This window comes from Eleutherodactylus coqui, unplaced genomic scaffold, assembly GCF_035609145.1.
Source record: "Eleutherodactylus coqui strain aEleCoq1 unplaced genomic scaffold, aEleCoq1.hap1 HAP1_SCAFFOLD_214, whole genome shotgun sequence".
Lineage (NCBI taxonomy): Eukaryota > Metazoa > Chordata > Amphibia > Anura > Eleutherodactylidae > Eleutherodactylus > Eleutherodactylus coqui.
Genome location: NW_027102057.1, coordinates 64,694 through 208,872, shown reverse-complemented (window position 1 = coordinate 208,872; position 144,179 = coordinate 64,694). Strand labels below are relative to the sequence as shown.

The window sequence follows — 144,179 nt, the reverse complement described above, 5'->3', positions numbered from 1 at the left end:
CACTTACTACTGGGGCCACTGTGGGGAACACTTACTACTGGGGCCACTGTGGGGAACACTTACTACTGGGGCCACTGTGGGGAACACTTACTACTGGGGCCACTGTGGGGAACACTTACTACTGGGGCCACTGTGGGGAACACTTACTACTGGGGCCACTGTGGGGAACACTTACTACTGGGGCCACTGTGGGGAACACTTACTACTGGGGCCACTGTGGGGAACACTTACTACTGGGGCCACTGTGGGGAACACGTACTACTGGGGCCACTGTGGGGAACACGTACTACTGGGGCCACTGTGGGGAACACGTACTACTGGGGCTGACGCCAGGAGCAGCGGCACGAGACGAAGGTACGAGCGGGGGGCTGAAGGGGACAGCGGAGCAGCTCAGCAGCCGATACCAGCGCCGAAGCAGGTGCGGGGGCAGCAAGGAGAAGACCGGAGCGCAGTAGCCGGCGCCAAGAGGCCACCAGGAGTCCAGCGCCAGCAGCAGCGGAGGGGACCAGAACGGAGCAGCTGAGACAGGAGGGCAGAGTGAGCGGCCGCCGGGACAGCGGGTGACGTCACCAGGTGGAGTGGAGGAGCTGATAAGTATCTTCTGTGTGTGTTTGTGAGCTAAGTGTGTGTCTTCTGTGTATCTGGTTATTTGTGTCTTCTGTGTGTGTGTGTGTCTGGGGGTCTAAGTGTTTGTGAGGGGGGTAAAAAAAAAAAAAATTTTGTGACCGGTTGTGCATAAGTCTCAGCGGGTAAGAGGTTGCGTGAGAGCGGCAGCGTGAGTAGTTGCACAGAGGCAGCAGCGTGTGAGCGGTTGCAGCAGCGGGTGAGCGGTTGCAGCAGCGGGTGAGGGGTTGCAGCAGCGGGTGAGGGGTTGCAGCAGCGGGTGAGGGGTTGCAGCAGCGGGTGAGGGGTTGCAGCAGCGGGTGAGGGGTTGCAGCAGCGGGTCAGCGGTTGCAGCAGCGGGTCAGCGGTTGCAGCAGCGGGTCAGCGGTTGAGCGGTTGCAGCAGCGTGTGAGCGGTTGTAGCAGCGTGTGAGCGGAGTGTGATCAAGTCTATCTTCACTACTTCCACAAGTAAATTGTAGATCCCCATTAGGATGAGCTCCATGTCTGGCAATGTCATCCAGTGTGCTACTTGTGCAATGTATGCGGTCCTTGATCAGCCGATCGAGGGGGGCATACTGTTGCGCAAGATGCGTGCACGTCGCACATTTAGAAGCCCAAATTCTGGATCTAAACGGGCAACTGGCAACACTGAGAGCCATTGACATCATGGAAAGGAGTTTGGTGCTCACTGAGCAGACACTCGCTGGGGTAGAGGCGGGGGCGGATGGTAGTACGGAAGTGCAGGGGGAGCAGGCAGTCAGCTGGGTGTCAGATAGAAGGAGGCGTAGAGGGAATAGATCCAGGGAGGCTGGTCCTGAACTGGCACAACCCAACATGTCTGCAACGTTGGCAGATGAGGGCGATGCCATTACAGAGCCAGCACCGCTGCAGCACGACATGCCCTCTGAACGCCAGGGGGATGACTGCTCCAGTGAGACGGGGATGGGGAGCGCAGGGCAGGCTAGACAGGTTCTAGTGGTGGGGGACTCAATTAGGGGGACAGAGAGGGCAATCTGCCATAAAGACCGGGATCGTCGAACGGTGTGTTGTCTTCCTTGCGCTCGAGTTCGACACATCGCGGATCGGATTGACAGATTACTGGGAGGGGCTGGTGAGGATCCAGCGGTCATGGTGCACGTTGGCACCAATGAACAAGTTAGAGGTCAATGGAGGGCCCTCAAAAATGATTTCAGGGACTTCGGGTCCAAGCTTAGGGCGAGGACCTCCAGGGTACTTTTCTCGGAAATACTACCTGTACCTAAAGCCACACTAGAAAGGCAGCAGGATCTTAGGGAGGTAAACAAGTGGCTCCGGAGTTGGTGTAAGAAGGAGGGATTTGTGTTCCTGGAGAACTGGGCTGACTTTGCTGTCGGCTACAGGCTCTACCGTAGGGACGGGCTGCATCTTAATGGGGAGGGTGCAGCTGTGCTGGGGGATAAGATGGCTAGAAGGCTGGAGGAGTGTTTAAACTAGGGACTGGGGGGGGGGGGGGTAAAATGAGAAATAGTGGGGTAGCCAGTGTAACTAGCGATCCGGGTCCAAGCAAAGGGAATGGGGGGGGTCGAGCAGGGGGTGGGGTTAGTACAGATAGAATTGATAGATCAGCCATAAGTACGAATAGCAACAAAACAAATTTAAAAAACAAAAAAAATTATATAAATTGTATGACCACGAATGCAAGAAGTCTGATTGGTAAAGTGGGTGAGCTTGAAGCGAGAATGACTGATGAAAACTATGATATAGTCGGAATTACGGAAACATGGCTTGATGATAAGTGCGATTGGGCGGTGAATTTGCAGGGGTACAATCTCTTCAGAAGAGACTGAAGGAACCAGAAAGGGGGAGGGGTATGTCTGTACGTCAAATCGAACTTGAAGCCGAGGCTACGGGAGGATATAGGGGTAGGAGACGAACAGGTGGAATCTCTGTGGGTAGAAATACAGGGAGGAAAAAATAACAAAATCCTGATAGGGGTCTTCTATAGAGCACCAAAAGCAACAGAAGAAACTGAAAACTTACTACTAAGGCAGATAGAAGAGGTGTCAAAGCGAAACAAAGTAATTATCATGGGGGACTTTAATTATCCAGATATAACATGGGAGAACGAAACCTGCAAATCTCACAGGGGTGATAAATTCTTGAGAGTAATTAAAGACAATTACCTGAACCAACTTGTGCAGGAACCAACAAGAAGGAGGGCCATTCTGGACCTAGTACTAACCAACAAACCGGACCGTATAAAGGGGGTGCAGGTTGAGGGGCACTTGGGGAACAGTGACCACAATATAATCAACTTCCAGCTGTCAATCAATAGGAAGCCTTATCAGGGAGTGACAAAGAAACTAAACTTTAGTAAAGCAAAATTTGATGAGCTTAGAACTATCGGTAACATTAATTGGGACAACATCCTCAAAAATATCAGTACGAGGACAAATGGGAAAAGTTCAAAAGAATCCTAATCGCCTCATGTGAACAGTTCATTCCCTTTAAAAATAAAAGAAACTCAACTAAAAGGAAACCAATGTGGCTCGACAAGACGGTAAGCGGGGCAATAAACGAAAAAAAGAAAGCGTTCAAACTACTAAAGCAACAAGGCAGCGAAGAAGCGCTAAAAACATACAGGGAAAAAAACAAAATATGCAAAGATACGATCAAAACTGCCAAGGAGGAAGCAGAAAGACGGATCGCCAAAGAGAGCAAAAACAACCCGAAGCTATTTTTCAACTACATTAACAGCAAAAGGATTTGCAGGGAGAGCGCTGGCCCTTTAAAAAACAATGCAGGAGAAATCATTGATGATGACGAAGGGAAAGCAAATCTACTAAACAGTTTCTTCTCAAGTGTATTCACAAAAGAAAAGGAAATGCCACACGAGATGCAGGGGAATAAAATGAACCCCTCACAAAAGATCTCATACCTAACGCAGGAGGAGGTGCGGAAGCGGCTAAAGAAAACTAAAATTGATAAATCGCCGGGCCCAGATGGATTACACCCAAGGATACTAAGGGAACTAAGTGACGAGATAGCTAGGCCACTATACCTAATATTTCTAGACACTATCAAGACCGGTGTAGTACCATTGGATTGGCGCATTGCCAACGTGGTTCCAATTTACAAAAAAGGGAGCAAAAGTGAGCCTGGTAACTACAGGCCAGTAAGTCTCACTTCAGTAATGGGAAAAATTTTCTAGGGGATTCTGAGAGACGCCATCGATGAGTACCTCAAGGAGAATAAGGGAATAACTCCTCACCAGCATGGATTCATGAAGGGTCGCTCATGTCAGACAAATCTGATCAGTTTCTATGATGAAGTAAGCTCTTAGCTGTACCAGGGAGAATCTATTGATCTTGTATATCTGGACTTCTCTAAAGCCTTTGACACCGTGCCACATAATAGGCTAATATACAAAATGAGGCAGCTCGGACTAGGCGAAAACGTGTGTAAGTGGGTAAAAAATTGGCTCAATGATAGAAAGCAGAGGGTGTAATAAATGGTGCGTACTTTGATTGGACCACAGTCGCTAGCGGGGTGCCACAGGGTTCAGTATTAGTCCCCACTCTGTTCAACATATTTATCAATGACCTGATAGAGGGGCTGCACAGCAAAATATCAATATTTGCAGATGACACAAAATTATACAACATAATTAATGCAACGGAGGACAATGTGCGGCTACAAATGGACCTGGATAAGCTAGGGGCTTGGGCAGAAAAATGGCAAATGAAGTTCAATGTTGAAAAATGTAAGACTATGCACATGGGCAGGAGAAACGGATGTCACAAATATTCACTTAATGGGGTACCACTAGGGAAAAGTGATATGGAAAAGGATCTGGGGGTATTAGTGGATAATAAACTAAACTGGAGTAACCAATGCCAGTCAGCTGCTGCAAAGGCAAATAAAGTCTTGGGGTGCATTAAAAGAGGTATAGGGGCGAAGGACGAGAACATTATCCTTCCATTATATAAGGCACTTGTCAGGCCTCACATGGAATACTGCGTACAGGAAAGATGTCACAGTGCTTGAGGGGGTTCAAAGAAGGGCAACTAAACTAATACATGGAATGACGGGACTGGAATACCCAGAGAGGCTATCCAAATTGGGACTATTTACTCTAGAAAAAAGAAGGTTAAGAGGCGACCAAATAACCATGTATAAGTACATGAGGGGACAACACATGGATCTCTCCCGCAATCTGTTTACACCCAGGACCACGACAGTAACAAGAGGACATCCGCTACGATTAGAGGAAAGTAGGTTTCATCACCAACATAGAAGGGGATTCTTTACTGTAAGAGCAGTTAGACTGTGGAACTCTCTACCGGAGGAAGTGGTGATGGCAAAATCCATAGAGGAGTTTAAAAGGGGACTTGATGTCTTTCTGGAGAAGAAGGATATTACAGGATATAAATATTAGGTTAAGTGTCAATCCGGGTATACAGGCAGGTAGGAACTATTAGGCCTCATGTCCACGGGGAAAATAAGAAGTAAAATCCGCAGCGGATTTTAACTCTTCTCCCGCGCGCGGATCCGCATCCCATAGGGATTCATTGACCACCCGCGGGTAGATAAATACCCGCGGATCGTCAATAAAAGTGATTTTTAAAAAAATGGAGCATGAAAAAATCTGGACCATGCTCCATTTTCATGCGGGTCTCCCGCGGGGACGGCTCCCGCGGGCTTCTATTGAAGCCTATGGAAGCCGTCCGGATCCGCGGGAGACAAAATTCGGAATTTACTCACACGCTCCGTTTCTTCTCTTCGCGGCGGCGCCATCTTCTCTCCGTCGCGGCCGGATCTTTTTTCTTCGGGACGGCGCATGCGCGGGGCACGTCACCGACGTTATCATGCACATCCGCCGAGCCGAAGAAAGAAGATCCGGCCGCGACGAGAGAAGATGACGCCGCAGCGAAGAGAAGAAACGGAGCGGATGGGAGGTGAGTTTATTCTGATTTATTATTTTCAGCCCTCATGTCCGCGGGGCAGGAGGGACCCGCTACGGATTCTACATGGAGAATCCGTAGCGGGCCTGATTTTCCCCGTGGACATGAGGCTTAGGGGTTGATCCAGGGAACAGTCTGATTGCCATTAGGGAGTCGGGAAGGAATTTTTTCCCCAAAAGGGCTAATTGGCTTCTGGCCTTGGGGGTTTTTGCCTTCCTCTGGATCAACACAGTAGGATAGACAGGCTGGACTAGATGGACATTGTCTTCACTCAGCCTTACATACTATGTTACTATGTTACTGTGGAGAACACGGACTACTGGGGCCACTGTGGAGAACACGGACTACTGGGGCCACTGTGGGGAACACTTACTACTGGGGCCACTGTGGGGAACACTTACTACTGGGGCCACTGTGGGGAACACTTACTACTGGGGCCACTGTGGGGAACACTTACTACTGGGGCCACTGTGGGGAACACTTACTACTGGGGCCACTGTGGGGAACACTTACTACTTAGGGCCACTGTGGGGAACACTTACTACTGGGGCCACTGTGGGGAAGGGTCACTATTACTGCAGAAGCCACTATGGGGGGTCACTATTACTGCAGAAGCCACTGTGGGGGGGGGGCACTATTACTGCAGAGGCCACTGTGGGGGGACACTATTACTGCAGAGGCCACTGTGGGGGGGGGTCACTATTACTGCAGAGGCCACTGTGGGGGGGAGGGGGGGGTCACTATTACTGCAGAGGCCACTGTGGGGGGGGGGAAGGGGTCACCATTACTGCAGAGGCCACTGTGGGGGGTCACTATTACTGCAGAGGCCACTGTGGGGGGTCACTATTACTGCAGAGGCCACTGTGGGGGTCCCTTTGGGGGAATACTACTACTGCAGAGGCCACTGTGGGGGTCCTTTTGGGGGAACACTTACTACTGGGGCCACTGTGGGGAACACTTACTACTGGGGCCACTGTGGGGAACACTTACTACTGGGGCCACTGTGGGGAACACTTACTACTTGGGGCCACTGTGGGGAACACTTACTACTTGGGGCCACTGTGGGGAACACTTACTACTGGGGCCACTGTGGGGAACACTTACTACTGGGGCCACTGTGGGGGGGGGGGTGTCACTATTACTGCAGAAGCCACTATGGGGGGTCACTATTACTGCAGAAGCCACTGTGGGGGGTCACTATTACTGCAGAGGCAACAGTGGGGGGACACTATTACTGCAGAGGCCACCTCTTTAAGACTCATCACATCCCCCATGTACTGTCTGCTGCTACTCATCACATCCCCCATATAATGTCCTCTCACCTTATCCCATCCCCAATATACTGTCCTCTTCCTTCATCACATCCCCCATATACTGTCCTCTCCCCTCATCACAGCCCACATATACTGTCCTCTCCCCCTCATCACATCCCCCAAATACTGTCCTCTCCCCCTCATCACATCCCTCATATACTGTCCTCTCCCCTCATCACATCCCCCATATACTGTCCTCTCCCCTCATCACATCCCCCATATACTGTCCTCTCCCCTCATCACATCCCCCATAACCTGTCCTCTCCCCTCATCACATACCCGATATACTGTCCTCTCTCTCATCACATCCCCATATATTGCCCTCTCCCTCATCCCATCCCCCCATATACTGTCCCATTCCCCCCATCACATCCCCCCATATACTGTTCTCTTCCCCTCATCACATCCCGCATATGCTGCCCTCTCCTCATCACATCCCCCATATAGTGTCCTCTCCCTCATCACATCCCCCATATACTGTCCTCTCCTCCTCAACACATCCGCCATATACTGTCCTCTCTCATCACATCCCCCATATACAGCCCTCTCCTCCATCACAGCCCCCATATACTGTCCTGTCCCCCACATCACATCCCCCATATACTGTCCTCTTCCCCATCACGGCCCTGTGTACTTCCTCCTCCCGCGCTCCACCGCCCTGCGCTCTTGTTCTCTGCGGGCCTGATATGTAACTCCCATCACACCGCGGTCACAGTACAGCTGGAGAGCCGTCGGCTGCAAATCACTGATCCACCATGTTATTGGTGACTGCGAGTGACATTATATTTCTTGCCCACCTCTGATCTCATATTAGCCATGGATGATTGAATGTTCAGGGGTTCCTGCTGATGCAAAGTATAGCAACCGCACTGTTAGCTCTGTTATAGGACAGGATCGTACCTGGGCCGTGTCCTCCGTTGGGGAAGAAAAAGCTGAAATTTACAAGTATTCAGGATTAATTAAGGAAAGGAAGTAAACGAAAGGGGGAAAAAGAACCCATCATCTGACAGTACGTCTCCTTGATCACACATATATATAGTCACATGTATGATATACAATATATACGATTCAACAACCTATCTACTATATACTCTCCTTAAGAAGAGCCTCATGTTAGTCAGGCAGTGAATGAGAAGACATTCCTTACTTCAGGTGCTGCAGATCCTCTTTAAGACTCATCACATCCCCCATGTACTGTCTGCTGCTCCTCATCACATCCCCCATATAATGTCCTCTCACCTTATCCCATCCCCAATATACTGTCCTCTTCCTTCATCACATCCCCCATATACTGTCCTCTCCCCTCATCACAGCCCGCATATACTGTCCTCTCCCCCTCATCACATCCCCCAAATACTGTCCTCTCCCCCTCATCACATCCCTCATATACTGTCCTCTCCCCTCATCACATCCCCCATATACTGTCCTCTCCCCTCATCACATCCCCCATATACTGTCCTCTCCCCTCATTACAGCCCCCCATATACTGTCCTCTCCTTCATCACATCCCCCATATACTGTCCTCTCTCTCATCACATCCCCATATATTGCCCTCTCTCTCATCACATCCCCCCATATACTGTCCTCTTCCCCTCATCACATCCCGCATATGCTGCCCTTTCCTCATCACATCCCCCATATACTGTGCTCTCCCTGATCACATCCCCCATATACTGTCCTCTCCTCCTCAACACATCCGCCATATACTGTCCCATTCCCCCCATCACATCCCCCCATATACTGTCCTCTTCCCCTCATCACATCCCGCATATGCTGCCCTCTCCTCATCACATCCCCCATATAGTGTCCTCTCCCTCATCACATCCCCCATATACTGTCCTCTCCTCCTCAACACATCCAACACATCCGCCATATACTGTCCTCTCTCATCACATCCCCCATATACAGCCCTCTCCTCCATCACAACCCCCATATACTGTCCTGTCCCCCACATCACATCCCCCATATACTGTCCTCTTCCCCATCACAGCCCTGTGTACTTCCTCCTCCCGCGCTCCACCGCCCTGCGCTCTTGTTCTCCGCGGGCCTGATAAAGAGGGTAAACACCACAAGAACAAGCAATGCACCAATTACAGAGCCTCCAGTCAGCGCTCCCCATGTACTGAAGGAGCTAAGCAGTGATTGGCTAGCCTCCTGTCAGCTCTCCCCCATGTACTGTACGAGCTGTTCAGTGATTGGCCAGCCTCCAGTCAGCGCTCCCCTTGTACTGCAGGAGTTGAGCAGTGATTGGCTACGGCTCGGCCTGTCAGCGCACGGCTTATTTCCCGCTCCTCAGCGGCCAGTGCTCTCCGGGCCTCAGCAGAAGAGAGCCTGCGGAGGAGATAGTTGGCTGCTGTAGGCGGAGCCTCGGGGCTGGACGCCCTGGTGCTTAGTCCCCCTTCTCTGTCCCTGCTGCGTGCTGTGCAGTTACTGAGTGCCCTCTATTCACTGATATACTCATGCTGGGCAGTAATCACACAGGGCAAACAGATCCAGGACCGCCTAAAATGCACCAGATGTCTCCCAGTGAGGGCGGTGTCACATCTGAGCTAAGGGCAGTGGCGTAGCAAGCTGGGTGCAGGATGCCCCTGGTGCTATCAGTGAGGGGGTGACAGCTCAGCCATTTGGCGGGTGAAGGAGCTACTATTGGAGCTGCTGCAGGAGAACCAGCGCCTACTGGCCGTCCTGTCCTCCCTCTGCCCGATGCGACGTGTGACTGACTGGCTACAGATTAGCTTCCCGCACAGCCCAGTCTGCCATAAGCCTCTCACAGAGCCCACACTGCCCCCTAGCGCCGACTAATCTTTTCTATTCAGTCCTGACATGAGGGAAGGGGGGGGGGGCAGAATCATGTGATACCCTGTGTGGGAGGAGTGAGGGATCACATGACCATGGAGATCAGTGGATTCAGGACTATGGTGTGTGTGTTGGAGCTGTGGAGGTCGGGATGGATGGAGTGGGTGGAGCTGTGTGTGTGATGTCTGGGGATCAGGATGGATGTAAGCTGTGTGTGTAATGTCTGGGGATCAGTATGGATGTAGCTGAGCTGTATGTGTGTGATGTCTGGGTATCAGGATGGATGTAGCGGAGCTGTGTGTGTGATGTCTGGGGATCAGTATGGATGTAGCTGAGCTGTATGTGTGTGATGTCTGGGTATCAGGATGGATGTAGCGGAGCTGTGTGTGTGATGTCTGGGGATCAGGATGGATGCAGCGGAGCTGTGTGTGTGATGTCATTGGACATCACACACACAGCTCTTTCCCCCATGTCACACAGTATGCCCCTAATAGTTCTTCCCCTCTTATCATACAGTGTTCCCTTGACACTCCCCCTTCCTTATCCTACAGTATGCCCCTAATATTGAAAAAGGGCCAATGCTGTCCCTATCTTCAAAAGGGGAAGAAGGTAGATCCAGGAAACTACAGGCTTGTGAGCCTAACATTTATAATTATTACACAGCATGTATGCAAGTACTTGGATAAAAATAGAGTAATTAACCAGAGCCAGCATGGATTTGTAACAAACAAGTCATGCCAGAAAAATCTAATTTCCTTCTATGACAGAATAACCAAGTGGGTTGATCAGGGAAATGCGCTGGATATAGTATATCTTGACTTTAGTAAAGCATTTCTCATACCATACTTATTGAAAAAATGACCAAGTATGGGATTGATAAGGCAACTGGTAGGTGGATTCACAACTGGCTGAGTGATCGTACTCAAAGAGTGGTCATAAATGGCTGCACATCCAAGTGGAAGAATGTATCAAGTGGGGTACCACAAGGCTCTGTCCTAGGCCTAGTGTTGTTCAACATTTTTATAAATGATCTGGAGAAGGGAAATAATGGTAAACTGATCAAATTTGTTGACGACACAAAGCTAGGAGGGATAGCTAACATTGGGGAAGAGAGAGAGAGTATTCAAAAAGATCTAGAATAGCTTGAACAGTGGGTGGCGACTAACACAATGATATTTAACGAGGAGAAATGCAAAGTCCTGCATCTGGGCAAGAAAAATAAAAATAGCACATAAAGAATGGGAGGAATTGGGCTAAGCAGCAGCACATGCCGATATTCACTCAGCTGCGGTGCTAATCCCGGCGCACACTGTGACGTTAATGTGCAGCCGGGATCCTCCTCTCACCTCCCCTGACGTTTCCTCTTAGGTTCCGCGAGAGCAGGGAAAGGAGGCTTCCGGCAGCGTACACTGAGGTCAGACTGTGCACCTGGGATCAGCGCCGCTAGCATTGCCAAGCAGAGGAGCAGCAGCGCTTCATGAGGAGGAAGGGGTAAGTATATGGGTCTCAGGAGGGTGCTATAACTACTGGGGTCGCTGTGGGATGTCACTATTACTTCTTGGGGCGCTGTGGGATGCCACTATTACTACTGTGGGCCGCTGTGGGATGTCACTATTACTACTGAGGACTGCTGTGGAATGTCACTATTACTCTTGGGGCCACTGTGGGGTGTCACTATTACTACTGGGGCCGCTGTGGGGTGTCAATATTACTACTGGGGCTGCTGTGGGGTGTCACTATTACTGCTTGGGGCCGCTGTGCGATGTCACTATTACTACTGGGGCCGCTGTGGGGTGTCAATATTACTACTGGGGCTGCTGTGGGATGTCACTATTACTACTGAGGCCACTGTGGCATATCACTATTACTACTGGGGGCCGCTGTGGGATGTCACTATTACTGCTAGTGGCTGCAGTGGCATGTCACTATTACTACTGGGGGCCACTGTGGGATATCACTACTACTGCTGGGGACTGCTGTGGGATGCCACTATTCCCAATGCCGGACTATCACAAGTCTTTGTGATTGAGCGAGCCCACCGGGTGCCCATGAAGCCGCCCATACCAGGCGCACCACCTAGACCCTTGCTGGTTAAACTACTCAACTCTCGTGATAGAGATATAATTTTACAAGCTGCTAGAAAAAGAGGACCTCTGCGATATGACAACGCCACAGTTTCCATATTCCCAGATTTCTCAGCGGACCTCCAAAAACAGCGAGCATCGTTCTTGGGAATCAAAAGGCAACTTCGAGACCTGCAGCTCCCGTACTCCATGATGTACCCGGCACAACTATGAGTGACAAACGGAGACCGTGCCCGCTTCTTCTCTACCCCATCCGAAGCAGAAGAGTGGCTGGCTACCAGACGTCGTCCAGAAGAGCCGTAATGTATACATAACCCCACTCCTTTCTTCCTCCAGGTGCCAGGACTCCCGTGTAAACACACGAACATACCTTTAAAAGCCACATGACTGCGCATCAGAAACTGCGCCCCAGACATACCGAGACCATATCTGAGACTGAGACACAGGACTGAGACTCCTGCAAACTATTGTGGCTGCTCGACTTGCTCCCCCCCGAAGATGGCGGTGAGCCGTCCTCCCCCTTGGTACCATTAATCCCCCCCCCCTTCCTTCTGACCTATCATATACCTCCTCCCCCCCCCCCCCCCCTTCACCCCCTCCTGTCTTCTGCTCCGGGCATAGCGAAATTTATCATTTATATAGAGAAAGGTAACGTGGAAGTGCCCGAAGAGGAGAGATCCCCTCCCCCCCCCGCAAGGGGGCCCACCTAGATGATGCCCACCAGGCTAAAGTCGGCCTCTATTATTGATCTATATAACAGTATCTCAAGTATAGCCCATATTAAAGCTATGCTAAGTAGGTTCCCCCTAATACCAGTTCGCCACGCATACTATCTCAACAGAAAAAGCATTTAAAGTTTGTTCCAAAATAAGCTGTTTAAGTGTTAAGTTGGTAGTATACTACCGTAATGTTAACAAATTGTACGCATCAAGAGCTCCATGATGATCTTAAAAATGCACTGAAATACTGTTGCATGATGTATAATAAGAATGTAACCGAGTGTCGGGGTGGGACTCCTGACGGTCGGAACAATATAAAGAAATTCATCCGGACCCGATCGACTCTCCCCAGACTATGGCGGGGATAGTTTTTGTGTCCTGGAATGTCAGGGGCATGGGATCAGCCAGAAAGCGATCAGCAATAAATTCTTTAGTACGCTCCTGGCAACCACATGTGCTGTGCCTGCAGGAGACCCACCTGACACCTGAAACTACAAAAGTCCTGTCGAAACCGTGGATACAGTGGTCTGCCCATTCATGCCACACATCCTACTCCAGAGGGGTGTCTCTATTAATAGGAAGGTCGCTCAGATGGGAGATGGAACAACTTAGGAGAGACCCGGAGGGTAGATACGTCTTTGTGAGAGCCAGAATCAATAACGACCCATACGTCCTTTTGTGCTGCTATAACCCACCTCCGGCGACAACAGCCATCTTAGCAGACGGCATCCAATGCGCATCATTCTCGCCAGACGCAACGATCGTCTGTATGGGAGATATGAACATGGTAATGAATCCCACTATTGATAGATTCGAAAGTGGTGCTCGGAGGGAGGGAGACACAATATGACCCGCGTAGCCTCTATTATATCAGTGACGGGCTGGCTAGATCTATGGCGCATATTCCACCCACAACAAAAAGAGTTTACTTGCCATGCAGCCCACAACCATGCGCTTAGTCGAATAGACTATATATTTGGGTCCCCCTCACTATTTCCCAAAATTGAATCCATAGAGTTCCTCCCTCGAGGGATCTCAGACCCCTCACCAATCCGCATGGCTCTTAAAAACCCAGGCCCGGCCACAATTAAGAGACTAAAGGTGCATCCATTCTGGCTCTCGCTATTTGGCCCCAATGACTGCATACCGGACCAGATCCAGATATACTACGAAGCGCACTAGGCACACACGGATATAATGCTAGTGTGGGAGGCATTCAAACCGTACCTTAGAGGTTGCTTTAGATCCTCAATCTCCTTTATTAAAAAAGCCACCGCAAGGAAAGGAGAACTCCTAGCAGAGCAATGTCAACAACTAGAAAAGGAATTTGTCGCCGACCCTACAGATACCAAAAGAGGTAGATGGCTACAGACAGGTAGAGATTACTTAATATATCTTAAAGAAAAAGCCCAGAGAAACCTCTTCTTTACTCGACAATCCCTTTTTGAATTAGGAAACCAGTCCAGCAAATTACTAGCCTACATGGCAAGACAGGAGACCGCCCCACCGTCTGTTCTAAGAATTAAATCAGCTGAAGGAATAACGCTCACAGACCCAAAAGACATCCTAGACAGGTTTCAGCAATTCTATGATGACCTCTACCAATCGCGAACAGACTACTCACCTGCAGAACTAGAGTCTTACCTAGCCGACATAACATTCCCAGTATTGCAAGATACCTCTAAGACCCTATTAGACTCCCCCATTACAGAGGAAGAGATAGAGGAGGCAATAAATGATATGGCAAAAAATAAGACACCGGGTCCAGATGGACTCCCAGTGGAGGTCTACCTACACTACAAAAAGGAAATAATGCCGCACCTGCTCTCCCTATACACATATATATTCGACAAAAACCAACTCCCAGAATCAATGTTAGAAGCCAATATAGTCCTTATTTTAAAACCAGATAAAAACCCAGAAGATTGTGGTTCATATAGACCAATTTCCTTATTAAATACAGACTACAAAATCCTCACTAAAATATTGGCCTCTCATTTAAACCAAGCCATTAAGGAAATTATACACCCTGATCAATCTGGCTTTATCCCAGGAATGTCTACATCAGACAACATCAGAAGGACGCAGGTGATTACACAGGTGGGATGGAGGTGGAGGTCAGATTGGGCCTTGGCCTCACTAGATGCGGCTAAGGCATTCGATTAAGTTGAATGGCCATATTTGATGGAGGTCTTACGGAGGTTTGGATTCGGAGACTCATTCATCAAGTGGATCTCTATTCTATATAAATCTCCGACAGCCAGAGTAGTAGTAAACGGCCTGACCTCCACCTGCTTCTCACTCCACAGAGAAACCCGACAGGGCTGCCCACTTTCCCCCCTCCTGTTTGCAATTGCAATAGAACCGCTGGCTCTGAGAATCCGACAACACACGTCATATAGGGGTATCCAGATAGGACCCAGAGAAGATAGAATAGGATTATATGCAGACGATCTAATACTATACATGTCAGACCCCAAGAATGCCCTGCCGCTGGCTATCTCACTAATAGTTGAATTCGGGAACTTTTCAGGCCTGTGTATCAAATGGCAAAAATCCGCTTTTATGCCCCTAAGACCAGAGGGATGGCAAATGGGAGACGTATTTTGTAAACTACAAGTCACTCCTAAATTCAAATACCTAGGGATACACATCACCAGAGATCACACTCAGAGCCTTGATTTAAACATCACCCCCTTATTGGCAACCCTACAACTAAAATTAAAAAACTAGAGCTCCTTACCACTATCTGTAGCGGGCAGAATGAACCTTATAAAAATGATAATACTCCCCAAGTACCTATACTGCCTAGAGCACGCAGAAACAGCCATACCACAAAAGTTCTTCAAAAAAACTAACTCCCTAATAACATCATTCATTTGGGGGAACTCCAGAGCGAAACTCCGCATGGACACCCTACAGCGACCCAAGGAGATGGCAGGAATGGCGCTACCAGACCTCAAACTTTACTACTTAGCGGGACAGGTGAGATATATCCGTCACTGGTTATCGGGCTCTCTTCTCCCAAACTCCGAGCACCACTTGATGTTCTTTCTCTCGGAGGCATCACTCTGGGTCCTCCTGGAAAAACCAGGACTATTGACTAAGCAGATGCTACCAATCCATAGACTTGCAGTCAACGTATGGCAGACATGCAAAGCACTGACTAAGTAAGACGACACCCCTCTGGAGACCCCCTTATGGGACAATAGAGCATTGCCGCACCTGATGAATCTACCGGATAAACAGTTCTGGATAAATCTAGGAATTACCACACTGGAACATCTATATATCGACCAAGTATTGGCCTCCTTCGAACAACTACAACAATTATATCAAATCCCAAGAGAGGGCTTCTTTAGATACCTGCAACTCAGGCACGCTCTGACAACACAATTCCCAGAGCCCAGACAATCCTTCTCACAATATCCATTAATAGGCATACTTCGCACCCAAGGGCCCAAAGGCCTGATATCGGTGTTGTACACTCACTTACTACAATCCAAGATCCCTGACACGCCGATGGCGGTGGTAGAGAGCTGGAGAGAGCTCATTCCCACTCTCACTAACGAGGACTGGGAGTCTGCAATGTCCGCATACACCACGGTATCACCAGCTGCAAATAATAAACTAACACAATTATACATACTACACCAATGCTATCTAACACCGACCAGACTATATAAAATGAATAGGACACCCACAAACCAGTGCCATCGGTGCAGAGCACCTAACGCAAATTTTAACCACCTAATATGGAGCTGCCCAGATATCTATACGTACTGGGGAGTGATCACAGAATTTCTAACCCAATTGATGGGTATACCAGTACCACACAATCCAGCAGTGTGCCTATTAGGCTTTCTAGATGAAGAACAATGGCAATACCATGACAGGATATTCCTTACCAAAGTATTATTCTTTGCCCGCAAAGCAATAGCCCTACGTTGGATGGACAGACGTCCTCCGACACTCTCGAAATGGCAGAATATTATTAACACCATTTTGCCATACGAAAAATAGTATATAAAAATAGAAAATGCCCTGAAAAATTCAATAAGGTTTGGGAAAGATGGTGCGGATCAACGTACACAGTATTCACGCAAGATCGATTACAGGACCTGCTGAGGGCAACGATACCTAGGAATGCTCGGTAAAACGAACGAATGTTACCGCCTTCCACTGATACCATGAGAAAATGTACTGACGCACTGTATTCAACTACTGCATATATCAATGTAACGTACTCAAGTTTTGATTACATGAGCACAAGGAGCCTATGATGTATTCAAAGTTATTTATTCATGTATTGTACAAAATACATACTGTTCAATAAAACGAGTTTAAAAAAAATATATATATCACAATGCCGCTTATATTTAGATATGAATTGCCTGCAGTAGTGCTGCAGCCGCTTGTATCGTCGCAGCCATGGCATAATAATATATTGATTGCCTGCAGTAGTGCTGCAGCTGCTTTTATTTGCTTAATAATATATGTAATTAGTTGTGTAGTTTTCATATTCAAAAATACTATATGTTACAACTATTTATATTTAATGTTTCCCAAATCCGCAACATTTTAACAACCTTATACATTAGACCAGGGATGGACCATATTAAACACACTGCTTTAATCATTAATGCTGTACAAACAACAACACTACATTTTTTCACTCTCAGGATGGCTACCTAGCTAAGAGATATACACACCCCGCTGGAACGCAGCCTTTGGAGCACATGACACTCCAGGGAGGCCATCCAATGTCCAGTGGAACGGGCGCTGGAACGCAGCGCCCGTTCGGGATAACGTTTCACATAGCTAATATCACTAGTTACATCACAACTACGTGCCGTGACAGCACCCGGGCGAGCGAGCTCAGGGAGACACCACGTTACTATAAAGCTGGCAGTGACGGACGCCAGCGTTATGACGTGTGATGTCATCGATGTGGGCCTTACTGTGAGAACAGCGCCAGTACACTGCTCCTCTATGAAGGGAATACCACCTAGTATAAAAGGAACTCCTGATACCCTGTTTACTATGCTTTATAAAAGGCCACATACCGTCCTGAAACACGTTGCACCATCTGTTTTATTACCTGTGCCCAGTGATTTGTCTACCTACCTGTATTTATTGCTATTTGGTCAATTAAAATCCCCCCTTTTTGGACGACAACTGTTTTGGATAAACTTACCCAGCCTGGAATCCATTTGGGGAGGTCTCAAGGACATGAGAGCTCCCATCTAAGTAAGTTTTCCATTTATCAGATTGTTTTTATGTAATCCTTATGAGCGCAGGACAAAAACCTATTCTTGAATCTGTATAAACTAAATTATAGTGCTCACAGGGCAGGTTCCAAGGAGTCCGGGGATGTAGTTTTTAAGCTCACCCGGCTCATTCCCACGCCATCACATGTGAAAGGATGCGCAAGTGGACTCACGTCTGCAGGCTGTGCAGGAAAATACATATTGCGCTCTATGGAAGCGGACACACAGCTGTAGAGATGAGTCCTCTGCTGCCGACCTCCGTGGGTGACCGCGCGGGAATAGAGAGACAGGTAATCATAATAACATTCCTGAACCCCTCAGAACCTGCCCTATGAGCAGTAGAGCTTAGTTTATGGTGCTCTCAGGTGGTGACAGGTTCCCTTTAAAATGCGCCCATACACATTAGATCAACAGCAGCTGAACACACTGATTTTGGTAGGACCAGATTACCATTTCATGTGTACAGGGATGTTCCAACTGTGTCAAAAGGAATAGCTGTCACCCAAATAACTATTTGGCCGACTGCTATCTAATGTGTGAGACCAGCAATAGACTTTGTTATAAAGACATGCAATGCACATAATTGATTTGCAGACATAAAGAATATGCAAACTTTCCACAAGAAATTAAAGAACTCACCAGCCACCGAAATCCGGGGATCCAGATAGTTCAGCTTGAAGGAACTCAAGGCCATCTGTTTCTTGTCTTCTCAGTCAGTCTCCTGCACCTCCAAGTTCAGTTGCCGTTCTTCTGTTCTTATGACAGCTTTCTTCTTGTCTTCCTTTTGTCTTAGACTTGTGGAAAGCATCATATACCACATCCAAAGAAAGAGTTCCCCAAGTGACTGTTACGGTAAAGCCGTACGTTGTTACAGATCTGACACTAATTTTTTGCAGTGGCAAAATCTGCCCCAAGTGGTGCGAAGGTTACGTGAAGTCGCATCTGCATTGCTTGTACTGTGACACATCGCAGATTTACCGCACACAATTCTGCGGCGGTAGATGCGTATTCTACGTCTGGCCTTACGCTAAAGGTGGTTTCCCACACAGCGCTTTTTGGAATAACTCCACTGCAGTTCTTTGAGCCAAACCCAGGAGTTGATTCCAGCAGAAACGAGGAGTTTAAAACCTTTGTTTAAAGGAATTGTACCAAGAACTAAAATTATCCCGTATCCACCAGATAGGGAATAACCTTATGATCAGTGGTGATCCAAACGCTGGGACTCCCACCAATCCTGAGAAAAGAGTTCCTGAAAGTGCCTAGATAAATGGAGAGGAGAATGCGCATGTGACAGTCGCTCTATTCATTCAATCACAATGCTGAAATTGTACAAACTCCCAGCAATCTCCAGTGCTGTCATTTAATTGATTTGAGTGGCAGTAGGCATGCGTTATCTCTGCTCCATTCATGTGGGAAGACCATCAGGACCCCCGTTCTTGTGATCAGTGGGGGATAGGGGATAACGTTATATCTTGGTACAATCCCTTTAAGTCTTCAGCAGCGATATGCAGCGAATAGGCTGTCTAAGTAAATAACATCCTATACAGCTGCTCATTCAGTAGACCCTCCTGTTATATTATTAGGTGCTGTCAGAAGTTATGGGGAACATCTCAGAATATCACTTCACCTACAGTAGTCTACTCGCAAAGGGAGAATTTCAATGAACTTTGTGCAAGGAAAACTGGCGCAGTTACCCAAAGCAAATAGATTTCCACTGACCATTTTTCACCTGCACCAGTTTTGATGAATTTTCCTGCCAGCATCACATCGTCATTACACCTCATATGAACTGACCATAGTGGTAGCTGATATATGGAATCCGAAGGATTAATACACAGGGGGATCTGGAAGGAAAAAGTCCCCCAGAAATAGCTGCACGCTCATTTACATGGTGCACACCACAATGCTAGTCCTATTAAGATGACATTTAGGGCATCCTACATACTACACCAGCTTCTCCGGGTTGTTTTCTTTAGCTTCTTTCTTCTCTTCATTCAGCTTCTTCTTTATGAAATCTGCTCTTTATTGGCCTCAATCTGGAGAGAAATAAGAGAAGACAAAGGGGTTGTCCAGTTATAAACCATTGATGACCTGTCCTTAGAATAGATGATCAATAGGAGATCAGTGGGGTCTGCTTTCCAGGACCCCCAACACTCTGCTGTTCGCTGGGCCGCTGCACTTGCACACTAGCTAATCTCTACAAGAAGCAGACAGCTCTGTTCCCACAGCAGTGGTCCGGTCTCATATTGCAGGGTAACTTCCCATTGAAGTGAATGGCCTGTAATACCAAGCCTCACCAGTGCGGGAACAGAGCTGCGTGCTTCCTGCAGAAGTTATATAAGTGCAGGTGTGCACCGACCGCTGAACAGCTGATCGGTTGTAGTAGTGCAAGTATATTGTTAGGGTTTTATATAAATTAAGCTTCAATTATATAAAACACTAACAAAATACTTGTACTACTACATAAAGTGGTCTGTGATATGTAACAGAACAGAACAGCTGGAGCTTATTGGTGACTGCGAGTGACATTATATTTCTTGCCCACCTCTGATCTCAGATTAGCCATGGATGATTGAATGTTTAGGGGTTCCTGCTGATGCAAAGTATAGCAACCGCACTGTTAGCTCTGTTATAGGACAGGATCGTACCTGGGCCGTGTCCTCCGTTGGGAAAGAAAAAGCTGAAATTTACAAGTATTCAGAATTAATTAAGGAAAGGAAGTAAACGAAAGGGGGAAGAAGAACCCATCATCTGACAGTACGTCTCCTTGATCACACATATATATATAGTCACATGTATGATATACAATATATAAGATTCAACAACCTATCTACTATATACTCTCCTTAAGAAGAGCCTCATGTCAGTCAGGCAGTGAATGAGAAGACATTCCTTACTTCAGGTGCTGCAGATCCTCTTTAAGACTCATCACATCCCCCATGTACTGTCTGCTGCTCCTCATCACATCCCCCATATAATGTCCTCTCACCTCATCCCATCCCCATACGCGTCTGGTCCAGAGATGTGTATACCTGGCAAATTTAAAATATGTCTAAATAAAGGAAGATTATACATTTTATTCTGCAAGCAAGCGTGGATGACACTTTTTCCTGCATGGAATTTTCTGCTGTTTAAGCCCAGGACCGGGGGCAGGTGAAACCGCTTGAGCAAGCAGTGGATCGTGAGACATATGAAGTGAGCAAGCTGACAGCACAGCACACTATTTTCAAGTGTCTTTTTCTTTGGAATTACCCGGCCGCTGTTGCTATGAATAACTTGTTCTGAGGAGACTATGCACAGCACCAAATGCAAGTATACAAGGATTGAGGTAAATTCTACCCATATTTATAAGTGCAGTATCTCCATTATTTTTGGACATTTGCTCACGATCCTCACACTATTTGTAAATGAAAATTTAGCCACTAAGGTATACCATCTATTATTAGTACGTTTTATGGGACTCTAATGTACCTATGTTAATTTTTATTGGTGTTTTCAACAAAGTATGATGGCTGAACAAGAAACAGTTGTCCGGGCCAGGATGCAAAAATTATCCAGTCTGTTTCAGGACAATATACAAAGTATGCATCCTGACACAAAGGGGTTAATCCAATCATTAACCAAATATAAGAAATCAGAATTACAGACTTGGTGGGACCAACACTCCCTGAATAAATATTTGGATCTTACAATGATCCCAAGAGGATTGCGTTTGAAAAAATACCAACAACAATTTATGATGATGATTTTCTGTCCAGTTGGAATGATATCTTCTCCGATTGCTCTGATGAGATTGATAGTTGATAATGAGCAATTAAAATTAAATAAATTGCAGAAAGACATACAAGACATTGAACATAAATTGAGAGCAACTTAGAATTCCACAGAATGGGATAATCTAATACAAAAAGAGGATATGGAACTACATAAAATGGAAGAAAAGATAATTCACATAAAAAAAAACAAACTGGAAAGAGACAGACGCGATTCCCAAGATGACAAAGTTTACAACTGGAGTTCCAAAAGGATTCAAAAACCCAAATCAATTCTCAAGAAACAATCAATGAGAAGTCATACAGGCAATTTGAATAGTGTCACATTCTCCTCCTCAGAGTGGGAAGGGGACACATCCCATGTATCATCAGATGTCTCCAGTGGTGACCCTCAGGTATTTGAAGAACCAACACAAAGAATGCAGACTATGGGGAGACTGTCAAAAAACAAGGCACCGAGAGGGGGCCATATGCCAAGAAGGAGATACCCCAGCCGCAGACCAACCATTCGGAATTAGCGGACAATATAATTTTTTTCACACCCCGTATTCTCTCTAACCAGCAATTGGAAATTATCAATAAGGGTAGGAATTTTGTACCTGACTGCACGTTTGACCCTTTCAATACTATGCTGGACCTAAACAAATTTGTTCGGGACCTCATTGTAAAGAAGTATTTCTGCGAACAAACCAGAATCAATGGGGCAAACAGAACAGCTTCTTAGGAGTCTGCAAAACAAGACGACAAACATGGAGACCTAACAACAAGGGACACTGCCTTTCTCTGGGATTTAGAACAACTAGAAAAAGAACAGATGGACACTGATATGGCACCAGATTCAATTCCAATGCCATCAGATATGAGGATTCCCAATCCCTCTTTTTACCCCAAACATCTCAGAACTAGATGGCTGGATGATTTTCAAAACAGTATGGAAAGAGATCTTAATGACCTATATAGATCCAGTCAGAAGAAAGATGCATCCAAATATTAAAATGTTAACATCTCAGTGTCCCAGAGACGTGACTTACAGAATCTCATTAACGATACTGATTTAATAATTCAGCAATCGGACAAAGGGGGCACCATTGCCATAATGGATAATGCATTATACAGTTTATGTGTTGAAAAAATACTCAATGATGATAAAACTTATAGAAAATTAGAGATTGATCCCACCGTAACATTCACCCATTCATTGTCTGATTTGATTACCAGAGGGGGCTCAATGGGGGTATTAAGTGACAAAGAAATGGCTTATCTAGTTCCCAAAAATCCTATTCTTGCAAATTTTTATGGGATTCCCAAGTCTCACAAAAATGTATTTCCACCTCCCATGCGCCCAATAGTTTCGGGACGAGGATCCCTATGTGAGAGACTCAGGCTGTAATTTTCTATGTACCCAATTGCTGTGGTAGTTCAAATCCCCGGATATATTCCTAATAGCAATAGTGTCATTCAAATATTAGCAGGACACAAATGGGGGGCAGATAAAACCTGGGTAACTTGCGATGTCAAAGCATTGTATTCCTCTATCCCTCACCATTTGGCGCTACAGGCACTTGCATTTCACCTTAGGTCTCATGCACAATATAATGATTCTCTAAGAGCCTTTTTGATGGAAGCAACATTATAATGAATGCAAACTTGGGACAACCCCTTTTAAGATCAGGCTTCATAGGCAATCTGCAATGGAAGCCCTGGGAGTGTGCAGAAGGCCCCCAGCTGCCATTGTAACCGTTAGGGACCTCCAAACTTCGATCGGAGCATTTAAAGGGTTAATATGTTGCAGGCGGGTGTCAGCTATACCAGACAGCATTGTATAGAGTAGGATCGGCCCAGAACCCATTCCATACAAAGCCCAAACCTCCATGACTTAACAGTACATCATGGAGCATTAAGGGGTTAATGTTGTGCATAATTTATATGCGACCTTTATGGTCCCATCCACTTTGCATGTAGTGATGCGACCGCTTTCATCATCATTTGCGATATAACAAGATGGCGGCCTGTGGAGCACTTATTGTGACATCATAGGATGAGAGAATTCTAAACATTGTGACATCACCGCATTCCAAGCTAACCCTGCAGCGTGGAAAGCCTGGAGCTCTGATCACGAGGCGAGGACGAAGAGAGAGGATCCAGCGCAGGTAACACCATCACTTTCCGGAAGTCGCAGAGCTGCTGGCTACCAGGCAATGTGCGTGAGGAACGGGCCAACCTAGACGGACGGGAAGCAAGACCCGAGTTCATGGCATCCAGTGAAAGATTAAGGAAGATACTGAAGAACTACCCAACACCACACGCTACCAACCCGCCAAGCATGGACGATCTGTGAGTAGCCCAGCCCATGCCCAGCCTGCGCGCCACCACACAGCGCCCTCACCCTGCAGGCAGCCTCACAGCGCCCTCACCCTGCAGGCAGCCTCACAGCGCCCTCACCCTGCAGGCAGCCTCACAGCGCCCTCACCCTGCAGGCAGCCTCACAGCGCCCTCACCCCGCAGGCAGCCGCACAGCGCCCTCACCCCGCAGGCAGCCGCACAGCGCCCTCACCCCGCAGGGATCCGCACAGCTCCCTCACCCCGCAGGCAGCCGCACAGCGCCCTCACCCTGCAGGCAGCCGCACAGCGCCCTCACCCCGCACGCAGCCTCACAGCGCCCTCACCCCGCAGGCAGCCGCACAGCGCCCTCACCCCGCAGGGAGCCGCACAGCGCCCTCACCCCGCAGGGAGCCGCACAGCGCCCTCACCCCGCACGCAGCCTCACAGCGCCCTCACCCCGCACGCAGCCGCACAGCGCCCTCACCCCGCACGCAGCCGCACAGCGCCCTCACCCCGCACATCGCCCTCACCCCGCACGCAGCCGCACAGCGCACTCACCCCGTATGCGGCCACGCAGCGCCCCCCCAGCTCTACAGAGAGATGCTGCAATAAAGCAAGCATTATCCTCCATTTGCTGTGACTACAATTCTGAATGAATGAAGGCTGTAATTCTGGAAGTACTGATCATGTGACCATGACCTGACAACCAGGATTGCTCATTCATCCACTGGAACAGCAAATGATTCTTCCCTTGGACGGGTGCAGTCACACAGCGTCCCACCCTGCGCCCCGTCACACAGCGCCCTCACCCAACAGGCAGTCGCACAGCGCATTCACCCTGCACGCAGCCACACAGCGCCCCCCAGCTCTACAGAGAGATGCTGCAATGAAGCAAGCATTATCCTCCATTTGCTGTGACAACAATTCTGAATGAATGAAGGCTGTAATTCTGGAAGTACTGATCATGTGACCATGACCTGACAACCAGGATCGCTCATTCATCCACTGGAACAGCAAATGATTCTTCCCTTGGACGGGTGCAGTCACACAGCGTCCCACCCTGCGCCTCGCCACACAGCGCATTCACCCTGCATACAGCCACACAGCGCCCCCCAGCTCTACAGAGAGATGCTGCAATGAAGCAAGCATTATCCTCCATTTGCTGTGACAACAATTCTGAATGAATGAAGGCTGTAATTCTGGAAGTACTGATCATGTGACCATGACCAGACAACCAGGATCGCTCATTCATCCACTGGAACAGCAAATGATTCTTCCCTTGGACGGGTGCAGTCACACAGCATCCCACCCTGCGCCCCGCCACACAGCGCCCTCACCCAACAGGCAGTCGCACATCGCATTTACCCTGCACGCAGCCACATAGCGCCCCCCAGCTCTACAGAGAGATGCTGCAATAAAGCAAGCATTATCCTCCATTTGCTGTGACAACAATTCTGAATGAATGAAGGCTGTAATTCTGGAAGTACTGATCATGTGACCATGACCTGACAACCAGGATCGCTCATTCATCCACTGGAACAGCAAATGATTCTTCCCTTGGACGGGTGCAGTCACACAGCGTCCCACACAGCGTCCCACCCTGCGCCCCGCCACACAGCGCCCTCACCCAACAGGCAGCCGCACAGCGCATTCACCCTGCACGCAGCCACACAGCGCCCCCCAGCTCTACAGAGAGATGCTGCAATGAAGCAAGCATTATCCTCCATTTGCTGTGACAACAATTCTGAATGAATAAAGGCTGTAATTCTGGAAGTACTGATCATGTGACCATGACCAGACAACCAGGATCGCTCATTCATCCACTGGAACAGCAAATGATTCTTCCCTTGGATGGGTGCAGTCACACAGCGTCCCACCCTGCGCCCTGCCACACAGCGCCCTCACCCAACAGGCAGTCGCACAGCGCATTCACCCTGCACGCAGCCACACAGCGCCCCCCAGCTCTACAGAGAGATGCTGCAATGAAGCAAGCATTATCCTCCATTTGCTGTGACAACAATTCTGAATGAATGAAGGCTGTAATTCTGGAAGTACTGATCATGTGACCATGACCTGACAACCAGGATCGCTCATTCATCCACTGGAACAGCAAATGATTCTTCCCTTGGACGGGTGCAGTCACACAGCGTCCCACCCTGCGCCCCGCCACACAGCGCCCTCACCCTGCAGGCAGCCGCACAGTGCATTCACCCTGCACGCAGCCACACAGCGCCCCCCAGCTCTACAGAGAGATGCTGCAATAAAGCAAGCATTATCCTCCATTTGCTGTGACAACAATTCTGAATGAATGAAGGCTGTAATTCTGGAAGTACTGATCATGTGACCATGACCTGACAACCAGGATCGCTCATTCATCCACTGGAACAGCAAATGATTCTTCCCTTGGACGGGTGCAGTCACACAGCGTCCCACCCTGCGCCCCGCCACACAGCGCATTCACCCTGCACGCAGCCACACAGCGCCCCCCAGCTCTACAGAGAGATGCTGCAATGAAGCAAGCATTATCCTCCATTTGCTGTGACAACAATTCTGAATGAATGAAGGCTGTAATTCTGGAAGTACTGATCATGTGACCATGACCTGACAACCAGGATCGCTCATTCATCCACTGGAACAGCAAATGATTCTTCTCTTGGACGAGTGCAGTCACACAGCGTCCCACCCTGCGCCCCGCCACACAGCGCCCTCACCCAACAGGCAGCCGCACAGCGCATTCACCCTGCACGCAGCCACACAGCGCCCCCCAGCTCTACAGAGAGATGCTGCAATGAAGCAAGCATTATCCTCCATTTGCTGTGACAACAATTCTGAATGAATGAAGGCTGTAATTCTGGAAGTACTGATCATGTGACCATGACCTGACAACCAGGATCGCTCATTCATCCACTGGAACAGCAAATGATTCTTCCCTTGGATGGGTGCAGTCACACAGCGTCCCACCCTGCGCCCCGCCACACAGCGCACTCACCCAACAGGCAGTCGCACAGCGCATTCACCCTGCACGCAGCCACACAGCGCCCCCTAGCTCTACAGAGAGATGCTGCAATGAAGCAAGCATTATCCTCCATTTGCTGTGACAACAATTCTGAATGAATGAAGGCTGTAATTCTGGAAGTACTGACCATGTGACCATGACCTGACAACCAGGATCGCTCATTCATCCACTGGAACAGCAAATGATTCTTCCCTTAGACGGGTGCAGTCACACAGCGTCCCACCCTGCGCCCCGCCACACAGCGCATTCACCCTGCACGCAGCCACACAGCGTCCCCCAGCTCTACAGAGAGATGCTGCAATGAAGCAAGCATTATCCTCCATTTGCTGTGACAACAATTCTGAATGAATGAAGGCTGTAATTCTGGAAGTACTAATCATGTGACCATGACCTGACAACCAGGATCGCTCATTCATCCACTGGAACAGCAAATGATTCTTCCCTTGGATGGGTGCAGTCACACAGCGTCCCACCCTGCGCCCTGCCACACAGCGCCCTCACCCAACAGGCAGTCGCACAGCGCATTCACCCTGCACGCAGCCACACAGCGCCCCCCAGCTCTACAGAGAGATGCTGCAATGAAGCAAGCATTATCCTCCATTTGCTGTGACAACAATTCTGAATGAATGAAGGCTGTAATTCTGGAAGTACTGATCATGTGACCATGACCTGACAACCAGGATCGCTCATTCATCCACTGGAACAGCAAATGATTCTTCCCTTGGACGGGTGCAGTCACACAGCGTCCCACCCTGCGCCCCGCCACACAGCGCCCTCACCCAACAGGCAGTCGCACAGCGCATTCACCCTGCACGCAGCCACACAGCGCCCCCCAGCTCTACAGAGAGATGCTGCAATGAAGCAAGCATTATCCTCCATTTGCTGTGACAACAATTCTGAATGAATGAAGGCTGTAATTCTGGAAGTACTGATCATGTGACCATGACCTGACAACCAGGATCGCTCATTCATCCACTGGAACAGCAAATGATTCTTCTCTTGGACGAGTGCAGTCACACAGCGTCCCACCCTGCGCCCCGCCACACAGCGCCCTCACCCAACAGGCAGCCGCACAGCGCATTCACCCTGCACGCAGCCACACAGCGCCCCCCAGCTCTACAGAGAGATGCTGCAATGAAGCAAGCATTATCCTCCATTTGCTGTGACAACAATTCTGAATGAATGAAGGCTGTAATTCTGGAAGTACTGATCATGTGACCATGACCTGACAACCAGGATCGCTCATTCATCCACTGGAACAGCAAATGATTCTTCCCTTGGACGGGTGCAGTCACACAGCGTCCCACCCTGCGCCCCGCCACACAGCGCCCTCACCCAACAGGCAGTCGCACAGCGCATTCACCCTGCACGCAGCCACACAGCGCCCCCCAGCTCTACAGAGAGATGCTGCAATGAAGCAAGCATTATCCTCCATTTGCTGTGACAACAATTCTGAATGAATGAAGGCTATAATTCTGGAAGTACTGATCATGTGACCATGACCTGACAACCAGGATCGCTCATTCATCCACTGGAACAGCAAATGATTCTTCCCTTGGACGGGTGCAGTCACACAGCGTCCCACCCTGCGCCCCGCCACACAGCGCCCTCACCCTGCAGGCAGCCGCACAGTGCATTCACCCTGCACGCAGCCACACAGCGCCCCCCAGCTCTACAGAGAGATGCTGCAATAAAGCAAGCATTATCCTCCATTTGCTGTGACAACAATTCTGAATGAATGAAGGCTGTAATTCTGGAAGTACTGATCATGTGACCATGACCTGACAACCAGGATCGCTCATTCATCCACTGGAACAGCAAATGATTCTTCCCTTGGACGGGTGCAGTCACACAGCGTCCCACCCTGCGCCCCGCCACACAGCGCATTCACCCTGCACGCAGCCACACAGCGCCCCCCAGCTCTACAGAGAGATGCTGCAATGAAGCAAGCATTATCCTCCATTTGCTGTGACAACAATTCTGAATGAATGAAGGCTGTAATTCTGGAAGTACTGATCATGTGACCATGACCTGACAACCAGGATCGCTCATTCATCCACTGGAACAGCAAATGATTCTTCCCTTGGATGGGTGCAGTCACACAGCGTCCCACCCTGCGCCCCGCCACACAGCGCACTCACCCAACAGGCAGTCGCACAGCGCATTCACCCAACAGGCAGCCACACAGCGCCCCCTAGCTCTACAGAGAGATGCTGCAATGAAGCAAGCATTATCCTCCATTTGCTGTGACAACAATTCTGAATGAATGAAGGCTGTAATTCTGGAAGTACTGATCATGTGACCATGACCTGACAACCAGGATCGCTCATTCATCCACTGGAACAGCAAATGATTCTTCCCTTAGACGGGTGCAGTCACACAGCGTCCCACCCTGCGCCCCGCCACACAGCGCATTCACCCTGCACGCAGCCACACAGCGTCCCCCAGCTCTACAGAGAGATGCTGCAATGAAGCAAGCATTATCCTCCATTTGCTGTGACAACAATTCTGAATGAATGAAGGCTGTAATTCTGGAAGTACTGATCATGTGACCATGACCTGACAACCAGGATCGCTCATTCATCCACTGGAACAGCAAATGATTCTTCCCTTGGACGGGTGCAGTCACACAGCGTCCCACCCTGCGCCCCGCCACACAGCGCCCTCACCCAACAGGCAGCCGCACAGCGCATTCACCCTGCACGCAGCCACACAGCGCCCCCTAGCTCTACAGAGAGATGCTGCAATGAAGCAAGCATTATCCTCCATTTGCTGTGACAACAATTCTGAATGAATGAAGGCTGTAATTCTGGAAGTACTGATCATGTGACCATGACCTGACAACCAGGATCGCTCATTCATCCACTGGAACAGCAAATGATTCTTCCCTTGGACGGGTGCAGTCACACAGCGTCCCACACTGCGCCCCCCCACACAGCGCCCTCACCCAACAGGCAGCCGCACAGCGCATTCACCCTGCACGCAGCCACAGAGCGCCCCCCAGCTCTACAGAGAGATGCTGCAATGAAGCAAGCATTATCCTCCATTTGCTGTGACAACAATTCTGAATGAATGAAGGCTGTAATTCTGGAAGTACTGATCATGTGACCATGACCTGACAACCAGGATCGCTCATTTATCCACTGGAACAGCAAATGATTCTTCCCTTGCACGGTGCAGTCACACAGCGTCCCACCCTGCGCCCCGCCACACAGCGCCCTCATCCAACAGGCAGTCGCACAGCGCATTCACCCTGCACGCAGCCACACAGCGCCCCCCAGCTCTACAGAGAGATGCTGCAATGAAGCAAGCATTATCCTCCATTTGCTGTGACAACAATTCTGAATGAATGAAGGCTGTAATTCTGGAAGTACTGATCATGTGACCATGACCTGACAACCAGGATCGCTCATTCATCCACTGGAACAGCAAATGATTCTTCCCTTGGATGGGTGCAGTCACACAGCGTCCCACCCTGCGCCCCGCCACACAGCGCCCTCACCCAACAGGCAGTCGCACAGCGCATTCACCCTGCACGCAGCCACACAGCGCCCCCCAGCTCTACAGAGAGATGCTGCAATGAAGCAAGCATTATCCTCCATTTGCTGTGACAACAATTCTGAATGAATGAAGGCTGTAATTCTGGAAGTACTGATCATGTGACCATGACCTGACAACCAGGATCGCTCATTCATCCACTGGAACAGCAAATGATTCTTCCCTTGAACGGGTGCAGTCACACAGCGTCCCACCCTGCGCCCCGCCACACAGCGCCCTCACCCAACAGGCAGCCGCACAGCGCATTTACCCTGCACGCAGCCACACAGCGCCCCCCAGCTCTACAGAGAGATGCTGCAATGAAGCAAGCATTATCCTCCATTTGCTGTGACAACAATTCTGAATGAATGAAGGCTGTAATTCTGGAAGTACTGATCATGTGACCATGACCTGACAACCAGGATCGCTCATTCGTCCACTGGAACAGCAAATGATTCTTCTCTTGGACGGGTGCAGTCACACAGCGTCCCACCCTGCGCCCCGCCACACAGCGCCCTCACCCAACAGGCAGCCGCACAGCGCATTCACCCTGCACGCAGCCACACAGTGCCCCCCAGCTCTACAGAGAGATGCTGCAATGAAGCAAGCATTATCCTCCATTTGCTGTGACAACAATTCTGAATGAATGAAGGCTGTAATTCTGGAAGTACTGATCATGTGACCATGACCTGACAACCAGGATCGCTCATTCATCCACTGAAACAGCAAATGATTCTTCCCTCGGACTATAAGGGGGGTGCAGTCACACAGCGTCCCACCCTGTACCCTGCTGTACAGCGCCCTCACCCTGCACCCCGCCACACAACACCCTCACCCTGAACCCCGCCATACAGCGCCGTCACCATGCACCCCGCCACACAGCGTCTACTAGCTGTACACCCAGCCAGCAACTTCATTTGGACACCCACACAGCGCCCCACCCCAGCTCTACATGTACAATGCCCACCACCATCACACTATCATCAGCGGCTCTGATCCAGGGTTCTAGGACTGATCGCCTTTTCCCGGGGTCAAGAAGGAATTTTTTCCCTGTGACACAAATTGGCTAAAAGTGTCGAGGGATTTTTCGCTTTCTTCTGGATCTGCAGCCTTAGGGAAGCCATAACACTAAAATGTTGAAAACCTTAAATAAATAAAGTCTTTTATAATTGACACTTCTCTTAAGTTTTTATTTTGGAGCATGCGAGAATTTATTTTCTGGTGTCTAATTTCTGGTGAAGGCTGATTTTAGACAATACTTTCTAAATAAACCATTTCTTAAATTTATGGAATTGAATCCAAATACATATGGGTGAGAAAATGGTTGTTTGCAGCAAAGTTGTAGCTAGACGGAGGTCAGGGAGGGATCAGAGGGGGCATGTGCCCCAGGTGCCAGGGGGGGGGGCCTTGGTGAGGTATGTAAATGAGGGATGAGAAAGGGCATGTGCCCCAGGTGCCAGGGGGGCCTTGATGAGGTATGTAAATGACGGATGAGAGGGAGCACGTGCCCCAGGTGCCGGGGGAAGCCTTGGTGAGGTATGTAAATGAGGGATGAGAGGGAGCACGTGCCCCAGGTGCCAGGGGGAGGCCTTGGTAAGGTATGTAAATGCAGGGCAAGTGCAACAAACTGAATATTTGCCCCATGTGAAGGCAATTACAGCTCTGGTTTCCACAAAGATATGAATATTAACACGTAAGCCACAAACTGCAGTGCAGCCTGTACGGCAAGCCCAAGGGAAGATATTGTATGTGTAAACCCAGGATCAGAGACACTTGAGATGATCACAGATCCTGGGCATAACTAGACAACCAACCCATCATGTCCTCCTTCCTGATGTGAAGCGATACACTGATTAGTAACATGTAGGGTGGTGAATCCCAAGTGGTTCCCCATTAAGAAAACAACTGCAACCACATTTAGTGTAAACAACGCAACTTTACTAAATGCAACCGCCAACAAGTGGTACAGAAACCTAAAGAAAAGCTTAAACGTTGCAAGCTTATAATACGAGAAAGACTGTTTGTTCTCCTCTACTCTGTTCCTGCTTACTTCACAGGAGCCCCCGTAGAGCATGTTGCTTCATAGAGGCCTGATTGTCCTATAATCCCCAATAGTGTCCACATCCCTAAATTAGGCCACTCCCACTAGCCAATCAATCCCATGATACAGCTCTTCCCCAGCACGCATGCTCGCTATCTCTGGCAGTTCCATAGGGATGTAGAAGAAGCAATGTGTATGCTTGACCGCCACTCCATTCATCCATGAAAAACAAAGGACCCCAATTCTTTTCATTGGTAGGTGTACTAGCAACTGGACCTTCACTGATTAAACACTTATTCCCTCATCCTGTGTATAGGGGATAAGTTATAATCTTGGTAGAACCCCTTTAAGGCCCTGGGACCAGAACTGAACTTCATGTGTAGCAGTAAGGAGAGCTCTAAGGCCTCATGTCCACTAGCTAAATGGAATTGCGGAATCCGCAGCGGATTTTGCCCATAGGGAATCATTGGCCATCCACGGTCCGTTAAATTGAATTTTGCACCTGCGGATGGCATTTTAAAAGAATTGCATTTTTCATGCGCGGGAGAAAAAAAGCGGCATGCTCGATTCTGCCGCGCATTCCGCGCGGATCGGCAACATTGCTATCACATTGATAGCAATGTGTGCGGATATCTGCATGCAAAAAAAACACCACTTAAAGCAAATCCGCGGCAGATTCTGCGCGGATTGTATTTTTCAAGTGGACATGAGGCCTTAGGGCTCATGTCCACGGGCAAAATGTGATTTAAAATCCGCAGCGGATCTCCCGCGCGCGGATCCGCACCCCATAGGGATGCATTGACCACCCGCGGGTAGATAAATACCCGCGGATCGTCAATAAAAGGCATTTAAAAAAAAATGGAGCATGAAAAAATCTGGACCATGCTCCATTTTCATGCGGGTCTCCCGCGGGGACGGCTCCCGCGGGCTTCTATTGAAGCCTATGGAAGCCGTCCGGATCCGCGGGAGACCTAAAATAGGAATTATAAGCATTTACTCACCCGCAGCGGGCCGCGAAGCTCTGCTCTTCCTCACGGCCGCATCTCCCTTGCTTCGGCTCGGCGGATGTGCCCGGCGCATGCGCGCGGCACGTCGACGACGTGCCGGCGACGTGCCGCCGGCGTCAGGAATTCATCCGCCGGCCGAAAATGAAGATCCGGCCGTGAGGAACAGCTGACCTTCGCCGCCCGCTACGGATAGGTAAATGCTTTTAAATTTCTATTTTCAGCGCTCATGTCCGCGGGGCAGGAGGGACCCGCTGCAGATTCTCCATGTAGAATCTGCAGCGGATCTGATTTTCCCCGTGGACATGAGGCCTTAGGCTTTGTCCGACACTTCTATGTACCCAGTTGTGTGTCCGCATGGCCTCAGCTGGGGTGGTAGAGATGGCCATAAACATTATATATAAGACGTTTAGTTCAAATTAGTTTTCCATACTAAAGCATTTCAACCTTTTTAAAAGTTACCTTATCTTAACATTTCTCACCTGAACCCATAAAAACATTAAAAGAAGTGCAGGGTAGTTCTGTTGCTGAACTGGAAATAGCTGAACCCACAGAAGCCCTGTGCAACATATAATCACTTTGGTCAAAACTCCCTAAACCACTTAGGGGCACCTCACAGTGTGAAGTGAAATACATTTGAACCCGTTCTTCTACCCTAAACCACCAGGAAAACTAGGAGATAAATGTACGAGGCTGGGAGACCGACCACCGGGACCTCCAGTGATCACGAGAATGGCAGTACCCTAGCCCCCTTGTGAATGGAGTTATACTGCTAATGTGTGAGCACGGCTCTATTTCCATGGAACTGATAGATAGCCAACCATTTACTACCTTGTTCAAGCTGCAATTGATAAAATATCAATATATATAGAATATATACATCAAAAGTATATGTAAGGAATATGTTGGCAATTAAATGGTTATTCCGTGCTTTTACCATTGATGACCTATCCCCAGGATAGAGCACCAACAGTCAACCAGCGGGGATCCGCCGCTCAGGATCCCCGCTACATTAGTTTATCCTCTGGCTCACTGTCAGTACAGCGGGGCTGGATATAGTCATTGGTAGTCAAGGCTAGAAATGCAATAGATGGCTTCCCCCCTCACCAAAACCAACAGGAGCGATGCCTCCCATTTCACCTTTGGCTCTGACTGCAATGAGAATCCGGAAGTGTAATTGAAAGCATCACTCCCACTGATCTCAATGGGAATGAAGCCACCCACCACACTCCTGACCCAGACCACCAATGACAATGTCCAGCCTGCTGCACTGACAAGCCGGACAATCAGCTGATCGGCGGCGAATCAAAGTGGCGGACCCCAGCTGGTCAACCACTGACAACCCATCCCGAGGACATCACATCCTCAGCATTAGCCTGCAATACCCCCTTATAGTGGAAGGATTGATTTTGGGACCCACTGACACAAGAGAAAGGACAATAAAGCAGACAGAAGTATTAAAAACAAATAAAAAGGTCCCTTCCATTTCTGGTCTATAGCGGTCCCCAAAAACTGCCATCGCTCTAGAGACCCAGAGCCCATTGTAAATGAAGCCCTGGATTTCTATCGAGGCAGGAGTCTTGTCAAATCAGGGTAAAAGTCCCAGGCATCTCATCAGATCCATAGGCGAGCCTGCTGCCCATATACTCTCAGCCCGTCTTATATACTATTTACAAAAATGGTCTACACGCTCGTGTGCACATAGACATTTTATTGTTCATCGTGCTGACTCATCTTAATTCACTATTACCACTGGGGCCGCTATGGGGGGTTGGGGGGCACTATTACTACTTGGGCAATTGTGGGGGTCGCAGTTACTGCAGAGGCCACTGTGTGGGGGGTCACTATTACTGCAGAGGCCACTGTGGGGGGGGTCACTATTACTGCAGAGGCCACTGTGGGGGGGGGGGGTCACTATTACTGCAGAGGCCACTGTGGGGGGGGGGGGGGGGTCACTATTACAGCAGAGGCCACTGTGGGGGGGGGGGTCACTATTACTGCAGAGGCCACTGTGGGGGGGGGTCACTATTACTGCAGAGGCCACTGTGGGGGGGGGGGACACTATTACTGCAGAGGCCACTGTGGGGGGTCACTAAACTGCAGAGGCCACTGTGGGGGGTCACTAAACTGCAGAGACCACTGTGGGGGGAACACTTACTGCAGAGGCCACTGTGGTGGTCCCTTTGGGGGAACACCATTACTGCAGAGGCCACTGTGGGGAACACTATTACTGCAGAGGCCACGGTGGGGAACACTATTACTGCAGAGGCCACTGTGGGGAACACTATTACTGCAGAGGCCACTGTGGGGAACACTATTACTGCAGAGGCCACTGTGGGGAACACTATTACTGCAGAGGCCACTGTGGGGAACACTATTACTGCAGAGGCCACTGTGGGGAACACTATTACTGCAGAGGCCACTGTGGGGAACACTATTACTGCTGGGGCCACTGTGGGGAACACTATTACTACTGGGGCCACTGTGGGGAACACTATTACTACTGGGGCCACTGTGGGGAACACTATTACTACTGGGGCCACTGTGGGGAACACTATTACTACTGGGGCCACTGTGGGGAACACTATTACTACTGGGGCCACTGTGGGGAACACTATTACTACTGGGGCCACTGTGGGGAACACTTACTACTGGGGCCACTGTGGGGCACACTTACTACTGGGGCCACTGTGGGGAACACTTACTACTGGGGCCACTGTGGGGAACACTTACTACTGGGGCCACTGTGGGGAACACGTACTACTGGGGCCACTGTGGGGAACACTTACTACTGGGGCCACTGTGGGGAACACTTACTACTGGGGCCACTGTGGGGAACACTTACTACTGGGGCCACTGTGGGGAACACTTACTACTGGGGCCACTGTGGGGAACACTTACTACTGGGGCCACTGTGGGGAACACTTACTACTGGGGCCACTGTGGGGAACACTTACTACTGGGGCCACTGTGGGGAACACTTACTACTGGGGCCACTGTGGGGAACACTTACTACTGGGGCCACTGTGGGAAACACTTACTACTGGGGCCACTGTGGGGAACACTTACTACTGGGGCCACTGTGGGGAACACTTACTACTGGGGCCACTGTGGGGAACACTTACTACTGGGGCCACTGTGGGGAACACTTACTACTGGGGCCACTGTGGGGAACACTTACTACTGGGGCCACTGTGGGGAACACTTACTACTGGGGCCACTGTGGGGAACACGTACTACTGGGGCCACTGTGGGGAACACGTACTACTGGGGCCACTGTGGGGAACACGTACTACTAGGGCCACTGTGGGGAACACGTACTACTGGGGCTGACGCCAGGAGCAGCGGCACGAGACGGAGGCACGAGCGGGGGGCTGAAGGGGACAGCGGAGCAACTCAGCAGCCGATACCAGCGCCGAAGCAGGTGCGGGGGCAGCAAGGAGAAGACCAGAGCGCAGTAGCCGGCGCCAAGAGGCCACCAGGAGTCCAGCGCCAGCAGCAGCGGAGGGGACCAGAACAGAGCAGCTGAGACAGGAGGGCAGAGTGAGCGGCCGCCGGGACAGCGGGTGACGTCACCAGGAGGAGTGGAGGAGCTGATAAGTATCTTCTGTGTGTGCTTGTGAGCTAAGTGTGTGTCTTCTGTGTATCTGGTTATTTGTGTCTTCTGTGTGTGTGTGTGTGTGTGTGTGTGTGTGTCTGGGGGTCTAAGTGTTTGTGAGGGGGATAAAAAAAATAAATAAATTTGTGACCAGTTGTGCATAAGTCTCAGCGGGTAAGAGGTTGCGTGAGAGCGGCAGCGTGAGTAGTTGCACAGAGGCAGCAGCGTGTGAGCGGTTGCAGCAGCGGGTCAGCGGTTGCAGCAGCGGGTCAGCGGTTGCAGCAGCGGGTCAGCGGTTGCAGCAGCGGGTCAGCGGTTGCAGCAGCGGGTCAGCGGTTGCAGCAGCGGGTCAGCGGTTGCAGCAGCGGGTCAGCGGTTGCAGCAGCGGGTCAGCGGTTGCAGCAGCGGGTCAGCGGTTGAGCGGTTGCAGCAGCGTGTGAGCGGTTGTAGCAGCGTGTGAGCGGAGTGTGATCAAGTCTATCTTCACTACTTCCACAAGTAAATTGTAGATCCCCATTAGGATGAGCTCCATGTCTGGCAATGTCATCCAGTGTGCTACTTGTGCAATGTATGCGGTCCTTGATCAGCCGATCGAGGGTGCATACTGTTGCGCAAGATGCGTGCACGTCGCACATTTAGAAGCCCAAATTCTGGATCTAAATGGGCAACTGGCAACACTGAGAGCCATTGACATCATGGAAAGGAGTTTGGTGCTCACTGAGCAGACACTCGCTGGGGTAGAGGCGGGGGCGGATGGTAGTACGGAAGTGCAGGAGGAGCAGGCAGTCAGCTGGGTGTCAGATAGAAGGAGGCGTAGAGGGAATAGATCCAGGGAGGCTGGTCCTGAACTGGCACAACCCAACATGTCTGCAACGTTGGCAGATGAGGGCGATGCCATTACAGAGCCAGCACCGCTGCAGCACGACATGCCCTCTGAACGCCAGGGGGATGACTGCTCCAGTGAGACGGGGACGGGGAGCGCAGGGCAGGCTAGACAGGTTCTAGTGGTGGGGGACTCAATTAGGGGGACAGAGAGGGCAATCTGCCATAAAGACCGGGATCGTCGAACGGTGTGTTGTCTTCCTGGCGCTCGAGTTCGACACATAGCGGATCAGATTGACAGATTACTAAGAGGGGCTGGTGAGGATCCAGCGGTCATGGTGCACGTTGGCACCAATGAACAAGTTAGAGGTCAATGGAGGGCCCTCAAAAATGATTTCAGGGACTTAGGGTCCAAGCTCAGGGCGCGGACCTCCAGGGTAGTTTTCTCGAAAATACTACCTGTACCTAAAGCCACACTAGAAAGGCAGCAGGATCTTAGGGAGGTAAACAAGTGGCTCCGGAGTTGGTGTAAGAAGGAGGGATTTGGGTTCCTGCAGAACTGGGCTGACTTTGCTGTCGGCTACAGGCTCTACCGTAGGGACGGGCTGCACCTTAATGGGGAGGGTGCAGCTGTGCTGGGGGATAAGATGGCTAGAAGGCTGGAGGAGTGTTTAAACTAGGGACTGGGGGGGGGGGGTAAAATGAGAAATAGTGGGGTAGCCAGTGTAACTAGCGATCCGGGTCCAAGCAAAGGGAATGGGGGTCGAGCAGGGGGTGGGGTTAGTACAGATAGAACTGATAGATCAGCCATAAGTACGAATAGCAACAAAACAAATTTAAAAAACAAAAAAAATGCTATAAATTGTATGACCACAAATGCAAGAAGTCTGATTAGTAAAGTGGGCGAGCTTGAAGCGAGAATGACTGATGAAAACTATGATATAGTCGGAATTACGGAAACATGGCTTGATGATAAGTGCGATTGGGTGGTGAATTTGCAGGGGTACAATCTCTTCAGAAGAGACCGAAGGAACCAGAAAGGGGGAGGGGTATGTCTGTACGTCAAATTGAACTTGAAGCCGAGGCTACGGGAGGATATACAGGTAGGAGACGAACAGGTGGAATCTCTGTGGGTAGAAATACAGGGAGGAAAAAATAACAAAATCCTGATAGGGGTCTTCTATAGACCACCAAAAGCAACAGAAGAAACTGAAAACTTACTACTAAGGCAGATAGAAGAGGTGTCAAAGTGAAACAAAGTAATTATCATGGGGGCCTTTAATTTTCCAGATAAAACATGGGAGAACGAAACCTGCAAATCTCACAGGGGTGATAAATTCTTGAGAGTAATTAAAGACAATTACCTGAACCAACTTGTGCAGGAACCGACAAGAAGGAGGGCCATTCTGGACCTAGTACTAACCAACAAACCGGAACGTATAAAGGGGGTGCAGGTTGAGGGGCACTTGGGGAACAGTGACCACAATATAATCAACTTCCAGCTGTCAATCAATAGGAAGCCTTATCAGGGAGTGACAAAGAAATTAAACTTTAGTAAAGCAAAATTTGATGAGCTTAGAACTACTATCGGTAACATTAATTGGGACAACATCCTGAAAAATATCAGTACGGAGGACAAATGGGAAAAGTTCAAAAGAATCCTAATCGCCTCATGTGAACAGTTCATTCCCTTTAAAAATAAAAGAAACTCAACTAAAAGGAAACCAATGTGGCTCGACAAGACGGTAAGCGGGGCAATAAACGAAAAAAAGAAAGCGTTCAAACTACTAAAGCAACAAGGCAGCAAAGAAGCGCTAAAAACATACAGGGAAAAAAACGAAATATGCAAAGATACGATCAAAACTGCCAAGGAGGAAGCAGATAGACGGATCGCCAAAGAGAGCAAAAACAACCCAAAGCTATTTTTCAACTACATTAACAGCCAAAGGATTTGCAGGGAGAGCGCTGGCCCTTTAAAAAACAATGCAGGAGAAATCATTGATGATGACGACGGGAAAGCAAATCTACTAAACAGTTTCTTCTCAAGTGTATTCACAAAAGAAAAGGAAATGCCACACGAGATGCAGGGGAATAAAACGAACCCCTCACAAAAGATCTCATACCTAACGCAGGAGGAGGTGCGGAAGCGTCTAAAGAAAACTAAAATTGATAAATCGCCGGGCCCAGATGGATTACACCCAAGGATACTAAGGGAACTAAGTGACGAGATAGCTAGGCCACTATACCTAATATTTCTAGACACTATCAAGACCGGTGTAGTACCATTGGATTGGTGCATTGCCAACGTGGTTCCAATTTACAAAAAAGGGAGCAAAAGTGAGCCTGGTAACTACAGGCCAGTAAGTCTCACTTCAGTAACGGAAAATTTTTTCGAGGGGATTCTGAGAGACGCCATCGATGAGTACCTCAAGGAGAATAAGGGAATAACTCCTCACCAGCATGGATTCATGAAGGGTCGCTCATGTCAGACAAATCTGATCAGTTTCTACGATGAAGTAAGCTCTAAGCTGGACCAGGGAGAATCTATTGATCTTGTATATCTGGACTTCTCTAAAGCCTTTGACACCGTGCCACATAATAGGCTAATATACAAAATGAGGAAGCTCGGACTAGACGAAAACGTGTGTAAGTGGGTAAAAAATTGGCTCAATGATAGAAAGCAGAGGGTGGTAATAAATGGTGCGTATTCTGATTGGACCACAGTCTGATTGGACCACAGCTAGCGGGGTGCCACAGGGTTCAGTATTACGCCCCACTCTGTTCAACATATTTATCAATGACCTGATAGAGGGGCTGCACAGCAAAATATCCATATTTGCAGATGACACAAAATTATACAACATAATTAATGCAACGGAGGACAATGTGCGGCTACAAATGGACCTGGATAAGCTGGGGGCTTGGGCAGAAAAATGGCAAATGAAGTTCAATGTTGAAAAATGTAAGACTATGCACATGGGCAGGAGAAACGGATGTCACAAATATTCACTTAATGGGGTACCACTAGGGAAAAGTGATATGGAAAAGGATCTGGGGGTATTAGTGGATAATAGACTAAACTGCAGTAACCAATGCCAGTCAGCTGCTGCAAAGGCAAATAAAGTCTTGGGGTGCATTAAAAGAGGTATAGGGGCGAAGGACGAGAACATTATCCTTCCATTATATAAGGCACTTGTCAGGCCTCACATGGAATACTGCGTACAATTCTGGTCACCGGTGCTCAGAAAAGATGTCACAGTGCTTGAGGGGGTTCAAAGAAGGGCAACTAAACTAATACATGAAATGACGGGACTGGAATACCCAGAGAGGCTATCCAAATTGGGACTATTTACTCTAGAAAAAAGAAGGTTAAGAGGCGACCAAATAACCATGTATAAGTACATGAGGGGACAACACATGGATCTCTCCCGCAATCTGTTTACACCCAGGACCACGACGGTAAGAAGAGGACATCCGCTACGATTAGAGGAAAGTAGGTTTCATCACCAACATAGAAGGGGATTCTTTACTGTAAGAGCAGTTAGACTGTGGAACTCTCTACCGGAGGAAGTGGTGATGGCAAAATCCATAGAGGAGTTTAAAAGGGGACTTGATGTCTTTCTGGAGAAGAAGGATATTACAGGATATAAATATTAGGTTAAGTGTCAATCCGGGTATACAGGCAGGTAGGAACTATTAGGGGTTGATCCAGGGAACAGTCTGATTGCCATTAGGGAGTCGGGAAGGAATTTTTTCCCCAAAAGGGCTAATTGGCTTCTGGCCTTGGGTTTTTTTGCCTTCCTCTGGATCAACACAGTAGGATAGACAGGCTGGACTAGATGGACATTGTCTTCATTCAGCCTTACATACTATGTTACTATGTTACTGTGGAGAACACGGACTACTGGGGCCACTGTGGAGAACACGGACTACTGGGGCCACTGTGGAGAACACTTACTACTGGGGCCACTGTGGAGAACACTTACTACTGGGGCCACTGTGGAGAACACTTACTACTGGGGCCACTGTGGAAAACACTTACTACTGGGGCCACTGTGGAAAACACTTACTACTGGGGCCACTGTGGAAAACACTTACTACTGGGGCCACTGTGGGGAACACTTACTACTGGGGCCACTGTGGGGAACACTTACTACTGGGGCCACTGTGGGGAACACTTACTACTGGGGCCACTGTGGGGAACACTTACTACTGGGGCCACTGTGGGGAACACTTACTACTGGGGCCACTGTGGGGAACACTTACTACTGGGGCCACTGTGGGGAACACTTACTACTGGGGCCACTGTGGGGAACACTTACTACTGCGGCCACTGTGGAAAACACTTACTACTGCGGCCACTGTGGAAAACACTTACTACTGCGGCCACTGTGGAAAACACTTACTACTGGGGCCACTGTGGAAAACACTTACTACTGCGGCCACTGTGGGGAACACTTACTACTGGGGCCACTGTGGGGAACACTTACTACTGGGGCCACTGTGGGGAACACTTACTACTGGGGCCACTGTGGGGAACACTTACTACTGGGGCCACTGTGGGGAACACTTACTACTGGGGCCACTGTGGGGAACACTTACTACTGGGGCCACTGTGGGGAACACTTACTACTGGGGCCACTGTGGGGAACACTTACTACTGGGGCCACTGTGGGGAACACTTACTACTGGGGCCACTGTGGGGAACACTTACTACTGGGGCCACTGTGGGGAACACTTACTACTGGGGCCACTGTGGGGAACACTTACTACTGGGGCCACTGTGGGGAACACTTACTACTGGGGCCACTGTGGGGAACACTTACTACTGGGGCCACTGTGGGGAACACTTACTACTGGGGCCACTGTGGGGAACACTTACTACTGGGGCCACTGTGGGGAACACTTACTACTGGGGCCACTGTGGGGAACACTTACTACTGGGGCCACTGTGGGGAACACTTACTACTGGGGCCACTGTGGGGAACACTTACTACTGGGGCCACTGTGGGGAACACTTACTACTGGGGCCACTGTGGGGAACACTTACTACTGGGGCCACTGTGGGGAACACTTACTACTGGGGCCACTGTGGGGAACACTTACTACTGGGGCCACTGTGGGGAACACTTACTACTGGGCCACTGTGGGGAACACTTACTACTGGGCCACTGTGGGGAACACTTACTACTGGGGCCACTGTGTGGGAACACTTACTACTGGGGCCACTGTGGGGAACACTTACTACTGGGGCCACTGTGGGGAACACTTACTACTGGGCCACTGTGGGGAAACACTTACTACTGGGGCCACTGTGGGGAACACTTACTACTGGGGCCACTGTGGGAACACTTACTACTGGGGCCACTGTGGGGAACACTTACTACTGGGGCCACTGTGGGGAACACTTACTACTGGGCCACTGTGGGGAACAACTTACTACTGGGGCCACTGTGGGGAACACTTACTACTGGGGCCACTGTGGGGAACACTTACTACTGGGCCACTGTGGGGAACACTTACTACTGGGGCCACTGTGGGGAACACTTACTACTGGGGCCACTGTGGGGAACACTTACTACTGGGGCCACTGTGGGGAACACTTACTACTGGGGCCACTGTGGGGAACACTTACTACTGGGGCCACTGTGGGGAACACTTACTACTGGGGCCACTGTGGGGAACACTTACTACTGGGGCCACTGTGGGGAACACTTACTACTGCGGCCACTGTGGGGAACACTTACTACTGCGGCCACTGTGGGGAACACTTACTACTGCGGCCACTGTGGGGAACACTTACTACTGCGGCCACTGTGGGGAACACTTACTACTGCGGCCACTGTGGGGAACACTTACTACTGCGGGCCACTGTGGGGAACACTTACTACTGCGGCCACTGTGGGGAACACTTACTACTGCGGCCACTGTGGGGAACACTTACTACTGCGGCCACTGTGGGGAACACTTACTACTGCGGCCACTGTGGGGAACACTTACTACTGCGGCCACTGTGGGGAACACTTACTACTGCGGCCACTGTGGGGAACACTTACTACTGCGGCCACTGTGGGGAACACTTACTACTGCGGCCACTGTGGGGAACACTTACTACTGCGGCCACTGTGGGGAACACTTACTACTGCGGCCACTGTGGGGAACACTTACTACTGCGGCCACTGTGGGGAACACTTACTACTGCGGCCACTGTGGGGAACACTTACTACTGCGGCCACTGTGGGGAACACTTACTACTGGGGCCACTGTGGGGAACACTTACTACTGCGGCCACTGTGGGGAACACTTACTACTGCGGCCACTGTGGGGAACACTTACTACTGCGGCCACTGTGGGGAACACTTACTACTGCGGCCACTGTGGGGAACACTTACTACTGCGGCCACTGTGGGGAACACTTACTACTGCGGCCACTGTGGGGAACACTTACTACTGCGGCCACTGTGGGGAACACTTACTACTGCGGCCACTGTGGGGAACACTTACTACTGCGGCCACTGTGGGGAACACTTACTACTGCGGCCACTGTGGGGAACACTTACTACTGCGGCCACTGTGGGGAACACTTACTACTTGGGGCCACTGTGGGGAACACTTACTACTTGGGGCCACTGTGGGGAACACTTACTACTTGGGGCCACTGTGGGGAACACTTACTACTTGGGGCCACTGTGGGGAACACTTACTACTTGGGGCCACTGTGGGGAACACTTACTACTTGGGGCCACTGTGGGGAACACTTACTACTTGGGGCCACTGTGGGGAACACTTACTACTTGGGGCCACTGTGGGGAACACTTACTACTTGGGGCCACTGTGGGGAACACTTACTACTGGGGCCACTGTGGGGAACACTTACTACTGGGGCCACTGTGGGGAACACTTACTACTGGGGCCACTGTGGGGAACACTTACTACTGGGGCCACTGTGGGGAACACTTACTACTGGGGCCACTGTGGGGAACACCTACTACTGGGGCCACTGTGGGGGGGGGTCACTATTACTGCAGAAGCCACTATGGAGGGGTCACTATTACAGCAGAAGCCACTGTGGGGGGGTCACTATTACTGCAGAAGCCACAGTGGGGGGGGGGGGTCACTATTACTGTAGAGGCCACTGTGGGGGGACACTATTACTGCAGAGGCCACTGTGGGGGGGTCACTATTACTGCAGAGGCCACTGTGGGGGGTCACTATTACTGCAGAGGCCACTGCGGGGGGGGGGTCACTATTACTGCAGAGGCCACTGTGGGGGGTCACTATTACTGCAGAGGCCACTGTGGGGGGTCACTATTACTGCAGAGGCCACTGTGGGGGGCCACTATTACTACAGAAGCCACTGTGGGGGTCCTTTTGGGGGAACACTATTACTGCAGAGGCCACTGTGGGGGTCCCTTTGGGGGAACACTATTACTGCAGAGGCCACTGTGGGGGTCCTTTTGGGGGAACACTTACTACTTGGGGCCACTGTGGGGAACACTTACTACTGGGGCCACTGTGGGGAACACTTACTACTGGGGCCACTGTGGGGGGGGGGGTCACTATTACTGCAGAAGCCACTATGGGGGGTCACTATTACTGCAGAAGCCACTGTGGGGGGTCACTATTACTGCAGAGGCCACTGTGGGGGGACACTATTACTGCAGAGGCCACCTCTTTAAGACTCATCACATCCCCCATGTACTGTCTGCTGCTCCTCATCACATCCCCCATATAATGTCCTCTCACCTTATCCCATCCCCAATATACTGTCCTCTTCCTTCATCACATTCCCCATATACTGTCCTCTCCCCTCATCACAGCCCGCATATACTGTCCTCTCCCCCTCATCACATCCCCCAAATACTGTCCTCTCCTCCTCATCACATCCCTCATATACTGTCCTCTCCCTCATCACATCCCCCATATACTGTCCTCTCCCCTCATCACATCCCCCATAACCTGTCCTCTCCCCTCATCACATACCCCATATACTGTCCTCTCTCTCATCACATCCCCATATATTGCCCTCTCCCTCATCCCATCCCCCCATATACTGTCTTCTTCCCCTCATCACATCCCGCATATGCTGCCCTCTCCTCATCACATCCCCCATATACTGTGCTCTCCTTCATCACATCCCCCATATACTGTCCTCTCCTCAACACATCCGCCATATACTGTCCCATTCCCCCAATCACATCCCCCCATATACTGTCCTCTTCCCCTCATCACATCCCGCATATGCTGCCCTCTCCTCATCACATCCCCCATATAGTGTCCTCTCCCTCATCACATCCCCCATATACTGTCCTCTTCCCCTCATCACATACCCCATATACTGTCCTCTCCCCCTCATCACATCTCCCATATACTGTCCTCTCCCCTCATCACATCCTTCAAATACTGTCCTCTCCCCCTCATCACATCCCCCATATACTGTCCTCTCCCCTCATCACATCCCCCATATACTGTCCTCTCCCCTCATCCCATCCCCCATATACTGTCCTCTCCCCTCATCACATCCCCCATATTTTGTCCTCTCCCTTCATCCCATCCCCCATATACTGTCCTCTCCCCTCATCAACCCCCCTATATACTGTCCTCTCCCCTCATCACATCCTTCAAATACTGTCCTCTCCCCCTCATCCCATCCCCCATATACCTTCCTCTCCCCTCATCACATCCCCCATATACTGTACTCTTCCCTCATCACATCCTTCAAATACTGTCCTCTCCCCCTCATCACATCCCCCATATACTGTCCTCTCCCCTCATCACATCCCCCATATACTGTCCTCTCCCCTCATCACATCCCCCATATACTGTCCTCTCCCCTCATCACATTCCCCATATACTGTGCTCTCCCCTCATCACACCCCCTATATACTGTCCTTTCCCCTCATCACATCCTTCAAATACTGTCTGCTCCCCCTCACCACATCCCCCATATACTGTCCTCTCCCCTCATCACATCCCCATATACGTCCTCTCCCCTCATAACATCCCCCATATACTGTCCCCTCCCGAATCACATCCCCCATATACTGTCCCCTCCGCTCAGCACATCCCCAATATACTGCCCCCCTCTCATAACAACCCCCATATATTGTTCTGTCTCCCCCTCATAACATCCTTCATATACTGCCCTCTCCCTCCTCATCATAGCCCTCATATACTGTCCTCTCCCTCCTTATCATAGCCCCCATGTACTGTCCTCTCCGCTCATTAGAGACCCCATATACTGTCCTCTCCCCCCTTATCACATTCCCCATAATCTGTCCTCACTCTCATCACATTCCTCATATACTGTCCTCTCCCCCTCATCACATCCCCCATATGCTGTCCTCTCCCCTCATCACATCCCCCATATACTGTCCCCTCCCCTCATCACATCCCCCATATACTGTTCCCTCCCCTCATCCCATCCCCCATATGCTGTCCTCTCCCTCATAACATCCTCCATAGACCGTCCTCCCCCTCATCACATCCCCCAACTACTGTCCTCACCCCCCTCATCACATCCCCCATACACTGTCCTCTCCTACCCTTATCACAACCCCCATATACTGTTCTCTCTCACCTTATCACATCCGCCATATACTATAATCTCAACTCATAATATCCCCTATACTGTCCTCTCTCCCCTTATCACATCCCCCATATACTTTACTTTCTTTCTTATCACATCCCCACATACTAACCTCTTCCTTCATCACATCCCCCATATAGTATGCTCTCTCCCCTTATCACATCCCCTATATACTGTCCCCTCCCCTTATCACATCCCCCATATACTATCCTCTCCCCTCATCATATCCCTTATAAATCACAATTATCATATACTGTCTTTTCCTTTCTCATCACATTTCGCATATACTGTCCTCTCCCCTCAATTACAGACCCCATGTTGTCCTCTCTCCCCTTATCACATCCTGCATATACTTTCTGGTACTGATTTACTTTGAGCCACTGGAAGTGGTGGATGTACACCACTGCTAGGCTGCTTGACAGCCTCATCACATCTCCCATATACTGTCGTCTCCCCTCATCACAGCCCCCATATACTGTCCTCTCCCCCTCATCACATCCCCCAAATACTGTCCTCTCCCCCTCATCACATCCCCCATATACTGTCCTCTCCCCCTTATCACATCCCCCATATACTGTCCTCTCCCCTCATCATATCCCCCATATACTCTCCTCTCCCATCATCACATTCCCCATATACCGTCCTCTCCCCTCATCACATCCCCCATATACTGTCCTCTCCCCTCATCACATCCCCCATATACTGTCCTCTCCCATCATCACATCGCTCATATACCTTCCTCTCCCTCATCACATCCCCCATATACTGTCCTCCCTCATCACATCCCCCCCATATACTGTCCTCCCTCATCACATCCCCCCATATACTGTCCTGCCTCATCACATCCCCCATATACTGTCCTCTTCCTTTATCACATCCCCCATATACTGTCCTCTCCACTCATAATATCCCTTATACTGTCCTCTCTCCCCTTATCACATCCCCCATATACTTTACTTTCTTTCTCATCACATCCCCACATACTAACCTTTTCCTTCATCACATCCCCCATATAGTATCCTCTCTCCCCTTATCACATCCCCTATATGCTGTCCCCTCCCCTTATCATATCCCCCGTATACTATCCTATTCGCTCATCATATCCCCTATACATCACAATTATCATATACTGTCTTCTCCTTTCTCATCACATTTCACATATACTGTCCTCTCCCCCCAATCACAGACCCCATGTTGTCCTCTCTCCCTTTATCACATCCTGCATATACTGTCTGGTAATGATTTACCTTGACGCCACTGGAAGTGGTGAATTTACACCACTGCTAGGCTGCTTGACAGCCTCATCACATCTCCCATATACTGTCCTCTCCCATCATCACAGCCCCCATATACTGTCCTCTCCCCGTCATCACATCCCCCAAATACTGTTTTCTCCCCCTCATCACATCCCCCATATACTGTCCTCTCCCCTCATTACATCCCCCATATTCTGTCCTCTCCCCTCATCAGTGAACAACTGGACGATTCTGATCCAGTCGTTCATTTTCTGCTTGCTTTTACATGGAACGATTATCGTTCAAAACCCCGCGGGAGAAAGCAAGCTACTTCCTAGTTGTAAGAGGCACAAGCTACTTACTATTGACATCGTGTGACATTAGGCCAGTCTGTTGGTTGAACGCAGATCTTAGGAGCGAAAATGTCCAAGTCACCTAAAAATAAAAATAAAAAGTGTTAGAATGGGAGTACACAGCTTTATTTTTGTGTATTGGATGTGGATTTGGAGCCTTCCTTAGCAGCTCCTACCATTAACAATGGTTTACTGTCTTTTGCAGGTCACTTGGAATACCATTCACTGATCATACCTATGAAGACTGCAGACTAATGCTAACAGCTAGAGACCTGACTTTACCCATGGAGGCTGGGCTTGTGGAGTTCACAAAAATCAGCCGGAAGTTAAAGTGAGAAGCAGTTGTTCCCTTTTTTTTGTATAAAAGTTGAATTTGAGTTCTCATTACTTGACTCAATTTGAGCTAGATGATGAGCGCAGGTCATCAAGATCTGCGCTCATTTAAATAGTCTTTACACAGGCCAATGCAGATTGTATGGGAGATGAGTAATCCTTAATACTACCATTCGACCCAAACACACTTTCATCATTGTCGCCACCTATTGATGCATGGAGGTGTGTTGCTGATTGATTTTTGTTAAAGGCTTCTGCAGGCGAGCGCAAGCGCAAATATGCATGCTCCTGCGCAACGTATTTGGGCAATGAAAGGCTTACATATATTTTTTTTGTTCATGCGCTAGCAATACTTCATGCTGTCATCAGTCACCCAGCCCCCAGTAATCATCCATAAATAGTCCATATGTGTGGCCAACAAAATTGCACGACATCTGTGCACTGCGAGATACACCAATCTCACAAGAATATGAATTGCAGTGTGGGAAAAAAATCGTGGCATGCTCTAACTCCTCACACTCCTCAGAATGCATCGCCACAGCTTTAATGCCTCGCATTGCTCTTGCATTACATGCAATGTGCATGCGAGTGCGATGCAAGGTTGCCATTTAAATCAATGGAAAACGCTTCCGATCCTCTATCGCACCTGAAATTCGTGCAAGAGGATCGGAACTTCACCAATGTATTTTTGCCTGAGCAATGCCTCATGAGCGCGGTATCGGGCAGCTTCATGGCCCGACGTCTCACTCGTCCTTGTGTAGGAAGTCTAATGCAAAAAAATAACATGGAAGTTTAAACAAAGCCACAGGTTTCTGAAAAAGTTTTTTTTTGTGCCGCTTGACTTTTCTTTTCAGTGTACAGATGCCTTGGTCTTAAGCTTGACTCTTAGCGCGGCACACCGTCATCACGTTGCATTATCAGGGTGGTTTACTGACACTTGGAATTGATTCTAATGGGTTTTGTTGTGTTAAGATAAGAGAACAATAGGTTTGTCATGGGCAAAAACTTCCCAAATCTTTGAATAAGCTCTTTGCTTTAGACCGCCTTCACACTGGCGAGAAAATCATGCGAGACGCACAAATATAAATCCCGTTCTTTTGAATTGAGTCCTACACATGAAGGATGTTTTCCCGCATGGCACCACAATGCACTGCAGGTAACCAACTGCAGCATGTTCTATCTTGCTGCATAAACTTACATAGCAGTCCCATTGTTTTCTATGGGGCCGGCAGCAGCATCGCACCACATGCTAGGCGCACACGATGCAATGCGAGGTCTCCCATTGAAAACAATGAGAGAAACTCTGCGATCCTCTGCCACGGCTATTAGCTATCCTCCGGCACGGCTACTTACCCGAAGTGATGCGAGGCGGTTTTGAGATAAAAATGCCTCACATCCGCGGGGAAATCGCATGTCGGTGAGCGAGTGATTCACGGCCCGATATCGCACTCGTCCGTGTGTTGTTAGCTTTTTTTTTTTTTTTAAACTTTGTCTTTATTAAGCGGGTCTGGACAAACATGTAACATTACAGTATTTTTGCAGGTTCTTTTTTCCGTATCAGTCTTGGTTGTCCCAGCCTGCATTTTTTATATTATTTATATTAAACTAAACAAAATAAAACAAAACATTGAAACAGACAGATTATATACATGAAATCTAACCTTTGACCCATTTTGACCACGGATATTTTTGGTCTACTGACCTGTATGTTGAGGATCTTCAAAGTTTTCGGAGGCCCCGCAGGCTATGGCACGATTTGTAGATCACCCTAAATTAGTGTGTCTCCCATTGCTATCTGTTCCTGGAACCAGCAGGTGTAGTAGAAGCAGTTTCTTAATTTGTCTTTTACCCTTTGTGGTAATAATTGAATGAAGCTCCCCCAGGTTTCAAAGAAGGTTTGTACCTTCTTTTCTTTGAAAAGTGAAGTTTCCGCCCAATCCATCTGGAACAGGAACGCTAGCTTGTCCAGGAACAGTCTGAATGGGGGCCCTGATGGTTGTATCCATGTTTGTAAAATGGCTTTTAATCCCGCTGCTGCTATGAAGTGCAGTAGTTTTCTAACGCCTCTCGAGCAGTGGTAGACTTCAGAGTCTAAGTAGCCAAATATTGCCCATGTTGGTTCTTGTGGGCAGAAGTTCGTCAGGTGTGTTTTTGTGTACTCTCCTATCCGTGTCCAGAAGTCCTGTATTGGGGGGCATGTCCATAGGTTGTGATATAAGTTTGCATATGGCGCCTGGCATTTGAGGCAATTTGGGGTGTCGTAAGTTCCTATTTGAAATCCCCTACTTGGGGTTATGTATGATCTGTGGGCAATTTGCAGTCTCATCTCCAGAAATCTGGCTGATGGTAAGTATCTGTGTGCTGAGGTCAGAGACTTCATTATCAATGTTGGTGTGAAATCAGGATTGTCCCTGGCCCACTTACCAACCCCCGAGTCAATGTCATCTTGCTCCCTCATATTTCTTATTATCCTGTACAGCTTGGAGATCATTCCCTGTGGGCCTGTTTTCCTAGCCGTCCATATGTCATTTGCTTGTACCCAGTCAGGTTCTCGAAGTCGTGGTATGAGTTCTGTGATATAGTGTCTGACTTGAAGGTATGAAAATAGTGGGATTTGGATCTCAGGGTATTTTTGTTTCGTTTCGTCATATGTTAGGATTCGTTTTTCCTCTGTGTGCAGCAGTCTGTCTATTGTGTGTATTCCTTTGGTCTCCCATTCCGCGAATATATTATGGGGATTACCGTCTTGAAAGTTGGGGTTGTTCATTATCGACAGGTATGGCGATACTTGGGGTGATGTTTGGTTATCTTTGCGCAGTTTATTCCATGTTTTCCAGGCCGTTAATATCAGGGGGTTCTTTTTGATTTTTCCTGGGAGTTCTGCGTATGAGCAGTGGAGGATATTCTGGAGTCGTGTTGGGCCGGCCATTTCTTGTTCGAGTGGTTTGTTTGTGAAGTGTGACTTGGAATGAATCCAGTCATGAATGATTCGTGTTTGTGCCGCTAGGTTGTAGTCTCGTATGCTGGGTAAGTTGGTTCCTCCGTTCTCTCTGTGCTTATGTAATATTTTGAGCGCGATGCGTGGTCTTTTCCCTCCCCATATGAATCTCCTGTACAGATAGTTTATTTTCTTTATGTCTTTTAATTTTAGGAATATGGGTAGTGAGTGTAGGATGTATAATAGACGTGGAAATTCTATCATTTTTAATAGGCTCACCCTTCCCAGAAAAGAAATCGTGAAGTTTTTCCATGTGCTTAGGGTCGCTTCTAATTTTTTGATATGGGGATCTATGTTTGTGTTATATAATTTGGAAGGGTTTCTTGTGAGTTGTACTCCCAAGTATTGTATTGCGTGTTTTTCCCACTTAAATGGATACTGCATTGCCCATGGGGGTTTGGCCTGTCCCCTAAGAAGTAAAGCCTCTGTTTTGTCTAGGTTTAAAGTGTAACCCGAGAGTTTGCCGATTTTTTCCACGTCCTGTAATAGGGGTGTTAGTGTTTCCCTAGGGTTGTCTATCACCAGTAAAAGATCGTCTGCAAATGCTTCTACTTTTATCTTTGTCCCTCCGCATGTGGCTCCTGTAAATAGCGTTGTTTGTGTCAAGTATCTAAGCAGTGGATCTATTGATAGATTAAACAACAGTGGTGAAAGGGGGCAGCCTTGTCTAGCCCCTCTAAATAAGTCTATGTTGGGAGTATTAAGGCCGTTGACTGTGAGAGTCGTGGTGGCCCTTGTGTGCATTGTGTCTATATAGTTCATAAAAATCTGTCCAAAGCCTCTTTTTTCCAGCAGTCTGTTTAAATATGGCCAGGCCATTTTATCAAAAGCTTTTTCTGCGTCCAGACTCAGCAGCATTGTAGTCTGGCTCTCGGGGTTTTGTGCTATGACCGTCGCCGCTATGGCGGCTCTGATGTTTTTTAAAGCACTTCTCCCTTGTGTAAAGCCTTTCTGTGCTGGATCTAGTATGGACGGGAGGATTAGCTGGAGTCTGTCGGCTAGTATTTTGGACAGGAATTTATAATCGCAGTTTAACAGCGCTATTGGTCTGTAGGATTTTGGTTCTGTCTGGTCTTTGCCCGGTTTGGGGAGTAGTATCGTTCTTGATACTCCAAAGTCCTCTGCTTGTGTGTCGTTTTTGTATATTGTGTTTTACAGTTGGGTCAGTACTGGCACCATATCTGTTATTAGTATTTTATAATATTCCGTCGAGAATCCGTCGGGGCCTGGTGTTTTTCCCCCTAGTGCCCTCGAGATCGCCCCTCTTACTTCTTCCTCCCGTATGTCAGCGTCTAGTAAAGATGTTTGTTCTTCTGTTAGTTTTGGTAGGTTCACAGATTCTAGGAAACTGTTTATGTCCTGCATGTTTGTTGGTTCTGCCCTGTATAGGTTTTCAAAGTATTCGTGTAGTATTTGAGTCACTTCTTCTTGTTTTGTTGTGAGGTTATCTCCATTGGCGTGTCTTAGTGCCAATATTGGTTTGTGTGGTTGTTTTTGTTTAGCCAGGTTGGCTAGCAAGCGACCTGTCTTGTTGCCCCACCTGTAGAACTTGTTTTTTGTTAGTTGTGTTTGCCAGTGTGCGTGTGTATGTACGAATGTGTTTAGTAAATGTTTTGCTGTGAGGAAAGTTTGATATGAATTATCGTCATGGGAGTTCATATGTTCTTTTTGTGCCTCCAGGAGGGAGTGATGTAATGTCTCGAATTCTGTTTGGAATTTTTTCCTCCTATGGGACAGGTAGCTTATGATATGGCCCCTCATCACTGCCTTCGAAGCTTGCCAAAATAGGTTTATGTCCTCTATATGGGCCCTATTGTCGTCTGCGTAATTATTCCAGTTTATTTTCAGGTATGCCCTGAAATCCTCTGATTCCCACAAAAATGAGGGGAATCTCCATATTTTGGTTAGCCTTCGCGGGGCTATCAGTTGTAGTTTCATTGTTATCGGTGCATGGTCACTGAGGGATATTGGGTGGATTATTGATTGGTGGTGATATTCAAAAGTGCTGTTTGATATCAGGAGAAAGTCTATGCGTGAAAATGAATGGTGTGCATTGGAGCAGCACGTGTATTCTTTATTGGTGGGGTTCAGGAGTCGCCACGGATCACATAAGCTGAGTTGTTCTTTTAGCGTTAGTAATGCATGTGTGATTGAGGTTGTTTGGGTGGATGGCCCTGTTCTGTCCAGTATTTCGTCTTGTACGCTGTTAAAGTCTCCTCCCATGATTATTCTATCGTTTAGATACGGTTGTAGTTTTTCTATTAGCGTGGCACAGAATGCCGGTTGATTTGTGTTGGGGGCATATACGTTCACCAAGGTATATATTTGTTCTTCCATTTTGATTCTCATTATTAGATATCTGCCCTGCGGGTCGGCTATATTTTGTAGTATTACATGTGGTGTGTTTTTCCTAATCAAAATGGCTACTCCTCGTGATGCTGATGTATGGGAGGCTGTATAACATGCGTCTATCCATGGTGCTTTTAGTTCCCCTTTTCCCTCTTTTTTCCAGTGTGTTTCCTGTAAAAACACTATATCTGGTTTATATCTTTTTAAATGTGTGAGTACTTTTTTTCGTTTAATGGGTGTGTTTAGTCCGTCTACATTCCAGGACAGTATTTGTATCGTGGAGGGTGTTTGATATTCAGTTGTCTCTAAGTCTGTGGGCATATTGGTATGTGTCGGTTATAATTACCGTGGTTTTTGCCTCTTTGTTGTCGTCACATCCTTCGGTCCCAGCGAGCCGTGGATGCAACTGGGTGTTGATTGTGCCATGCCTGCGGGGCTCTCCGATCCTCCTTTCGGTCCGTTTTCTAAAGGTCAAATGGGTCAGAAAAAAAATAGAAAACATAAAAAACATGAAAAACATAGTTATAAACATATAAACTTTCAGTATTGAATTCTTTTTCTTTTGCATAACGGGTGCCACATCCACGATGTTTCGAACAGGGTCATAATAAAGAGCAACTATGCAGTTCCTTTTTTCCCCATCTTTCTCATCCCTGTTCTCCGTCTTCTTCCATGCGCAGATGTCTTCTGGCTTCCTCCGGGGTGTTGAATATTAGAGATTTATTGCCATCTTGGATTCGGAGCTTTGCCGGATATAGCAATTGGAAGCGTGTGTTTTGTTCATGTAAGGCCTGGCAGATTGGGGTAAATAGTTTGCGTTTTTGTGATACTGCCACTGAAAAGTCCTGGAACAGTAAGATCTTTGATCCTTGTATTATTAGTTCTCCTTGTCGTCTGTAAGCTTGTAAGATTGTTTCTTTTGTTGCCCAATGCATGTATTTTGCTATCAGTGGGCGAGGTCTATTTCTGTTGTTACGCCCCTCCCCCGGGGGGCCAATTCTGTGAGCTCTTTCTATTGTTAGAGGGTCTTTAGGTATGTCGAGCTGGAGTACTTGTGGTAGCTCAGTAGTTAGGTAGGTTATAAGCTGGTTATTGGTTACTGTCTCAGGTATTCTCACAAAGCGAAGATTATTACGGCGATGTCTATTTTCTAGGTCGTCGATTTTCTCCCGAAGCATTTCGGTTTCTGACTGATTTCTTTGTAGCGAGGCTTCCAAGCTTGCTATGGTTTGTTCTGTATTCTGGGTTTTCGCTTCTAATTCCGTCAGCCTTTGGGTGTTGTCCGTGATTTGGGATAATGCTGAATTTATGGATTTATGCAATGCCTCTAATCTGTTATCAAATAGGGGGAGAAGCATTTTTGACACCTCTTGTGCCACCAGTGTTGCCTGGGTTATGTCCATGTTGTTATTCATTGGTTGGTCATTAGTTTGTATGGCGGAAGTGTCCATTGTCTCGTGGTCGGTGTCTGGTAAGACCGCGGTACATGGTGGGGGGGTTCTTCGAAGGGGATGTAGGTTGGTGTGTGCTTTTGCTTTCTCTTTCTTTGATGTTTTTGGCAGCTTTGTTCTTTTGTTGTCCTCCCATAGATGTTTTGTCTGTGTTTGGCTGGCGTGTTGCCCTTGTTGAGGTGCCTGCGTTTTTTTCGTTTAGATATTTGTCCATGTTTTTTTTTTTTGTTTTTTTTTAAGTCGAGTGGTTATGCGGGTTGATTTGCTGAGATGTCTTCCCTGTTCTTGAGGTTTTTCTGGTTTTATTGCAGTTTAATTTTGTTGTGGATGTGGCTTATCTTTCATTATCTATTGCTCCATCTCTGTTTGTCTGGGGTCTTTGGTTCGCTCCGCGACTAATGTTCCTGCTGGTTTCGTTTTGTCGCTTTTATCTCCCCCACTCCTGTTTTTGGTGTACTTTAATTATTCTGTTTTGTGCTGTCTGTGCTTTCTCTCCCCTCTTTTCCTTATTCCCCCCCCCCCCCCCCCCCTGTTGCTGTTTTGTTCTTTAGGGATTTGTCAGGGGTTAAATTCGAATGATAGTCCCTTGGGATCTTTTCTGTGGTATGTACTGGGTTTTGTGTTTTTCTTGAGGTTGGGATGGGGCTCGTGTGGTAGTTATGGTTGCCCACTGTTCTTGGGCTGTTTCCCCCCCCCCTCTCTCTCTTTGAAGGGGATCTCTGTGCCTCTGTTGCGTTCTGGGGCCCTCTCTGCAGCGTTGGTGTGGCTGTGTGGTGTCTTCACACTTCTTTGCTGCCTCTCGGCTCCTTCCCCTGCCTGGTGTAATGGGCGGGGCTTATTGTGGGCGTCGCTGTCGAAATTTAGGCTGTGGCTTCTGCTGCCGCTAGGCCGCTGCGTCCCCACAGGTTTTCGGGGGGGTCGCCGGTTCAGGGGGGGGTTTCTCCGGTTGTCCGGGTGCTCTCCCGGGCTATTCTCCCCGTGCGGAGCTGGGCTATGTCTGTCACGGCCCGGGTGTTGTGGCGCAATGCCCGCTGCTGCCCGCTTTGGTGTTCCGGTGGGGTATCTACTCTCGGGGGGTCTCCCCTAGTCCTCTATGGCTTCCCGAGGTCTTCCCCCGTCTCGCGGCTCTTACCGGGCTTGGTCGCGGTTCTCGCGGCCGGAAATTTAGTCCGCGGCTTTGGGCGCGTCCAGGCCGCAGTGTCCCCGGCGCTCCCGGTATGTCTTGGGCGGGGGCCGATGGGTCTGCAGACCTTACCGGAGATCTTCGGCGGAGGCAAGGTCCCGGCTGGCTATGGGTTGGGCGTCCCGTTTCCTCGCCTCTGTGCCCCGGTTCTCCTTTCCCGCGGTCCGCGTTTGGAGGTTCACGGAGGATCTTCCGGGCCCCTTGCCGGTGTTGGGACTTCTGCCTAGCAAGCAGGGGAGATGTCCGTCCCTGCAGCTGCTTTTTTGTGGGTCACTAGAGGGTCCCGGTGTCTCTGGGAGTTGTGTCACGCAGGAGCTCTGAGAGACACGTCCTGCTTCCTCTGTGTCCTGGGCGGAAGTCCGTGTTGTTAGCTTTTATAGTCGGGGGATAGTTCAGGTATACACGCTGACTTTTATAGTCGGAGGGATAGTTCTGGTATACACGCTGACTTTTATAGTCGGAGGGATAGTTCTGGTATACACGCTGACTTTTATAGTCGGAGGGATAGTTCTGGTATACACACTGACTTTTATAGTCGGGGGATAGTTCTGGTATACACGCTGACTTTTATAGTCGGAGGGATAGTTCTGGTATACACGCTGATTTTGTAGCCTAGATGAGCTGTGAATTGAGGTGAATATATATTTTGGCAAGTAAGTCAATGGACCTAAAAGAGGAGTCAAGGCAGGAATTACCTACTTGGGGCTAATGCCCACGGATGGATTTCTGCCGCGTTTCATGAACCCAATAGCTTACTGCCTTTAAATGTTCACGCAGCATGAAATAAATCGTGGCATGTTCTAATTGCGGAAAAACGCGCAGCCGGCGTCCATTGCAGTCAATGGAAGCCATGCATCACGTGATACTTCCGCTGTGAGCACAGCGGAAGTATCGCATGATTACGCGGGTTTTTTTCAGCCTCACTGCGGCTGTAGATCGCTGCGCCTATGTGAGTCCTAAAGAATATTTAACATTAAGCAAAAACTAGTGCCAGATTCTTGACAAGCACACACGCTAGCGCTAATCTCTGCGCCAAAACTATGCCAAATGATTGTGCCCCAATACCTTTACCTTACTTATATTTGTTACTGTATTACTTACTTTCAACAATTTGTTTTCAGCCTAAAATGGAACAATTTTGAGAAACAGCTGGAAGTGTACGCATCTATTGCCAACTTGTCAAAGGGAGGAAGGATTGGAATAGAAGAGTTTGCCAATCATCTCAAGCTGCCGGTGTCGGATCTACTAAGAGAGCTGTTCGCACTGTTTGACCGGGTAAGTCTTATATTATAAGGCTTACTATAAGATGTCACAACTTGAGACGTGTAACTTTTGGGAACTTGGTAGCATATAGTGTTAGGCTGAAAAATGACTTGTGTCCATCTAGTTCAGCCTGCTATCCTGCAATGTTGATCCAGAGGAAGGAGAAAAACCTAATGAGGCCGAAGCCAATTATACTCACTTTAGGAAAAATATTCCTTCCCAACTCCAATCTGGCAATCAGAATAATCCCCGGGTCACCGACCCTTCTGAAGTAATCAGTGACTATAACATATTATATTGTAACACCCAAGAAAGGCGTCCAGGCCTCTCTTGTACGCTTATCATGTTCACCATCACTACATGCTCAGGCAGAGAGTTCCATAGTCTCACTGCTCTTACAGTAAAGAACCCCCTTCTATGTCGGTGTAGAAACCTTCTTTCCTCTAGACGTAGAGGGCGCTCTGTTGGCACAGTCCTGGGTATAAACAGATGATGGAAGCGATCTCGGTATTGTCCCCCGATATATTTATACATAATTATTAGGTCGCCACCCCCCCCCCCCCAACCGTCTTTTTTGCTAAACTAAATAACCCCAATAATAAAACTTCAGTCTTGTGCAAAACTCCACACTGATCATGATCATATTATATCTGTTTAATGGCCGAAGCTCATTTTTCCTGATATAATGCTCCAGTCCCCCTCTATAGACAGACATTGTCCTTGTATTCGGTAATTTCGGTGTTGTCATTGAAATAAATGGAATGCATGCATGTCCTCCATTTCTGTGGGGACAGTCAGGACCGCCATACTCAGGACTCGTGGGAACCCCAGTGGTTACACCCCACTGATCATAGAGTTACTCCCCATCTTCTGAGTAACTTTAGATCTCTTTATATCTTGGTACAACCCCTTAAAGCACATCCTCTGGTACTGGCCAAACAATGATGGCTGGACCGCTTTTTCGACTACCTGATGCATACTGTGTGCATGCAGATCTCACTGGCCAGAGCCGCTCATGTGGGCAGCACTAGTCAATCACAGCAGGCGTAGTGTCTTAGGGATCCGGCACACGGACGTATTAACACGTGTGGATAAAATGTACATGTGCAAAATGCAGAGACGCATGGGTTCGTACACATTATCCTTTTTTGCGTGAGCAGAAGTCTATGCGGGGTGGACAAATGTACAATGGGATCCGTGAAAGAATGCGCATTTAAATCAGGGCGGGCGTGTGTCTTGTGCCCATGTGAAGATGCTCTGTGCATGCAAACACGCTCACAAATGCCTTGTGCTAGCAAAAACGCATACGCCCGTGTGAAGCCACCCTTAGACTCAGGCCTCATTCACACGGGTGTATTTGCGCTCCAGATTACGCGCTTAAGGGTGCCCACCCACTAGCGTTTTTTTACTGCGAAATTCGCAGCGTTTTTTTTTTCTGCAGGGGTCTTTGGGCTATGGGACATGCAAAGCTAAAATCGCAATCGCGATATCGCGGTAAATCGCGATTTTTACATTACAAGTCCCATAGACCCCCTGCAGAAAAAAAAACCCTGCGAATTTCGCAGTGAAAAAAAACGCCAGTGGGTGGGCACCCTTATACGGATAGCATAAACGCCATTGATTTGTATTAGGGCAATCAGACTTGTGTTTTTCACACGTGTATTTTACATGCGTGAAAAAAAAAAAACGCAGTACGTCCGGTTATGGTCTGTATTACTGATCGAAATTGTTCATTCAAATCAATTAAATTCAGTGAATCTGTGTGAGATTTTTGCGCTTTTTTTTTTTTTGTGTGTGTGTGAAAAATTGTAGTTTTATACACCTGCAAAGAAAACCACAAGAAAGACCAAATACAGAGTGAGGGCGGTTCCAGATGAGTGCGGGCACAACTACACTCGGCAGTACGGAGCTGCGGTGCGCCTGAACGAGGGGAATTTCTTCCCATTCGTTGGGTTTTCAAACTCCGCATCCGAGTGCAGGAGTTTGAAAATAATCACGAGAAGTCTGATGATGGTTTTGTGGTGCGACTAGCTTCCCCCCTCATGTGAAAGCTCCCTAAGGGCTCCTGCACACTGGCGATCGCGATATCGTGGCAAAATCGCTACTTTTTTCCCCGCAATTTTTTTGAGCATCAGCGCTGCTTTTTTTCCCAAAAACATGGCTGCCGTTCGCGATTTATGAGTCAATTGGACTTTCTAATGTTAAAAAGTCATCGCATGGAAATCACAAGTTGGTGCTTTGCAATGTGATAAAAAGGAGGCGCCATAGGGAAACATGGGAGATAAACAAAGCGCAGAAAGATAGAACACGCCGCTATTTTTTTTTCTTGCAACATCGAATGAGTGAAAACATTGAAAATGTTCTAATTTTGATGCCACATAGACTTTTATGGGAGACTATGCGAGCCAACCGGCAAAGGGAGGGGGGACGGTGTTTAACATCCCTGTGGGGATAAAGGGAGTCCCTACGGGGATGTTAATCTCTTTCCCCCTTCCTTTGCCGATGAAGGTCGTCCCAAGCTGCAGGGATTCCCTTCATCCCTGCGGGGATTCCTTTCAGTGAGGTAGATGGGAGATGCGATGCGAGAGCTCACCCAAAGATAGGACGTGCCGCGATGCGGGAAAACATCGCTCATGTGTATGAGCCCATTCAAAAGAATGGACTTCACATCCGTGCGTGTTTTGTGCGCATTGCATCACACAGAAATTGCACAAGTTTCTCGTTCGTGTGAATAAAGCCTTAGGCCTCATGTCCACGGGGAAAATCAGGCCCGCTACGGATTCTCCATGTAGAATCTGCAGCGGGTCCCTCCTGCCCCGCGGACATGAGGGCTGAAAATAAGAATAAATGAGAATTAACTCACCTCCCATCCGCTCCGTTTCTTCTCTTCGCCGCGGTGTCATCTTCTCTGCGTCGCGGCCAGATCTTCTTTCTTCGGCTCGGCGGATGCGCATGATGACGTCGGTGACGTGCCCCGCGCATGCGCCGTCCCGAAGAAAAAAGATCCGGCCGCGACGGAGAGAAGATGGCGCCGCCGAGAAGAGAAGAAACGGAGGGTGTGAGTAAATTCCGAATTTTGTCTCCCGCGGATCCGGACGGCTTCCATAGGCTTCAATAGAAGACCCGCATGAAAATGGAGCATGGTCCAGATTTTTTCATGCTCCATTTTTTTTTAAATCACTTTTATTGACGATCCGCGGGTATTTATCTACCCCGCGGGTGGTCAATGCATCCCTATGGGGTGCGGATCCGCGGGCAGGAGAAGAGTTAAAATCCGCTGCGGATTTTAATTCTTATTTTGCCCGTGGACATGAGCCCTTAGAGATCAGTGAGGGCTCTTTCACACGAGTGCTTTTGCGCGCTGAGAATCGGCCGTGGGAACTGCAACCACTGGTCAATTTTCACTGCTGGTTGTGTCCCTCTCAGGTGTGAACAGGGCCGCCAGTGCAGAAAAGGACACTTACCTGCGCAGGAACGCTCACAAGACGAAGTGATTGCGCTCCATTTTAGAGTGAAAATGCGTCACACACTCGCGTGATTGCGTCACGCGCGTGTGAAGGAGTGCTAAGGGCTTTACATGGGCGTATGCGTTTTTGCACGCAGTGAACAATTTTTTTTTTACGTGTATTTTACTGTCATTTCTGTGTCACAGGGCCTATTCATTTGCGTGCTGCAAACGAGCCCTCCCCGACTTAAATGGTTATTTACCCTAGTGAGTTCCAGGTGTGTTATTTTTCTCGTGGAATTGAACAGCATATTGCACGCACATTTGCGCACTCCCTATAGACTTTAAATGCACACAAAAGTAGAGCATGCAGCGGTTTTTTCGCATTTGGGCAAAAAAAAAAGGAAATGAAAACCAATCCATTGAAATCAATGGGTTTTATTCTCTGCGTATTGTGCTCAGAAATTTTGCGCATGCTAACACACGCGTGTAAATGTCCATGTGCAGGAACTCCTGGCTTCACATGGGTGTGTTTGCGTGTGCATTTATGCAGCGAATAGAACCCTGTAGATTTCAATGTGTTTGTCCACAAGTGCGCATTTTCACAATTCACGCAAAAAAATATGCAACATACTCTATTTTGCGGCATTTTTGCACACCAAAAGTCCCCATAGAAGTCAATGGAGATGCACAAATATGCATGTGATATGCCAGGAGGTGCGTGATACGCTGCGTAATTGCGCAGGAAAGGAACGCATCCAGAACTCGTTAGACTAATTTCAATAGCTGGGAGCAGCGGTGGGTATTTTTCTGAATGCACAAAAGCCAGCAAAATATCTGCAGATGCGAATACACATACGCGGGCAAGCGCAATATCGCTATTAGAAAATCGGACTGATATCGCACTCATAAAGCTGCTTTCATACAAATGTTTTCTCGCAGATAAACGTCGCCCACAAATCGCCGCCATGTGAAGCATTGGACTGCAATGCATTCATTCACACGGGCGATTATTACCTCCCCTCCTCCCCCTCCCGCACAGCATCAAAATATGGGCCATGACCTATCTTTTGCCGAAAATCGCAGAGAGGGGGAAGGAGTTTACCGCCGCTTGTTGCAGAAGACGGCTGGTTTCTATTTAGCTATTAAGGCTTAATAGAAGCCATTCTGCCGAGCGTGGCAGCGGAGTCCATTTACGCGATGCAGCCCTGTGAATGGACGAGACAGCGCTAATTCCAAAAGGGATTAGATTGCAGCAATGCTGCGCTGCCGCAATTCTTCCACGCGATGCTTTTGCGTATAAATGCAACGCTTGTGTGAAAGAGGCCTAAAGCTGCGCTTTTTCAGCTATTTTGTATATACTGTGCACGCTACTTTCACGCGAGTGAAAAAAAATCATATATTGCTCCAATATGACAGAAAAAACGCATCGCATATAAATCACTTGCCAAGCCAGTGAGACACAATTTTTCTTTTCATGCACACAGAATTGAAGGCTTATTCACACGGGCGGATTTTTTATCAGTATTTTGTGAGCCAAAACCAGAAGTGGAGAGAAAGTCTAATTGGGAAGATTTTCATTTCTTCCGTATTTTGGGCCGCTCCTGGTTTGGCTCACAAAATACTGATGTAAAAGGCGTCCTGTGAATAAGGCCTAAGGCTTATTCAGACTGGCACAGGCGAAACTACGCTCGGCAGCACGGGCAAATCATGCGTACAAATCACGGGCAGGAAAGGAGGTGGTGAAAACAAAACCACTGAAATCCCATAGAGATCCGCAGTTTCGTTTTTTCCCTTTATACGGTTGTGATTATAAGGGGACTAAAGTACATTCGTGTGAAGGAGCCGTCGGCGCAATTTTATGCATATGAGAGCGCATTTGCTTACCCCCCTAGACTCTAATGGAATATCAGGAGCGCAAATGCACGTAAAAATCATTGCGGTTTCTGTGACCGCTTTTCTGCACAGAAATCAGCGTGCTAAATCGCCGTGTGAAAGAGGCCCTAGGGCTTCGGCAGACGAATGTACGCGACAAGACGATTGTCGCAGTGGAGCGTATTTGTGCATAAACAAGGTTTACAGTAATCGGGTTGCACTCACAATGCCAGTTCACACGCGCGTTCACCCCTCTCCGTGGCATACAGTGCCGATGTAAAGCTTAATAAGGGCCGGCGGTCATCTTCTCCCTGCGACGTCCGCTGGGTCACAACCCTTCCCTGTCATGCAGAAAGATGAGGTGAGAAACACGCTTATGAGAATGAACCTATGGAGATCACAGGGAGCCGTGCGGGTGTGATGGCAGCCAGGGGCCTTCTGAAAGGCCCCAGGACTGTCAAAGCAGAATGCTTATCCAGGCATTCTCGTGGGGTGGCTTGGTAGACTGCCTGTCAATTCGCAGTATGATGTAAGGCTATGGCATTTCATCATATTGCAAGAGCGATCAGAGCATCACACGCTCATGTTCACTCTGGGACAAAAAAAAGTGAAAATAAGTTTTAAAAAGTCTTACTAATTATATAAAAAAATAAAAGGTTATTTTAATTATTAAATAGAAAAAAAAAAACTGTGCTTCCGTAAATGACCAACCTATCAAAGTAGCACATTATTTACCCCGCACAGTGAACGTCATCAGGAAAGAAAAAAAAACACCAGAATTTTGCTTTTTGGACACCCCGTCTTTAAGAAAAAAATGTAATAAAAAGGGATGAAAAAGTCACATGTGCTCCAGAATGGTACCAACGGAAAACTACAGGATATCCTGCAAAAACAGAGCCCTCACACAGCTGCGTCAACGAAAAAATAAAGAAGTTATGGCCGTCAGAAAATGGCGGCAGAAGATAATTAAAAAAAATTAAATATCTTGGAAAAAATAAAAGTAGTACGGCGAAAAAAGAAAAAAAACTACATAAATTTGGTAACATAGTATTCGTACTGACCCATAGATTAAAGCTATCATGTCATTTCCGTTGCAGTGTGTACACCGTAGAAACAAGACGCACCAAAAGATGGCGGAATTTCATTTTTTTTTCCACTTACAATTTTTTTTCAGCCTGCAAAAAACAAGCCCTCAGACAGCGACGGCGACGGAGAAATACAAGTTATGATTTATTAGAACGGGGGAGCAAAAAACAAAAGGGCCCGGTTAAGGGCTCATTCACACGAGGACCTACGTGTGCAAAAATCACGCACGTAAAAAAACCTGCAGCTATTGGAACCGACGGTTTTCTATGCGAACGTTCAGATAAAGAAATGTTACATGCGCAAAAAACATCTGAACGATCCCGTAGGAAACCATTCCTCCTAATAGTCGCGTGATTTTTCTGCGGTGATTTTTGCACGCGTAGGTCCGCATGTGAAAGAGGCCGTAGCCTTTACTGTGTCATGAAGCCCATTGTTCTCTATGGCCACGTAATTTACGCTATAAATACACAATTACACTGCGCATGTGCGGCGTTTATACGCGCCATTGCAAAGCGACAGAGCTTGAAAATTAAACAAAACCAGGAAGTCTGCGCACGACAGTGTGAGCGAGATACATCGTCATGCGCAGTGCAAAACCGCTGCCATACGCAGCGATAGGCCGGCTCCACAGCGGCAACGTGCAGCGTTTTACGTTTACGGTCGTGTGCGCCGGACTTATAAATCAGATCATATACAGGCCGATTCCCTTCCTGCAAAACCCACACGTGATAAAATCATGCAATTTTTGCGCCATGCAGGAGCTAGTAAAAATGCAGAATTATGATTTTTAATGCTTTCCTTCACATCTGCAATGTTTTTACTCATGCGATGTTGCGTGAAAAAAAAAAATCACGGGATGCCCTATCTTTCTGCGTTTTGCGTTTTTTCCCTATACTGGCTCCCTTTTACCGCATCGCAAAGCACGACCGTGCAATGCATTTTTAACATTACAAAGTCTTATTGACTTTTACGCAAAAATTACTACAAAATTGCGTGAAGAAAAAAAAAAATAAAATCACACGAGAAAATCTTAAGCGACATTGATCTTTTTGTGAGAGAAAGCAGCACTGACGCTCAAATTGTGGGAAAAAAGACGCGATTTTGCCGCAATTGCCAGTGTAAAGAAGCCCTAAGACCACCTTCACACGACCGTATGTGTTTAACGGTCGCCCCAGATGAATGAATCAAGTCCTGATCTGTATTCGCTGCCGTTTGAATGTAAAAAAAGCACGCAGAAGCGATGAAACCAGCGATCGCTGTAGAATCCTCAGAAGGTCGATGAACGCCTAGTTGGGGTGAGCCTCCTTCTTTTCCCTGCGTTGTACGCCAGTAACTCCCTGAAGACCTGTCTTTTCACGTGACATATAAAATGCACGACTGAAAACGGGCGCGTATGTCCTATTTTTCAAGGCGCAATATTTTAAGCGTCAAAAAATTGTTCGTCAGACCGAACACCTTGGAATCCAGCGCTTCGCGGGGTCGCGTTTCATGTTTTTTTTTCTTTTCTAACAGCACTAAAGGTCGTCTAAATAAGCCCGTAAACAGATGAACGCGGTTGTGGAGCTTTTTGCGCACGCACAACATGAAGAAGCATAGTTATTGATCTTAATGGTTTAATTCTGACGACCGTGTTTCTCGCGTGCGAGAAAAGATAGGCCTTGCCCGCTTTTTTTTTTTTTTTTACACGGGTTTGAACAGTAAACAAGACTTCTAACGTGTTCATGCACCAACACCCTCCATTGCGGTGAGCATATTTGTGCATCCGCTTGTCTGTTTAAGCCCTAACTTTGTACTCTTTTGCCTCATTCCCTCTGAAGAGTGCAGAAAATGGCGCCTGCAGCATCCATGACCTTTTGTATGTGAATCTGCATATAGCCGGCCATCTGCTAGTGTGACACCAGTGATGGCGGCAGCCTCCCGCCATATCACGTCTCTGAGGCTAGTTACACACAGGCGGGCGCAATTTTTGGCCCGATATCACGCTTATCAACTTTTTACTCCGCGGCTGCGAGGCGACTTTCAGCCAAAAACGCTTCATATTGCTTCTGTGAAATTCCGATCCTCTGGTGCGAGTCTCACACATAAGAGCGGATCAGAAGTGTTTCTGGTTGATTCCAATGGGAATCATCGCATCGCACGAGAGCCATGCAACGTATTTAAGGTCCCATTGAAATCAATGGGCGAGGCAGACTGAGGAACGCGGGAAAAAAATACGACCTGCTGCGTTTTTGTTTTGTTTTTTCCCCCTCACAGCATCGCTCGTGTGTATGGACATAATACATAATTCATATTCACACAAGTTTTGCGCGTCTCGCAGCCTTCATCGATATATTCTGACACTGATTAAATGGAGCCGTTTGCCACGAGATGCTCACCGGAGTACATGTCTGTGGCGCACACCTGTCTAGCGGTCGTGTCACGACGTCAGGGGAATGGCACACGTTGCTGAGAGTTGATGGTCTGACAGACATGGCGGGAGATTTATGAAGGGGGCTAAAACAAAAACTGTCCTAAACCAGAGCTGAGGGAAAGCGAAAGCTGCTCTGTGATTGGTTGCCGGGGGCAACAGCCTGCGGGCCGCCTCAGGCATCAGCATCTTCCTCATGAGGAGCCAGACAAAAATGGAGAAGTTACTGAGGAACATTCGGGTTTCCTAGCGAGTGAATCGCTCTGTAGTTCTTAATAGTTCACAGTACAGAAGGCCGGCAGACGCCATCTTGTTATATAGACCCTTCTATTCCACTGATTATGGCGATCGGCGGCCATTGTCTGACAACAGGGGAGAAGCAGTGTTAGGGCCGCTCCCTCACAAGCGGTTTTATACCATGTATTACGCACGTTTTTCATGCCCGCGTACTACTCTGCACTGAAGCTCTACATATTTCATGGGGCCTCACATTAGCGTTTTTGCACCATATTTTACACGCAGCGTGTCCCATTTTCGGCGTTTCGGCACATATTTCGCCCACTAAATCGCCCTTTGAAATGAATAGGGGGCGTAAAAAACGTGGCGACAACATCCTATTGTTACTGTACAAAATGCGTCGTAAAAACGCGGGCAAACGCGCACAAAAACAAAATGCATAAAAACGCAGCTCTGCGAGCAAAACACTTGATAAAAGACGCTCCGTTTTTACAGACACTTGTGTGCGCCCCCGAGGGCTCCGTCACATAACGTGTTCACGCCTGCGAGAGCTTGACGTCATTGCGCTCTGAATAGAGTGCTACCACATCCTCTCGCGAGTGTAACCGCGCTCCTATCCGATACTGTTGTGTGAATGGCATGAAATACGCAAATAACGTCCGAGTCTCAATCGTGGCAAATCTGCGATAATACGGTGCGTACGGGCGAACGTAAAAATGCATACGGTCGCGTGAAGGCGGCCTAATTAGACATTTCAATAAGTGTGAATTTTTTTGCAGATGGGGGGGGAAGCATAATTTGTTCCACAAATACACGGCGCTAATGCGTGCACAAATACGATCCGTAAACGATGTGGGCTGTTGTGCGAAAATGTGCACATTCTAATGTACTTTCTACATTGCCTTTCCAGTTCACATTGGCGCGGGATACACCCGTGATGGTATTGAGCCGGCTGGGCAGCCTAATTAGTCTCCGATGTTCTCGTATAACACCGCAAAAATCGCACGATTTTCGCATGAGGCATTAATAAAAAAGCACATTTTGAAACCAGTGAGCCAGTGAGCCTGCGTTTTATCGTGTTGCGATGCGATTTTAACATTAGAAAGTCCCATTGACTTTTGCGATAAAACGTTGCGTCATTTTATCGCACGCGGCGGCAATTCAATGCGGGATTTCTCTCTAGAAAAAAATGTACACGCGATTTTGTAGCGCCAATAGTGCTATCACCAGTGTGAAAGGGGCCTAAGGGTGCCATACATTGCCTCGCCAACTATATTGCCCAGCATGCTTCCTATGTCTCTACACACCAAGCGGCTCTGTAACAACACAAGGATAACGTTTGATTTCTTAAACCCTGTCACACTGAAGGGGTAGTCCGGCTTCAGAAAATAAAGGTTATTTTCTGTATAACAAAAGAGTTATGCAATTTTCCAATATTTTTTTCTGTTTCTCACATATGTCAAGATCTCTGCTTGCTGTCACTCAATTGAAACTTTTTTAGGGGGTAAAAATCTGGTTATGTGGTGGTGGGCACACAAGTGTATGGCAGATACAAGACACATAACTGTACGGACGTTCATCACATGACCTGGAATGTTTCTTATTAAAATGACAGCAAGCTGAGTTCTTAAAATCTCTGAAGATCTGATACAGAAAGTATATTGTGAAGTTGCACAACTTTTCACTATGCAAAGAATAGCATTCATTTTCTTAACCAGAACACCCTTTTACAATAGTAAACATGGATGTGAAGTGTTGAAAATGTCAAACCGTTTCATTTAACCCCTTCCCACCCCATGATATATATATATATATGTATATATATATATATATATATGTATGTCACGGTAGGGATGGGGTTCGCACGAAATGCCGTACGTGTACCATAATGAGATGGCGAGAGCTCAGGACTGAGTCAGCGCCAACTGCAGGGCAGTAACGGATAGCGGAAATACCTCTATCATAGGAATTACAGAGAACTTTGATTTCAGCTGTTAACTAGAGATAAGCAAGCATACTCGCTAACGGCAATTGCTCGAGTGAGCATTGCCCTTAGCAAGTACCTGCCCGCTCGAGACACAAGGTTCGGGTGCCAGCGCGGGGGAGCGGTGAGTAGCGGCAGTCAGCAGGGGGAAGCGGGGGGAAGAGAGGGAGAGAGAGATCTTCCCTCCATTCCTCCCCGCTCTCCCCCGCAGCTCCCTGCCCGCCGCCGGCACCCGAACCTTTTGTCTCGAGCGGGCAGGTACTCACTTAGGGCAATGCTCGCTCGAGCAATTGACCTTAGCGAGTATGCTCGCTCATCACTACTGTTAACCCTTTACAGGCCGCAATGTAAGCTACCAACAAAAGAAGTGAGCTCCCTCTTTAATGTCATTGGCCCTCTACCATCCGGTTGCAGAGGGCCGATGGGTCGTCATAGCGTGTTATCTTTTTTTCCTATAATCTGAGCAATCATTGAATCATAGGTTAAAGTACCCTACCTAGAAAAGAAGCAAAATAAAAATTTAAATCCATGTAAAACAAGTATTTTGTGTGCTTTCCCTTTTTTTTGTAAAGGAACGAAAAAAAGATGGAGTCAAAAATGTTTTTGTTTATTTCGCCCCCCAAAAAGATGTAATAAAAGTGATTAACCCCTTGCCACGACATGGTACTTAGCTCCACAGGGCGTACAGTTACACCGTGAGGATAGCGTGAGATCCCGCGCTATCGCACTCTGTAAGGCTGGGGTCACACGGGACGTATTCCCGGCAGAAATTTCTCGGTTTTGCTGTATTGAAAAAACATGACATTTCTGCTGGATAAGCATAGCTCCAAAACCAGCTGCACTAAGCCGCGGGTTTTGGAGCAGCTTCGCCGCACGCTTTTCTGTTGCGACCAGCTTTTCCATAGAGGAGCGGGGTCACAATGGAAGACAAAAAATTGACATGCTGCGTCCCGGGAATGACCTGCAACTCTGCCCTCATCTATGTCCTGATCAACGGAACTACCTCAGGATAGGAAATAAATTAACTCATCAAACCCCTTCACAGCCGAGTCCCTTGCACTCAAGGCTAGGTTCACAAAGGACTGATTTGGCGCGGAAATTTTGTCCAGAATTTTTCTGTGGCAAGTCCGCCTGCGGCCGCTAATCCTGGTATTAGCCAGCCATGTGGACGAGATTTGTCAAAAATCTTGTCCACACAGGAGAGCCAATCAGTTGCGGCAAAGCCGGCAGAAGCTGGCGCTGCGGCGCAGATTTCCCGGGCGCAGCATGTCAATATTTTTTTCTGTTGCAGCTGCGCTCTCCTCTATAACGGAAAAGCATGCGGCTAAGTGCCGCGGGTCTTGAAGCAGCACTTTCCCAGCGGAAATCTTGCAGTTTTTCGCTGCGGCCAATCCACGAGGTTTCCGCTGGGAATACGTCCCGCGTGACCCCTGCCTAAGATGTACTGAGAGCCTTCTTAAATGAGCCGGGCCTACTTCCAACATGAGAGCCTGATTGGAGTCTTGCCTTTTTGCAGGACATTCTCTATTTCCTGGATGCAAGGAATTTGTACTGATTTCTGACTAAAACAACAATCTGTGGATGAGAGCGGCACCATATGAGCCCTCATGTCGGTACCCACACCGCTCCCTTTACTTTGATTCCCATTAAATGTAAAACCCACCCCCCTTCTCGCATCCCAGATACTGCGGTGCCCCGATTTATAAAAAATGTTTGTTTCCTCTGGTTATCATCATTCTATTCTGATTCTTTATATGAAAGTAACAGTTATAAAATAACAAGTAATTATAAAACCGATCTGATTAACAGCAGCAGCCGCCTCAACCACAGACCCCGTGCCGTGGTTACCTCAGAGGTGACAGACCCCGTGCCGTGGTTACCACAGAGGTGAGGGACCCCTGTGCCGTGGTTACCTCAGAGGTGACAGACCCCGTGCCGTGGTTACTTTAGAGGTGACAGACCCCGTGCCGTGGTTACCTCAGAGGGTGACAGACCCCGTGCCGTGGTTACCTCAGAGGGTGACAGACCCCGTGCCGTGGTTACCACAGAGGTGAGGGACCCCTGTGCCGTGGTTACCTCAGAGGTGAGGGACCCCCGTGCCGTGGTTACCTCAGAGGGTGACAGACCCCGTGCCGTGGTTACCTCAGAGGTGACAGACCCCGTGCCGTGGTTACTTTAGAGGTGACAGACCCCGTGCCGTGGTTACCTCAGAGGGTGACAGACCCCGTGCCGTGGTTACCTCAGAGGGTGACAGACCCCGTGCCGTGGTTACCACAGAGGTGAGGGACCCCCGTGCCGTGGTTACCTCAGAGGTGAGGGACCCCCGTGCCGTGGTTACCTCAGAGGTGAGGGACCCCCGTGCCGTGGTTACCTCAGAGGTGAGGGACCCCCGTGCCGTGGTTACCTCAGAGGTGAGGGACCCCCGTGCCGTGGTTACCTCAGAGGTGAGGGACCCCCGTGCCGTGGTTACCTCAGAGGTGAGGGACCCCCGTGCCGTGGTTACCTCAGAGGTGAGGGACCCCCGTGCCGTGGTTACCTCAGAGGGAACGGACCCCCATGCCGTGGTTACCTCAGAGGGAACGGACCCCCGTGCCGTGGTTACCTCAGAGGGGACGGACCCCCGTGCCGTGGTTACCTCAGAGGGGACGGACCCCCGTGCCGTGGTTACCTCAGAGGGGACGGACCCCCGTGCCGTGGTTACCTCAGAGGGGACGGACCCCAGTGCCGTGGTTACCTCAGAGGGGACGGACCACCGTGCCGTGGCTACCTCAGAGGGGATGGACCCTCGTGCCGTGGCTACCTCAGAGGGGACGGACCCTCGTGCCGTGGTTACCTCAGAGGGGACGGACCCTCGTGCCGTGGCTACCTCAGAGGGGACGGACCCCGTGCCACTCCTGGTTCTGGCCCACAAAAAAACAAACACAAAAAGCGGCGAGCGGATCGCCCCCAACTGGTTAAACAAGTCCTTATATGCACACGTACCAGGTATACCACCTGGGTACCAGAGATCTCACCAACTTGTAGAGCTTCACCTGTACGCTGTGCCTGCAGCAGCACAGGACTTGGTTTGTCATCTAGTGGGCACTGTTCCCGCTGGTGTTGTCATCTGGCGGGCACTATTCCCGCTGGTGTTGTCATCTGGCGGGCACTGTTCCCGCTGGTGTTGGCATCTGGTGGGCACTGTTCCCGCTGGTGTTGGCATCTAGTGGGCACTGTTCCTGCTGCTATGTCTCAGTTGCCTCCGATCGGATGAAGGTAAAAGATGTCTCTCTCCTTCCACATTCGTTTCGCTGGTGGTATTCTACTGACAAGTCCTCCTCAGATACAAGCGTTCACACAATGTCCTCTGCCTGTTCTGCTCCTCCTGGCCGGCGCTGCTGACAAGTCCTAAGCTGAAGCGCAGGGAATTCCAGACATCTGTGAAACTATTCCTCCCCATCCAAACAGGGAACTGTTACTTGGGTGCTGCTTCCTTTCCAGATCATGGCCCCACATCTCTGCACCTCCATATCTCACTGCTGCTCCTCTGTTTGTTCCTCTGGGCCAATCACCAGCCACGGTCAGGCCACCTGATTCTGCCTGACAACCACAGCCATTTCCCGCCATTTTTCTTCAGCCAATCATCTGCCGCTGCCAACCAGTCCATCACTGGGCAGAACTCACTCTCTTCCATCTCATCTGACCCAGTAATGACCTTTGTAACATATCTTGGTTAACCAGAAAACCTCCTCCATGGAGGGTGACATATCATCCATCCATCATGTACATAAAGCTCCCAGATCCCATGAGGCTTTCCCTCCTAACTGTCCCTTAAGCCTTACAATATAGTCTATGTACCGAAAAAAATGGCACTAATAAAAACTAAAGTGCGCCACGCGAAGAACAAGCCCTTATACGGCCGCGTCGCCGAAAAAATAAAAAGCTACGGCTTTTGAAGAATGGAGGTGAAAATCAGCCAAAAATCGTTACGTCCTTAAAGCTCCATCCATGGGAAAAGGTTTTCATTGTGAAAAACCCTAAAAAAAATTATAATTTTGATATTGTGGTAATTGTATCGACCTGCAGAAAAAAAAGCTGTGTTAGGCTAACTTCACACGGGCGAGTGCGATATTGGGCTGTGAATCATGGTCCAATATCGTACTCGCCAACATGCAACTTTTTCGCAGATTTGAAGCGTTTTTATATCAAGACCGCGGCGATGGATTGCGGAGTGTCTACCATTGTTCTTAATGGGGAGACCTCACATCGCCCTGCGTGCACCTAGTACGTGGTGTGTTGCTGCCGCCGGCCCCATGTGATGAGAGGGCACGCCCAAAGATAGGACGTGCCGCGATTTGTTTCCCGGGATCTCATCGCGGTGCAATGCGATGCACGATAAAATCGCTTTTGGTTATGACCCCATTCAAAAGAATGGGGTTCATATTTTTGTGCCCCGCACTGCACAAGTCTTTGCTTGATTCTCTTGGCCATGTGAAAATGGCCTAATTTATACTAGATAGTGAATGCCATAAAAAAGGCTGATGTGTTCTTTTACTCTATCCCCTACCAAAAAAATTAATAAATTATAGAATACGTAAGTACCCCAAAATGGTACCAATAAAAAAAAAAAACTACAGCTTGCCATACAATAAACAGGCCCTCAGGGCTTTTACCCACTAGCGGTTTCTTTTTCTCACTGCAATTTCGCTGCATTTTTTTTCCAAATATCAATGGGAGTTTCCAATGTTAAAATCGCAAGTTTGCGTTGTTGCGATTTTTGTGCGATTGTGATTTTAACATTAGAAAGTCCCATTGACATTTGGAGAAAAAAAAACGCTAGTCTGTAAAAGCCCTCATACTGCTATATGCCGACAGAAGAAAAAAAATATGGCTTTTAAAATAGAAAATCCCAAAGAACCGTTGTGTCTTTAAGTATCGAACAAGGCTGCGTCCTTTACGGGGTTAACTCAACTGTATTTAATTTCTTCTTTTCTCTGTTACAGAACAAAGATGGCACCATAGACTTCAGAGAGTATGTGATCGGCATAGCAATCCTCTGCCATCCTGCCAATTCTGAGCATACTATCCAAATGGCATTTAAGGTACGTTATTTTATCTTGTGCAACGGTAAAAATGATTTCTATTTTTCAGTACTTTAAATAATGTATTAAAGCTAGAAAAGATATTATTGAAGAATCTTCTACTTTCACCACAGTCTGAGTCTTTTTGCCCTTCAATGAAATATTTGGAAAACTCTTGAATTCATTTGCATTCTTGGGCTTTCCTTCATCTGAGGATAGGGGTCATCGTCTTATGTACTCAGTAAGCATAAAATGTGACTATGAGAGTGTTGTGGTGGGCCAGGCATTGGTTCAGGATGGGCACAGTCCCTGGGAGGAGGGTTGCCCAGTTGGAGTAGTGTTTGTTCAGACTCAGCCTTGGCTTGACATCCGCGTCTCCATCCTTTCTGGGGAATCCGAATCTCCCAAACCCAAAACTCAGAAGTAAGGAAAGTCACTCTATTTTGGCCGGTCCCACACGGATGGGTCGGATTTCGCATGCGGGTGCCTGCTGCGGAATCCGGCCCTGACCGCAGCCAGCATCCGCGAATACCTTTTCTTATCGTCGTTTATCTGTACTGCAGGTGGCTGCCGCGAGCTGCCGTCGGTCATGTGCAGCACAATTTTTTTTTCAAATGTTTGTTCTTCCCGCGCCGTCACTAGGCGATGACGCGGGTACCAGTGACCTATTCGCAATATCTATTCGGATGGGCTGTGGGTCGGACGTCTTCCATTGACTTCAATGGAAGCCATCCGTGTGGAATTCACACAAGAATGGATCGTACTTCGATTTTATTTACGCTCATGTGAATGGACATGCTACTGCTCTATTCTTGTTAATGGATGCGGAATACCGCAGATCATCTGCGTGGGTGAGTATTGCGCATTCCGCAATCTAAATCCGGTCATGTGAGACCGACCTTAGGATGCCTGAGGCTCGATACAGGAATTCCGGTTCTCCAAACCTTCCTTTCTTATAGCTGGCTCAGCGATATTTAGTTTACCACCAGCCCTTTTGAGAATAACCGTTGTCGCTGGGTATGGGTAATGCCTTCCAGAGGAGAGGCGTACAGCATGTCCACCATGTCTCACTCTTTTTGTCTACTTTTGCCCAAAGATAGTGCAACTTCTCCTTCCTGTGCGCTACCAAAATGACTTCCCTCCCTTTTGAGGCCTCCTTCAAATGACTGTATTTGCGAAGGCATTTCCGCACACAAAAGTCGCACAAATAACGCGAGTAAGCAATGCATTTGCGTTCAGAGGAACGTCTTTTTTCCGCGCAAAATATTTACGTGAGAAAAAATAAGACGTCCTCCATCTTTCACGGCCGTATATTTTATACTTTCGCTGTGTAACACAGCAAGCTGCCATAGATGGAAAAGGGGGGGGGGGGGCAGTTACCCTGCGTACAACGCTTGGAAAAGACAGCTCGCCCTAATTAGGCATTTCATTACCATTCCGAGCATTTCTTCCAAATGTTGCCAGCAATTGCTTCAGCGTGTTTTTTACATGCGTGCTGCAGTGTCCGGGGTGAATATCTTTAAAAATGCCAATAACAGTCGGGAGTCCATTGTGTCAAAAATTCATTCATGCAAATATACGTTGCGTACAGGCGAACGTGTATACGCATACGCTCGTTTGACTAACCCCATAAAGTCATAAACCCATCACAGGAAACATCATAAAAGGAGGTGAGAATCACACTTCTAAAAGGGTAACTTGGAGGGAAAACCCCCTCGGGCTAGTTCCACACGGGCGAGTGAGATATCGCCACGAAAATATCGCGGCAATATTGCATACGTGCCCATGAGATGATTAAGCATCAGCGATGCTTTTCCTGACAAATAATCTCACATTGCATCGCTGCCGCTTGCAATTTTCTCTTGCGGTAGACAACAGAAGTGTCTAATGTTAAAAACGTATTGCATCACACAAAAATCACAAGTTCGTATGTTGCAATGCGATAAAACGAAAGCTCCATTGGGAAAAAAAAGATAGGGCAGGCAGCAAATTCTAAATCTTGCAACATCGCATGAGAGAAAACATCACAGATGTGAATGAAACCATTGAAAAGCATGGGTTTCCTAATTCTGCGTTTTCACTCGCATTGCGCAATTTTATCGCCCATGTGAAAATAACCTTTAAAAAAGTGTAGTGGAGAGGGGAGATGGAGCAGGACAGTGGTTTGTATGCGGCCAGTGACTTGAGTAACACAGGGACTCGTCTCCAAAGCATTTAAAATGGTCGACTGTGGTTGTATCTTTCTTATCACACTTAGGGCTCATTCACACGGGTGTATTGTCACTGTGTATTACGCACGCATATTTCCTGTATGTAACACACGGTGAACGGAGGCAATAAAAATCTATGGACTTTCACTCTTCCATTCACACCTGCGTGTGGTCACTGCGTATTGACACGCAGGAGAAATTGCAACTTGTTCTATTTCTCCGCGTATCAAACGCAGTCCTTAAATTGGGTGCATATGAAACGCTGTCAATACAGAACAGGGCGGGTATTTCAAAAGGAAAAATAAAAACCACACTGTACATGTCCGTGACATCAGATTCGCAGCCCTACACAATCTCTGCCAGCAGAGTGTATGGGCGTACAATTTTGGAGTATACTTACAGTGTTGTACGCATATGCCCATGTGAATTAGCCCTAATAGCGCGATGACAGCTCTGGAAAAAAACTACTAAGAATCTACATAGATTCAGGCCTTGTTCACACGAGCGTGGTTTTAGTGCAGAATAGGCGCGTGGAAAAAAAACCTCATGTAATAGAATCAATGGTTTCCTATAGAAGCATTTAGCTGAAGGAAATCTAGACACGCAACAAACCTTTAAAAATAGGAGATGCACCGTTGCAATACACGCATCTAAGGTCTGTAGTGCGTGAAAAGATAGGACTTGACCTATCTTTGGTGCGTGATGTATGGGAGTTTCCATAGACTCCTGTGGTAGCTGGATAACACGCAACACGCAGCTCCAATCGTGTGAATGGGCAATTTCACTGCTAATTAAGCTGGAGACTTGATAGCTGGAAATCGCCCGTTCATGCTATTTTTTGAGCAGTTAGTCGCAATTTTTTTACGCGCCTTATCTGCACTAAAACCACGCTCGTGTGAACGAGGCCTAAGAACAACATTGCCTTTGTTATTTTAGCAGGGATGAGTGGGTCTAAGTATACATCAGGGTCATCAGTAATACCTACCGCGTTTCCCTGAAAAGAAGACCTACCCCAATAATAAACCCTACCCAGATTTAATTTTTGGGAGGCAAGGGGGTTGTTTGAAGTATAATCCCTCCCTCGAAAATTAATCCTAACTACAATACATGGGGGGAAAAAAAGCAATATTCACCTAGTAGACGGCATTTGGGTCCCTCTTGCTGGGCTGCAGCGCTGTTGCAGGCTTTCGTGTAGTCCTGAACGCCGCCAGAGCATTTCTTCCTGGTAGCAGGGCTTGAATACTCCGCCTCCAGCCAGTGATTGCTCTGATTGGTTCATTGAGCACCGCATCAAGCAATCAGAGCCGGCGTTCGATTAACCAATCACAGCCATTCAATGATGTCATTCAATGAATGGCTGTGATTGGCTATAATCAAGTGCCAGCTCTGATTGGCCGACGTGGTGCTCGATGAACCAATTAGAGCAATTGCTTGCTAGAGGCGGGGTATTTAAGCTCCGCTACCAGGAAGTAATGCTCTATCAGTGTCCAGGAGTCCACGGAGGCCTGCAGCAGGGCCAGAGACCAGCGTGAGGGACCCGAACACAATCTACTAGGTGAGTATTATAAGACACCCCCTGGAAATAGTGTGTCTTTTGGGGCAAAAATTATATAAGACAGTGTCTTATTTTGGGGGAAACACGGTACATATTCTGTTTTATACAGTTGCATCATCACTAATGTAAAGATATAAAAAGTCAATCTAGTATGACCAATTATCATGGAGTGTTTGTAATGTCAGAGAAGAAGGCAAAAATGTTATTCTGTGAGTATTAGGGTGTTCAAGATGCTCGTTACTCGTAACGAGTACCACGCGGTGTTCGGGTTACTTTCATTTTCTTCCCTGAGAAAGTTGCGCGCTTTTCTGGCCAATAGAAAGACAGGGAAGGCATTACAACTTCCCCCTGCAACGTTCAAGCCCTATACCACCCCCCTGCAGTGAGTGGCTGGCGAGATTAGGTGTCACCCGAGTATTAAAATCTGCCCTCCCGCGGCTCGCCACAGATGCCTTCTGACATAAATCAGGGAAAGTGCTGCTGCTATATGGAGACCGTTAGGAGTTATTTTAGGCTTCAAGAACCCCAACGGTCCTTCTTAGGCCATAGAAATCGCAGATCGCACCTATGTGCGATCTGCGATTCCTGTTCTCTTCTCTATATGCGCTTAATGGGGCCGGCGGCAGCAGCGCCGACCCCATTGAGAACATATAGAAGACAAATCATTCTTCTCTGCCACAGCTGTAACAGCTGTGGCAGAGAAGAACGATGTTTGCCCATTGAATTCAATGGAGCCGGCAATACAGCAGGTTCCACTGAAAGCAATGGGCTGCCGGCGATCGCGGGATGAATTGTCGGGAAGGGCTTAAATATATAAGCCCTTCCCTGCAATTCATCCAGAAATGTGTTACAATAAAAATATATACCGGCGTATAAGGCGACGGGGCGTATAAGACGACCCCCCAACTGTCACCTTATACGCCGGGAATACAGCAGAGCAAAGAATAAAAATCATTACTCACTTCACCGGTGCTTCTGCGGTGCTGCTGCAGGCTGTCGCTCCCTCCTGGTCCCCGGCAGAGCATTGCTTTCTCTACGAAGGGCTTTAAATCCCCGCCTCCAGAAACACACGTGCCTTCAGCCAATCACAGCCAATGACAATGATGTCATTGAATGGCTGTGATTGGCTGAAGGCCCGTGTGTTTCTGGAGGCGGGGATTTCAACCACTGCGTCCAGAAAGCAATGCTCTGCCGGGGACCAGGAGGGAGCGACAGCCTGCAGCAGCACCGCAGAAGCATCGGTGAAGTGAGTAATGATTTTTATTCTTTGCTCCGCTGTATTCCCGGCGTATAAGCTGACAGTTGGGGGGCCGTCTCATACGCCCCGTCGCCTTATACGCCGGTATATATTTTTATTGTAACACATTTCTGGATGAATGAAAACCTTAGCGAGCATCGGCGATATACAAAAATGCTCGGGTCGCCCATTGACTTCAATGGGGTTCGTTACTCGAAACGAACCCTCGAGCATCGCGAAACGTTCGTCCCGAGTAACGAGCACCCGAGCATTTTGGTGCTCGCTCATCTCTATTACCTACGCAAAGTATTGCGGATAATGTATTACTAAGACAAAGAAAGGTAAAACTATGCTCTCATTACTAGGCCTGTTTAGTACATCCCATGACTTTTATTTTGCTTGGCAGAAGCCGCCTGGCATTGGTTGCTTCAGTTCAGCTATTTTCTACTTTCACAAAGCAATTTCCATGTTTTTTTATTAATAATAATTTATATAGCGCCAACTTCTACTGCAGCACTTCACAAGCTGTAAAACTAAATCAAAATTGAATAATGACTGAGGGCGCTGCTCTCAAGACTTACAATCTATAAGAAAATTGGGGTGACACGAGGAAAAAGTGTTTGTTCTGTACAATTGTCCATGTTCTTCCAAATAGTGTAGTATAAATAAAGCTGTATGGGCCGATCACCAGCCGGTATCTGCATATCCATGTGGCAGCAATAATGCATTGGCACACTGTTTTTTTTTTTCTATCACTGAGAAAAAAACTATTCATATATACAAATCTAAATTGTCCACGGTGTTGCGGTATCCTGTGGCGAAGCCCTGCCGCGGGAGCCGCCGCCCGAGAGCAGGGGCTGCTGCCGAATCTCCGCCGGTCAGCCCTATCTGATAGATAGGCTGACTGCGGAGAATCGAGCCAATTCACAGCATGCTACGAATTGCCCGCCGCGAGCAGAGAATCGCAATGATTCTCCGCTCGTGGACAGGGGGCCGGCGCTTTCCATAGCAGTGGCTATGGAAAGCTTCAGAGGACGTGATTCACCGGCAAATCACGCCCGTGGACAGGCACCCTAAATCTCATTAAAATATTGTAGTCCGAGCCAGTGTTGAATGCTAACACAAGGATGGATGGACACTGATAACAAAAACATTAGAAACAATTGGCTGAAGGGAGAGAAAGTACTCGTACTCAACAAAAATAGGAACTCTTCCTCTTCTAACCCAATCGTCACTAGCAAAAGTCCAAAAACCCAACAGATCACATTGCATTCTCATTCACACCACATGGCATGTGAGTGTAAGACCATTTTTTTAACGATCTCATAGAAACTAATTGGTGATTCCATGTGAGGAATTGTCCAAAGATTTCTCAATCTCGCAGCATCGCTGAGAGAAAAACACATTGAAACCAATGCGCACATTGAATAATACACATGAAAATAGAACATGCTGTATATTTTTTTAGGGGGAAAATGAAATGCGCACGCAAAATACACTTGTGAGCGAACCCATTAAAATCAATGGGTTCTATTCACTGCGTGTTGCATACACTGCGCAAATGTGCTTGTGTGAATAAGCCCTTAGTTTGAGGAACTAAATATACTGTAGACAGAGGGGACAGGACTGAAACCTTTAATTACATTAAACAGGTTGTGTTGCCGTGACAACATCCTTTAAAATGAAAATGGCGCAGTGATCCGGTTTGCCTTCTGAAACCCCCAGTGATCCACAGTTAGCTCTAGGGGAAGTTGTGGCCAGCCATATAGGTCCTTCTGTAGTATTACGACCAGCGTAGTTCGTACTGCTCTGCTTTGGCCCATTAGTGAGGGCTGTCACAAGTGGAAGGTCCCCATTTTATGATGTCCCGTAGGACATACGGGAAGGCTCCAACCAAACCCTTGAAGGGATTGAATGATAGTTGGTTCTCTTTCTACAGCTGGTAAACCAAAAATAAGGGGGGGGCACAAGGTAACTTTAGAAGATCAGAGAAAATTGTTTTACACTGAAAAAAACAGCTTCCTCCCCATGTGATAAGCACTTTACCAAGGGTGTAAAAACATCAATGACAAACCCATCAAAAAGGACAGAAACCAAATCACAGGACTGATGGGGAAAACGGGGCAGACTAGTTGGATTCTGCAGCTGTATTTCTCTTCTGGCTAATCTGTGTGTTGGAGTATTTTCTGTATATTTCAAGGCTACGGTTTCATGTCTATTAAAAAGTCCATGTTTAGCCTTTTTACCCAATCCCCTTGCTTTAATCCATTCGACTTTTAGTTTTATTTAGAGCGATATAGCTTTCTATTTATGGAGAGTCCGGCTGCTTTTTCCATATAATATACCTAATGATAACCTGAAGGTTTGGGTGACCTTTGTTTCTAATGTGGTAATACCTGTTTAATCTGGACCTTCCATCTGTTGTCTGGGCAACCTTCACACATTGCTTTAGGCCTTCAGGCAGGTAGGTTTTTTTCCTTCTAGGTAATGTGCATTTCCTTTTCTTCAAGCATTAGAGACATACCGAGTCGCGCACTGAAGTATCAGGCGGGCATAAATTCCATAGTGCAAAAAGAATCCTAGACTGTGGTGCACAAGGTAGGACTGACACCTTTACATAAGGCACACGGCTGAAAGTGTCTGTATGTAACTCATGGGTACGCCCATCCTATGCACAGGCCCTATTGGAGTGTAATGGGGGTCTGACCATGTAGAGTGGGTGGTGGATGGAACTGGGTCCAGAAGTAGGAATATTCCAGAGGTGGATAAAACATACCTGCAGATGGCAGGGGCTCACTGAGCAAACTTTAATTGCTGCAGGCAGGTAATCACGTTTCGGTCAGGCTGACAGCCAGGGAAACGCTTTCATCTACCTCGGTAGGATGAAGATACAATCACCTGGTACACTTAATAAGGCCGGCTGCACAACCGTATTTGAATCGCGGAATCCGGAGCAGGCATCAGCAGCAAATAACTTCCATAGCATGTTATGGAAAAGCGCTTTTTCTGCACACGAGCGGAAATCAATCGTGATTTGTTTCCGCTTGCGGTGGAAAATTTGCAACATTCTCTATTTTTAAACAGATTCTGCGCGAACGGCTTCCATTGAAGACGGCGAGCCATGCAGGCCATCCGCTGTACAGAAGAGAAGAAGAAATGAGAGGTACGTGTGAACGCTGGCCGGGAACAGGGTGCCCGCAGTGGAATCCGCAGTACAGAAGAGAAGAAATGAGGTACGCGTGGATGCCAGCTGAGAACAGTGTGCCCACAGAGGAATCCGAACTGCAGAAGAGAAGAAATGAGGTACGTGTGGATGCCAGCTGGGAACAGGGTCTCGGCAGCGGAATTCGCACTACAGAAGAGAAGAAATGAGAGATACCCGTGAATACTGGCCGGGAACAGGATGCTCGCAGCGGAATCTGCTGTACAGAAGACAAGAAAAAAAAGAGACTTGCGTGTGGGTGCCAGCCAGGAACAGGGTGCCCGCAGCAAAATCCACAGTACAGAAGAAAAGAAGGAATGATGGGTACCCGCAGATGCCGGCTGGGAACAAGGTGCCTGCAGCGGAATCCGAGGTACAGAAGAGAAGAAGAAATGAGACGTATGCGTGGATGCCAGATGGGTAAAGGTTGCCCACAGCAGAATCTGCAGTACAGAAGAGAAGAAGGAATGATGGGTACCTTTAACCCTTTCCAATCCACTGTCTGACATCTGAAGACATTATGATTTAAGGCTATACAGCTCCGATGTTGAAATACGTCAGTCGGGGTTGTCTTACTGTATATTGCCAGCCCTTTCTGCTGTCGGAGCCTATCCAACATGTCAACTAATTCAGTACTAGCTTTAGCCAGCAGATAGCGCCGTTTATATAACGGCAGAAAAAGAGTAAGCAACCTAGGAAAACCAGGATACAAATTGGATTGAAAAGGGTTAAATGCCAGCTGGGAACAGGGTGCCCGCAGCAGAATCTGACCCGCTCGTGTGCAACCAGGCTAAGTCATGACTCTGCGAAGCGACACATAAAGAGGTCAGGTCTGCTGGACTTCACGCCGGACTACTGCAAACAGCAGTGCGTCTTCTCTATTTACACTACTGCATACTTTGCGAAAAGCTTCACTCCTAGAAACTCAGTACCCCATGCTGTGACGTCCGCCCCACTGATATACCTCGCCGGGCAACGCCAAGTCTCTTAAGTCCTGGACTCTTCTCAGCTACATGTAAAGAGGTCTGCTGGACTTCACGCCGGTCAACCACAGGCAGCAGTGTGTCTTGTCCTCCATGTACATTACTTTGTACTTCGCTAAAAGCTTCACCGAAAGAAACTCCCCATGCTGTGATGTACATCTTCCTTATATACCCCACCGGGCAACAAATTCAACTTCCTTTTCACTTACAGCAGGGTCTCGCCAGCCTGCAATATTACATTACCACATAACAAAACTTATTAACAGGATTGTCAAACCTTTTGGCATCTCTGGGGCAGAGAAGAGGAGTTGTCTTCGGGCGAACAGTAAATACACAATCACTAACAAAATCTGATAAACAAAACAGATCTGTGCATAATTTTCGTGATATCTGCCATCACAGATAAGTAAAAAAATCCTCCCATAATAATCCTAATCTTCAGTCATCCTAACAACCCCCATCATCCTCCACATAACTCCCATAGTCCTCCACAGTACTCCATACAGCTTCCATCAACCTCCACACAACCCCAATCATCCTGCAAATAACCCCCGCTGCTGCAAGGCCATGCATGCAAGCCTAGACACAGAAGCCTGTGCAGACTCGCATGCAGTTTACAGCCATGGGCCCATTTCTGACAACAGGGAACACAGCGTTGGCCGTCCACTATGAGACCACGTCTCTCGTCCTCACCTTATTACTGGATTGGCAGCAGTCAAGACTTGGAAGGACAAGGAGAATCACACTGGACCTGGAGTGATTCAGTCACAGCAAATGCCAGGTACCGCAATGCCACTGCCAGGTACCACCTGCGGCCTCGCCTCCTCCAGATGCAGCCTCCCCTTTGTGTGCCACATTAATAGCCATCCTGGGCCACAGATTCTACACCCCTGCCTTATAACCTAATGCTACTGATAAACACCAGACTTTATAGTAGTCATGCACTTACCTTGAAAGGTAGCAATGCCACCTGTTAGATTTGTTTGCACAATCATAAGGAAAACAGTAGATCTTAAAATGGTTATCCAGGGTTAGAAAAGATGTTGTGTCCCCCCCCCCCCCCCCCAAACAAAGCAAAACAAAAACAAAACAGCCCATTCATTGTCTATGACCCTGCACTATGACTGATACTGTAGATTAGGCCCATGAACTTGAATGGGAATGCACTGCAAAACAGACAAGAGTGGTGCTGATTGGAAATAAAGTGGCCTTCTTTCTCTAAGGGTGCGTTCACACAAGCGCATAAACGGCGCGTTTTTGCGAACAAACGTATATACGTGACCATCTGAGGCAATGGTTTCGAATGTATTCGTTCACATGGGCGATTTTACGGCGCGTAAAAACGGCAACCCGAAAAAAAAAACGGAACATATGCGACCGAAATACGCGCCAACGCATATTCGATGGCCGAAAAGATAGTTTGCAAAGTAGGAACAACCGAAAATACGCTTTCTAGCTCTGGTCGTGATCGGTGAAAAACGTTCTCTCGGGTGATTATACGTTGCGCTCGTGCGAACGTAAATACGCCTACGCTCGTCTGCCCGCACCCTAACCCTTGCTAGCCTTAGGTCCTGTACACATTCTCCAGTCCCCGGACTTGGATGTGACTGCAAGAGGCTGATCTATCCCTCAATCTTGCACTCGCCTTACATTCAGGATGCAAACTGAGCATAAAATGCCCCTCAACACACCCCAAGATTCTTGCTGCCACCATTTCTGATGCCAGCACACATGACTCTCCAGCAGACAGGGGCTTAACACATCAAAGGCGATAGATTTAGAGCCACGAGGACTAAGCTTATTAAAGTTATCACATGGGCACGAGTGCAATTATGTGCGCATTTACGCCACATATTTGCAGAATTTATGTTGCATACTTGTATGTGCAAATGCATGTCTTACTTTACTACTTGTGTGCACAAATTGTGTGCATTTGCGCAGCAAAACCAACATGCAACCATACTCCTATTCATTGAAATGGGTAATTAAGTCTAATAGTTCTATATCTGCTATTTGCCTGTGCAAATCCACAGGAAGATAGAGCATGCAGCGGATTTTGTTTGAAAATTTGCACGCAAGATATGCGCACGTGAACGAACCCATTGAAATCAAGGCGTTCTATTCATTGCATATTGCGCACAAAGAAAACATGGCAGGGTGGGTGAAGATTCTGGGTCTCTGGTTTTTGCACTCACCTGCCAGGTTGTTCTTCTCTCTCCCCCATCTCACAAGCAACTCTACTCTGCCTGGTGCCTGGCGTCTGGCTCCTCCAACATTCCCGGGGATTGTGATGCCTTGCAAAAAACTGCTAGAATTTAGTTTTGCAAAAACTGATGCACTCTGCAAAACTTGCTGAAGATCTGCTTGGTAAAATCACATCTCTTCTGTACAGTTTAAAGGGGTTGTCCCGCGAAAGCAAGTGGGGGTATACACTTCTGTATGGCCATATTAATGCACTTTGTAATGTACATCGTGCATTAATTATGAGCCATACAGAAGTTATTCACTTACCTGCTCCGTTGCTGGCGTCCTCGTCTCCATGGAGCCGTCTAATTTCAGCGTCTAATCGCCCGATTAGACGCGCTTGCGCAGTTCGGTCTTCTCCCTTCTGAATGGGTCCGCTCGTAGCTCCGCCCCGTCACGTGTGCCGATTCCAGCCAATCAGGAGGCTGGAATCGGCAATGGAACGCACAGAGCCCACGGTGCACCATGGGAGAAGACCTGCGGTCCACCGTGGGTGAAGATCCCGGCGGCCATCTTAGCAAGGTAAGTAAGAAGTCACCGGAGCGCGGGGATTTGGGTAAATACTATCCGATTTTTTTTTTAATACATGCATCGGGTTTGTCTCGCGCCGAACGGGGGGCCTATTGAAAAAAAAAAAAAAAAACCCGTTTCAGCGCAGGACAACCCCTTTAACCCTTATAATTGCAGAACCTTGCATAAGCTCAGGCTATGATGAAATATAAGTACAAACAACATTCTGCAATGCAAAGTACAAGCTATATATACTATTATGCATGTGAAAAATATGCCTTATGCAACCAAACGGCAACTACCATAGTAATAGTGACCCCCCCAAAGTGGTCTCAGTAGTAATAGTGACCCCCCTCTACAGTGGTCTCAGTAGTAATAGTGACCCCCCCCCCTAGTGGTCTGAGTAGTAATAGTGACCCCCCCCCCCCCCCACAGTGGTCTCAGTAGTAATGCTGACCCCCACTACAATGGTAATAGTGACACCCACCTCCACTACAATGGTAATAGTGACACCCACCCCCCCAGTGGTCTTAGTAGTAATAGTGCCCCCCCAGTGGTCTTAGTAGTAATAGTGGCCCCCCCACAGTGGTCTCAGTAATAATAGTGACCCCCTCCCCCAGTGGTCTCAGTAATAATAGTGACCCCCTCCCCCAGTGGTTTCAGTAGTAATAGTGACCCCCTCCCACAGTGGTCTCAGTAGTAAGTGACCCCCCTCAGTGGTCTCAGTTGTAACAGCGACACCCCGCCTCCTCAGTGGTCTCAGTTGTAAGAGCGACCCCCACCACAGTGGTCTCAGTTGTAATAGCGACCCCCACTCGCAGTGGTCTCAGTAGTGTCAAGTGTGTGTGCCTGGAACACTTCCTCCCTTCTCCTCTAATTTCACATGAGTATTAAGGGTGCATTTACGTTTGCTTATACGAGCATAAATGCACCTTTAATCAGAACTGAGAGCATCATAAGGCTGCCTTCCACGGGCGAGGATCCACTTGTGATAAATCGCCCGCGGATCACGCTATGAAAAGCTTTCCATAGGCTAACTATGGAAAGCACAGCCCGACATCTACGAGCGGAGAATCATAGCGCTTCTACGCTTGCGGGATTGAAATTGTGGCATACTACAATTTGCCGCAATTCTACACGGTGAGCTTATCTATTAGATAGGCTCATCGCAGAGACCTGTCAGTGCTCCCCCACCCCCTCCTCCCCTGGAGCGGAATATCGCTAGCGATATTCCATCACGGCCGTGGACAGGCAGCCTTAGACCCTCTGAATTTAGAGTAGTAGACCTGTAGAAAGGCTGGAACAGTTGTCTATCTTACGGGCGCATAAATGTACCCACAGTGTGCTTCTATGAAACTGGCCGTAACGAGATTTTCTGCTCTATATACAATTAACTCTTAGTCACCCAATAAATAAAAAGTTCTAAAACTTTATAATGTAATTTCTCACCATTTACAAGATATTAGTTTGCTGTCGGTGAATGAGAACTCTTTTGTGTACATTAGAAGGAAGCAAAGCTGTCCATGACCATACATTGCCTCTATTGGATCAGATGATGTTCTTAGTCTGTAAGGGTTTTAGCAGGCCCAGAACAGTTCTACTTGTTATCAATGTCACCACAGAGGGCTATTTTGCCCTCTCTTTGGAGTTCCTAATGTACAACAAAGCTTTTTATGACCTCATAAAGGAAAATTGTGTGCAATTTTTTTTTCTATAAAAATTAGTAAACACATCTAAAATCTACAAAGAAAACCCAAAGTTACTATTGGGTTAAAATAAAAAACCTGCCAACCCAAACCATAACCCGACACTATATGTAGATACTTCAAAAATCAACCTTCACACATTGCTTTAGGCATTCAGGCAGGTAGTTTTTTTCCTTCTAGGTAATGTGCATTTCCTTTTCTTCAAGCATTAGAGACATACCGAGTCGCGCACTGAAGTGTCAGGCGGGCATAAATTCCATAGTGCAAAAAGAATCCTAGACTGTGGTGGACAAGGCAGGACGGACAGCCTTACATAAGCCACCACGTCTGAAAGTGTCTATATGTAACTCATGGGTACGTCCATCCTATGCACAGGCCCCATTGGAGTGTAATGGGGGTCTGACCATGCAGACTAGGTGGCAGATGGAACTGGGTCCAGAAGTAGGAATATTCCAGATGTTGATAGAACATACCTGCAGGTGGCAGGGGCTTCACTGCGCAAGCTTTAATTGCTGCAGGCAGGAAATCACGTTTCGGTCAGGCTGACAGCCAGGGAAACGCTTTTATCTACCTCGGTAGGATGAGGGGCACAAGCGGGATGAAATTACAATCACCTGGTACACTAAATAAGGCCGGCTGCACAACTGTATTTGAATTGCGGAATCCGGAGCGGGCATCTGCAGCAAATCACTTCCATAGCATGTTATGGAAAAGCGGTTTTTCCTGCACACGAGCGGAAATCAATTGTGATTTTCTGCTCGTAGATGAAAAAATCGCAGCATTCTCTATTTGAGATGGCTTCCATTGAAGACGGTGAGCCATGCGGGCCATCCGCAGTACAGAAGAGAAGAAGAAATAAGAGGTACGTGTGAACGCTGGCCGGGAACAGGGTGCCCACAGTGGAATCCACAGTACAGAAGAGAAGAAACGAGAGGTACGTGTGGATGCCGGCTGGGAACAGGGTGCCCGCAGCGGAATTCGCAGTACAGAAAAGAAGAAATGAGGTACACGTGGATGCCAGTCGGGTATAGGTTGCCCACAGCAGAATCCACAGTACAGAAGAGAAGAAGGAATGATGGGTACCCGCAGATGCCGGCTGGGAACAGGGTGCCCACAGCAGAATCCGCAGTACAGAAGAGAAGTAATGATGGGTACCTGTAGATGCCAGCTGGGAACAGGGTGCCCACAGCCGACTCCGGCTCGCTCATGTGCAACCAGGCTAAGTCATGACTCTGCTAAGCAACACATAAAGAGGTCAGGTCTGCTGGACTTCACGCCGGACTACTGCAAACAGCAGTGCGTCTTCTCTATTTACACTACTGCATACTTTGCGGGAAAAGCTTCACTCCTAGAAACTCAGTACCCCATGCTGTGACGTCCGCCCCACTGATATACCTCGCCGTGGTAGGCGGGAAAGCGTTTTCACGCTATCCTCCGCTGTGTTACAGCAGGAGATAGCGTGAACGGACGGCTTCCATTGACTGCAATGGAAGCCGTCAGCGCGTACACCCGCGGCAAATAGAGCATGCCGCGGGTGAGAACGGGAGATTTCACGGTGCGGAATTCCGCACCGTGTGCCCTGAGCCATTAGGTTCAATAGAACCTAATAGCTGCGGGCAACGCAGCGGATTTTTGCTGCGAATTACGCAGCGGAAATACGTTCGTAGGAAGGAGGCCTTATAAGCAAACAAAACAGATATGTGCATAACTATAGGGATATCTGCCACCACAGATGAGCAAAAAAAATCCTCCCCTAATAATCCTAATCCACAGTCCTCCTAACAACCCCCATCATCCTCCACATAACTCCCATAGTCCTCCACAGTACTCCATACAGCTTCCATCAACCTCCACACAACCCCAATCATCCTGCAAATAACCCCCACTGCTACAAGGCCATGCATGCAAGCCTAGACACAGAAGCCTGTGCAGACTCGCATGCAGTTTACAGCCATTCTGACAACAGGGGACACAGCGCTGGCCGTCCACTATGAGACCACGTCTCTCGTCCTCACCTTGTTACTGGATTGGCAGCAGTCAGGACTTGGGAGGACAAGGAGAATCACACTGGACCTGGAGTAACTCAATCACAGCAAATGCCAGTGCCAGGTACTGCCTGCGGCCTCGCCTCCTGCAGATGCAGCCTCCCCTTTGTGTTGGGCCACATTAATAGCCATCCTGGGCCACAGATTCTACACCCCTGCCTTATAACCTAATGCTACTGATAAACACCAGACTTTATAGTAGTCATGCACTTACCTTGAAAGGTAGCAATGCCACCTGTTAGATTTGTTTGCATTTCTTTGCAAAATCATAAGGAACACAGATCTTAGAATGATTATCCAGGGTTAGAAAAGATGCTGTCTCTCCCCCTCCCCCCCAAAAAAAAACCCAGCCCATTTTTTGTCTATGACCTTCCACTATGACTGATACTGTAGATTAGGCCCATGAACTTGAATAGGAATGCACTGCAAAATAGACAAGAGTGGTGCTGATCTGAATTAAAATGGCCTTTTTGTCTAATCCTTGCTAGCCTTATGTCCTGTACACATTCTGCAATCTCAGGACTTGGATGTGACTGCAAGAGGCTGATCTATCATTTAATTTTGCATGCACCTTACACTCAGGAAGCAAACTGAGCATAAAATGCCCCTCAACACACCCCAAGATTCTTGCTGCCACCATTTCTGATGCCAGCACACATGACTCTCCAGCAGACAGAGGCTTAACACATCAAAGGCGATAGATTCAGAGCCACGAGGACTAAGCTTATTAAAGTTATCACATGGGCATGAGTGCAGTTATGTGCACATTTACGCCACATATTTGCAGAATTTATGCTGCATATTTGCATGCGCAAATGCATGTCCTACTGTACTTTTTGTGTGCGCAAATTGTGTGCATTTGCACAGCAAAACGAACATGCAACCATACTCCTAATTCATTGAAATGGGTAATTAAGTCTAATAGTTCTATATCTGCTATTTGCCTGTGCAAATCCACAGGAAGATAGAGCATGCAGCGTATTTTGTTTGAAAATTTGCGCGCAAGATTGCGCATGTGAACGAACCCATTGAAATCAAGGGGTTCTATTGATTGCATATTGCGCACAAAGAAAACATGGCAGGGCGGGTGAAGATTCTGGGTCTCTGGTCTTTGCACTCACCTGCCAGGTTGTTCTTCTCTCTCCCCCATCCCACAAGCAACTCTACTCTGCCTGGTGCCTGGCGTCTGGCTCCTCCCACATTCCCGGGGATTGTGATGCCTTGCAAAACTGCTAGAATTTAGCTTTGCAAAAACTGATGCACTCTGCAAAACTTGCTGAAGATCTATCTGCTTGGTAACCAAAATCACCTCTTATCTGTACTATTTAACCCTTATATTTAAGCATAGCCTCAGCTTATGCAAGGTTCTGCAAGTATAAGTACAAACGATATTCTGCAATGCATACCGTACTACAAACAATATATATTATTATGCATGTAAAAAAAATGCCTTAGTCCCCCTGCACATGGGCAGAAATTCCACGGCGGGATTTCCGGCAGAATTTCCGCCCGTGGAAGCTGCCATAGGATTGCGTTAGAAAACACGCAGAAAACAAATCAAAATGTATTAGAAAAATTGCATAAAATATAGCAATTGGGCCATATCTGTCTGTTTTAATAGCCTTACAAATGGCGAAATTGCAGAAAAAAGTATCATTAATGGACCTGTTAACACTTATAGAACAAAACTGGTAGTTCTTAGATAAATGACATTCTGTAAAACATTTGTAAGTCATATGAGTATTACTGCTGTGCTTACATAAGACATACGGGGGGGTGGACAAAAATATGGAAACACCGTACAAAATGCATGTTTAGGATTATAATCCATATTTCAATAAGACATATAGAGACCAATTTTAAGTGGAGGTAATAGGACATATATGCTGCTGGGCAAAAGTGAACATCTGCCTGAGCAACAAGGTTCCTTTAATCAGGAGTTTGAGCCACTCAGCTTCTGTTACCAGCTGGCTCCCAAAACCACCCAGAGCAGGGCAAGAGGTAAAGTAAACACAAATTTAGTGGAAAGCTCTCCACTAAGCAGGGGCCGATAGGGCAGCTCAGTGCTAATGATTAAAATCCTATGCATTTCGTTCAGTGTTTCCATATTTTTGTCCACCCTTGTACATGTGGTTGATCAGACGTTCGCTCAAACCCTGGATCCAGTTTATTTGTGTAAAGCACTTGCTATAGGCTTGTAGATGATGAGTCCTGCAGTTGTTTTTTTCTCTTAGGCCGAGGCGAATCCACTTGCGGACGGTAATCCCGGGATTAGCCAGCCATGTGGACAAGATTTTTCAGAAATCTTGTCCACATGGGAAGGCAAATTCATTGCAGCAAAGGTGGCAGAAGCAAGTGCTGTGGCGCAGATTCACTGGCCACAGCATGTCCATTCTTTTATTTTTTTCATTGCGGCCGCGCTCTCCTCTAAGTGCCGCGGGTTTTGAAGTAGCGCTTTGCAGGCGGAAATCTCGCGGTTTTTCGCTGTGGCCAAACTGCGATATTTCCGCCAGGAATACGCCGTGTGGGAACCCAGCCTTAGGGCTCATGCCCACGGCCGTGACTGACTCCGCCAGCGGAATATCACAGCGCAGTCCGCCACGCCCCCTGCACCCCACCACAAAACCTCCATACTTACCGCTCCGGATCCTCTGTACACGTCCCGCATGGAGGGCCAGCAGGCATTCACAGTACAGTGCATGACGTGCCGGCAGTGTCAGATGACGTGGCCAGCGGTGGGCGGGGCCATGTATTTACAGTGGGCAGGGCCACGTATTTACAGTGGGCAAGGCCACGTTGTCTACAATGGAAGCTGGCCACACATATTCCTGTGGCATTTAAAACTCCGCTGCATGAACATTAAGCTATTAGGTTCAATAGAACCTTATAGCTGCAGGGCAACGTCGCGGAGTTCCGTGGGCATTAGCCCTTATTACTTTTCTCTGTCTCTGTACAGGTATAATAATCACATACAGCTGAGTCTGAAGTAATTACAACATATATCACATGCCATTATAATGTTTTGCTTTACCCTAGTTATTTGATATTGATGGCGATGGCAGCATCACAGAAAATGAATTCAGTTCCCTGTTAAGATCTTCACTTGGCGTTCCAGACCTTGATGTTTCCAAACTTTTCCAGGATATGGATGCTGATGAGTCAGGAAAACTCTGTTATGGTAAGAAAGACCAGAACTAATACATTATCATCACAAAATGACACATTCAAAGGGGATCTGTCATTAATAAGGAGGAATCCCTCCTACTGGCCATGTCTGTGAAGAATGGAAGACCGGACAGTAGTATAAGCATGTGAGGGGAGTTGTCCCACTGTGCAGAAGTCTTGAGAGATGAAGCACATTTTGCAGCAAACTATAACAATGTTTACTTTAAGTTGTACACAATAAACATACAGACCCTTTAAGGGTTGGTCCAGTGGTAGGCTTCTGATGGTCTGTCCTCAAGATGGTTATCAATAGTAGACTGGAATGGGCCTGCTGCATGGGATTCTCACCAATATGCTGTTCTCTGGGCTGGTGAGTTTGTACACTGAGCTGATATTACCAGGAAGCAGACTGCTTCGTTCCCTGGCTACTGCAGTGGAAAAGGGGCTGTCTGCTTCCTGCAAAAATTGGCTCAGTGCATGAGAGCAGTGGACCAGAGAACAGATGATGAGAGGTAGTCCCAGGTGGCAGACACCCACGGATCTGCTATTGATGGCGTTTCCTGAGGATAGACCTTCAATAGCTTACAATTGGACACCCCCTTTAAGTAGCATATGTTTTCAAATGTTGTAATACAGTTTTAAATCCTTTGTCAATATAATTCGGAACACTCAACTACACAGGCTTAGAAATCTTTTTAATGCTGTATTTGCTAGCCAGTCTTTGTGGAATCAACCCCTTAGTGACCAAGCCTGTTTTCGCCTTAATGACCAGGCCAAATTTTGCAAATCTGACACGTGTCAATTTAGCATGGAAAAACACCAGAAAGGTTTTGCATATCCAAGCGATTCTGACATTGTTTTTTCGCCACATGTTGTACTTCATTTAGGTGGAGAAAAAGACCGATAGAATTTGTGTTTCTTTATTAAAAGCGCGAAAATTGGGAAAAAATTTTAAAAATAGTCATTTTTTCACATTTCCAACTGCAATATCTCAAATATGTGTAAACATAATATAGAAATTTTTGCTAAGATATATATTTCCATCCGTTTACTTTATTTTGGGCGCACATTGGAAAAACTTTCGGTTTTTTTTTAACCATTTAGGAGACGTACAAATTTAATATTACTTTTCAGCATTTTGAGGAACAGTTTGTTTTTCTACACCAAGCCAAGATTGGAAAGGCTCATAGAAGTCAAAATGATAGATACCCCCACAAATGACCCCATTTTTAAAACTACACCCCTTAACGTATTCACTAAGGGGTGTTATGAGTGTTTAAACCAAACAGGTTTTTTTTAGGAGTCAATGCAATTTAGAAGAGAAAAACTAAAATTTCATATTTTTGCAAATATGTCATTTTAAAGGCAGGAATTATTTCTATAGTACACATGAAAATGAGGATTTGCACCCCAGAATGGATAAGCCTGTTTATCCCGTGCTCAGAAACATACCCATTGTGGCCCTAGTATTACGCCTGTATGCACAATGGGGCCCAAAATGAAAGGAGCAACCGGTGGCTTTCAAAACAGAAATTTTGCTTGAAGGAGATTTAGGCCCTATTGCACACTTGTAGAGCCATTGAGTGACCAAAACGATGGAGAACGCCCACAAGTGACCCCATTTTGAAAAGTAGACCCCTTAACGAATTTATCTAGGGGTACGATGACAAACGCAATCCTATGCAGACGGCCGCAGTTTGGCCGCGCGGCAAACAAACCGCGGCATGCTTTATTTCTGTGCGGGGCTCGTAGAGCAGAAACGTCACTGTCCGGCCACCGGCTCTGGTCTGCGCATGCACCGGCTGCCCAGCAAGCCGGCACATCAAACAGCTGGAGCCGCGGGCGCAGGTGAGTACGCGCCGCTCTCTGCAGGCGCTCGGGTCGGATCCCGCGGCGAGAAACCTCGCAGCCGGATCCGACCCACCCATCTGCAGGCGGCCTAACACAGTCAAGTTACTGGTCTACTTGCAGTCTTTATGATGCTAGTCTATCTCTCATGGACTGCTCAAACCAACAAGTCCCAGTTCAGAGCTACGGTACCATGGTCCAAACTGTCTATGCATTCTCTTCCTCAGGACAAGAGGTTCTAGTAAATTTTCTCACTCACATTGTTTACCAGTATTAGTGTAGTATGTCTTCATCAGAAGTGTGGGCGTGACCGGGCTGAGCTGCAGGTAACGGCTAGGTCACGCCCACAGCTCCCGATTGGCTGTGGCACACATACACCTTCAACCTGGGGTTAACAATGGGAGTCACTGCTCTAATGCACCCTGCAGCTGATGCAGCAGGAGGCTAGCTATCACTGACAGCTGGCTCCCGCTGCCAGAGCTCGTCACTGTGGGGGCTGATAGCAGAACAGGACGCCTGTATCTGGAATCCTCTTGCCATAACAACCCATCGGCAGTACACGATTTTTATCTCGGGGGTCCGATGACAAAAACAGAGGGAGCTGCCTCCCTCTAAGAAAACCCTTAAAGGGGTTGTCCCGCGCCGAAACGTTTTTTTTTTTTTCCCAATAGCCCCCCCCCGTTCGGCGCGAGACAAACCCGATGCAGGGGTTAAAAAAGAAAACCGGAGAGTGCTTACCTGAATCCCCGCGCTCCGGTGACTTCTTACTTACCTGGTGAAGATGGCCGCCGGGATCTTCACCCTCGGTGGACCGCAGGGCTTCTGTGCGGTCCATTGCCGATTCCAGCCTCCTGATTGGCTGGAATCGGCACGTGACAGGGCGGAGCTACAAGGAGCCGCTCTCCGGCACGAGCGGCCCCATTCAGAAAAGAAGAAGACCGGACTGCGCAAGCGCGTCTAATCCGGCGATTAGACGCTGAAAATTAGACGGCACCATGGAGACGAGGACGCTAGCAACGGAACAGGTAAGTGAATAACTTCTGATAACTTCTGTATGGCTTATAATTAATGCACAATGTACATTACAAAGTGCATTAATATGGCCATACAGAAGTGTATACCCCCACTTTGTTTCGCGGGACAACCCCTTTAACAGCGTCTCTATGATGCACCGAGCTTTTGGCAGCTCGGTGAAGGTGTGTATGCCACAGCTAATTGGGAGCTGTGGGCGTGACCTGGGCATTACCTGTAGCTCAGCCTTGTCATGCCCACACTTCCGGTGTAGACATACTACACTAATACCCTGTTTACCTTCACCCAGCCTCTTCCCCACAGCAGGCGTCACAGAACTTCACTTGTGACTAATGACTATAGGTTGCATCAACTTCTGTTTGAACCTCACAATTCTCTTGCGCACTTCATCAGCACAGAAAACGCAACCCTCAGCTGTGCACCACACCCTGCCTATCATACCCCAACAGGCACCTTCCCACAGAATCAGACTTGATCCACTATTCATCCATCCAACACACATACTCTGCGCAGCACGATACCCGGGGAGAAACACCAAAAAAATGACTGGGATACAAACTAATCCTATGACGTCCATGGAGGCTATGACAGAGACTATCACACTTTCTAACTGCATGGTCACAAACAATACTCATCATCAGTCAGGCAGTAATCATCAGCCGAACTCTCATGTCAGCAATTACATCAAACAGTTGTATAATACACAATTACAATATCCAATATACCTCTGTAGTTATGTAATAAACAACACAGTATTTGCTATGATAAACCTGAGTATTTCCTTTACTAAACACTAACATCTGTGTAATAAACCATATTTTTCCCATTAAATATAACATTAGTATCACTTTTCTTCATATACATTAGTGTTTGCATTAGTTTCTTCACTTTTAGCATTAACATCACTCCTCTAACTATGCTCCATTCAACAACATCATTTCTACAAAAGCATTCTATCTAGAGATGAGCGAGCATACTCGATAAGGCAAACTACTCGAGCGAGTAGTGCCTTATGCGAGTACCTGCCCGCTCTTCTCTAAAGATTCGGCTGCCGGCGCGGGTGACAGGTGAGTTACGGCGGTGAGCAGGGGGGAGGGGGGGGGGGAGGGGGAGAGAGATCTCCCCCCTCTTCCTCCCCGCTCTTCCCCGCAGCTCCCCGCCGGCACCCAAATCTTTAGAGACGAGCGGGCAGGTACTCGAATAAGGCCCTACTCACTCGAGTAGTTTGCCTTATCGAGTATGCTCGCTCATCTCTAATTCTATCACCAATGACATTTGACTATCCAGTCTGCGTTACCTTTTCACATCCCACTTACATACAAAGCATTAGAGGTCATACAGATCATACACATTTTCCAAATGTGTATAAAAGAAGAGGAATATATGGCAAGGACAATACATATATTTTCATTAATCAAATGCCTCCCTCTGCAAAACCATTCCCCACACAATTCTCTCCCCAGAGGATATAACCCAGCCTAACACATGTGATTATTATATACTTACTAATGGAGGAGTTCAGTGTCTTGTAATTTCATGTCCCTCTCTACTTAGTATGCCAGTTCTTTACTTTTATAGACCTTCAAATGTATCTATGAAAAACATTTTATTTGGAGTGTTAAATGGTGAGAGCTTTAAAATCCCTTATTTTGGAGGTGTGGTAGACATGGGAAGTATTCAAATGGATGCCCATATATTGCAAGATTGCCCCATTTGTCTGGCTTTAAAGAGGACCTGTCAAGAGGCCCGACATACCCGTTTTGGTAAATAATTGTATTCCCCATTATTGTCGCGACCTTGGAGCAGCTTTACTTATAGCTCTTTGTTGTACTATTCCTTTATTGTTCCTTCCACTTCTATGGTATGAATAGCTTGACCACTTGGTGTTACTAGTTGGGGGTCGTGTCCCTAGACATTCTCACACTATCCAATCAGTGCTTGACAGAGTCAGGTTGTGTAGAGCAATGGTCCCCAACTCCAGTCCTCAGGGACCACAAACAGGTCATGTTTTCAGGATATCCTATAGAAAGAACACCTGTGCCAATGTCTGAGGCACCAACAATAATTACATCACCTGTGCATCACTGAGGAAATCCTGAAAATATGACCTGTTAGCGGTCCCTGAGGACTGGAGTTGGGGAACCCTGGTGTAGAGACACACCCGTTTCACAAGAGGAATAACAGAGGAACAGCACAACACAATGTTATAAGAAACTATGTTCTAAGATGTTTCATGAAGAATAAAAGTATTAACTAAAATGGACAAGTCAGGAGAGCTAACAGGCCCCCATTAACCCCTTAGTGACCACTCATATGTGTTTTTACATCCTGGGTTTCCGGGCTTTAATCCCCAGGGCTGTAAAAACATGCTTGCCCTGGATATTAAGGCCCCGGGGTCTGTGTGGGTGACAGCTCCCTGCTAAAGGTTGCCGGAGGTTGCTGATAGCCTGTAGTTGTGATGGGTCACACGATTGTGATTATGCAATAATGGCGATCGCATAAAAGTAAAAGAAAAGTTGGAGAAGGTTAAAGTTTCATGTCCCCACACGGATTGGATCCATAGGAAGAGCTGAGAGTCCTTCCAGGACCTGACACAGTCTTCTGCACATGTGCGTCGGTTTTCAAAATGGGGTAATTTGTGGGGTTTCTCCATCATTTTGGCCACTCTAGGGCTCTACAAATGGGCAATGGGGCCTTAAACACTTTCAAGCAAAATTTCTGTTCTGAAAGCCACCAGCTGTTTCTTTCGTTTTGGGCCCCATTGTGCATACATATATAAGATTAGGGCCACAATGGGTATGTTTTTGAACACAGGACAAACAGGGGTATCCATTTTGGGGTACAAATCCTCATTTTCATGTGCACTATAGAAAAAAAACTGTCTTTAAAATGACATATTTTCAAAAATATAAAATTGTTGTTTTTTTCTCCTCTAAATTGCATTGACTCCTGAAAAGAAACTGTGGGGTCAAAATACTCAAAACACCCTTTGGTGAATATATGGGGTCAAGTGTGAGGGTATCTGTCATTCGGACACCTATGAGCCTTTGCAATCTTGGCTTGGTGTAGGAAAACAAAATGATTCTCAAAATGTTAATGTTAAATTTTGTATGTCTCCTAAATGGTTAAAAAAAACAAAGGTTTTTCCAATGTGCTTCCAGAATAAAGTAAACAGATGAAAATATATATCTTAGCAAAAAAGTGTACAGTATGTTTGCACATATTTGACATATTGCATTTGAAAATGTTAAACTGACAATTTTCTCAAAATCTTCCCAATTGTGGTGCTTTTAATAAATATACACAAATTCTATTGGTCTGTTTTTACCTAAATGAAGTACAATATGTTTCTAAAAAACAATGTCAGAATTACTTGGATATGCAAAACCTTTTCGGAGTTTTTCTATGTTAAAGTGACACGTCAGATTTCCAACATTTGGCCTGATCATTAAGGCACAAACGGGCTTTAACACTAAGGGGTTGAACTATCAGCCAGTTTTCTAAACCAGACAACCCCCTTATACACTGTATGCCTTCAACCAAACCAAGTCTTTTAAATTTACTGCTGTCATAAATTAATGTCAGATTAATGGTGTTGTCCAACTGGAAACTATTGATGGCCTATCTTTATCCAATAGCAGATTGGTGGGGTTCCGCTGCATTGTATTCCACCAATCACTCTTTGCGGGGCTGCTTTGTTCAAGTACTGAGCTGATTTCTAAAATAAGCAGATAGCTTCAGTTTCACTGTAGTGGACCAGCTTGGTATTACAGAAAATGTTTCTAATTACTTTAATGGGAACCTTGGCTGCAATACCAAGCCTCACCACTACAGTGGGAAAGGAGCTGTCTGATTGCTGCAGAATTCTGCTCATTGCATTAGTGCACTGGCTTGGCAAACAGCTGATGGACAAGGATCCTGGGCGGCAGACACCCATTAATCTACTATTGATGGCCTATCGTAAGGATAGGCCAACAATAGTTTACAACTGGACAACTTCATTAACTATATATGCACCAACCTACAAATCTAGAAATACTAGAAGTACAGTAGGCAAAATATGTAACTTTATTATAAAAAATAAAGGTAGTACAGGTATGCTGAAAAGCAGTAGCCACGGGTAAAAATCAGTGTATTTTTTAGCTCTGTCTTCTATGGAATACCATGTTTGTCTGCCTCATGTACATGAGATGCTGCAATAATATGTTTATGGTTGTGCACCAAAATTCTTCATGGCTTATTTTAATTCTATTTCTATTTCTTGTAGAGGAGTTTAAAAACTTTTTCCTGAGTCATCCAGAATATTCAAAATTGTTTACAACCTACCTTGACCACCAGAAATATTACTTGCATGTACTGCAGCAAGAGGAAGAGGAAGACAAGAATTTAGAACCCTTCATAGCCGGAAACCAGGGCACCAACAGCAGCATAGAGGAAGCTACTAGTTCATCAGACAAAAAAGTAGACTGAATGAGACTAAAAAGAATAAGGATTTTTAAATAAAGTTGTGCTTTATATCTGTGTTAGGACGCAGGGGGCTTTTCCCCACTTTTTGCCTGTGTGATACATTACTCATTGAAGATGATTATCATAGTTCGCTGGTTTATATTTAGTTTCTCCTTTTTTCAAATTTAGGGAACCATGTCCACAATTAAAACCATAAGTTTTATGCAGAGCCCAATGCATGGGGCCTGTATGGTAGTGCATGAAGGGCAGGTAGGTCCTTAGTATGGAGTCGCCCCACCTCTGAGCACTGTCATTCAGTCTCAATCAGACTCCCTATGTAAGGAGAAATAAGCTAAGGCAAAGCTATAGTAGAAAATCTCTGCACAAAAATCCATGTAATTTGGTTTGATTGTTCCTGCAGTATGTGCATGGGGCTTTTAGAAACCAAATTCACCTGCGGAATACATTTTTACTGCAGAAAATGTTCTGCAACAGATCTACCTCAAGTGAGCATACATTTAGGAGCCGATTTTTCTTTTTGAGGAAGGGAGGGGCAAAATAAGAAGTCACCAGCAAAACACACCAAAACAGGGCTAGGTGAGCAAGACCTTAATTGGCTGTCTCATTACGAGTACCCCTTTCGTTACGCCCTTTTTACTCTTTCTAGGCATATGGTTTTCTCTACTGGAGTTGTTCCAGATTATTCAAGTATTATATGGATGGCTCTGCATTTTAACGGCTTTAATTGAAAATATACAACAAGCCATAGTTCCTGGGGCTGGCCTCAGTCTAAATTCTTTTTTTAAGTGTTCTAATACACCTGAAACTAAAAGCAAAGGAACTTTGCATAAATTTAAAGGGGTCTTCCAGGAAGAATACTACTGATGATCGGTGATGATCGGTCATCAATAGTTGATCAGCTGGGGTCCGTAGCTTGGGGCCCCGACCGATCTGCTAAGTGGGCACATGCTGCAAATACAGAGATCGGAGCGGAAGTCTCTGAGCCGACCTCTGTGTAGTGGCTGGCACTTGTAACTGCAGTCACAGCTCACATTGATTTCAATGAGAGCCATGCCTGCAGTTACGAGCGCCGGCCACTAGACTGAGGTTGGTGCGGAGACTTCCACTCTGACCTCTGTGTATTTGCGACGCTGACAGCATGCGCCCGCTCAGCTGAACGGTCGGGGTCCCAAGCGGCAGACCCCAGCAGATCAACTATTGATGACCTATTAAAAGGACAGGTCAGCAGTAGTATTCTCCCTGGAAAACTCATTTAAACATTTCCTACCATTTTGTTTCTGCAGCTCCTATATAGTTCTATGTGTCTCTATGGTAACAGACTACAGATATGCTCTGTGTAGTCTGATCCAGTTGTCATACATTTTTTCTGTCCCTTTTGTCATGATTATCTACTGAATGTACTTTACCAAGATTTAGCGGACATATATAAGGATGTATGGCATCAACAGAAACATCAGACAACGTAGGTTGTATTTGTTGTTTGTTACAAAGGGGAAGCATAGGTCTACATAGGAGCTGTAGAAAAACATTGTTTGCCAAGGTGGACATAGCCTTTTAGCACAACATAACCTTATGTCTGAACCCTACCAAATATTTCTCATTGTACTGTGAGGTTGACCCTAGTGAAATACATCATGTTTTTTTAAAATAAAAAGTGATTAAAAGATGTAAGTAAAGTGAATATTTCTGCATATTTTGTAAATTTACTGTGTAAAAGTATGATTCTCCTTTAACGTTATTATTAGAGATGAGCGAGTATACTCGTTTCGAGTAATTACTCGATCGAGCACCGCGATTTTCGAGTACTTCCGTACTCGGGTGAAAAGATTCGGGGGGCGCCGGGGAGCGGGGGGAGGCATGGCGGCGCAGGGGTTAGTAGCGGGGAACAGGGGGGTGCCCTCCCTCTCCCCCTCACTCCCCGCTGCAACCCCCCAGTCACCCACGGCGCCCCCCGAATCTTTTCGCCCGAGTACGTAAGTACTCAAAAATCGCGGTGCTCGGGCGAAAAAGGGGCGTGGCCGAGTATGCTCGCTCATCTCTAGTTATTATTCATGGTGCCATGGTCCAAACGAAAGTTCACAAATTCCATACCAAGTTTTCAGCTCACAGTATCCGAATAGAGCGCTGGATCTGGAACCTATACATTTCTTCATACCATGGTCCAAAGCCTCCCATAGCAGCCATCAATATAAAAAACAATCACAGTTCTTTCAAATGGAGAATATTTACATGCAATATCTATCTACACCAGCGATCTAATTGACTGACAACTGCCGCCCCAGCCTCATATATTTCACATCTGCTTTAGGGCTTTAGTTATAATTTCATTCCTCTACTCCATTTTTTTTGGAGCATAGAAGCGGAATTAAAACAGAAACTGATTCATTTTTTTCCACCATTTTAATAGGGCTTTTAAAAATGGAAAGAAAACTGAAAGCTTTTGTTTGCTTCCATTACATTAGGGCTCTGTTTTTTAAACAGAGCAGATAACGCTGCTCTATTTGTTGCATTTAAAAAAGGAACAGACGCAAATAGCAGCTATTTTTTGCTTTCAGTTTTTAAAAACCCCATTAATATCAATAGTTGAAAAAACAGATCAGTTCATTTCCGTTTTAATTCCATTTCTCTGCTCCAAAGACTGAGAAGAGAAACCAAATTATAACTGAAAACCTAAGGCCCAGCTCACACAACCATTCAGATTCTGCATGCTGTGAGCCCGGCCATTGACCCTGCGTACGGAACTAACCTGTACTGCATATGGCCTCCTAGGCTTGGAGGCGGTCATGCGTAGTACAGGGGGGGGGGGGGGGGGGGGGTTGTTTGTATTTCTTGGGCAATCGCTTAGTGGATTAATTGCATGGGCTGCGGGTCGAACACCTCCATTGACTTTAATAGAGGCTGTCTGTGCAGAGAGCATGCTGCGATTTTTCTTCTGCTTGCAGAATACACAATACGTATGCATGAGTGTGAGGGAAAAGAAAATCGGAACCACATGGCTTTCAATGCCTGTGTTTTGCTGCGGGAATCCACGCAAGCGACAATCGCGGAATCCGCATTTCAAATTTGGCTGTGTTAGGCAGGCGCACATAAAAATGCCAACGGCCATGTGAATAAGCCCTTTAATAAACAAACCAAGGGGGCAGTTTTTTAATTGGCTCAAAAAAAATTTTTTATTGTCCCTATGTGCATCCTCTAGTTATGATATCAACTAAACACCTAGTAAGTAATATTACTGTTATATAGTATATAGTTTGTAAGACTGAAAAGAGACATAAACCGACCATAATATACTATAGTGCTGATCCAAACTAAAGCAAAGACCCCCATGAGTCAAAAGCTATTTTTCATCTTGCCCCATGGAAACTGTTGCAGACTTTGCTGTTCAGTGAGGTTGTCAAGGGTTAATCGCTTCATTGACCTCTTGCGCACCAATGGTATTCAAAAATTGAGAGCCGCCTTGAAGTACAGTAATGAGGAAAAAGAAAAGTTTAAAACATGGTGCGTTAGGGCTTAAACAGGTGACAGTGATTTTGTCCAGCGTTGTGGTGTGAAAATCACACATGCAAAACGGAACGAAACGAAGTCATTGATTTCAATGGCTTAGTTCTCACAGCCGTGTTTCTCGAGTGCAGGAACTGCGTGTGAGAAAAGACTTTTATTTTATGCCTAAACATGTCTGTCACTGACTCCCAAAAGGGGTATACTGTACATTGCTAAAGTTGTAGGTAGCTGTGAAAAAAGGTTGCAAAGTAAGAAATACTTATGCTAGAAATTAATTGATTTGGCACGAGCATTTCTAAATTTGATACTTTCCCAGAAGAAAAAGTGTACAAAGTGTGTTATTTTTTTTCTAGAATGTTTGCAGAAGACAGCAATGGATGCTCCAAAACAGCTCAGGAGGGTTTTAGCTACATAGATTTCAGGGCACTATAGAATTCCCAGCCCTGTACTACAGTGAATCTCACTGAAGCCTGCACCATCACTCACCATATGCCAGCCCTGACTGACCTTCGTAACCTGCCTCTTCTTTACTTTCAAGGCAGGTTTCAAATCAGTGGACTGGTGCGGGAGAGCCCAGTGTGACGCGGCATGTCTACTCCTTACATTGTCTTAGCTGTTAGGGCGACTTGGTTCTCTAGGCCGCCATTCTGTAGGACCCAGGGTGCATTCAGGGAGAGCTGCCTGTGATTGGCTGAGCACATCAGCCAAGCATATTCAGCTCTTTCAGCAGGCGGCGATTTAAAATCCCCGACTGCTGATAGATCAGCACCACAGTGCAGGGGACAGGAGGAGAGGCAAGGTGAGTATCTATTTTTTTGTTTTTTAAACCACTTTCACTTGATTTTCAGGAAAGGGCTTATATTTAAAGCCCTTCCCTGAAATCAATTGCTGGCAGCAGAATCCTCTACCGCAGCGGACATGTGTGACAGCTGCGGTAGAGAATTGAAGAATTCCTCTGCTGCATCTGCCACAGATGTGGCAGATGTAGCAGCAGGGAATTCTTTTAACTAGTGGGGATGAAGAAAACATCTGTCGCATGTGGCAGATGTATTCTTCATCCGTGCAAGGGACACAGCAGCGGCGGACAGGTAACTAATATTTTTTTTTTACACTAAAATTTTTCTTTTTCAGGGAAGAGCTTATATGGAAAGCTCATCCCTGAAAAACAGTTCAGTGGTGCCAGCAGACCGTTGTCTCCAATGGAACCACCGGGAGCAGCACCGGCTCCATTGAAGAGAATGGCTGCATTTTTTTTATTTTTACACTAAAATTTTTCTTTTTCAGGGAAGAGCTTATATGTAAAGCTCTTCCCTGAAAAAGAATGCAGGGAATCGGTAGGTCATTGTTTTCAATGGAGCTGCCGGCAGCAGCCGCGGCTCCATTGAAGACAATGCGTGCATTCAAAGTACGGACATGTGCAAAGTACGGACATGTGCAAACACCATAGGGAATGCATTGTTCCAAATAGAAGTGTGTTTTTGTGCATGCAAAATGTGCGCACAAAAACACGCTCGTGTGAACGCCCCCCTAGGGTGGGTTCACACGAGCGTGTTTTTGTGCGCACTTAGGTGCGTACATACGGGCACACCTAGGTACGAGCAAAAACATGCATAAACACAGCTGCGTGCTTGTTGCCAATGGAGCCGCGGCTGCTGCCGGTGGCTCCATTGAAAACAATGCTCTGCCGGCCCTCTGCATTCTTTTTCAGGGAAGGGTTTTACATATAAGCTCTTCCCTGAAAAAGAAACATTTTAGTGCAAAAAAAAACAAACTTACCTCTGCACCACTGCTGTGACCCCCGTGGGCATGAAAAACACATCTGCCGCATGCAGCAGATGTTTCCTTCATCCCCACTAGTTAAAAGAATTCCCTGCTGCTACATCTGCCACATCTGTGGCAGATGCAGCAGAGGAATTATTCAATTCTCAACTGCAGCTGTCACTGCGATAGACAATCCTGCTGCCGACATCTCGTCAATGGCTTTTCAGGGAAGGTCTTCATAAGCCCTTCCCTGAAAAGCCATTTAAAAAAGTGTATAAAAAAAAAATCAATACTCACCTCCCTTCAGCTGCTGGGGCTCAGCCGCGACTTCTGGCGCTGTCCCCGGCTCTGTAGTTCTGAGCTATCAGCAGCCGGTGATTTAAAATCCCCGCCTGCTGGTAGCTCTGATTATGATTGGCTACCAGAGATACCAGCAGGCAGGGATTTTAAATCTCCGCATGCTACTAGCTGAGAACTATACAGCTGGGGACAGCGGCAGAAGTCGCCGCTGAGCCAGGGCATCCCCGTCAATGACTTTTCAGGAAAGGGCTTCATAAGCGGCGAACAGGTAATTTTTTTTTTTTACACTAAAATTATTGTTTTTCAGGGAAGGGCTTATGTTTAAAGCCCTTTTCTGAAATCCAATGACAGGGAGCAGCAGGATCCTCTACCGCAGCTGTCATGTGTGACAGCTGCAGTAGGGAATTGAAGAATTCCTCTGCTGCATCAGTCACAGTTGTGGCATATGTAGCAGCAGGGAATTCTTTTTACTAGCGGGGATGAAGGAAACATCTGCTGCATGTGGCAGATGTGTTCTTCATCTCCGCGGGGGACACGGCAGCGGCGGAGAGGTAAGTTTATTTATTTTTTTTATTACACTAAAATTATTGTTTTTCAGGGAAGGGCTTATATGTAAAGCCCTTTCATGAAAAACATTTAAGGTGCCCGCGGCTCCATTGAAAACAATGCAGAGCATGAGTCACCTTGAAAAATGCTCGAGTCTTCCATTGACTTCAATGGGATTCGTTACTCGAAACGAGCTCTCGGGCATTACAAAAAGCTCAGCTTGAGTAATGAGCACCCGAGCATTTTGGTGCTCGCTTATCTCTATTGCTAATTTTTAAAATACTGAACCCAGCTAGTCTAGCATACTAGAGAACAGTGGAGACAATGACATGCATAGCAAAGGATGTCTACAAATATCTGAAGGGCTGTCACAGTGCAGAGGGATCAGACCTATTCCTATTTGCACAAGGAAAGACTAGAAGCAATGGGATAAAACACAGATTAGATATTAGAAAAAACTTTTTGACAGTCAGGGTGATCAATGTTCTGCCTCTATTCACTGAATGACTATCAGTCCTGTAAGAAAGCAGGAGCGATAAGTCTTGGGATGATTGTTTGGCACTCATGCACCTGACAGTCATCCCATGTAAAGTAACTTTAAGATCCATAGTCCATGACCTCAATCTGAAGAGAAGTGGGAACATGCAACAAGACAATGACCCAAAGCACACAGGTACATCAACTAAAGAATGGTTAAAAAATTAAAAGATTGTTTTCCACTGCTCATAGTCCGATTTTCACTCTCTTTTTTCCCCTGAAGTCTCACTCTTCTGCCTCTCTTAGGGTTCCTCCACACGGGCACTGCGATGTTCGCTCACGACTGCAGCGTAGCCAAAAATCGCATGGAAGGGAGGCAGCTGTGACCACGTCACGGCTGCATCTCCTGTTTATGCGCCCGTTCAGACTGCCTAGGTGTGGTGAGTATATGCTGCACCCAGAATACCGCCAGGTGGGGAAGAGAGTTTAGCTCCGCTAAAATTCCTCCCCCTTTTTGCCCCTTGATGGCTGTTGGCAAAGGGAGGGGGCAGGATCTAATGTGCTAATCTCCCATCCCGCCCCCTCCCTTTGCCAACAGCTGGCAAGGGATGGAAGGGGGAGGGAGTTTAGCAGAGCCACTGCTATAGGGAGAGTGTTAGTGTCTACAAGAACCACAACGGTCCTTCTTAGGGCCACAGCTCACCTAGTGCATTACTGTTGTGGCTGCTGTGAGCAGTTTTGCCCTTTTTTTTTTGTGTATCGGCCGTGCAGGCTATAGCGTTCTCAGGCTGCAGTCTGCACTACGTAGTATAGGGGCAGTATTGGTCAGGCAGGGACAGTGGTAGTGTAGAATCCTGTCTACAAAACCCCAATGGTCCTTCTTAGGGCTACCTGTGACCGTGTGCATTTAACTCCGTGGTTGCTTGGGGTTGTAGTACCTCAGTATTGCACAGCAAGGCCTGCGTGCAGCCTTCATTTAAATATTTTTCTGGGTGCAGTTAGCGTAACGTAAGCGCTGTCTGCCTCCAAGTGCACGCCAAGAAACCACAAATTTTTTACAGTGCTCTGTGTTAGCCCTCAGCTGCCTTCACAGTGTACGGTGTCAGACACACATAGAGTGAAAGTCCAATACACACTGCATAGCCTGCATTGCATAGAAAAAATATATAATAAATAAAGAAATCCTTTTTACGGCTACCGGTGACCCAGTGCATTTGACTGCGTGGCCTGTGGGACTTCAGGTGCATCACAATTGCATATTGCACAGCTAGTCCTGCTTGCATCCTTCCTGATAATTTATCTCTGGCTAAAATTTTGCATTATATAACCGCTGGCAGCCACCAACTGCGCGGCAATAATTCACAAAAATGTTTACACCGCTCAGTGTCTGCTCGATTCTTAATGCACCATGCTGAGGGGTAGGGGTAGAGGACGTGGACGCGGTCGAGGATGCGGAGTTCCACGTGAGAGTGTGGGCATAGGCCCAGTTCCTGGTCCAGGTGAGAGGAAAGTTTCTGGGGTCCCCAGCTTCATATCACAATTTTTGGGTCCACGTCGTACACCTTTATTAAAAAACGAGCAGTGTGAGTGGGTCCTGTCGTGGATGGCAGAAAGTGCATCCAGCAATCAATCGACCACCCAGTCTTCTACGCCGTCCACTGCTGCAACTCTGAATCCTCTCGCTGCTGCTCCTCCTTCCTCCCAGCCTCCTCACTCCATGAAAATGACACATTCTGAGAAGCAGGCAGACTCCCAGGAACTGTTCTCGGGCCCCTGCCCAGATTGGGGAACAATGATTCCTCTCCCACCTGAGGAGTTTGTCGTGACCGATGCCCAACCTTTGGAAAGTTCTTGGGGTCCGGGGGATGAGGCTGGGGACTTCCAGCAACTGTCTCAAGAGCTTTCAGTGGGTGAGGAGGACGATGGGGATGAGACACAGTTGTCTATCAGTGAGGCAGTAGTAAGGGCAGTAAGTCCGAGGGAGGAGCACACAGAGGATTCGGAGGAAGAGCCGCTGGACGATGAGGTGACTGACCCCACCTGGTGTGATAAGCCAACTGAGGAGAGGTCTTCAGAGGGGGAGGCAATTGCAGCCGCAGGACAGGTTGGAAGAAGCAGTGGGGTGGCCAGGGGTAGAGGCAGGGCCAGAGCGAATAATCCCCCAGCTGTTTCCCAAAGGACCCCCTCGCGCCAAGCCACCGTGCAGAGACCAAGGTGCTCAAAGGTGTGGCAGTTTTTCACTGAGAACGCGGACGACAGACGAACACTGGTGTGCAAGCTTTGTCGCGCCAAGATCAGCCAGGGATTCACCACCATCAGCATGCGCAGGCATATGATGGCCAAGCACCCCACAAGGTGGGACGAAGGCCGTTCACTGCCTCTGGCCTGCACCACTGCCTCTCCCCCTGTGCCCCAACCTGCCACTGAGATCCAACCACCTCTCAGGACACAGGCACGAGTGTCTCCTGGCCTGGACCAACACCCTCACCTCCGCTGTCCTCGGCCCCATCCAGCAATGTCTCTCAGCGCAGCGTCCAGCTGTGACTAAGAGAATCATTGGAGCGAAAGCGCAAATACGCCGCCACGCACCCGCACGCTCAAGCTTTAAATGTCCACATAGCCAAATTGATCAGCCTGGAGATGCTCCCGTACAGGCTTGTGGAAACGGAGGCTTTCAAAAACATGATGGTGGCGGCGGCCCCGCGCTACTCGATTCCCAGTCGCCACTATTTTTCCCGGTGTGCCATCCCAGCCCTGCACAACCACATCTCCCGCAACATTGTACGCGCCCTCACCAACGCGGTTACTGGCAAGGTCCACTTAACAACGGACACGTGGACAAGCACTGGCGGGCAGGGCCACTATATCTCGCTGACGGCACATTGGGTGAATATAGTGGAGGCTGGGACCAAGTCAGAGCCTGGGACCACTCACGTCCTACCCACCCCCAGAATTGCGGGCCCCAGCTCGGTGCTGGTATCTGCGGCGGTGTATGCCTCCTCCACTAAACCTTCCTCCTCCCCTTCCTCCTCCTCCTACGCAACCTCTGCCTCGCAATCCAGATGTGTCAGCAGCAGCACGTCGCCAACAGTCTGTGTCATGCGGCATGGCAGCACAGCGGTGGGCAAGCGTCAGCAGGCCGTGCTGAAACTACTCAGCTTAGGAGAGAAGAGGCACATGGCCCACGAACTGTTGCACGGTCTGACAGAGCTTTCGCCGCTGAGCCTCCAACCGGGCATGGTCGTGTGTGACAACGGCCGTAATCTAGTGGCGGCTCTGCAGCTCGGCAGCCTCACGCACGTGCCATGCCTGGCCCACGTATTTAATTTGGTGGTTCAGCGGTTTCTGAAAAGCTACCCACACTTGTCAGACCTCCTTGGCAAGGTGCACCGGGTCAGCCCACATTTCCACAAGTCCAACATGGACGCTGCCACCCTGCGGACCCTGCAACATCGGTTAAATCTGCCAGTGCACCGACTGCTTTGCGACGTGCCCACATGGTGGAACTCTACGCTCTACATGTTGGCCAGGCTGTATGAGCAGCGTAGAGCTATAGTGGAATACCAACTCCAACATGGGCGGCGCAGTGGGAGTCAGCCTCCTCAATTCTTTACAGAGGAGTGGGCCTGGTTTTCAGACATCTGCCAGGTCCTTGGAAACTTTGAGGAATCTACCCAGATGGTGAGCGGCGATGCTGCAATCATTAGCGTCACCATTCCTCTGCTATGCCTCTTGAGAAGTTCCCTGCAAAGCATAAAGGCAGACGCTTTGCGCTCGGAAACGGAGGCAGGGGAAGACAGTATGTCGCTGGATAGTCAGAGCACCCTCATGTCTATATCTCAGCAGGTTGAGGAGGAGGAGGAGGGGGAGGAGCAGGAGGGAGAAGAGACAGCTGGGCCCACTGCAGAGGGTACCGATGCTGCTTGCCTGTCATCCGTTCAGCGTGTATGGCCTGTGGAGGAGGAGGAGGATCCTGAAAGTGATCTTCCTAGTGAGGACAGCCATGTGTTGCGTACAGGTACCCTGGCACACATGGCTGACTTCATGTTAGGATGCCTTTCTCGTGACCCTCGCGTTAGATGCATTCTGACGACTACGGATTACTGTGTGTACACACTGCTCGACCCACGGTATAAGGAGAACCTTTCCACACTCATTCCCGAAGAGGAAAAGGGTTCGAGAGTGATGCAATACCACAGGGCCCTGGTGGACAAACTGATGGTAAACTTCCCATCCGACAGCGCTAGTGGCAGAAGGCACAGTTTCGAGGGCCAGGTAGCAGGGGAGGAGCGGAGATTAGGCAGCATGTTCAGCGCAGGCAGGGGAACACTCTCCAAGGCCTTTGCCAGCTTTAGGGCTCCCCAGCAAGACTGTGTCACCACTCCCCAGTCAAGGCTGAGTCGGAGGGAGCACTGTAAAAGGATAGTGAGGGAGTACGTAGCTGATCGTACGACCGTCCTTCGTGACGCCTCTGCTCCGTACAACTACTGGGTGTCAAAGCTGCAACTGCAGATGGAAGCATTGTTCTCTATCACCTTAAAAAAAAACAGGGACCTTTACCTTTATCAATCTGTGTACGATATTTGTCCTCCTCCTGCTCCTCCTCCTGAAACCTCACGTAATCACCCCGAACTGGCAATTTTCCGGTGGCCCAAAAGGCTCATATAACTTTTGTAAACAATATTTATACGTTTCAATTCTCATTAAAGCAATGAAACTTCCACCTGAACCAATTTTTATTTTAACTGGGCTGCCTCCAGGCCTAGTTACAAATTAAGCCACAGTAAGCGAAGCGATTAATTGGTTTCACCTGCCCTCTGGGTTGGACATGGGCAATTTTTCTGGGGTACATTTGTACTATTGGTACACCAATATTTTGGGCCCTCGCCTACAATGTAATCCAAGTAATTTTTATGGACTTCGCCTGCACTCATGGTACACCAATGTGTTTGGGGTTGGCCTACACTTTTGCTACATAAATGTAACTCTGTTCTGCCTACCTATACTTCTGCCACAGTAATGCTAGAGGGGTCTGACTATACTTCTGCAACAGAAATGTTACTTCGGTCTGCCCATAATTCTGCTCCTGAAATGTTACCTTGGTTTGTGTATACTGTTACTACTGTAATGTTACTAATACTGGCCTCTGGCTATACTGCTGCAACGGAAATGTTACTGGGGTCTGTCTATACTGCTACTACTAAAATGTTACAAATACTGTGCTCTCCCTATACTGCTGCAACAGAAATGTTAATGTGCTGCTTTGCCTATACAGTTGCTACGGAAATGTTACTGGGGTCCGTCTGTACTGCTACTACTGAAATGTTACAAAGACTGTAATCTCCCTATACTGCTGCAACGGAAATGTTACTGGGGCTGTCTATACTGCTACTACTGAAATGTTACTAATACTAGGCTCTGCCCATACTGCTGATATGGAAATGTTACTGAGGGCCTGTCTATACTGCTACTACTGAAATGTTACAAAGACTGTAAACCTCCTTATACTGCTGCAACGGAAATGTTACTGGGGCCTGTCTATACTGCTACTACTGAAATGTTACTAATACTGGGCTCTGGCCATACTGCTGCTACGGAAATGTTACTGGGGCCTGTCTATACTGCTACTACTGAAATGTTATAAAAGACTGTAAACTTCCTTATACTGCTGCAACGGAAATGTTACTGGGGCCTGTCTATACTGCTACTACTGAAATGTTACTAATACTTGGCTCTGGCAATACTGCTGCTACGGAAATGTTACTGGGGGGTGTCTATACTGCTACTACTGAAATTTTACTAATACAGGGCTCTGCCCATACTGCTGCTAAGGAAACGTTACTGGGGCCTGTCTATACTGCTACTACTGAAATGTTACAAATACTGTGCTCTACCTGTACCGCTGCAACGGAAATGTTAATGTGCTGCTATGCCTATACAGCTGCTATGGAAATGTTACTGGGGCCCGTCTATACTGCTACTACTGAAATGTTACTAATACTGGGCTCTGCCCATACTGCTGATACGGAAATGTTACTGGGGCCTGTCTATACTGCTACTACTGAAATGTTACAAAGACTGTAAACTTCCTTATACTGCTGCAACGGAAATGTTACTGGGGCCTGTCTATACTGCTACTCCTGAAATGTTACTAATACTGGCTCTGGCCATACTGCTGCTACGGAAATGTTACTGGGGGCTGTCTGTACTGCTACTACTGAAATGTTACTAATACAGGGCTCTGCCCATACTGCTGCTAAGGAAGCGTTACTGGGGCCTGTCTATACTGCTACTACTGAAATGTTACAAATACTGTGCTCTCCCTATACCGCTGCAACGGAAATGTTAATGTGCTGCTCTGCCTTTACAGCTGCTATGGAAATGTTACTGGGGCCTGTCTATACTTCTACTACTGAAATGTTACTAATACTGGGCTCTGCCCATACTGCTGATACGGAAATGTTACTGGGGCCTGTCTATACTGCTACTACTGAAATGTTACAAAGACTGTAAACTTCCTTGTACTGCTGCAACGGAAATGTTACTGGGGCCTGTCTATACTGCTACTACTGAAATGTTACTGTTACCATACAGCGCGGCGCGGCGCTCCGGCGGCCTGGAGCCCTGTGTTGAGGTTATCCCAGCAGCTGTGGGCGGCGGCATGGGCGTGTCCGCCCGTAGGGTGCCGCCCACCCTCCTCCGTTCTTCTTATACAGCAGTGGGCGGAGTTGCTTCCTCCCACTCTCCGCCCCTGGGCGGAACCTTGTGGTTAAAAGACTGGCAGTGAAGTGAGCTCATTGCCAGTTATTGGTTCTGCATGCACCTAGCCAGTCTGTCTGCGGTTCCCCTCAGCCAGTCCCTAGTTGTCGGTCAGCTCCCTCTGGTCCCCTATTACTCTGTTTGTTTGTGTTGGTTCTGTTTGCCTCTAATCTAGTCTGGCCCAGTCAGCACTAGTTGCTATCCAGCACCCTGCCAGTTTTCCTGTGAGCTCCATCTCCAGCCTTGTAAGTTTTGTTGGTCTGATTCATCTGCCTCCTCTGTCGGCACTCTGTTCCCCCCATTAGGTAGTTTCCTTCTTGTCAGCCGCCAGGTCCCTAGCCAGGGCAGGGACCGCCGTCCAGTTGTCCGCCTGGGGTTAGCCAGGGCCGAGGCAAGTAGGCAGGGACAGTGGGGTGCGGGAAGATCAGGGCACCCCACTTGGCGCTTGGGGGGGCAGAGTGCCGTAACAGTTACTAATGCTGGCTTTGGCCATACTGCTGCTACGGAAATGTTACTGGGGGCTGTCTGTACTGCAACTACTGAAATGTTACTAATACACGGCTCTGCCCATACTGCTGCTAAGGAAACGTTACTGGGGCCTGTTTATACTGCTACTACTGAAATGTTACAAATACTGTGCTCTCCCTATATCGCTGCAACGGAAATGTTAATGTGCTGCTCTGCCTATACAGCTGCTATGGAAATGTTACTGGGGCCTGTCTATACTGCTACTACTGAAATGTTACTAATACTGGGCTCTGCCCATACTGCTGATACGGAAATGTTACTGGGGCCTATCTATACTGCTACTACTGAAATATTACAAAGACTGTAAACTTCCTTACACTGCTGCAACGGAAATGTTACTGGGGCCTGTCTATACTGCTACTACTGAAATGTTACTAATACTGGCTTTAGCCATACTGCTGCTACGGAAATGTTACTGGGGCCTGTCTATACTGCTACTACTGAAATGTTACTAATACTGGGTCTGCTCATACTGCTGATACGGAAATGTTACTGGGGCCTGTCTATACTGCTACTACTGAAATGTTACAGACTGTAAACTTCCTTATACTGCTGCAACGGAAATGTTACTGGGGCCTGTCTATACTGCTACTACTGAAATGTTACTAATACTTGGCTCTGCCCATACTGCTGATATGGAAATGTTACTGGGGCCTGTCTATACTGCTACTACTGAAATGTTACAAAGACTGTAAACTTCCTTATACTGCTGCAACGGAAATGTTACTGGGGCCTGTCTATACTGCTACTACTGAAATGTTACTAATACTTGGCTCTGCCCATACTGCTGATATGGAAATGTTACTGGGACCTGTCTATACTGCTAGTACTGAAATGTTACAAAGACTGTAAACTTCCTTATACTGCTGCAATGGAAATGTTACTGGGGCTTGTCTATACTGCTACTACTGAAATGTTACTAATACTGGCTCTGGCCATACTGCTGCTACGGAAATGTTACTGGGGCCTGTCTATACTGCTACTACTGAAATGTTACTAATACTGGCTCTGGCCATACTGCTGCTAGGGAAATGTTACTGGGGGCTGTCTATACTGCTACTACTGAAATTTTACTAGCACAGGGCTCTGCCCATACTGCTGCTAAGGAAACGTTACTGGGGCCTGTCTATACTGCTACTACTGAAATGTTACAAATACTGTGCTCTCCCTATACCGCTGCAACGGAAATGTTAATGTGCTGCTCTGCCTATACAGCTGCTATGGAAATGTTACTGGGGCCTGTCTATACTGCTACTACTGAAATGTTACTAATACTGGGCTCTGCCCATACTGCTGATACGGAAATGTTACTGGGGCCTGTCTATACTGCTACTACTGAAATGTTACAAAGACTGTAAACTTCCTTATACTGCTGCAACGGAAGTGTTACTGGGGCCTGTCTATACTGCTACTACTGAAATGTTACTAATGCTGGCTTTGGCCATACTGCTGCTACGGAAATGTTACTGGGGGCTGTCTGTACTGCTACTACTGAAATGTTACTAATACAGGGCTCTGCCCATACTGCTGCTAAGGAAACGTTACTGGGGCCTGTCTATACTGCTACTACTGAAATGTTACAAATACTGTGCTCTCCCTATACCGCTGCAACGGAAATGTTAATGTGCTGCTCTGCCTATACAGCTGCTATGGAAATGTTACTGGGGCCTGTCTATACTGCTACTACTGAAATGTTACTAATACTGGGCTCTGCCCATACTGCTGATACGGAAATGTTACTGGGGCCTGTCTATACTGCTACTACTGAAATGTCACAAATACTGTGCTCTCCCTATACCGCTGCAACGGAAATGTTAATGTGCTGCTCTGCCTATACAGCTGCTATGGAAATGTTACTGGGGCCTGTCTATACTGCTACTACTGAAATGTTACTAATACTGGGCTCTGCCCATACTGCTGATACGGAAATGTTACTGGGGCCTGTCTATACTGCTACTACTGAAATGTTACAAAGACTGTAAACTTCCTTATACTGCTGCAACGGAAATGTTACTGGGGCCTGTCTATACTGCTACTACTGAAATGTTACTAATGCTGGCTTTGGCCATACTGCTGCTACGGAAATGTTACTGGGGGCTGTCTGTACTGCTACTACTGAAATGTTACTAATACAGGGCTCTGCCCATACTGCTGCTAAGGAAACGTTACTGGGGCCTGTCCATACTGCTACTACTGAAATGTTACAAATACTGTGCTCTCCCTATACCGCTGCAACGGAAATGTTAATGTGCTGCACTGCCTATACAGCTGCTATGGAAATGTTACTGGGGCCTGTCTATACTGCTACTACTGAAATGTTACTAATACTGGGCTCTGCCCATACTGCTGATACGGAAATGTTACTGGGGCCTGTCTATACTGCTACTACTGAAATGTTACTAATACTGGCTTTGGCCATACTGCTGCTACGGAAATGTTACTGGGGGCTGTCTGTACTGCTACTACTGAAATGTTACTAAAACAGGGCTCTGCCCATACTGCTGCTAAGGAAATGTTACTGGGGCCTGTCTATACTGCTACTACTGAAATGTTACAAATACTGTGCTCTCCCTATACCGCTGCAACGGAAATGTTAAAGTGCTGCTCTGCCTATACAGCTGCTATGGAAATGTTACTGGGGCCTGTCTATACTGCTACTACTGAAATGTTACTAATACTGGGCTCTGCCGATACTGCTGATACGGAAATGTTACTGGGGCCTGTCTATACTGCTACTACTGAAATGTTACAAAGACGGTAAACTTCCTTATACTGCTGCAACGATAATGTTACTGGGGCCTGTCTATACTGCTACTACTGAAATGTTACTAATACTGGGCTCTGCCCATACTGCTGCTACGGAAATGTTACTGGGGCCTGTCTATACTGCTACTACTGAAATGTTACAAAGACTGTAAACTTTCTTATACTGCTGCAACGTAAATTTTACTGGGGCCTGTCTATACTGCTACTACTGAAATGTTACTAATACTGGGCTCTGCTCATACTGCTGATACGGAAATGTTACTGGGGCCTGTCTATACTGCTACTACTGAAATGTTACTAATACTGGGCCCTGGCCATACTGCTGCTACGGAAATGTTACTGGGGGCTGTCTATAGTGCTACTACTGAAATTTTACTAATACAGGGCTCTGCCCATACTACTGCTACGGAAATGTTACTGGGGCCTGTCTATACTGCTACTACTGAAATGTTACAAATACTGTGCTCTCCCTATACCGCTGCAACGGAAATGTTAATGTGCTTCTCTGCCTTTACAGCTGCAACGGAAATGTTACTGGGGTCTGTCCATACTGTTACCACTGAAATGTTACTAATACTGGTCTCTGCGTATACTGCTGCAACTGCAATGTAATGGGCTCTGCCTATACTGCTGCTACGGAACTGTTACTGGGGTCTGACTATACTTATACTACTGAAATGTTACTGGGGTCTGTCCCTACTGATGCTACTGAAATGTTACTGGGGCCTGTCTATACTGCTACAACTGAAATGTTGCTAATACTGGGCTCTCCCTATACTGCTGCTCCGGAAATGTTACTGGGGTCTGTCCATACTCTAGCCACTGAAATGTTACTAATTCTGTGCTCTGCCTATACTGCTGCTACTGCAATTTTACAGGCTTGTGGAAATGGAGGCTTTCCAAAGACATGAGGGCGGCGAGGCCGCGCTACTAGGTCCACTGTCGCGACAATTTTGCACCAACGCGGTTACTGGAAAGGTGCATATAACCACGGACACGAGGACAGGACATGTACTGCCTCAAAAACATCCCCCTCCACCCTGTCTTGCCCAACTCCGCACAAAGTCATAGATGAATTCCAAAAACAAATGCTACATTTTGTGTGGGGAGGAAAGAGACCCAGAGTTGCGGCAAACATTCTTTATCTTCATCGTAGACAAGGGGGCTTGGGAATACCCAACCTGTGGTCTTATTATCAAGCAATAAATGTAAACCAATCAACACTATGGTTAGAAAACTCACAGAAACCACCATGGAGCTTTATGGAAAAACAACTAAATGATGACAGACCTTTAGACTCCCTCCTCAAGGCCTCAATTCTCAGCATTTTATACCCAAACCTCCCTATGTCCTTGGACATGCATAACCTGTCACCTCCCATCCTGACATCTCTTCAAGCCTGGAATCTTTTGGCTTACAAATATAAAGATAATCCGGAAAGAAAATCCTTAACACTTCCTTTAGAGATACTCTCGTATTTTATCCCTAATTTGCCTATACAAAATTGGTCCAGACTTGGGATTAAATGGATTTCTGACTTAACAGTTGATAACAAGCTTATCCCTTTCCAAGCTCTTATAGAGACATTCCATCTCTCCCAAAATGATTTCTACCTATGGTATCAGATACAATCCTTCTTAAACAAATCTCAAATTTTGGAGTGTACGTTTCCAAATAAATTGATCTCCTTTTTAACCAAAAACCCTACAACCCAAAAAGCTATAACACGGAAATGTTACAATTAGACATGAGCGAGCACCAAAATGCTCAGGTGCTCGTTACTCGAGACGAACTTTTCGCGATGCTCGAGGGTTCGTTTCGAGTAACGAACCCCATTGAAGTCAATGGGCGACCCGAGCATTTTTGTATATCGCCGATGCTCGCTAAGGTTTTCATTTGTGAAAATCGGGGCAATTCAAGAAAGTGATGGGAACGACACAGCAACGGATAGGGCAGGCGGGGGGCTACATGTTGGGCTGCATCTCAAGTATACAGGTCCCACTATTAAGCCACAATACCGGCAAGAGTGGGCCCCCCCCCCTCCCAACAATTTTTACTTCTGAAAAGCCCTCATTAGCAATGCATACCTTAGCTAAGCACCACACTACCTCCAACAAAGCACAATCACTGCCTGCATGACACTCCGCTGCCACTTCTCCTGGGTTACATGCTGCCCAACCCCCCCCTGCACGACCCAGTGTCCACAGCGCACACCAAATTGTCCCTGCGCAGCCTTCAGCTGCCCTCATGCCACGCCACACTCATGTCTATTTATAAGTGCGTCTGCCATGAGGAGAAACCGCAGGCACACACTGCAGAGGGTTGGCACGGCTAGGCAGCGACCCTCTTTAAAAGGGGCGGGGCGATAGCCCACAATGCTGTACAGAAGCAATGAGAAATCCAATCCTGTGCCACCTCCATCTGGAGCTGCACACGTGGGCATAGCAATGGGGAACCTATGTGCCACACACTATTCATTCTGTCAAGGTGTCTGCATGCCCCAGTCAGACCGCGGTTTTTTATAAATAGTCACAGGCAGGTACAACTCCGCAATGGGAATTCCGTGTGGACCCACGGCATGGGTGGCTCCCTGGAACCCACCGGCGCTACCTAAATATATCCCATTGCAGTGCCCAACACAGCTGATGTAATGTCGTGCTTAATGCAGGTGGGCTTCGGCCCACACTGCATGCCCCAGTCAGACTGGGGTTCTTTAGAAGTGGACACATGCAGTTACAACTCCCTGTGGACCGACAGCATGGGTGGGTGCCAGGAAGCCACCGGCGGTACATAAATATATCCCATTGCATTGCCCATCACAGCTGAGGTAATGTCGTGCTTAATGCAGGTGGGCTTCGGCCCACACTGCATGCCCCAGTCAGACTGGGGTTCTTTAGAAGTGGACACATGCAGTTACAACTCCCTGTGGACCCACGGCATGGGTGGCTCCCTGGAACCCACTGGCGCTACCTAAATATATCCCATTGCAGTGCCCAACACAGCTGATGTAATGTCGTGCTTAATGCAGGTGGGCTTCGGCCCACACTGCATGCCCCAGTCAGACTGGGGTTCTTTAGAAGTGGACACATGCAGTTACAACTCCCTGTGGACCCACGGCATGGGTGGCTCCCTGGAACCCACCGGCGCTACCTAAATATATCCCATTGCAGTGCCCAACACAGCTGATGTAATGTCGTGCTTAATGCAGTTGGGCTTCGGCCCACACTGCATGCCCCAGTCAGACTGGGGTTCTTTAGAAGTGGACACATGCAGTTACAACTACCTGTGGACCGACAGTATGGGCGGGTGGCAGGAAGCCACCGGCGGTACATAAATATATCCCATTGCAGTGCCCAACACAGCTGATGTAACGTCAGCAGTAATGCAGGTGGGCCAAAAATTAATTTGATTACACTGTAGGCGAGGGCCCCCAAAAATTGGTGCACCAACAGTACTAATGTACCTCAGAAAAATTGCCCATGCCCAACCAAGAGGGCAGGTGAAATCCATTAATCGCTTTGGTTAATGTGGCTTAATTGGTAACTAGGCCTGGAGGCAGCCCAGTTAAAATAAAAATTGGTTGAGGTGAAAGTTTCAACGCTTTAAAGAGCATTGAAACGTATAAAAATTGTTTACAAAAATTATATGACTGAGCCTTGTGGGCCTAAGAAAAATTGCCCGTTCGGCGTGATTATGTGAGGTTTCAGGAGGAGGAGCAGGAGGAGGAGGAGGAATATTATACACAGATTGATGAAGCAAAAAGGTCCCCGTTTTTGATGGGGATAGAGAATGATGCTTCCATCCGCGGGTGCAGCCTACGTATTGCTTAGGTATCGCTGCTGTCAGCTGGTGGAGAAGAGAAGTCTGGGGAAATCCAGGCTTTGTTCATCTTGATGAGTGTAAGCCTGTCGGCACTGTCGGTTGACAGGCGGGTACGCTTATCTGTGATGATTCCCCCAGCCACACTAAACACACTCTCTGACAAGACGCTAGCCGCAGGACAAGCAAGCACCTCCAGGGCATACAGCGCGAGTTCAGGCCACGTGTCCAGCTTCGACACCCAGTAGTTGTAGGGGGCAGAGGCGTCACGGAGGACGGTCGTGCGATCGGCTACGTACTCCCTCACCATCCTTTTACAGTGCTCCCGCCGACTCAGCCTTGACTGGGGAGCGGTGACACAGTCTTGCTGGGGAGCCATAAAGCTGTCCAGGGCCTTAGAGACTGTTGCACTGCCTGGGCTGTAAATGCTGCCTGATCTCCGCGCCTCCCCTGCTACCTGGTCCTCGGAACTGCGCCTTCGGCCACTAGCGCTGTCGGATGGGAATTTTACCATCAGTTTGTCCGCCAGGGTCCTGTGGTATAGCATCACTCTCGAACCCCTTTCCTCTTCGGGTATGAGAGTGGAAAGGTTCTCCTTATACCGTGGGTCGAGCAGTGTGTACACCCAGTAATCCGTAGTGGCCAGAATGCGTGTAACGCGAGGGTCACGAGAAAGGCATCCTAACATGAAGTCAGCCATGTGTGCCAGGGTACCTGTACGTAACACATGGCTGTCCTCACTAGGAAGATCACTTTCAGGATCCTCCTCCTCCTCCTCCTCAGGCCATACACGCTGAAAGGATGACAGGCAAGCAGCATGTGTACCCTCAGCAGTGGGCCAAGCTGTCTCTTCCCCCTCCACCTCATCCTCCTCATGCTCCTCCTCCTCCTCACCGCGCTGAGATATAGACAGGAGGGTGCTCTGACTATCCAGCGACATACTGTCTTCCCCTGGCTCTGTTACTGAGCGCAAAGCGTCTGCCTTTATGCTTTGCAGGGAACTTCTCAAGAGGCATAGCAGAGGAATGGTGACGCTAATGATTGCAGCATCGCCGCTCACCACCTGGGTAGACTCCTAAAACTTTCCAAGGACCTGGCAGATGTCTGCCAACCAGGCCCACTCTTCTGAAAAGAATTGAGGAGGCTGACTCCCACTGCGCCGCCCATGTTGGAGTTGGTATTCCACTATAGCTCTACGCTGCTCATACAGCCTGGCCAACATGTGGAGCGTAGAGTTCCACCGTGTGGGCACGTCGCACAGCAGTCGGTGCACTGGCAGATTAAACCGATGTTGCAGGGTGCGCAGGGTGGCAGTGTCCGTGTGGGATTTGCGGAAATGTGCGCAGAGCCGGCGCACCTTTCCGAGCAGGTCTGTCAAGCATGGGTAGCTTTTCAGAAAGCGCTGAACCACCAAATTAAAGACGTGGGCCAGGCATGGCACGTGCGTGAGGCTGCCGAGCTGCAGAGCCGCCACCAGGTTACGGCCGTTGTCACACACGACCATGCCCGGTTGGAGGCTCAGCGGCGCAAGCCAGCGGTCGGTCTGCTCTGTCAGACCCTGCAGCAGTTCGTGGGCCGTGTGCCTCTTATCTCCTAAGCTGAGTAGTTTCAGCACAGCCTGCTGACGCTTGCCCACCGCTGTGCTGCCACGCCGCGCGACACCGACTGCCGGCGACGTGCTGCTGCTGCTGACACATCTTGATTGTGAGACAGAGATTGCGTTGGAGGAGGAGGAGGAGGGTGGTTTAGTGGAGGAAGCATACACCGCCGCAGATACCAGCACCGAGCTGGGGCCCGCAATTCTGGAGGTGGGTAGGACGTGAGCGGTCCCAGGCTCTGACTCTGTCCCAGCCTCCACTAAATTCACCCAATGTGCCGTCAGGGAGATATAGTGGCCCTGCCCGCCTGTGCTTGTCCACGTGTCCGTTGTTAAGTGGACCTTGGCAGTAACCGCGTTGGTGAGGGCGCGTACAATGTTGCGGGAGACGTGGTCGTGCAGGGCTGGGACAGCACACCGGGAAAAGTAGTGGCGACTGGGAACTAAGTAGCGCGGGGCCGCCGCCGCCATCATATTTTTGAAAGACTCCATTTCCACAACCCTATACGGCAGTATCTCCAGGCTGATAAATTTGGCAATGTGCACGTTTAACGCTTGAGCGTGCGGGTGCGTGGCGGCGTACTTGCGCTTGCACTCAAACACTTGCGCTAGCGACGGCTGGACGGTGCGCTGAGAGACATTGGTGGATGGGGCCGAGGACAGCGGAGGTGAGGGTGTGGGTGCAGGCCAGGAGACGGTAGTGCCTGACACATTGGTGGATGGGGCCGAGGACAGCGGAGGTGAGGGTGTGGGTGCAGGCCAGGAGACGGTAGTGCCTGTGCCCTGAGAGGGGGGTTGGATCTTAGTGGCAGGTTGGGGCACAGGGGGAGAGGCAGCGGTGCAAACCGGAGGCGGTGAACGGCCTTCATCCCACCTTGTGGGGTGCTTGGCCATCATATGTCTGCGCATGCTGGTGGTTGTGAGGCTGGTGGTGGTGGCTCCCCGGCTGATCTTGGCGCGACAAAGGTTGCACACCACTGTTCGTCGGTCGTCTGCACTCTCAGTGAAAAACTGCCAGACCTTTGAGCACCTCGGCCTCTGCAGGGTGGCATGGCGCGAGGGGGCGCTTTGGGAAACTGTTTGTGGATTCTTCGGTCTGGCCCTGCCTGTACCCCTGGACACCGCACTGCCTCTTGCAACCTGCCCTGCTGCTACCCTTGCCTCCCCCTCTGAAGACCTGTCCTCAGTAGGCGTAGCAAACCAGGTGGGGTCAGTCACCTCATCGTCCTGCTGCTCTTCCTCCGAATCCTCTGTGCGCTCCTCCCTCGGACTTACTGCCCTTACTACTACCTCACCGATAGACAACTGTGTCTCATCGTCATCGGCCTCCTCACCCACTGAAAGGTCTTGAGACAGTTGCCGGAAGTCCCCAGCCTCATCCCCCGGACCCCGGGAACTTTCCAAAGGTTGGGCATCAGTCACGATAAACTCCTCTGGTGGGAGAGGAATGATTGCTGCCCAATCTGAGCAGGGGCCCGAGAACAGTTCCTGGGAGTCTGCCCGCTCCTCAGAATGTGTCATTGTAATGGAGTGAGGAGGCTGGGAGGAAGGAGGAGCAGCAGCCAGAGGATTCTGAGTTGCAGCAGTGGACGGCGCAGAACTGTGGGTGGACGATAGATTGCTGGATGCACTTTCTGCCATCCACGACAGGACCTGCTCACACTGCTCATTTTCTAATAAAGGTCTACCGCGTGGACCCATTAATTGTGCGATGAATGTGGGGACGCCAGAAACGTGCCTCTCTCCTATTCCCGCAGCAGTCGGCTGCGATACACCTGGATCAGGAGTTCGGCCTGTGCCCACACCCTCACTTGGGCCTCCGCGTCCTCGGCCGCGTCCATGTCCTCTAGGCCTACCCCTACCCCTCAGCATGCTGTATTACCAGTGATTTGATTTCCCAGCCAGGAAATAATTTTGCGCAAGCCTGCTGTAACACTTAGCTGGCTGCGTATGAATGAGGAGGACTACTACACCCAGCACAGACCCAGAACACTGAGGACAGTCACAGCCAGCCCAAATAGATTTTTTTCCCCAATTGTTTTTGCAAAGGCCCACTGCCTATATTCAATCAATATATCTTTTCTCTCTCTGCGTCACCACTTCTGGCCCTCGAGTATGTCAAATAACTGCAGAACGTTGCACTGTGAACTGCAATACAGCGGTGATTTAACAGCCCAGACAGAGCCAGGAAATAATTTTGCGCAAGCCTGCTGTAACACTCAGCTGGCTGCGTATGAATGAGGAGGACTACTACACCCAGCACAGACCTAGAACACTGAGGACAGTCACAGGCAGCCCAAATAGATTTTTTTCCCCAATTGTTTTTGCAAAGACCCACTGCCTATATTCAATCAATATGTCTTCTGTCCCTGCCTCACAATATATGTGTTCTGTCCCTGCCTCACAATATATGTCTTCTGTCCCTGCCTCACAATATATGTCTTCTGTCCCTGCCTCACAATATATGTCTTCTGTCCCTGCCTCACAATATATGTCTTCTGTCCCTGCCTCACAATATATGTCTTCTGTCCCTGCCTCACCACTACTGGCCCTGCACTATATCTAATTACTGCAGGGCGCAATGCTCTGCACGGCCGATATACCAAAAAAAAAAAAAAGTGCAACACTGCAAAAAGCAGCCTCCACAGTACTGCACACGGTTAGATGTGGCCCTAAGAAGGACCGTTGGGGTTCTTGAAGCCTAAAATACTCCTAACGCTCTCCCTATCGCAGCTCCACCAAGATAGCACTTTCCCTAAAGTATGTCAGAATAAATCTGTGCCGAGCCGCGGGAGGGGCCGATTTATATACTCGGGTGACACCTGATCTCGCCAGCCACTCACTGCAGGGTGTGGTATAGGGCTTGAACGTCGCAGGGGGAAGTTGTAATGCCTTCCCTGTCTTTCTATTGGCCAGCAAAGCGCGCTAACGTCTCAGAGATGAAAGTGAAAGTAACCCGAACATCGCGTGGTACTCGTTACGAATAACGAGCATCTCGAACACGCTAATACTCGAACGAGTGTCAAGCTCTGACGAGTACGTTCGCTCATCTCTAGTTACAATGCATTCTCGGGAGACATGGGGAAAATAAAAAAGGTCCATCTGCTCAACTGGGAGAAAGATCTAAATGAGGTTATTACAAAAGAAAAATGGCTATCTTCTTTTGAGTGGGCAAACAAATCTATTTTAATTGCAAACCTTATGTAAACTCATTATAAGGTGTAGGGGGTCTAAAGCAGACCGTTGAGCTAATGCTGTCCGCCTCCCAATTGGTTTCAGGATTGAGTACTCAGAGACAACTTAGATGGGTGACCACACGTATGCGGTTAGCCAAAGAAGAAGTGAAAGTTTATTCAAAGAATTACAGATAATATAGAAAAGGTTTGCTGACGTATTGATTTGATTACTGCGCATGCCCAAGGTTACATAGCATCTGCAGATTTTAATTAGCATTACACATCTTTTAGAGAAGTCTCCTACATAAACAATATATCAATGTCCGGTGACACCTGTAACAAAAACAAAACATTCCTGGACGCTTATTACTGGAAGGGAGTCAGCTTTCTCAAGGGAAAGGAGGTATGAGAGAGAGAAAGCTGATAAGAATTCAAAGTCATTATTATAATTGGATCTAACATTTTTCTAGGTAAAAGGTGAAATTAATACAGATACATGTGTTGAAGCAAAACAAGCAAAGAGATACAAAATGGAGTCGCTGTAGTCTATTATTAAGCGTCGGCCCTTACACGTATAAGCTTAGACCTTTAGCAGAAGAACACGCAAATTATAAACACATAAGTATTCTGTGAAATACACTTATCAATTTAAAGGCATAAACGTGAATTAACCCCTCACATTCCCCCGTTTTGGACATGGAGTCAAGACAAGTATGACTCCTAGTCCATAAACACGTGATTCATATCGGCGAAAAGAAAGCTTTTTCAGTACATTTCGAAATACATGAAATTATAACCCTAATTGCTCTATAAATGCATAATAAAATCATCACAACTTGTAATATACTTTGTAGGATCCCCATAAACCAACCTCCTAAACCAGAAAACCAATTGGCAGGGTTCAAAGAACTAAATGTGTTACCCCACCAGCTATCTCTGGTTTCTGAGTTTTCATTTGTCCATGCAAACAGTTCTTTTGACCGAAGAGGAACAGCCAGGAAAGGAAAACCAGTGGCACCAGGTGTGTGTACAAGTCCAACAGTACTTGGTGGTGTCTAACAAGGTGGTTCTGGGCATTGTCCCTTTGCACCCTCTCACAAGGGCGAAGCATGGAGTGAGGAGTCCAAAAGTCCATCAATAAACAAAATGTCCTTCATTTTCCTTCTCATGGGGGGGGGGGGGGGAAAGGTAAGGCATGAAAAGTCCATTAGTCCCAAACCAAACAACAACTCCTTCAACCTTTACCACAGTAGGTGCGGTCAGCAGGACTCGATAGGGCCCCTCGAGTCTGGGCTCTAGAGATTTCCGGACAAGCCTCTTTACGACCACCCAATTTCCAGGTAGTAGGGAATGAGATCCCTCTAGGTTGTCTGGGCCTGGAATGGGAGAAAAAGACTAGATTCTGGGTTACCATTAGTTGGTCACACAGGTGCTTTACACATCCGGCTACTATGTCATAGCCCTGCTGCAGGACCTGTGGATGATACAGCCCCAATCTTCGCATAAAGCCAAACAACACTTCTTTTAACTTAAGCGTACCATTTAGTCTTTTAACTTTGTCTAAACTCTGCAGGTGTGAAGTGTGTACCTTTGTTTGAGTCAATCACTTCCGGTACCTCGTATCTGCGGATTACCTCATTCATCAGCTTCTGTGCGATTACCTGCTTATTTACCTTGGTAACAGGGTAGGTCTCCGACCTGGAAAGACATCAACAACAACAAGCACGTATTCATACTTCCCAACAAGTGGGAGCTGAGTGTAGTCAAATTGCAACCCCTGAAATGGGTAGAGTGGTCTAGGCAAGTGTTATGTGGCAAATTTACTTCTGCCCTGTTGCTTACGGCAAAGATCATGCAAAATTGTACAAGTGATGATGCAGCAACTACAGGAAACCCAGGAGCCACCCGTCCTTGTTCAAGCATCGACATCATTGCTGCTTTGAACGGGGTGCTGGATGAGGCAAGCATCGCCACCATGCTGAAGGAGGTGCTAGAAGGCCTGGAGTACCTGCATAAGAACGGCCAGATCCTCAGGGATGTTAAGGCTGGAAACATCCTCCTGGGTGAAGACGGTTCCGTGCAGATCGCAGATTTCGGCGTCAGTGCGTTTCTAGCCACAGGAGGCAACATTATCAGGAATAAAGTCAGAAAGACCCTTGTGGGCACGCCATGCCGGACGGCACCGGAGGCGACGAAGCAGACCAGAGGACACGACCTCAAGGCGGACTTCTGGACCCCCGGTAGGTGTGTCTTTCCGTGCATTCGCTGGGCCATCATGGGACACAGGGACCGTGGTGGGCAAGTTCTGTTGACTGTTCGCCATTCACCATCCCATTTCTGCTGCTTCCATATTTAGTCCATTTGTCTTTTTCTTCATTGCTGCCTTGTAACTGTAAAGTCTTTAGCATATCAAAGTCCAAAGTTTGTATCAAAGTAATTCAAAGTCCAAGGTTTATATCAAAGTCCAAAGTCATTGTTAAATTCTTCTTTTCTTCTTTTCTTCCACGGCTTAAGGGCCGCTGCCTTTGCTGTGTGATCTGTGATGGGGTTGCCTCTTGTTTCTCTGCTGTAGGGATTGGTGTGAGTTTTCCACTTTGTCACCGCTGCACCATTCTTAACAAGCTGTCTGGCCTTCCATGTTAGGCCGTAGTCATGAGCTATGCCAAATGCATACTGGGAGTCAGTGTAAATGTTTGCCGTCTTACCTTCTACCACTCCACACGCCTCAGCGAGGGCCTGTAATTCCGCTTCCTGTCCTGGGACATGCGGAAGCATTCTGTTTTTAGGACATCTTGTCGCGTGACCACTGCATATCCAGCGTGGAGTCGTCAATTACCCTGGTACCATCTACAAAAACAACTCAGAATATGCATTATTAACAAGGGCTTTCAGTTAACATTTATTATGGCCACCTGTTCTGGCAACATGATGGCTTCCATTAGTAAACTTACAGCTTTTCTATTCTTGATGGAGGAAACACAAAAGGCTTAGGGATGCATTGAGGTAACTATTTGGGTCAGGAGTACATAAAAAAAGTAAATCATCAACATTACAAGAGGGTGGTGCCCTCAGGAATTGGCCAGGCGTCTAATGCATCTGGTGAACTGGTTTTGGGCTATTCTGTGCCCCTTGTGGCAGCACTGTCCAACACTACTGCTTTCCTCTGAAAATAAATGCAAACAAATACTGACAGTCTGACTGGCCTTTTTAACTCTTTCTCTTTAACGGGGAACAAAAGGGGTATTGGCTGGGAAGACACATTTCTTAAGGGCTTTAAGTTAAAGGAGATGTCCCGCGCCGAAACGGGTTTTTTTTTGTAAACCCCCCCCCCCGTTCGGCGCGAGACAACCCCGATGCAGGGGTTAAAAAAACCACCCGCACAGCGCTTACCTGAATCCCGGCGGTCCGGTGACTTCAATACTTACCGCTGAAGATGGCCGCCGGGATCCTCCGTCTTCGTGGACCGCAGCTCTTCTGTGCGGTCCACTGCCGATTCCAGCCTCCTGATTGGCTGGAATCGGCACGTGACGGGGCGGAGCTACACGGAGCCGCTCTCTGGCACGAGCGGCTCCATAGAAGACTGCTGAAGACCCGGACTGCGCAAGCGCGGCTAATTTGGCCATCGGAGGCCAAAAATTAGTCGGCTCCATGGGAACGAGGACGCTAGCAACGGAGCAGGTAAGTAAAAAACTTTTTATAACTTCTGTATGGCTCATAATTAATGCACAATGTACATTACAAAGTGCATTATTATGGCCATACAGAAGTGTATAGACCCACTTGCTGCCTCGGGACAACCCCTTTAACATAAAGAAGAGACAGTGTCTGCAATTGCATCTTCCTGGACATGTGCCAGGGGGTACTGACGGACCAAGGGGGCTAAGAGCTTGGTCCTCTGCGTACGTAAGAGTGAGGACGGGTAGAGGTGTCGCTTGGTCTGCTGCCATCCGACATAAGGTCGGGTGACTTTCAGACCCGGGGTGTATACGAGCCTCACCGGACAGGTGAAGTTTGATACAACCTCCCAAGGGTCCCATCACGCAATTCTCAATATGCTTTCAGGACCTTCCAGCATAAGGAAGCGCGTGAGGTATCGTGACCCTTTAAACATTACCTCAAGCGGTTCAGTTTCTGCCAGCTGAATTGGCACTTCTGAAGCCCCTTGTACCGATTACCGCTAGACAATCAGGCTGGTATTCTATTTCAAATAGATCATAACTTTGTTGTAAAAAGAAAAAGAAAAAAAATTTAAAAATTTAAAAATAGCTGACCTGCAATACCTAGATCACCTATATCTTCTCTCCCCCCTTTTGAACTAGGGTACTTAATTGGAAGGGTAACCGAGTTCAAGGTAGTAGAAGAATGACAAGAGCACATTGTAGCTGGATTTGACGGGCCAGAAATAAGTGCTTGGGTTGCACTTGCGTGTATATGCTCCGGGTGTCATGGGGGGGTGAGGACCACTAGGGGGAGTTGGTTCAATACCAACTCCGAAGATTTGTTAACCATTGCCTGTACTGCTGCCACCGCACAAACACATGAGGGAGCTCCTCGAGCCACTGGATACAGCTTAGTAGCATCCAGGTGGCCGTGGTTGTCCCCTGGACTTTTGTGTCAATACTGTCACGTGGCCAGAAAATTCAGTACAGAAAAGAATAAAGGATAAAGTATAAAAGAAAAAAAAGGGTGAGAAATGAGCTTCAGTGGAGAGAGAGAGAAGAGAATGATTGAAAGACAGTCATAGAGTAGTTGTACAAGAGCGGAAACAGAGTGGACCAATGGGCGGCAGTATGAAAACAAGGCCCAGAAAGGTGCGGAGTTTGGCAGCAGGTGTAAGTACAGGTATGGCCGTCCGTACGTTTCTTCTATAGAGCATTCTCAGAAACAGTATAATTATGACTTGTTGGCAGGCTTCCAAATTATCAGCACACAGCGCCTACATCACACATTAACTCTCATCCGTTCATGCAGTCAAGTCTCATTCAAATATTAGTAAGAGTTCACACAGGACGTAACGCGTATGATACAACTGTCCTCATCTTGCAAACAAATGCATTCAATCACTGCCACCCCTCCCTGGAATCAGTCAAACTTTAACTGTCTGTAATACCAGAGAAGTATACCACACTAATATTTCCCATAAAAGGAACACACATTCAGCAATTATACACACGTCCGACCAGTTACAGAACTGACACTTACACAAAGAACAGCAAAACTAATATTCACTGGATTCATTACGGGTTTTATTCTATTCAAGCAAGCAGGGTTACTCGTCCAGTGTGCTCTGCTCTAATTTTTGGCCTTGACAGGCACGCATTCCAGTGTTCTGTAAACTCTCACTATACCCCCCTTTCAAAGACAAGGGGGGGGGGGGGGCTTGCAGCTGCGGCTTTTCACAAGCACACATTAACCCATTATCGCTCTCTAATCTTCCATTTCCAAAACCATACAATTCACACAATACATTCAACGTCTGTCTTTCTTCTCTGACTTTGAATTTTTCATCTCTCTCTGGAATAGAACAATCTTATATTTTTGGCAAACAGCCAGAAATATCCAGGCTCCAAGCAACAAGAGAAACCTAATATTTCTCTGCACTGACTATCAAACCCAGACGGCAGAGGAATAGTTAAACACATAAAAGAAAGGACAAAACGTATAGATTACATAACATAAAGACATACAGACAATATTGGTTATTTGACACATAATTATCCACAGATTCTACATGAACTTGCTTTATGTCCCAAAGGAACACAAACTATAAAAGAATTCTCTTTCTCTGATAACTACCGTATCTACACGTACCTTACTCCATCTATCTAACCTACGTTACCCAACTTTGGCTTATCTCCAAATCTTTCTGAGACTTGTGGGTCTCAGATTCCCAAAATTCTAACTTGCTTTGTCTGTCCTTTGTTATTTCTCTAACTTGCCTTAAACATTTCTACTATGTCACATGAATTTTTGAGACAGGATTTGTAGCCCCAGTGTCTATAAGGAAGGGCACTTCCTCACTTCATATGGAAGCAGGCTCCAAAGTCTGAGTGCCTCTTTCCTCTGTTTCTACGGTAGGGATACTGGGGCGGGATCGCTGGAACTTATGAAAGCAATCCCTGGCCAGGTGGCCTACTTTGCCGCAATTATAACACTTGCGTTTTTCTCTATGGGGTCTGTCCCGGAGCTGGACCTTCCCCTCCTGGTTGCTATAGTATTTAACCGCCACTGCGGGGCGCTCCTCATCCATAGCAAACCCTACTGCCTTTTTATACAAGTCTCCGGGCTTGGCTTGCCGCCAATCAGGGGTGCATGCTTTTATTTTATCTGCCAATGATGGGCCAATACCTTGCATGAACGCTTCACACATCATTGGGTGGTACACTTCATCTGCACAGAGGGTGAGACCCATGTCTCTAGCCTTTGTTTCTAGTCTGCCAAAATAGCATTCAACGGTTTCATTCTTTCCCCGTCTGCACATAGTTAAAGCTGTTTGTTTTTGTAAAGGGTTTTGTTGTCCGCACCTGGGACAATGCCAATAAGGTTTTTCTCTTCGGGGCTCTTGTGGCGGATTAGGCACCGGGGATGCATACACAAGTATGCCCTCATCCCTCGGTTCACAATCCCACCGTTCTACGTTTACCTTTCTACTGTATTTGATTATGGCCTCTATTCCTTTATCTAGACCAGCGTCTTTGATAGCTTTCATGTGTTTTATTCCGTACTGCCGCCAAAACTCATAGTTAAAAGTTCCTGCTCTTTTAAGCCCTATCAGCTTGTAAACTTTACGGGCTTGCTTATAACTGTCCTCCCCCTCTCTCTCCCTAATTATCTCAATAGGGGTCAAGAAAGTCGTAGACTGTCTGGACCCCATACTAATAATTGGACTTGCCATTTTTGATTTACCCAAGCACAGAGTAGTGAGGATGCACAAAGCGTCCTCTGGGTAAATCTAGCTGTCACAAAGACCTTTAGTCCCTTCTGCCAAATCGCGACTGGCAGGACACGAATGTTTACTATGGACTTGATGTCCGCTGTTTCTACCTCAGTCACGCAGCATAAGGATGCACAGAGCTTCCTTCGGGTAGATCAGGACAGTCCCTTCTGTCAGGTACGTGGCTGACAGGGCACGTATGCTTCCTTATTAGTAGACTTTTTATGGAGAGAGAGGAGACCACGGCTCACCTCTATACACGGATCTTATAACAAATTACAGCTAGGAAAATGAGTGCGGCAGTCAAAGTACAACAAAAAGCTATCAGTTCAATGCTTCCAGCAGACAGCATGGCAATATACACATGTGGGTTCTTCCGTCTAGCACGGTTATCAAGAACACCGTAAATAACGGGCAGAAGTATCCTATAAGCATGCAGCGACAAACCTCTCTGTCGACACGTGACTTTTGAAGACAGGGGAACTCAGATCTAGAACGGTCAATGGCTTACCTTACACCGGTGTTTTGTAGATCTGAGGTCCCGTGGCCCCCAGTCCAGGTGGTCGGCAGGCAGGGTCATCAGATATCGGCTGCAGGTAAGGAGTTAAATTCTGCCCCACGTTGTAGGGGGTCTAAAGCAGACCGTTGAGCTAATGCTGTCCGCCTCCCAATTGGTTTCAGGATTGAGTACTCAGAGACAACTTAGATGGGTGACCACACGTATGCGGTTAGCCAAAGAAGAAGTGAAAGTTTATTCAAAGAATTACAGATAATATAGAAAAGGTTTGCTGACGTATTGATTTGATTACTGCGCATGCCCAAGGTTACATAGCATCTGCAGATTTTAATTAGCATTACACATCTTTTAGAGAAGTCTCCTACATAAATATATCAATGTCCGGTGACACCTGTAACAAAAACAAAACATTCCTGGACGCTTATTACTGGAAGGGAGTCAGCTTTCTCAAGGGAAAGGAGGTATGAGAGAAAGAAAGCTGATAAGAATTCAAAGTCATTATTATAATTGGATCTAACATTTTTCTAGGTAAAAGGTGAAATTAATACAGATACATGTGTTGAAGCAAAACAAGCAAAGAGATACAAAATGGAGTCGCTGTAGTCTATTATTAAGCGTCGGCCCTTACACGTATAAGCTTAGACCTTTAGCAGAAGAACACGCAAATTATAAACACATAAGTATTCTGTGAAATACACTTATCAATTTAAAGGCATAAACGTGAATTAACCCCTCACAAAGGTACTAACGAGGTGGTATTATACACCATTTAAATTAGCTAAATGTTTCAACAATGTTGACAGTCAATGCTGGAGAGATTGTGGACAGATGGGAACAATTTTCCATATCTTCTGGGAATGTCCTTTGATCCAACCATTCTGGGAGGCAGTTTACCTACTAATATTTGAAGTAACAGGTCTTAGAATACCCATAAGACCTAAGACGGCCTTGTTACTAATTGATAGCAATCTAATTTTACTAAGACATAGAAAATGGATCTGTCACTGTTTACTCACAGCTAAATTAGCTATAACCTGAAAATGGAAATCAAAGCACCATTAAAATAATGTTTTATTAGTTTACTTTATCTTATGCAAAGAATAGGATATAGTCTGAGAATAAGTTCATGAGAATTTCTATAGATTTTTTTTTACACAACTGTAAGAATGTCTAATCAATATGTACATTGCATACTATCCTATATACAAAACATGTACCCCATATACAATTAAAAAAAATTTCAATAAAAAATAATTGAAAAAAAACCAAAAAACATCCCCCTCCTCCTCCTCCAACAATAAAAACATTCTTGGCAAATGCTTTTGCAATGGTCCGTCTGGCGGCGGTCCAAGAATTTCACCTTTAAGCAACACAAAAAGAAAGCCCCCCCCCCCCCCCCCGCCACGGCCGACTTAATCCTGGCCACATTCCGAAAACCAACTAAATAAAACCGCGGTACTAGGTCCACACTCCACAACTTACTCCTGGCCACATTCCAAAAACCAACTAAATAAAACCGCGGTACTAGTCTGTTATTCCTAGCTGAAGCTTTCAGCCGACTGGTAGGGCAATGGTGGCTTCCAACTTGTTGGTACTGCTAATTACAAAGATAAGCGTACAGCTGAGGTAGGAATAGAGCCGACTATAGAACACAGCATCCCTGCAGGGCAAGGGACAGAGTGGCAGCAGGCACCGATCCTTGGTGGAAGCAGGCCAGCTGAGAATCACATACTCCCGGAATGATTTTGGACTGACTGATGAGGCCTTTACTTGTGATCATGTTTGGTAATTCCTAACAAAGATGCGTGGTAGTAGCCAGAAACTTGGATTGCTATTTGCTAACACTTTCAAATGGTCAACAGAAAACATATGAATGAAGCCTTTCCACATTTCAGCTTGAGATGAGGAGGAGTGCAGACTTTCAGTACCTTGAATATCCTTTTCATTGCAATCAAATGCCCCTCTCTTGGCTTAGAAAATACTAGCTTTTCCACATAGGTGTTGTCTATCTGTCTATACTGTTACTACTGAAATCTCACTAATACTGGGCTCTGCCTATACTGCTGTTACGGAAATGTTACAGGGGCCTGTCGAGACTGTTACTACTGAAATGTAACTGATACTGGGCTCTGCCTATACTGCAGCTACTGAAATGTTACTGGGGTCCGTCTATACCGTTACTACAGAAGTGTTACTAGGGTCTCCCTAGACTTCTGCAACATAACTGTTAGTGGGGGCATCTTATACCTTTTGCTACAGGAGTATTACAGGGGTCTGTGCATACTATGGGTGCACTAAGTGTTTCTATCGCGGTGTTCAACGTACAAGGCCCAAAAAAAAACAACCTAGACTGACTTGGGCATGCAGTGTGGGCCGAAGCCTACCTGCATTTTATCTCACGTTACCTTAGCTATTCGGGGGGAATGCAATGTTATGAATAATACTCTACCTCTGAACCTATGACTCAAGTACTGTATCTCCTGATGATCCAACAAATTAATGGTGAAACGCGTAGAGTATAAGTACTGACCAACTCTAGTACTGATCTGAGTATTTGTACTGGCTTACTCAAGGACTGATCATCATAAGTGAATACCTAGATGGTGATCCTGTCTTGTCAACACCCATAACAATTCAGGACGCTCAATTGTTGGAGCCTGAGTCCTGATCACTGATAGTGATAGTGTTCCATCACAAGTGAGAGTCCAAATGGTAACCCTGCCTTGTTTACACATAGAATAAACCAGCTCTTTTGGCTCCTATATTGAATCATCCTTTGCTTTTTTGAATCCATCTTGGGTAGAGTGTTTTTGTTTGTTATCATAAAACATCTTTTTATCGCTTATCAAGTATCAAATAACTCCAGGTCCTTATCCTCCTATAACGAATCTGTGTCTGGAGGTACCTGGTTGCTGTGTGTTGTCTTTGTAGTGCCCAGTTTATGTTTTTTAATACATTTAATAAAATACGTTTTTAGTGGTAGTCACGTCTGTGAATTGGGCTTATATTTCTTGGTGACTCTATACTGCCCCCTCTGTGAAGTTGTTACGACAAGTACTAAGGGTTCACTGTGTAGTCATGTCTGGGTCCCCTATATATTAGGACAAGTACTAAGGCTGCACTGTATAGTCATGTCTTGGTCCCCTATATATTAGGACAAGTACTAAGGGTGCACTGTGTAGCCATGTCTGGGCCCCTTTATAATAGGACAAGTACCAAGGCTGTACTGTGTAGCCATGTGTGGGTGCCCTATTTATTAGGACTAGTACTAACGATGCACTGCTTAGCCATGTCTGGGTCTCCTATATATTATGACAAGTACTAACGGTGCACTGTGTAGTCATGTCTGGGTCTCCTATATATTACGACAAGTACTAAGGGTTCACTGTGTAGTCATGTCTGGGTTTCCTATATATTAGGACTAGTACTAAGGGTGCCCTGTGTAGCCATGTCTGGGTCCCCATACATATTAGGACGAGTACTAAGGGTGCACTGTGTAGTCATGTCTGGGTCCCCTATATATTAGGACAAGCACTAAGAGTGCACTGTGTAGTCATGTCTGGGTCCCCATATATATTAGGACAAGTTCTAAGGGTGTGCTGTGAAGTAATGTCTGGGTCCCCTATATATTAGGACAAGTACTAAGGGTGCACTGTGTAGCTATGTCTGGGTCCCCTGTATATTAGGACAAGTACTAAGGGTGCACTATGTAGTCATGTCTTGGTCCCCATATATATTAGGAAAAGTACTAAGGGTGCAGTGTCTAGCTATGTCTTGGTCCCCTGTATATTAGGACAAGTACTAAGGGTGCACTGTGTAGTCATGTCTGGGTCCCCTATATATTAGGACAAGTACTAAGGGTGCACTGTGTAGTCATGTCTGGGTCCCCTATATATTAGGACAAGTACTAAGGGTGCTCTGTGTAGTCATGTCTGGGTCCCATATATATTAGGACAATTACTAAGGGTGCACTGTGTAGCTATGTCTGGGTCCCCTGTATATAAGGACAAGTACTAAGGGTGCACTGTGTAGTCATGTCTTGCTCCCCATATATATTAGGACAAGTATTAAGGGTGCACTGTGTAGCCATGTCTGGTTTCCCTATATATTAGGACAAGTACTAAGGGTGCACTGTGTAGCCATGTCTGGGTCCTGATATATTAGGACAAGTACTAATGGTGCACTGCGTAGCCATGTCTGGGTCCCTATATATTAGGACAAGTACTAAGGGTTCACTGTGTAGTCATGTCTCGGTCCCCTCTATACTAGGACTAGTACTAACGATGCGCTGTGCAGTCATGTCTGGCCCCCTATACATTAGGACTAGTACTAACGGTGCACTGTGCAGTCATGTCTGGGCCCTATATATTAGGACAAGTACTAAGGGTGCGGTGTGTAGCCATGTCTGGGTCCTGATATATTAGGACAAGTACTAACGGTGCACTGTGTAGCCATGTCTGGGTCCCTATATACAAGTACTAAGGGTTCGCTGTGTAGTCATGTCTCGGTCCCCTCTATACTAGGACTAGTACTAACGATGCGCTGTGTAGTCATGTCTGGCCCCCTATATATTAGGACTAGTACTAACGGTGCACTGTGCAGTCAAGTCTGGGCCCTATATATTAGGACACGTACTAACGATGCACTGTGTAGCCATGTCTGGGCCCCTATATATTAGTACAAGTACTAATGGTTCACTGTGTAGCCATGTCTGGGCCCCTATATATAAGGACAAGTACTAAGGGTGTACTCTATAGTCATGTCTGGGCCCCTATATATTAGGACTAGTACTAAAGGTGCACTGTGTAGCCATGTCTCGGTCCCCTATATATTAGGACAAGTACTAATGGTTCACTGTGTAGTCATGACTGGGCCCCTATATATTAGGACAAGTACTAAGGGTGCACTGTGTAGTCATGTCTGGGCCCCTTTATATAAGGACAAGTACTAAGGGTGTACTATATGGTCAAGTCTGGGCCCCTATATATTAGGAGTAGTACTAAGGGTGCACTGTGCAGCCATGTCTGGGTCTCCTATATATTAGGACAAGTACTAAGGGTGCACTGTCTAGCTATGTCTGGGTCCCCTGTATATTAGGACAAACACTAAGGGTGCACTGTGTAGTCATGTCTGTGCCCCTATATATTAGGACAAGTACTAAGGGTGCTCTGTGTAGTCATGTCCGGGTCCCCTATATATTAGGACAAGTACTAAGGGTGCACTGTGTAGTCATCTCTGGGTCCCCTATATATTAGGACAAGTACTAAAGGTGCACTGTATAGTCATGTCTGGGCTCCTATATATTAGGACAAGCTCTAAGGGTGTGCTGTGAAGTAATGTCTGGGTCCCCTATATATTAGGACAAGTACAAAGGGTGCCCTGTGTAGCCATGCCTGGGCCCCTATATATTAGGACAAGTACTAAAGGTGCACTCTGTAGTCATGTCTGGGTCCCATATATATAAGGACAAGTACTAAGGGTGCAGTCTCCAGCTATGTCTTGGTCTCCTGTATATTAGGACAAGTACTAAGGGTGCACTGTGTAGTCATGTCTGGGTCCCCTATATATTAGGACAAGTACTAAGGGTGCACTGTGTAGTCATCTCTGGGTCCCCTATATATTAGGACAAGTACTAAGGGTGCACTGTGTAGTCATGTCTGGGTCCCCTATATATTAGGACAAGTACTAAGGGAGCTCTGTGCAGTCATGTCTGGGTCCCATATATATTAGGACAAGTACTAAGGGTGCACTGTGTAGCTTTGTCTGGGTCCCCTATATATTAGGACAAGTACTAATCGTTCACTGTGTAGTCATGTCTGGCCCCCTATATATTAGGACAAGTACTAAGGGTGCACTGTGTAGCCATGTCTTGGTCCCTATATATAAGGACAAGTACTAAGGGTGTACTGTGTAGTCATGTCTGGGCCCCTATATATTAGGACAAGTACTAAGGGTGCACTGTGTAGCCATGTCTGGCCCCTATATATATAAGGACAAGTACTAAGGCTGTACTGTATAGTCATGTCTGGGCCCCTATATATTAGGACAAGTACTAAGGGTGTCCTGTGTAGTCATGTCTGGGTCCTCTATATATTAGGACAAGTACTAAGGGTGCGGTGTGTAGCCATGTCTGGGTCCTGATATATTAGGACAAGTACTAACGGTGCACTGTGTAGCCATGTCTGGGTCCCTATATATTAGGACAAGTACTAAGGGTTCACTGTGTAGTCATGTCTCGGTCCCCTCTATACTAGGACTAGTACTAACGATGCGCTGTGTAGTCATGTCTGGGCCCCTATATATTAGGACTAGTACTAACGGTGCACTGTGTAGCCATGTCTTGCCCCTATATATTAGGACAAGTACTAATGGTTCACTGTATAGTCATGTCTGTTCCCCTATATATTAGGAGTAGTACTAAGGGTGCACTGTGCAGCCATGTCTGGGTCTCCTATATATTAGGACAAGTACTAAGGGTGCACTGTGTATTCATGTCTGTGCCCCTATATATTAGGACAAGTACTAAGGGTGCGGTGTGTAGCCATGTCTGGGTCCTGATATATTAGGACAAGTACTTACGGTGCACTGTGTAGCCATGTCTGGGTCCCTATATATTAGGACAAGTACTAAGGGTTCACTGTGTAGTCATGTCTCGGTCCCCTCTATACTAGGACTAGTACTAACGATGCGCTGTGTAGTCATGTCTGGCCCCCTATATATTAGGACTAGTACTAACGGTGCACTGTGCAGTCATGTCTGGGCCCTATATATTAGGACAAGTACTAACGATGCACTGTGTAGCCATGCCTGGGCCCCTATATATTAGGACAAGTACTAATGGTTCACTGTGTAGCCATGTCTGGGCCCCTATATATAAGGACAAGTACTAAGGGTGTACTCTATAGTCATGTCTGGGCCCCTATATATTAGGACAAATACTAAGGGTGCGGTGTGTAGCCATGTCTGGGTCCTGATATATTAGGACAAGTACTAACGGTGCACTGTGCAGCCATGTCTGGGTCCCTATATACAAGTACTAAGGGTTCACTGTGTAGTCATGTCTCGGTCCCCTCTATACTAGGACTAGTACTAACGATGCGCTGTGTAGTCATGTCTGGGCCCCTATATATTAGGACTAGTACTAACGGTGCACTGTGTAGCCATGTCTTGCCCCTATATATTAGGACAAGTACTAATGGTTCACTGTGTAATCATGACTGGGCCCCTATATATTAGGACAAGTACTAAGGGTGCACTGTGTAGTCATGTCTGGGCCCCTTTATATAAGGACAAGTACTAAGGGTGTACTGTATAGTCAAGTCTGGGCCCCTATATATTAGGACAAGTTCTAAGGGTGTACTGTGTAGTCATGTCTGGGTCCTGATATATTAGGACAAGTTCTAACGGTGCACTGTGTAGCCATGTCTGGGTCTCTATATATTAGGACAAGTACTAAGGGTTCACTGTGTAGTCATGTCTCGGTCCCCTCTATACTAGGTCTAGTACTAACGATGAGCTGTGTAGTCATGTCTGGGCCCCTATATATTAGGACTAGTACTAACGGTGCACTGTGTAGCCATGTCTTGCCCCTATATATTAGGACAAGTACTAATGGTTCACTGTATAGTCATGTCTGGGCCCCTATATATTAGGAGTAGTACTAAGGGTGCACTGTGCAGCCATGTCTGGGTCTCCTATATATTAGGACAAGTACTAAGGGTGCACTGTGTAGCTATGTCTGGGTCCCCTGCATATTAGGACAAGCACTAAGGGTGCACTGTGTAGTCATGTCTGTGCCCCTATATATTAGGAAAAGTACTAAGGGTGCTCTGTGTAGTCATGTCTGGGTCCCCTATATATTAGGACAAGTACTAAGGGTGCACTGTGTAGTCATGTCTGGGTCCCCTATATATTAGGACAAGTAATAAGGGTGCACTGTATAGTCATGTCTGGGCTCCTATATATTAGGACAAGCTCTAAGGGTGCACTGTATAGTCATGTCTGGGCTCCTATATATTAGGACAAGCTCTAAGGGTGCCCTGTGTAGTAATGTCTGGGTCCCCTATATATTAGGACAAGTACTAAGGGTGCCCTGTGTAGCCATGTCTGGGCCCCTATATATTAGGGCAAGTACTAAAGGTGCACTCTGTAGTCATGTCTGGGTCCCATATATATTAGGACAAGTACTAAGGGTGCAGTGTCCAGCTATGTCTTGGTCCCCTGTATATTAGGACAAGTACTAAGGGTGCAATGTGTAGTCATGTCTGGGTCCCCTATATATTAGGACAAGTACTAAGGGTGCACTGTGTAGTCATGTCTGGGTCCCCTATATATTAGGACAAGTACAAAGGGTGCCCTGTGTAGCCATGCCTGGGCCCCTATATATTAGGACAAGTACTAAAGGTGCACTCTGTAGTCATGTCTGGGTCCCATATATATAAGGACAAGTACTAAGGGTGCAGTGTCCAGCTATGTCTTGGTCTCCTGTATATTAGGACAAGTACTAAGGGTGCACTGTGTAGTCATGTCTGGGTCCCCTATATATTAGGACAAGTACTAAGGGTGCACTGTGTAGTCATGTCTGGGTTCCCTATATATTAGGACAAGTACTAAGGGTGCACTGTGTAGTCATGTCTGGGTCCCCTATATACTAGGACAAGTACTAAGGGTGCACTGTGTAGCTTTGTCTGGGTCCCCTATATATTAGGACAAGTACTAATGGTTCACTGTGTAGTCATGTCTGGCCCCCTATATATTAGGACAAGTACTAAGGGTGCACTGTGTAGCCATGTCTTGGTCCCTATATATAAGGACAAGTACTAAGGGTGTACTGTGTAGTCATGTCTGGGCCCCTATATATTAGGACAAGTACTAAGGGTGCACTGTGTAGCCATGTCTGGCCCCTATATATATAAGGACAAGTACTAAGGCTGTACTGTATAGTCATGTCTGGGCCCCTATATATTAGGACAAGTACTAAGGGTGTACTCTGTAGTCATGTCTGGGTCCTCTATATATTAGGACAAGTACTAAGGGTGCGGTGTGTAGCCATGTCTGGGTCCTGATATATTAGGACAAGTACTAACGGTGCACTGTGTAGCCATGTCTGGGTCCCTATATATTAGGACAAGTACTAAGGGTTCACTGTGTAGCTATGTCTGGATACCCTGTATATTAGGACAAGCACTAAGGGCGCACTGTGTAGTCATGTCTGTGCCCCTATATATTAGGACAAGTACTAAGGGTGCGGTGTGTAGCCATGTCTGGGTCCTGATATATTAGGACAAGTACTTACGGTGCACTGTGTAGCCATGTCTGGGTCCCTATATATTAGGACAAGTACTAAGGGTTCACTGTGTAGTCATGTCTCGGTCCCCTCTATACTAGGACTAGTACTAACGATGCGCTGTGTAGTCATGTCTGGCCCCCGATATATTAGGACTAGTACTAACGGTGCACTGTGCAGTCATGTCTGGGCCCTATATATTAGGACAAGTACTAACGATGCACTGTGTAGCCATGTCTGGGCCCCTATATATTAGGACAAGTACTAATGGTTCACTGTGTAGCCATGTCTGGGCCCCTATATATAAGGACAAGTACTAAGGGTGTACTGTATAGTCATGTCTGGGCCCCTATATATTAGGACAAGTACTAAGGGTGCGGTGTGTAGCCATGTCTGGGTCCTGATATATTAGGACAAGTACTAACGGTGCACTGTGCAGCCATGTCTGGGTCCCTATATACAAGTACTAAGGGTTCACTGTGTAGTCATGTCTCGGTCCCCTCTATACTAGGACTAGTACTAACGATGCGCTGTGTAGTCATGTCTGGGCCCCTATATATTAGGACTAGTACTAACGGTGCACTGTGTAGCCATGTCTTGCCCCTATATATTAGGACAAGTACTAATGGTTCACTGTGTAGTCATGACTGGGCCCCTATATATTAGGACAAGTACTAAGGGTGCACTGTGTAGTCATGTCTAGGCCCCTTTATATAAGGACAAGTACTAAGGGTGTACTGTATAGTCAAGTCTGGGCCCCTATATATTAGGATAAGTTCTAAGGGTGCACTGTGTAGCCATGTCTGGCCCCTATATATAAGGACAAGTACTAAGGCTGTATTGTATAGTCATGTCTGGGCCCCTATATATTAGGACAAGTACTAAGGGTGTACTGTGTAGTCATGTCTGGGTCCTGATATATTAGGACAAGTTCTAACGGTGCACTGTGTAGCCATGTCTGGGTCCCTATATATTAGAACAAGTACTAAGGGTTCACTGTGTAGTCATGTCTCGGTCCCCTCTATACTAGGTCTAGTACTAACGATGAGCTGTGTAGTCATGTCTGGGCCCCTATATATTAGGACTAGTACTAACGGTGCACTATGTAGCCATGTCTTGCCCCTATATATTAGGACAAGTACTAATGGTTCACTGTATAGTCATGTCTGAGCCCCTATATATTAGGAGTAGTACTAAGGGTGCACTGTGCAGCCATGTCTGGGTCTCCTATATATTAGGACAAGTACTAAGGGTGCACTGTGTATTCATGTCTGTGCCCCTATATATTAGGACAAGTACTAAGGGTGCGGTGTGTAG

General features: G+C 47.5%; 1 protein-coding gene across 1 annotated transcript; it reads left to right on the top strand.

Moving 5' to 3' along the window:
* The first annotated feature begins 49,230 nt into the window (after positions 1 to 49,230).
* On the top strand, positions 49,231 to 101,023 carry LOC136595458 (lysophosphatidylcholine acyltransferase 2-like). Its single transcript, XM_066588700.1, has 5 exons — positions 49,231 to 49,351; positions 58,456 to 58,609; positions 74,614 to 74,712; positions 93,420 to 93,561; positions 100,696 to 101,023. The coding sequence occupies exons 1-5, from the start codon at positions 49,275 to 49,277 to the stop codon at positions 100,896 to 100,898; spliced, it is 675 nt and encodes a 224-aa protein (XP_066444797.1). The 5' UTR covers positions 49,231 to 49,274; the 3' UTR covers positions 100,899 to 101,023.
* Positions 101,024 to 144,179: the final 43,156 nt, after the last annotated feature.

Coding starts and splice junctions, on each gene's coding strand:
- LOC136595458 (XM_066588700.1), top strand. CDS start 49,275: ATGCTAACAGCTAGAGACCTGACTTTACCCATGGAGGCTGGGCTTGTG. Junction 58,610..74,613: donor TGTTCGCACTGTTTGACCGG/GTAAGTCTTATA, acceptor TCTCTGTTACAG/AACAAAGATGGCACCATAGA. Junction 74,713..93,419: donor CTATCCAAATGGCATTTAAG/GTACGTTATTTT, acceptor GCTTTACCCTAG/TTATTTGATATTGATGGCGA.